This window comes from Enoplosus armatus, chromosome 10, assembly GCF_043641665.1.
Source record: "Enoplosus armatus isolate fEnoArm2 chromosome 10, fEnoArm2.hap1, whole genome shotgun sequence".
Lineage (NCBI taxonomy): Eukaryota > Metazoa > Chordata > Actinopteri > Centrarchiformes > Enoplosidae > Enoplosus > Enoplosus armatus.
The window spans coordinates 14,315,080-14,443,797 of NC_092189.1; the positions used below are offsets into that span (position 1 = coordinate 14,315,080).

Below are 128,718 nucleotides of genomic sequence, written 5' to 3' on the forward strand. Positions count from 1 at the left end.
GCCAAATAATCGTAAGCCAAAACCGTGAACTAAAGCATTATTCTCTATTTTCCCTAGTAAAGACAAGTACTGAGGACAGGCAGGTGTTTTTTGAGTTTTGATACAAAAAGGTAAAACAATAACACTTTATTTTACAGGTCTGTAATTTCACAATAATTTCACAAGGTGTGTCAAGGAAAGAACTGTGTACTTTGTACTTGAAAGAGCAGCTTTATCTATCATTATTAATGTATTACTGAAAATGTTATTCTCCATACATGTTGAATTGCGTGCTTCCCTGTAGACAGATTTTTGCATGTTCAGCTATGTTCATGTGCACAAGATGAAAGACTCTGGGTTACACTTGCAGTGATTTGGAATGATCTAATTTGAAGTGTACCAATTTAACCATGTCTCTATTTTCTCTATAATTTGCCCCAAATTACAAAGTTCTTTCTAAGAAACTTCAGAGGAAATTACGGACCTGTAAATTAAGCGTCACTGGAAAAACAAATTAAGTCCTTATTCCTCCATTTATATAGCTACAAAGGGATTTCTACTAACATATTCTAGGAAACCTTGCTATAAAGAGCCTAAAATACATATAGTGGTCTGGTATGTGAGTGAAAAAAAATCACCTTGTCAATCTTGGCAGTGTCCTGATTGTAATTCAGAAGTTCTGTCGTCTTTTTAGAGGGATGGAGACTCTTTGGTTCAGGACGGTTGCTGAGCTGCAGTCTTGTGATAAAATAAGAAAGTTAATTCAAAGCATACACAAAAGAAGATGACAGAAGCCCACACATACTCCTTATACACCTTAAATAGCTTCAAATATAAGTTACTGCCATATTTCTTTCATTGTTTCTCTAGCCCTGGTGTGAGTGTGTTACCTGGAGAACAACATGCGGCCCTGCAGTTTGTTGGAGGAGCAGGAGAGGAGTAACTCATCTTCTCTGATGACTGTCACATTACCAGGGCTCTCCTGAACACCCAGGTGAGGCGCCTGAACCTGGGTCCCTGGCAGGATGTGGGTCATCTCATCAGTCTGCTGCTGAATTGACTGGGACTGTCTGACAGAGGAGATCTGGTCCTGGGTCTCAGACTGGTTGTCTTTATTGGGGAAGAGCTGGTCAAATGTTGGGGCAGGTTGAGAGGCCAGTCTCCAAACAGCAAGCTCCTCAGCCTGCTGCTGGGTCTCCTCAGAAAGAGCCCGTACCTTCATGTGCAGCTCCACCACCTGGACAGGAGGGGAAGGACAGGACAGACTGAATCAAACAGACTCACTCAGGAAAAAGACACGAGTAATACACAAGTCAATCTTTAAACAGTAATTCAGATAACTCATTCATTGATAACAACATTTCCTTTACATCTATTGAATTCAAAGGAAAGATGTGGTTTCAGTTTGCCAGTGAACACTACCAACATCTATTTTGTAAATTCAATTACATATTTAATTTAGCTGTCTATGTGACTAACTTAACAAGATATTTTTGTCACTCTTCTTCATTAAGACATCATCTTCACATCATCGTGATATAAGAAGTGGTACACTGTCACTACCTGTTGTTGTAGGCGGTTGATCTGAAGTTCAGACGCTGCCTCCAGCTCTTCTCCAGCCCTCACAGTCCTCCTATCTTCCCTTTCTAAATCTCCTCCTTCATCTTCACTTCTCTTCCCTCCTCGTCGTGCCTTAGCAGTGAGGTCATTCAGCACACTAGGTGACCTCTGCTCCACCAAGCAGGACAGAGCAGCATTACCTGTGTTTTGGCTTTGCTTGACTGGGTCTTCTTGGTTTTTACTGTCAGTGTGTAATGCTGGATTGTTGGTGTCTGAGATGACCAAGCCCTCTAATCTTTGTTTCAGCAGCTGATTCACCTGTCGGAGAGCGAGCAGTTCTGCAACCATGTCTGCTGTTCCTCCATCTTGACCGCGCTCAGTCTCTCCCATCACACAAGCAGAGTCATGGTTACTCTGAGTCTTATCTGAGTCTATAGAGCCTGGAAGCTGTTCCCCTGAAAATAGTGCTTCAATCTTGCTAATAGGAGTTGGTTTTTCAGCATCAGATGTCACAGTCTCTAGTTGACATGCATCTCTCTGTGCATTAGAGTCTGCCAGTGAGTTTGAAGTGAGGAAGGTGACAGCACACTCCACCAAACTCTCATATCTCGTCTCTTCTTCTTGTTCCCCATCCTCTACCTCTTTAACCATAATCTCCTCTCTTCTTTCCTTCTCCTCTGCTTCTTTTTGGGCCTTGAGTGCATCCAGCTGTTGCTTGTAGCGCTGCAGTTCCTCTCCCTGGCTGAGGAGGGCACTCTCCTTCTCTTGCAGCTCAGCCAGAAGGCCAGAGATGTGCTGACTCTGCTTCTCAAAGGCCATGGTTAGCTGCTTCGTCTGACGTGTCACCTGAGAAGAAAATACAGATTAGAGGACAGAGGAATGTTGAAGAAAATGCGTCATAAGCCGCAACAGCCAGAGCTTTACTGTGTTTTAACAACAGCTACATAGCACATTTCAAAAAAGCAAGTTCACGTTTCAGTGTTGAAGTCTGCTGAAAAAGTTATATACTTCCTTTATTGAGTCAATACTAACATTTGCTAATATCTCTTGATTTGGTCATCTCAATCTAGAAACCAAAAGCCATCTAGGAAAAATTGTGAATGCATGCCGGTAAATCACTGCTGTACATTCAAATTTGCCACTTGTGAGTCAGGGCAGTCACAGAAAGCTCAGGTCGTCTTACTGGACTCCCAGCACCGTTTACACAAAGAGAATTCGCTTCCATCAGGATGGAGGTTTGCTTCCTTAGAGGAGGCAATAACAGACATGTGAGTCTTACAGCTACTGTTGTACATGTGTAATTTGGCCTCCTCCCTTGGTTACTGTGACATACAATAAAAGCAGTGACACATGAATACAGTCACAGGCTTGTAATTACACGTGTGCAGCATGTAGGTATTGTAGAGTACTTTTGATCACAACTGGGGATCGAAACTAGACATCTTATATTTGCCAAACCCCATAATTACCTATTTGTGAGTTGCCTCCTCACAATCCAAGTGTTATGATTTAGTATATAATACCATAGTTTTATTTGTAACTTATCAATATCATTTTTTTTTTTACTTAGGCTAGACTAACTTAATGTACTCAACTGTATATCCACCATTATTTACCTGGCTCTGCAGGGCCTCCAGTTTAACCTGGTACTGGTTAGCACGTTCTGTCTCCTTTGAATTCTCCTGGTGCAGACGCTCCATCTCTTTCACAAAATCTGAGGGGACAGGCTCATCCTTCTGGAGCTCAGAGAGTGCCTTTCTGTTGTCTGAGAAGGAAGACCCTCCCAGATAGTTTTGTCTGGTGTCTTCCAGGTCAGAGGCCACTTGACCTATTTGCCCCTCATCTGACAGAGGTAAGCATTCAGGATCTATCACTGTTAGCTCTTCCTGAATGAGATCTGCTGTTGCCTGAGATACAAGCATGTTGCGTTGGTTGGCGGACTGACAGAAGAGGAGGTGCTGCTCTGGCGAAGGGAGGAGCTTGTTGTCGCAGCGAACCGTGTTGGAATTGAGCTCATCATCATGGAGAGTCAGGTACGTCAGTGGGCTGTTGGCAACTGAGAGTTTCTCCTCGTCCAGTGAGTCTTCGTTTCTGCTGCGCTTTAGTTCTTCCAATTCAGCTTTAAGTTCTTCCAGTTTTGTGCTCAGCTCCTTCTTTACATCTAAGTCTTTGTTTGTTATTTGGTTCCTCTCCTCTTCCTCTCTCTTCCTCTCTTCTCGCTCTAAAACCAGCTGGGCCTTCACCTCTGCTAGCTGTTTCTTTAGCTGTATATTAAGCTCTATCATTTCACTCTCACGGTCTTCCAGAGCTTTGTTTTTCTCCTCCTCCTGTTCCTCTCTCTCATTCTTTTCCCTTTCCTCCCTTCCTCTCTTCATCTCTGTCTCCAAAGCAGCAATGGCCTTCCTCAACCTCTCCGTTTCAGCCCTCTCACTCTCCAGCTGTGCCCTCCATTCCTTGTCCTGCTCCTCCTTCTCTACAGCCTGGCCTGCATGTTTGCGGCTGAGCTGTTTGAGCCGGGTCCTGGCTTCTGCTTCGGCCCGCCGTTGGGCTTCCAGGTCCTCAAGACGTTTCTGCAGCTCTTCACGTGCGTCATGTAGCTCTAAACGCAGTGTGGCATTCTCCCTCTTGAGGTCTTCGGAGGCCATGGCCTGCTCGGACTTGAGAGAAGGTGTCTTTTCAGCAGAAAGTGAACGATCACTATCCATAGAGGTGTTTGTGGGCGTACCAGCAGCAGAGTGAGAGGAAATAGAGAGTACATGATCAAATGTGGAGTGTTTGTTTGTCCCAGAGCTGTCGCACTCTATCGCCTCATTTCTACTCTTGTTCTCCTCCTTGATACTTTTTCTTCTGTGTCCTCCCCCTTGTAAACACTCAGAGTCTGTGGAGATAAGGACAGGGATGTGTTCTGAGTCGATGCCTTCTCCTGGCTCTCTGTCAGAGGGGTAAGATGCTGTAATCTCTGCCCTTCTCTTATCCACATCCTCTTCGTCTTCCCGCTTCTGCTCAACTTGGGTGGCAGCAATGGGCCTCTTGATGTGAGTTGACGGCCGAGAATGAAGAGAGAAAGAAGGTTGAGGGGAGAAACTCTGTCCAACAGGGCAAAACTGGACAGGTTGTGGAAGGGGTGCTGGGGCAACTTTTTGCTCTGGAATTAAAAAGGAAAGAGATACAAAAAGGCATGAATAAAAGATGACTTTTTTAACTACAGACCACACATGCACTAAGAAATAATGGAAGAAAAGCAGTAAAGAAAGAGCCTATCTGTCTTTTTTTAATGAACACATTACTGGAAAAGTTACTTGTATATTGAGTTGGGGAAATGGATGGTGTATTGTTGACCAGCAGGAGGCAGCACTGGGATAAGAGTCTTCTGTGTTTGAGGGGAATTAACATGGCATGTACTGTACAGCATACATGAATGTCAAGTACTTAGTCATTAGGACTCATCCACTTAAATAATTAATGTCCATCATTTCTTTTCTTTACAAAATCATAAATCAATCAACGGGGCGGCAAAATTACAAGGAGTCCAGCAGAGGACACTGGTAGAGTCCTGCTGTAGTGTCTTTCAGCAAGACACTGAATCCCTACCAACTCCTGACCTCTGACCTGCCTGTGGAGGAAGGAAAGAGAAAATAAAATCCCTCTACAAGAAGTCTAGTTTTCATAACATATTACATTAACATAATTGTTATCAGTACATATGCCATGACCGATAAATGTCATGGATTTGTCCTCTCTCCCACCCACAACCTGCTTCTCACCCTGCAGTTCTTTGAGGAGTCGAAGGGCGTCGGTTCGCTCCTCTGCCAGTCTCCTCCCCTCCTCCTCCAGAGCTCGCTCTCTCTTCCTGCCCTGTTCCAGACTCACTGCCACACCCTCCGCCTCACGCACCGCTTCCTAATGCGAGGATGAAAAAAACAAATGGGGTGGATTGAATCCAGTCAAATGGTCAGACTAGTTGGACTGACTAGTTGGATTGATAAGTTATCAGTTGAATCTTTATTATCCATAGCATGGTCGGTTTTGACAGACCATTGTTATAGTTTATAATTCGCCAAAAGTCTCATTTTAATATTTGCACCTGGATGTTTGTATTTGTGCAGCTGGACTTCACTTCACTTCTATTCCAGATAAGGAATACCTGTGTAAGAGCTTTGTATTGAGAGCTACATATAAACACAGTGTCATAATAGCAACAAAGCACAAATAAGCCACAGATAAAGGCAGCACTAGTGCTGATGTTGCAAGCTGGTACACTACACATGTAATGGCCTACCACAAACAAACTACTCTGGAGTATTAAACATCCTCTGCAGTGTGGCTATATCGACCTTTGGTCTGGTGGTCTGGTAGTTTTAGCATGATGCATAAGGACAGAAAAGCTTTCCTTGTGTGCAAGTTGCGCAGTTCACCATCCAGATTCGGTATTTTACAGTTGTGTTTTTTCGAGTACAGTAGGATACGAAGGTTCATTCCTTGCCAAAGTGACTGGTAAGGGAGGCAGTATAAGAAATGAATATCATCTTTGTAGCTCTGTGAAATGCTCTGTAATGCTACACTCAATTAAAACATAATACTGATGATTGAAGGAGCCATAATTTACTTATTATTTATTTACAGTTCACTTCAAAATCTAAGACTGACATATGGCACATTAAGATGTTTAAAAATGTATGGAGTTCATTACATACCCACTGCTCAGCTAATGAATAATTGACAGATGCAGCACTCACTGTGTGTGTGTGTGTGTGTGTGTGTGTGTGTGTGTGTGTGTGTGTGTGTTACCGTCAATTTGGCTTGTGTCTGTGCCTCTTTCTTCTGGCTCTCCTGCAGCTGTCCCTCTGTCCACTTCAGTTTCTCTTTCAGAGTGTCCAACTCTTTGTCCAACACCTGCTTCTGTAGAGACAGCTGATAGAGGATATCAAGATTCAGTAGCTGCTAGAAAACAGGCAAAAATGAAATCAAAGGGCATCAGAGGGAAAGGATATGAGAAAAAGATGGAGGTAAGAGGTAAAAACAACCAAGAAGAAATAAAGAAATTAATGGCTGTTGTTGTAGGTGCAGGAATGACGACCAGTGAAGGGAACGGGAAGCAGGACAGCAATCAGTGATCAATAGCGAGCATAAGCTGTGTCTGACGTATCGTCTACTGTACCTCTCTGGGGAAAGTAATGAAGACTTAACAAGCTGATCTCAGCACTCTTCATCCATTCTGCACATTATCTCATGTCATGGTACAAGTAAACCGTGTTAAAAGTAGCATTAGAATTACTTTATATTTATAATTATAACATTATTGATCCAGTTTTTGTGATCACAATATATTTAAAAATCCAACAAATCGGCTGTTACCTGCATTACTTTCTTCAGCCTTCTCAGATTCATTACTCTTCCGTCTTATGCTACCTTCATGTCATGCTGGAAATAGTAACATGTACAGTACAGTGTACATGAAACAACAAACAAGGTGGTAAATATAACTCACTGTGGCAACTCAATGCTGTAGGTTTTGTCTTTTAAAGACAAACCTTAGAGGTTTTTGTGGTGGTCATTAATTAGACATCTTCTGACACGAATATGGGCTTTGTTCTACAATAATTATTGATCCAAGAATTGTAAGAAAGCCCAGGACAGGTATTTTAGAAAGCAAATTTCATTATATATGTAGTGTTCCCAGGAAGTAGTTCATCACTATTTAGATAAGTCGCAGGGACTCAACACTGCTCATGAATTATGTCTACATGCAAATCAAATCAGCGGATCATTTTGAGTTTTCTGTGACAGTAACCTTCTTTGAGATTACCGGTTTTTCCAGTTTCTTTGGAGAATTTATGCAAATGTTCCTTCAGCACACAAGGCTGTAATGATATGCTGTTTGACAATGATTTTATCACTCCATTTACTGCATTCAAAGAATTTATTTAAAAAACATATGCGTTACACATGATTGACACTGCATGCATGTGTAAACTTTAAGTTTCACAAAGAGCAGCGTAAATTGGTCACTTGGGTATGAAATATGCACTGCCAGCAGCAGAATGTCACTGATTTTGTATGCGATTCGATTCAACACAAACTGTGCCTCTATTGTGTGTTTACTCTCATACTTATCAGATATAACACGATAACATCTGTGTGGTTTACAAAGGGTTTACAGTAAGGTCTCAAGGGACACTGTGGATAGAATGAATGCTCATTGTTTTGAATTTTTAAACCGTGCCTAAAAGCATAGGAATTAAGTCAAGGAACTATTTTTTTTGTATGTGTGAAGAGGCTCCCCCTTGTGCTCAGTTTAAAATTTGTTTTATTGTTCTGCTGGTGAAAAAAAGAAATATTACAGCATTCCTTCACATAAAGGAAATCCAAATACAAAGAACAAAAATTACAACACCATGTCTTAAAACACAAACACACTCCTCCTTCTCCACATTCATGCAACTTGCCTCAACACACCTTCATACAAATTCCATCTATTTTCACCCTCATCCCGCAGCCATGCCGTCAAGCCTCTCTTAGTAAGAACTCTGACTATTTCTCACACAAGTTACGAGTTATGAGTTTGTTTCATGCTTCCATAACCAAAGCATTCTGCACCGTCAAACGCAGTCACACGGTCATTACCTTCACTGCTCAACCTTTCCAGTGGGGAGAAACCGAGAGGAGAGGAGGACGAAGCAGAGAGGGGAGCGGGTGGGGGTGGGGAGGGGAGAAACAGAAACACAGAGAGCAAGAGAGTGAAACAGAGAGTGAGAGAAAACAACAAGGGCAAGTTGCAAGCGTGGGAGAAGAAGTGAGATAAGTGTATTGACCTTTGGGATAAATAATATAAGTCCCAGGAGAAAGAGAGGGAGAGAGAAGGGATATAGAAAGCAGGAAAGAGAAACAGGAAATAGCTGATCAAACAGAGCAGACATATGAACCAAAATACAAACAATATGTACAGCATATAATTTTGGTCCTCAGTTTCCAGTGCAGATCTGAGTTAAAGGCTTTATCTTGGCAAACTTATGTGTATGAAAATGCATATTAGAGGGCTTCCTTTCTTTGTTCATGATTTTGTGACCTTGGGTGTGTGTGTGTGCGTGTTCACCTTGTCAGCCTGGGCCTGCAGGGCATTGTGGAGCGTCCTGGCCTGCTGGAGCTCCTGGTTGAGCTTATTCACCTCCTGCTGATGCTGCTTCTCCAGGCACTGCCTCTCCTTCTGAAGCTCCGTCAAATCCTGGAGGCAACACACAACAAAATACTGCATGTGATACAAATTTATTTTTTCTAAGAATGGATTGAACAAAAAGCAAGTTGGGCACAAATCTGAATATCTGAAAAAAGTTGTTTCTCTCAATCTTTCACCTGTCCACATCATCTGTCTCACCCTCTGATGCTGTTTCTCCAGCTCCTTAGAGCGTTGTTGGTGTTGTATTCGGCTGCTCTCTGCATTTTGCCTCTGACACTTCAGCTCCTCTTGTAGCTGCTTCAGCCTTTGCTCAGCTCCTGATGCCTGCAACACAAACACACACAACATATTCTCTTTAATACTGACAATAAGACAAATTTGGGGATCATTATATTCACTGCGATCACTGGCTTAGAGTTTGCATCCTACCAAAGATATTGTAATTACAATACAGCAATTAGTCACATATTCATTTTTTTATACATGTAAATGGTCAAATTTGTGTGCATGTCTGTGTCTTTGTGTAAGTAACTCACTTCTCTAATGCTGTTTTATTGACTTGCTTTCGTGTGACGTGTTTTACACAATTAATTTAATCTTGTGATGCTGATTAGGGTTCTGCATTGCACATTCTAGCATCAGGAAAGCATTAACATTTAGCACAGTTACGCTTAACAAACAAGACAATTAATGGGAGAATTGGCAGCCTCTCCCAGTCTCTCCTCTGCATTGTTTGCCAAAAGCTTAGATTTCACAAAATATCAGCCAGATTGTTTTACAGCGCAGAACAGAACAAAGGCACTGTTTTTTCACAGTTCCTGATAAAAACCTACCGTGTAACAAGTAAAATATTCCCAACATGTTTGTCATTATCAGGAAAGTCAAAGAGAAATGTTTTGACAAATGAGGACACCAATTTTGTGAAAAAAGACACAGGGCTAACAGGAAATACAGAACATTAGCACTGGTATGAAACGCATTTGTTTTCAATAGTAGTAGTATGTGTTTTTACCCGTTCACTCTCCTGGGCCATGCGTGTGTGTGCCAGACTGAGCTCGTCGCGGGCTCTCTGAACGCTGAGCTCCCGGGCGGCGAGCTCCTTCTTGTTTTGCACCATTTCGTTCTGAATTGACTTCAACGTCCCGGCCTTCGCACACAGCTCCTCCTCCAGAGCAGACAGACGACTCCGCATTTCTGATAAAGATACTGGTGGATGGACCAGACACATAGAGACATACTGGTTAATAAGCTCATTTTGGGTATAAAACCAGGTATCAGAAGAACTGATTTAACCTCAACACACTTTAAGTACACCACCAAGACATAACTAAAAAGCAAAACGAAATATTTTAAAATAAATGTAAATAAACAGAGTTTGAAACCATCAATGGAGGACTTAGGGGTGGACTAAGAAAAAGGACAACAGGAAATTCATTCTTGAGGCACAAAAAATCTTGTATGCAAGTCCTGTAAATATTTGAATTAGTGTAGACTTTAAACAGGGGAAAGGTGGCTGAGGGAATTTAGAGTGACAGAGACAACAGGGGAGAGGAAATACGGGGAAAACATATTTTAAACAATTTTCCCAAAAATCAACATCATCACTAAAATACCTTGATTTCTTACAACTGACCACCAACAGTCAACACCACAGCAGCAACACACAGTTGGAGTCTTTACAAATGGGGTCATTCAATTCATACCAACAAGTTTATTGACGACCACAGCTGTTGTAACTCTGTATGATACTTTCACCAAGCCTGTGAGTGTCAGGCTACTGATTTCCAAAGCCAGGGATGAAATCAATTTTCTGTCTGTCCAGTGTGTTGTCCTGTATCTTTTTCCTGTTGCTTTAATTTCACAAAACTGTTCAACTTTACTTCAAGTAAAGAGCTGCAACACAATGAAGCATCTAAAATTATCAACGTCACCACCTTCACTTAACTACACAGAAAAAAGAATAATCTAATAATAAAAATGTAATGTTTTTGTAATGAAATTTTCTTTTAACCATCTATTGTAAAATCTGTATGTGTATATTTGTTTTGTACAGATATAATTAACATTGCATTTGGTTGTACTACTACTCTAAAATGAACCTAGATTTTTACATTTATACAACCCCATTAAGAAGCAAATGTAAATAAATGCTGGAACGTATACATGTGTGACTTAAATTTGTACAGTGGAGAGGAGCATAATAAAAACACAACAGCAAAAAGCCAGCAAAAAAAGCACACCTAATGTAAACACTGCACCACCCCTCCCCCCCTGTGTCCAGGCAGCTAAAAGAAACATTTATTGTTTCACATTGAACTGTCCCCTTCCTCCTCTGAGCAAACACACATACATACACAGAGTGGAGCCGAGAGAAAGAGGAGTGTTATATCACAATTATAAAGTGTACTAAGAGCCACTCTACATCGTGAAGCTGGCCTGGGAGCAAGTGAAGGAGTCTCTGGCTGAGCCAGTGATTTCTACACAACCTGTTATGTAACAAGTGTTGTTGAGGTTACACAGAGTACATGAGATTCAGGATTACTGCTCAGCCCAAGATCACACGTAACACTAAAATGAGTAACTGACAGTATATCAGTCCTGATGTAAATATGGAAATTGGAGCCATTTCTTAAAAGGTTAAAGATAGCTATATTATATATTATATGACTTTATATATATATATATATATATATAGATAGACCCTACTTTCCTCTTTTCATGTGATATGTTGACAATAGACAATAAGAAAAACACCAGCCTCATCATTTCAGGCCTTCCAAAATCACACTTTGGCCAATAAACAACAGTCAACTCTAAGCAATTCTGACTAGAGTTGGCTGGCCATCTCTCAAAGTCAAAATTCAAGACCAGCTGTGACTGAGCTTTTGCTGCTGTGGCCCCCAGGCTCTGGAACAGCCTTCTTATTGACATTAGATTGGTCAACAATACTGACTGTTGTCAACAGCATCTGAAAACCTATTTGTACAGACAGTGTTTCTATTGATGTCTGTAAATCCCTGTATCAGAGCGGAGACAAACATCCAAAATTAAAGGCTAAATTATGAAGTCAAGGGTCTGTGTCCCACAAAGCAGGACTACAGAGTTAAATAGATAACAGCACTGAGTAAAACCCAGAACTTCTCTGTTTAATTCAGTCCATGCTAGGTTCTGGTCTTACTTAGTACAGTCATCCAGCTAACTTTATACTTAATCCTGCTTTAGGACACAGGCTGCCGGCCTGAGCTGTGTGTATATTTACAAACTGCAAATGGGCGACACCCAGTCGTGCCACATTACCATGGTGATCATTTGACATTCCCACTCACTGTCTGTCTCTGCCCTGTGGTTCTTCTCCTTCTCACAAACCCTCTGCTCCGACTGGCCTTGACTGATGACATCAGCGCAGGGCGTCTGGGGAGAAGATGGGGATAGTCTCCTGGCTGCTGGCCTCGAGTCATCCCGTTCCCACGGAAACGCAGCCAAGGGAGTGGAGAAGGTATCCGATTGGTCGGACGGATGGCGGTGGGGTGTGTTCTTGTGTTGTTGTCGTGGTAACGAGGCCGTGGCCACTTCGGAGAACTGCAGCCGCTGCTGAAGGGAGGGAGGAAGGATTAGATAAAGAGAAAAAGAAGGGTGTGAGTCTGAACAGGATGTTGAACTAGAGAGAACATTTTAGCAGAATTTACAAACAACAGGGTTTTAAGGTTCAAGCTCTGTCACTTTGATTTAAACAGTATTTTACTGAAGAATGACTCATTGCTGTTCTTACTTACTTCCTGAGTAAAAATTAAGACTCTGCTAGAAGGGACCATTAGCCCCACCACACATGTGTACACTTTCTGAACATACAAAGTGTGGAAACTGGGAGAAAAGTCACACATCAGGTGTGAAGAGTAACAGTAAACTAGTTACAGCTTTTTTTTTTTTCTTTCTTTTTCTTTTTGACCTGTAAACAAATGCAGTAAACTATGGTGGAGTTTAGGAAAAACATCAGCCTTTGACTTGGCTGACTGAAGAAGATGTACTTTGCTGTTAAACAAGGAACAATGACAACAGCACTGTTGTTTATTAATTAGGTAGTTAATCAGAAGAAGAAAGAACAAAAGAAAAAACAGAAGACAGATGAAAGTTCTGTTTAACTAACATGAAGTGAGCCAATTCCTACAACTAGTGAATTACAGCTTTAAGCTAAAACCCACAATGGTCTTGAAGTAGTCTATGCATAGCTCAGCAGAAGCACATGCTGGTACTTACTCTGATGTGAAGCGCCCGGCTCTGTTCTTCATCTCTATGCCCTGGCCTCTCCTCCTTTCTGCTCCCTACAGGGCAAAAACAAAGCATATGGACTGGACTTAGTACCTAAAGCCAGTCAACTTAGCTGAACAGAAACAACAGCAGTGAAGAACTCAAATGGTTTAATGACAGGAGAGGAAAGAGAAATACAACAGTCCCCTGAGAGTGAAGGGCTGGGAAAGGACAGGAGCTGAGGGAGTTTATTTATAACCTCTCTGCCTCTCTGCTCACCTCTCTCTGCAATTATCCGTTTGATTTTCCAAACTATGCAATGCATTAATGAAATAAACCATCAGGGAGAATAAACACAGGAGTCATAAAGTTACAGGACTGTACCACTGTGTTCCCAGGGCGAGGTTGTACTCCAGCAGGGTGTAGAAAACAGAGTGGTATCCGCTGACCTGCTGCTGTTCTGCAGCTTCTCCAGCTCTGCCTCCAGCCTGTGTGTGTGTGAGAGAGAGAGAGAGAGAGAGAGAGAGAGAGAGACAGAGAGATGAAGAAAGAGACAAATATGGTCCAATGGAAAAGATGGAGGATTTGTCTTTTAATATGGCACCATTAACCCTTATCTGAGAATGATTACAGTTTCATACCATCTAAAAATAAAAGGAAAAGTACCAGGAAAAACATTTAAAGAGTACAATGGGCCATTTTTATTGGTGTCCATGAGTGTCTTTCTGGACATAGTAGCCTCAGTTTAACAGGTGCCTTTACTTTAGGGATGGAGTAATCTCAATGTTGTCACTTCAGAATGCTGATCTGATCTGTTCCCCTCCCTGACAAGAAATAACAGTTTAGTTTTGGATTCACTGGACATCATCAATCATCAACTGACATATAATTTTAATTTCCCTCTTTCCGAGTGTTCAACCACATTTCCAGATGTGTAAAATATGTTCTCAATCCTCTGATTTCTTTACGTTGATTATTTGATTAATACAATGTATTTTACTGTTAAATTTTAATAGCAGCTAGGGTATTGTCAAGGTGCAAAACTCTGCTGTCCTTAGTAAGAACCCCATAAAACAAAAACAATCATCACACAAGACATGATTTCCACTGGTCCTAACCTTTTGACTTCCAGGGTGAGTTTGTTGTTGAGGGTGCGAGCAGCATCTAGCTGGCCTTCGAAAGAGCATACTTGAGCTTGCTTGGTCTGAAGCTCCTGGGTCAGACGCTCCCTGCTGGTCACTGCTGCCTTTGTCTCATCTCGAACACTCTGGAGCTCTCTCTGCACAGACTGGAGCTCCCCCCGTACCTCCTCATACTAGGGGAGGAGAAAGGTACATATTCAGAGATGATTGACTATGCCAATGTATGGCAGAATTATACATGTTATCAAATATTACAGAGGTTTTTCTCAGAAGCAGTAACACTTGTGAATATGCTAATGTTAACATGTAACATGGCTGCTTGTACCTTCACAGTCTGTTTTTCGAAGCTAGTATGGATGTTGTCCAGCTGCAGCTGTTTCTGCTTGTTCTCTCTGGACAGTCGCTCCTGATGGACCTGCAGCTCCTTCACCTTTTGAAGGGCCCGTCCAGACAGCCCCACTGTCCAGTCCTCCTCAGCCCAGCTCATCTCTCTCTACCTAGGCCTGACAGGGTGGGAAAATAACATCAGCACAAAAACTAAGTCAAGTCATTTATACATCTGGATTTGGTTTTCCTGCATTCTAAGACACTCTGGAGAAAACATTTCCTTCCTATTCTAAAAGGCAACTTGGTTTCTAAGAACTTGTGGGGGCTGATTGTGTTTGGCATCCATGAGATAATATGCCAGTTGACCTGTCCTATTACTGCTCAACAGATCCAGAATCAGACAGTTCCTGGAGCCATGGAAGTCAGTAGCTGGAGTGAAGAAACCAGCAACACACACAGTCTGAAACAAAGAGGAAGTACAGGCCTGTTAAGGTGCAGATAGATCTATGTCAGTGTGTGTTGTAACAGAGGATCCAAGCCATATCATGTGAATCTAAACATGTTTCAATCATCTGTGCCTCTAGCTGTGTGTCCTGTCTCGAATATGTTATGTTGCTAAGGCTTTGATCCCTGAGGGAGACACTGGTTGTCACCGCTGGGCAGCTGTGACTCAGTGTTTTCCAACACAGACCGCCTGCAATGTTCCAAAAGCACTTCAAGTTGAAAATAAATCCCTTCCCTCTCAAACTTCTGCAATGACAGTTACATGTTCTCATAAAAACTGAAAATGTTCTGCACAAATTACATCACATCTGTACTGCAATTGTTTTAATGTGAAATCTACAAACACTGCATTTACTAGCACTTTGTATATATGGATTAACACCAACAGATGTACACACATACACAAACACAAGCATTGTTAAAAGTGAGAGTGTCGAAATGAAGAAAAGCCTGATTGAAAATGATGACCTGACAAAACCTGTAAGGTTAATTCTGAACTCAGTTTTAACTTGCGCTCCAGCCTCAAGGCTATTAACACCATAACTCCAGTCAGATAGTAAAGCTCAAAGGTTGTGTCACTGCGTTTGCCTGTTCCTGAAAACAAGAATTGCAGAAATACTCTATTGAACTGACAGATGTATTAGTAAAATAGGCACCTCATATAACACCTAGAGAGGCTACACAGACTGTACAATAACACTTTAGTAGAGGGACTTCTTACAGGTGATCTGTGTGTGTGTGTGTGTGTGTGTGTGTGTGTGTGTGTGTGTGTGTGATTTCATTAGGTTGACGTGCTAAGCCTTGCATCAATGAGAATAAGATGCTGGTCAAGCTGCAACTATCCATTATTTTCATCACTGGTTAATCTATCAATTCTTTCAATTATTCATCAAAATATAGGCTTGGCAATAAAGCGCCAGAAAATAGAGAAAGAAATACAGACTATGGAACTGTGTTGCTAGGATGAACAGGGCAGGCCAGGCCTTTTTAAATGTGGTGTCCTTATTTACTTTGCAATGCACTGGAAATATCCTGCCTGTATAGTGGAATTTAGAGAAAGACCCATGGGGAAGGAGTCAGGATTAAGGAGCGATCAAAGTTGCAGGTGTATGCTTTCTGTATCTTTTACTGTCTAAGTCATAATGGTATGGCTATATGTTATGTTACTGATAGTGGTTACTTGTTGATGTACACCTGCAAACCTTGTGGAAATTAAAATAAATAAACAAAATAGTCATTTATAGATTTAAAAAATGATCCCTGTCACAATTTCCCAGAGCCCAAGCTGATATCCTCAAATGTCTTATTTTAAAATAGACACTAAGAACTAGAAATATAAAACATACACACACTGAATTGTTCTTTTTTTCCCCTCAAGAACCAGACACAGTCTTATAGACACCAAAAACAATCACATTGTAATAGACAACAGCTGAAGGACATCGTTCAAAATGCAAACATCGATGGATTAAAACATAAAACCTGTCCACTCTATCTACCTGACACTATTGCCTTGAAGGTAGGAGGATTTGACTTTTTCTATTAAATGACACCGACATACAGAAAAGAATGAATCATTACCCACCTTACTCTGAAATCTATAGCTTTATGTTTGTCATACTAGCTCTGGTATTATCTCTCATCTTTAAACAAACTAACGTTAAAAAAAGAAACTAATGGTCCCTTCTAACTAAATGTTTATGAAGCAGCTAAGAGCAGGTTTAGTTTAGCAGCCGGAGGAGGCAGAGATCCAGAAGTTGGACCCTGGCCTGTGCTGTACCAACGTCTGATCACGAGGTTCAAACAACAAGAAACTGACAACTTCCAAAGAACAAAAAATTTAACTTCAATTTAACGTCCATGGTGAACACCTTCAGTAAGTGAGCCAGAACCGTATTATGACCGGTTGAGACAGACTTTTCTATCGCGTGCTAGTGCTTGGTCCATCAGCGGTCAGTGACTGACAACTAACCTAGCAATGATGCTACAAGCTAACCCCACACTAAAGCTACTTACCATTCACTTTAGAGAGTTACAAAGAGCGCCAGCTGCCAGGGAGGCTCACACAGAGCTGTGACGGTGCTTTGATACCGCTGTTTAAAAGTAACAACAGTCTCCGGTTCTTCACTATACAACGCGCGAACGGTCGCTTTTAACTGAACCGATGCTAACAACTGACGTTAACTGACAGTTTTCATATGTGAGACAATAAGCCGCGCGTCTCGTGCAGCTGACAAGCCAACAGAAACAGAGCCGTTGTGGCACGAGGCGGAGCGGGTCAGTGACGTAGCAGGAGAATGTTTTGGGAAAAGTTCGCGCGGCGGCGTGAACCTCTGATGACCTCTAGCGACGATACTTCACCACAAATCCAACATCATCTACAGTTTCAGTGAAACATGTAAGCAAAGCTGCCACTTTACATGGAAACATATCTTTATTTTTTTCGCCAGATAACTACACAATCACAAAACAGAGCTTCCGCCATGTTGTCTGTAGTCACAAAATGCAAGTGTATACCGTCTTGTCACCTGGAAACCAACAAGATGGCCAGGTCTATTTAATTGCTACGTGTCTGGAAGTGTGGATGTGGGACAAGAGAGAGGTATTTACAAGAAAGGACCTGGTACTTTCAGTGGGAAGAGACGAAAATAATAGTTTGTGCATTACAGAAGACTATTATTTCCTTCCTCTTGCTCCAGCCAAGGCTAGATTACCAACCTGGCAGAGATGGCAACTGCCCTGGGCCCCCAGACCCTTTGGGGCCTCAAAAGACCCAGGTTCTCAGAGTGACAATTAGTAGTAGTAGTAGTTTGGAAAAAATAATTGATTCATGGTCCACTATTTTTGTGGAGATTTCAACCGTGGTGGAGTTTGTTGCTATTTCTATAACTATTATCATATATAATAGAACAGGTCTGCTTTATTACTGGAAATTGAAGGCCTTTCTTGAGGAGTCTCCCTGAGCAAAAATCTACTTTGAGACTTCCATTATTTCTGCTGATACCGTGCTGTATATGTTGAATTTTCTTAAATTACATTGTGCTTAATCAAGGCACACATAGTCCTTGAAGCTATTAAATGCTTCAGCATAGGAATATTGGACACAATTATGTTCAGAGAGTGGAAGGAAAGCGGGCGTAATAGGGGCCCCAGCAGATCATTTCTTTCCCTTTTGACACAGGTTAATCCGACCATGTTTCCAGTAGTAGTCGTTTTCAACTTCCAGGCTACACATTCAAAGACAAATCTCATACAGAAATTTGACATTTCCACCCATTATTACACAGTAAGTTCTTTATCATTCTTAAACAGATTTTGACTAGGTTTTGATCCCATACGCGGCCAAGAGTTTTTGGGGCTTTAAACTAAATTTGATTGCCTCTACAGTACCAAACCCTTTTCCCAAACAGCATTCTTAAAAATTATAATTGATAATGACAGAAACACTTTCAGCAGTAGGAATGTGGTGTTTGTGTTAAAACATAAAATATTAATTACACTAATTCTAAAGTTTTCTCGTGGAGCACCACTAACATTACATCTTGTGCTCAGCACTTAAATAACGGATGAAATTGAGCAAGACACTTCTTGAGTGGTGAACCTGTTATTAATCTCACTCTTTTTTTAAAGATCTTTTTTGGGGGGAATTTTTCCTTTATTGGATAGAGACAGCTGAGAGAAACAGGAAAGGCGGGGACACAGAGTGGGGATGGCATGCAGAAAAGGGCCCGGGCTGGAATTGAGCCCAGGCTGCTGCGGTAAGGACTCAGCCTTAATGGTACACGCTCTACCAGGTGAGCTACCGGGGCGCCCCTTATTAATCTACTTTTATTCTGTTAACCTCATTTAGTCTGTCAATGCTGTATCTGGGTGACCTGATCTACCCGTTAATCCATTGGGTGACACTGCAGAAGACGCTGAAGAGATTTCCGTTTGACAGAATGGACACACACACTCAGAAACAATAGAAATCATATAGTATAGTTACACACATACATATTGGGGTGGCTCATTGGCCTCCCTTAATGTGATTAATTTACTGTTAACTGATACTATTACTTTTTCTATTACCACGATAGGGTATGAGTAGACAGAACGCAGACAGTCCAGTTACCATATACTAGAAACAGTGACTGACCGAAAAACAAATTATCCATCACACCTGAAAGGTACATGTTAATGGAGGCCCAAACAAACTCCTAGAGATGTAGCAATGTAATAGCACCATACAACATTACTAATATTTTTCTAGGGCAAAGTGGTTGATGTAAATGGGACATTATCTGAAGTTACAACTATTGAGTGTGGAGTCCTGCAGGGTAGTGTTTCGGGTCCTCTTGTCTTTTGAATGTATATAAATGCTTTTAAGACATTTTTTCCTGATGATTGTGCTTTTACTAGTGTAAAACGTAGGTCCCACAGTCTCTAAGTAAGGCTCTTTCAAATTTAAGCCTTTGGGTATATATTATCCATCCACTTTTGAAAGACTGAAGCTATCCTCTTTATTTGTAAAAGGAAACTCAGACGGACTTCCGAGTTTACATTTAAAGCTGGGAAATCTTTGACTGCCAATAAAAACAGTGTGACACATCTAAAAAGTGACCTGCACCAATATTTAGTCACATTTCACACCTATGGATTGAATATTTAGCCAGTAAAGCCATATTCCTAGATAGATCAACAGTACATGTTTTTGCTGAAACTGTGGTTCAAGGTGACTTTGACTGTGCCGCCATCTTCTGGTATAAAGGAAGTTACAAAAATAACCAAAGCCTAATAAATGAGGGTAATTTAAAAACATCATCCATGTATAAGTGTTGAATCTGACCACTTCAGGAAGCTCAATGTTGAGAAGACGGTCAACCCTAACACAGTTAAATGTCACTAATGTATAAAACTGTGCCAGTGGGCTGGCACTAGTTTTATGTGATAAAAGACACTAACAGCTATTCCACATGAGGCAGTATAACAAATAATATACTGTTTAATTTCAATAGTTTGATGGGTTAAAAAAAAATCTTTTTTTCTGCTGCAGTACACTGAAATAAGCTTTCTACAAGTCTAAAGTGGATCACATCAGAGTGCATCTTCAAAATGGCCTTTAAAAAATGGTTTGTAAGCTTAGCCTTATGTGTAATTTACTATACGCGTGTTTGACTGGTGTTTCGGTTTTGTGCTGTTTGTTGGATGTTGGAGGACCACAATGTTAATAATCCTTGAGGTTTTCTTGTTTTTTTATCGCTGATGATTGTAGCTGCTGTTGGGTAGAATTCTAGTATTTCTAATCATTAAATATGTTCAATTTAGCAATCAACACTGGTTGATCACTTACACAACCATTCCCCTTTAGTTGCAGCAGTAAACAGCATCCTCTGTAGGCAACTGTAATTAGATTATAACATTATAACCACTCATTCTTCCAGGTAGGCTCTGGATTTGAATGTAATCTGGGATTTGGTGGTTCAGTGCTGAGTGGTGCGGAAACCCAGGAACTAGCCTGTAGTTATCTTACATACAATACCATGTGATAGTTAGTGGGACAGAAAGAGAGTTTATAAGTGTGAGAAACAGAGATTATGTGGGTAGTTATGTAATGCTCGGCCATAACTGTCTGGTAATTACAGGTGTGCCTGAAGGATTATTGTCTGTGAAGTAGGAGAACATTTTCAGATAGGCACTGTGTTATTTTCAAGGACTGTGCTGGGTGTAATGGCAGTAGCCTAACAGTTTGAAACCAGAAAGTATGCTGGTTAAAACTTCATGACTGCCCAGGAACATCTCTGTCAGACACTGTGGAAGTGATTTAAAGTACTTTTGAGCTAGACAGTGACCAGCCTGCTTGTGTACATGAGCTGAAACCTTCTTTACAGCCTTAATGGCTGCATAAAAATGAAGTACAATTGGAAATTAAATTAAATGGAAATACCTTAATTAGCCAACAATCCTGTACTATTATATAAACACCCCACCTGAACTCTGTCAGTCACACACACACACAAACACCTACTCCTCGCCCAGGTGTACGCTCATGTGGGGTAAGCTCATCTCGTCACTCGCTCTTTATTAATACAGGATTACATTTATTCTCAATCCCAACCTGACACACACACTCCACGGGGCTCCTCACAAAAGTACTTACCCTGTCTGCCAAGGACCGTCAAAGGTAGCAAGGCAGTCAGGAGTCCGAGGAGTTTCATCCCTTTTTGAATGTCAGCAGCCCATGGAGGCCTGCTGTTCATCTGCCTGCTAACAGAGGCGTCACCAGACAACAGGCGGATTTCTGTTAGACAAGAACACACTGCAGCTTTGTAAACCCACTTTCATGAAGGTAAGACAATAATTAAACTTCTATGATAGCATGGTTTGTATTGATCAGTCATATGAGTTGTTTTCCATTATTATACCTATTATGAGTCATGTTTTACTTCAGACTTCATACTGATAAGATATATCTGGCATGAAGGTTGTATGAAGTTGTATAGTTCTCCACCAATGCTGTCCTTCTTTCCCAGATGTTTCCTTGGTCTGCTGTTTTCTCCCTTGAGCCCAAAGTTCCCGGCCAGCGCAGCACTGAGGAACTGGTTACCAATACTCTGATGTTGGAGTTGGGAGCCATGGTGAAGCGCACCGAGCGCATCCGCTTGGAGCGGGCGACAGAGGGTCGGCGGCGCCGTCGCAGCTCCTCCTCCACAGCTGACTACAGCTGGCTGGCCAACACCCCGACCCCTCAGCCCTACGAGCTGACGCCCAACGACCTGCTGGAACTGCAGGACCTCTGTACCAAGATCCCTCCTGCACAGTGTGGTCCTGTGATAGTCAGGTGAGAAAGGCCGCAAGAAAGACAGGGAGACACAGAGAGACATATTGTAGATATAAACTGGCAGAAAGAGCGAGGTATGACTGTTACTGAAATTGATATTGAGAATGTGTGAGCTGAAACAGACAGTGAGATGTAGAGCCAGACACATGCAGACAGATACAGAGAAATAAGAAATGGAGAAACAAAAGACTAAAGGAGACAATCAGGCATGTTGAAATAGACAAAGACAGGGACAGTGAGCATGAAATACAGGAAAGAACATAGAATATGAAGAAGACACAGAAGGGGAGAGAGCTGCAGGCTTTCAATCTAATCCTTTTAACACCCTTAACTGTAACCTGGAAAGTAAGCTGATATACAGATCCCTGTTCTTTGTCTAAGAGACTATATGCATGACATCTTAAATATAAAGGGCATCTCCCCTCATTATATTCTAGTAATCAGGGTTCATATCTATCTACCAGGGGTGTAGTTAGGGATTTTGGACCCATTTAAAAAGGCTGCACTGCCCCCTTGGTGGTCGTGGCACCTCCACCCTTATGGCTACGTCTGTCTATCTTCCTTTTTCCTCATCTGACCTTGTTTCTGTTTTGTTTTGTCTTGACCGTAAAGCTCTCTGTAAATGTGAGTGTTATTTTAGATCAGGCTGTTCCTAATAGCAGTTATCTATCCCACTGCAGGTTCAGGAGGCTGGTGTCGCAGATGGAGCCCGAGGTTCATGAAGTTCCGCGGTTGTTTCGCTCGGTGCTACGCGACTGTGTGGAAGAGACGGATGGAAATGAAGACGTGCAGTCGCAGGACCCCGCCTTTGAGAAGCAGCAGCGCAGCAAGAGCCTCTCTTTCGTTACTTTCCGCACCAAGTTCCGCACGGGTCAGTTCTTCAAGGGCAGCAGCATGACAGGCTCCAGAGGGAATCTGCAGCAGGAGATGGATTGGTCCGACGAGGAGGAGGATGGAGAAGGGGAGGTGGAGGCCATTAAGGCCAGGGCGAGGAAGGGAAGGAGCCGGAGCATGCCAGAGATCAGCCCCATGGAGCAGAGTGCCCATGGGTGAGAGAAGGGAGGGAGAGACAATGCGAAGAAGATGGTGGGAGGGAGAGGAGGAGCACCTGTAGAAGAGTTCTGGTAGGGGGAGAAAATGAGGAGAAAGAGAAGGGGGGGGGGGGTATATTTGAAAAAAGTCCACAAGTTTTCTCATTCGTAATCATTTGGCATCTCAAAGTCTAGAGAGCGGGTTTAGTGTGAATTCTTGACTTTCAGGAAACCCAGCTAATTGCTAAATGTCTAATTCATAAACTTCAGTTTAGTCCATCCCAAAAGCATTATTGTTTTGGTTTTAAGATCCTGAAACATGTGGTTAGTTCATTTGTTGTGCTGACAGCTACAAACGTCTACAGCCATTCTAGTAGCTCTGTGAGGCTGTGCTTTGAGCTAAATGCTAATGTCAGCATGCTAACATGCTCACAATGTCAATGCTAACATAGCAGGCATAATGTTTACCATGTTCACCATCTTACTTTAATGAGTTGGTATGCTAAAATTTGCTAATTAGCACTAAGCACAAAGTACAGCTGAGGCTGACAGAAATTTAATTATTTTTGTAGATATTGCATCATAAACCAAATTAAAATGTTTACCTGATGATGGTGCTAGATGAAAAGTCATAGGATCAATCCTCAGGGTAACATGACTGTGTTTCATAGAAATCCATCCAATATTTATCAAGACATCGCATTCAAAACCACAAATGTCAACCTGGTGGTGGCGCTATAAAAAATGTCAGAGGATCACCAAAGTCATTAGGATACATCATCTGGGGACCATGAATGTACAAAACATCATGGCAATCCATCCAATAGTTGTTGAGATATTTCAGACCAAAATGGTAGGCCGACCAACCGACCGGCACTATCCATAGAGCCACACCGCTAGCATGGCTAAAAACTGTTTGCCATGCTAAAGTGTGTTGCATGGGGTGTTATTGAGTAAACTCTCCTGCACTGCTAACCTTCACATGCTTCAGGTATCCTTAAAAACAAACAGCTTATACAAGTAACAACAGCTCCTGATGAACACATGAACTATCCCTTTAAAAACATGTTATGCAACAGACAGGACAGCTGTCTTCGGCAGTAGATGGAGGAAGTTCAGTTAAGGCCATTCATGTGTATATTCAGCAGTCACAGTTGGCTCCAGATCACCTTCCCAGTTAGTGGGTGCTCTCATAGTGCATCCATCAAGCAAATCCTTTCAAGCAGGGAATAACTAGAATCATATATAACCTTATTTTTTATTATGAACACAATATGTATTTGGGGGGAAAAAATATAAAATGTTCTCATCACTCCTATGTGGTTAAAACTGTTGTTTTATCAAAGATGTCTGTTATTATGGCTTTAATATAGACTAAAAGTGACTCTTGGATTTTGGCCCATTGATATCTGTTAAGTGTACATTTCTAGTAGCCTTGAAGCCTTTCTACAAAACGAATGAAAGCCCTTCATCACTTTATTGTGGTTGAAAAGGAAAACATTTATATGTAATTCTGTCTGGGGCCTGTATAATGATAAATAAATATGTTTGTGGTGTAAATGTGTTGGATGCATCACACTGCTTAGCACTTCCCTATTGACTCGCCTTAGCCTCCCAGCGTGGCTAATTATATCACTGCTGACTAATCCTCTTATCCAAAGAAAGTCTCAGCCATAAATGCCAGCACCCCATTATTATTTTATTAATATGCACTTTCTTATCAATACATCATTATCACTATTTGCACTTTATACATTGAAGTCAAGGCATTTGGCTAAAAAAAAAACAGATGGGGAAAAAAATAGGAAGAATGTTTTGTTTCTTCTTAAAAAGCTGTGGTCATTTAAATAACATCCGGTACACTAGAAAGATAAAGAAGGAAAGCAACTACAATGGTGACATCCAACCAGACACTTCCAGGGAGTCTGGCTGATTGAGTCACTTCATTAGTGGGCCTTCACAACCAGCGTAACCCCTTCATAAGCACTGATATCAAACGTGGATCCCGCTCAGATACTTGACTCATATGCTGAAGTCTCTCTGCAGCACCGAATGTGCAAGGTTTACACTTTTTCAACCATTCAACCTGCTTTATGGCGGGCAACTAAACAGTTTCATTCAAAACAGCGTTGTTACATAACTTATCAACTTTTATACAGCTCGGGCCTGAATTATACCAGCAAAGTTCCCTTCAGCTCGCTGTACCTGCCGTCTCGTGCCTTCAGGACACGAAGCGCTTGACCACAGCGAGTGTCTTCGTATTGTGTCACAGTTCTATAAGAGTACCCATTTGGCAAATAAACTTCGAAAGCAAAACAGAATATAACTGAATAAAAAAATATTTCACATCATTACTGAATGGTGGTAAGTGGAGAATTGTTGATAAACAAGTGACACAGTCATGCTTTCAATAAAAAGTAAGTAAACTAAGAAGCAAAATTATCTGAGGATAAACTCCAGTTCTGTTGTTTGGCTTTGAAATAATAATAGTAATGATAATAATACTACTAATGACATGTTGTAAAGGGGGTAAACAAGAAAAAAAAATCTAAATTAAAAAGACAGTTTGCAGAATCAAACCATTAAATTATAGCCATTTTGATTAAATGCTTATGAATAATTGGTCAAAGTACAACACAGAGCAGTTATTTGCTCTCTCTATACAAAGTGGGGATTTCAGATCATTTATTCTTTCACTTGGACAGAGTTCGACATCTTTTTCTTCACTGAATTGTCGAATTAAGATCAAGAGTCTGTGGTTTAGGAATAACCGAAAAGTCTGTGTTAATCGAAAAGTCTCCCAAGCCTCCATCAAACTGTTGCTGTGATGGAGAAGTCTGTCCTTCAAATGTGTTGTCTGGACATGTCGTCTCAGTCAAGCTTTAGCTTTATTTCCCCTCATTCCATGTGCTTTTCCCCTTCCCCTCAGCTGCTCCTCTTTTCTTTAAGCGAAGAAGACGACAAAGATGATGAAGAAGACGATGAGGACAAGAAAGATCTTGATCATCAGCCAGCGGTTGGAGGAGACTGATTGAAAGTATTTGAGGATTTCTGTGTGAGCGGCCTCCACGTTCAGCTGGGTGTCCTCCACGTTAGCATCGATCCTGTGAGAGAAGCACGACAGACAGTTTAGTGAGATAGGACTTCAGAAAACAACTGCAAATTGTGTTATTATCATCAATTTCCCTTCTTTACTTCCAGTTTCCTAATTCCTATTGCTTATTTAATAAAAGAATAGTTTGACATTTTGAGAAATATGCTAATTGGTTTGCTTGCTGAGAGTTAAAGATCGATGCCACTCTCATGGAGCTGGAGCCTGCAGACTGGAAACAGGGGGAAACTGTCCAAAGGTAGTTTGTTTAATCTGTACAAAACCCAAAGTGTAAAAATGACAAGTTGTAGCTTTACAGGTGTTATGTGTGTTCTTGCCCAGACAGGAGACTTCCTGGAGTCTGGTTGCCTGGCCTCATGGTGAAGACAAGCCTTTGAAAGCGTTGAACCATAAACCCACCACATTTTTTGTTTTAATTCCCTGCTTCCAGTCTTCTAACCTGGATGAAGCTTCATATTTACCTACAGACAGAGTGGTATCAATCTTCTCATCTAACTCTCGTACTCGAGTAAGCAAGCCAACTAGCATATTTCCAAAAATGTGAAACTATTCCAAACTAAGATCTCATCATTTCCTTTGTGTCCAAGAGATCTCTCCCTCTATTTCTAGCTCCATCTTACCTCTGGATGGTCTCCTCTTGCTCCTTGACCATGTGTGCCAGCTGCTGGAATATAGAGCCCAGTTCCACTATGGTGCTCTCAATATTCTGCATGGTATCTGCACGGCTCTGGATGTATGAGTCCTGTGATGGCACAGCCAGCAAGATTTCAAAAAGGGCCACGTTAGAGCATAAAAATGCACAGTTTACCTATTCAGTCATTTTTAGATTTTAGTCCAACATTTCTACAAAGTTTATGGTGGATACATTTCTTACTTATAGTGGCTGACTTGCTTGAAATAACTGACTTTAACAATAAAATAACATTTTTCCCAGTTTTTGTGCAAATGAGACGCACACATTCCTCTCCATCTGCCCGACTGTGACAAATATACACCAGCAGTCTACCTGCTCATCAATAAGCTGGAGTTGCAAGGGATTGCTCTGAGAGTCCATATCGATGGCTACATCCCCAAGACTCCTGGACTCATCCTGCATCAGGACCGAGCTCTCTGAAGGGAGACAACAAGCAAAACACACACACACACATGTTCAATAAAATCAGACAGAAATCCTCAATGGTAGAGGGGAAAAGCAGAAAGAACAGCGGGCACATACAATAGCTAGTTATACCCACTGGGAGAGTCAAACGTTCCAGGGAAATACCTTTTAAATTTGAGGTTGTATTGCCCTGGTAACCATTGCGCGGCTCACGAGCTGCATGCGGCTCCTGGGCCCCTTTTTTTCGGCTCCCTAAAATATTTTTTAATTTTTGCATTATAGATGACCAAATACAGTGATAATCATTCACAAGGATTTAGAGCACTTCCCTATTACAACAGCTGTTTGAAAAGTACACCGCCAGTGAAAATGTATTTGTACATCCATGCATTTGTGGCTAAATTTCAACCAGTTTGCTCATAACCTAAAATTAGATTTAAAATAAATTTAAACTAAGAGGTAGATAAGACAGAACTTTTTGTTTTATTATTGCAATAAACTCGTCTTTTATTTGTCATGAGCAGACATTTGCCTCCACGACTGTTCCAAAGATGTAAAAGTACCGCTTTCTGGCAAGCACTTCAATCAGTTTAATAGTTACATTTCTAAAGGCAGATGCGCTCGACAGGTCAACCAGTTAAGCCTGGACAGTTATACACGTCTGCTTCAGGTGCATAATTACAGTGATGATAATCAAACTAGTTTTCAATTAGATATAGGTTATTTCCAATAACATGAAACATTGCAAACATTTACATAGCAATTTGTTACCTATATTTTATTGTAGGATATCGACAGTGAGCACAATGTTTGAGATTTAACCAAAAAGGCTGAAATACAGGCTGTTCATAAACATTTTACTGGCAGTGTAAATGTCTGCATAGGAAGCATCTGAGCTCCCTGAGCTAATGAGAGGGTCTCTGGTAAGAAGCCTGTTTAGCTATTTGTTTAGCAAAATGGTAAACTGAGCAGGAGCCAGACATGTCCAATATTGCCTCAAAGCCAAAACAAAGAAACAATAAAGGTGTGTTCACTTTATTACCCCTTGTCATTCTGCCAGCACAAATTTCATGTTAGATGAACAGATGAAGAACAATGTTTTCGGTAACAATGGATTTCTAAAGTTGGAAAACGTTCAAAAATGCAGATGACCAGGATATAATCTGTAAGGGTAGAGTCTGTAAGGTTAGTTTGTCAGTATGAAACCAGAATGTTGCCTTTTCTGTGCTACAGGAGATTATTTTTAGGTTGTGACTTGAATGCAGTACAGCTGCTTAAGAAAAGTTCAAGCAGTGTAAAGCACAAAAAAACTTTTCCCACATAACATCAGTATAGAGTGAACACGCCCTTATGAAGCTACAACAGCATGCTGTGTTTCCCTGTTGGTGCCATTACTTTAACGTGAGACCCTTGCAAAAATCATAGTGGGTGACTACAATCGTGAAGCAAAGATGTGGACAGACTTACTGAAGTTGTTGGCCATCAGAGGAGAAGACGAGACAGGAGGCTGGGAAAACTGCTCTCTCCTGCTGCGCTGCTGCTTCAGGTTCTGCAGGAAAAAGGGACAAATGATGGAGAGGGTAACCATAAATGAGAAGAAACCTGTGCCCCATTTAGTATTTTCTGAATGATAAAGTACATTAAACGCTTCTCACCTCTGTTCTGACTTCAAGGACTGATTTGAAGTCATTGGACATTGAGGCCAGTTTGGACTGTGGACAACAGAAGAAACAGCAAAGTTAAACATAGTGCAGATAATTCAGCTGTGTGCATATGTTACAGAGCACCAATGTGTGAACAAGAATTCAACATTTTCTGATGCCACTACATATGATGAAACTACTTTCATTAAAAAAACTTTAATAATTACACACTTTCCTTTATTTTACTGTATGTGAACATAAGCACAACTTAGTTCTTGAACAAGGAAAGAATAATTAAGTGTTGAAAATAAAGAATATTTTGAATTTAAAAACCTTCTTTCTTTTCAGACTAATTTCAAAATTCCCACCCAAATTGTAAAAAAGGATTGAAACAGCTCCAGCCACTTGGACTCAATATACATAAACAATATAATATGAATTAGAACTTGTTGAATTTACCTGTAATGACACCACTATAGTGTTAGAGTGGGTTTGGATATGTCGGCCACCCGGAGCTCCGCGGGACCTCACCAAGTCCTGCAGCTGTGCTATCTGTTTGTTTAGACTGTTGATGTCCTAAAAACAAACACAGGAGAAGTAGAAAACAGAGTATGTATTTGCAATTTACTAGATAATTACGAGACTATAGAAAGCTGCTCTATTTATAAGTAATGTACAGTATGTTTGCAAAACCACATTTCATGGGATGTTAACAATTTAACTCACTTGTTTAATGATGTAAGTCAGCTCCTCGATCTCCACTGCCTTGTCGTCAAATAGAGATTTTCTTTTTGCCACTAAAACATCAAAACCACAGCATGCAAAATCAGCACTTTGGACGACATAACACATGAACACAAGATTTTTTAGAGCATTTTAAATTATGCTTAAATAATATCAAATGGAATACTTACAAATAGTGAGCTTTTCCAGTTTGGCAAATGTATTGCTCAAGTCTTTTCCAATTCTCCTACATGGAAACAAACACACAAAATTTTAGCTTTCTTCATCATGCACACACTAAAGCAGAACTCACACATTCTGTGAAATAGGCTTGTTTGCATTCTTACCAGGAGTTTGATTATATCAATTTTGTCTCAAAAATCAATATTTTCATTTAACTTACAATAAGCATGATTTGTGAAGTATGCTACACAAGTGCAATAGAAGAACAAGGACAAGCAAATATTCATGAGCTGTTGAAACACATAAGGAAAGAGACTATGAGGAACTTACTTGGCCATAACTGTAAAGTCACTGCGCTGCCTGAGGGCGCTGAGCGCTGGTTTACTGGGCTGGACTCCATTCTGCCAGAATTAGATGGAAAGACACATTTCAAATAAGAGGCTGAGGGGTAAATGTGAAAATATGACTACAGAACTCCTCAACATTGATTTAAGATTAATCAACTGGTCAAGTAACAGAACTAAAATCATTTCAATTTTGTTTACTTGCTTAACATTGTAGTCAATTATTAAGTAAAAATTACAAATATTACCTGATTACATCCCATCATTACTTTATTATTAGTTCATTTAATCAAATGAATACTATGGCTTTTGGTCAAACTATGTAAACATTTTTGAGGTGTCACTATGAGCACTGGCAACCTGTGATTATAGTCCATCAAATGCTGGATTATTGAGGCAGATACCAATAGTGATATTTGAGGTTTTTGTTTTTTTTTAATAATCAAACGATAAATTGGCCAATAGTGTTATTTTGACACATAACGTAAACAAGCGTTTTGATAGGGATCCCTGTAAAGTCGTCTTTTACAGAACTGTGACCACAATCTGTACTGAGCAACCTGTCAGTGCTCTCTGGTAGATAATCCATGTAACTGATACACTACCTCAAACAGTGTCTTTGGCATTTTAAGTTTTATGTCACCGTCAAAAACACTGACATTAATATCTCTGTGTTGACTAATACTGGCCAATATATCGACATTGCTGATTAACTGACATTTAACAATATGTTTGACATTTGATTGAGAATTAAAACAGGCTTCTCAACACAGCTGAAGGAAGACAACAAGTTGTGTTTAACTTGACCCAAAATGTGCAGGTAAGAGTAGTCCTTTGATTTTTTTTTTACTTGACAAATTAACTAAACAACTCTAATCAGACTATTGCAACCCAATGTGGAACCAAAACTAGAAGCAGAGATAGGAGTAAACAAGGAACCAAAACCAAAAGTAACCAAAACAAAATTGGTTTACGAAGAACTTCAGTAAAAACACACTAGTGTATTTGTAATGTACATGCTATAAAATTGGGCAAACTGCCTAATTGTACATAAAGACACCCCGTTATTATTGTGCTTTGAATTCAGGTGTCCTGTGCCAACATACCGGTCTGCCCTGGAGAGATTTACAGGCCGACTGGAACTCGAGGGTCCGGTCACGGCACGTCATCCTGCAGCCGGTAAAGGGTCACCAGCCCGCTGTAGACCAGAAACCACCTGGGACTGAAGGGTCCTACTCTTCAGCTCTGTGTGGTGGACAAATAGGAAGACCTCCCGGTGTACAGGCTAACTCACATCCAAGGTGGGGTATCCTTCATGAACATATGTACACACATGTCTACGGTAACGGGAAAAAGACGTGTGTCAAAACAACTTTCAGGCTCACAGGCTGACAGCTTGAAATGTAACTGATAAAAACACACAATTTGATAAGGTAGGTTTGGTAGTAAAAAGCCAACCGGCACCGTTAGCTAGCAGCACGGTTCGCAACGCGACGAAGAGACGGACTAAACCACAACAACCAGGCAATAAACAGCAAATAATTGCCACAACTCGTAAATAAAACCACATAAATGCGAGCTAAATATACATACCATTAGGTAACAATGATTATCTCAATTCTGGACCAGCTGTCTGTGTTTTAAGGCCGCCCATCACGACACACAGCTGATCACGGCCTGACCGGCTAACCACAGGCTAACCTTAGCTACAGAAAGCTAACAGGGCTTTCTCTGCGGTCTCTCCTGCTTTACCTTAGTAAAATTCGACCTAAACTAACCATTTGAGGTTTAACCTTATTTAAAAGACGAAAATCGATCAGTTCCAACTTACTTCTATCGATATTACATCATATTTCGAGAGCCCTCGATGTTTCTGGTAAAACCTCAACCCAGGAGTTAAAGTTCCGATCCGGGTCATTTCCGGCATTGACGTCACTGCCACGTCTACTTTACCGTGGCGGAAAATTCCTGCAGGCACAACGCTTCACCACCAGGGGTCGCCACATCTCCTTTATAGCGTAGTTTCATCCCATAGTGATAATAATAAAGAGATTATTTACTTTAGTTCATTTGATTAGTATGAGAAGGAGGATGGTAATTCCCTAACAAATACAAAATGTCATCGATGATACAATAAAGCCTCAAACTGGAGTAGTTAGGGTCTGCTTTGCCTGGTTGGTGATTCAGCCTTGCCAGTAGCCTACCACAAAGCACGCTCCCGTGTTGGTATTAGATCTAAGCAAGCACAAGTCAGCAACACTAGAAGCTGTACATTGTTTCTACAGGTACGTCCTACAGCTTCTCGCCTCACCGTCAAACACTCATCTTTATATAAACATCTTACATAACATCGGAGTTAAACAGGATGTAGAATCAGGATCAAGTTTATTTGCCACATATGTTAAAGCATACAAGGAATTTGAGTTCTCAATATACTTCTACACACAGTCTACATAGTAGCACATGACGATTTACTACTGATTTAGGATCCACACAAAAAATGACCACTTCACTACTGCTGTGTTAAATCTATCATTTTAAGTTAGAGGGAGCCAGGGAGGAATGAGCAGACAGACAGACAGACGGAGAACGTGATTGGCTGCTGCCTCAGGTGAGTCGACCTGCAGGTATGGTATGGACAGAGAGATAACATCCAGCAGGCTCTCTGATCTCCTCCAACTCCTACTGGTACCCTTATCCTCCTCCTGACAGGATCGAGCACGCCTAGACCACAACTATGCCCTTGCCTATTTACCTGCTAGACCCCCAACCACAAACCCCCTCCCCCCAAGCCCTCCACCCTCCCCCTATGCCCTGCACCACCCCTGACATCTCATCTACCTCATCTATGCTCCCCTTCACCTTTTATACTTCACAATAATCCACCAAACTTATCTCTCCCTCTGAAACGCCCCCTTTATGCTTTCACACATTATTTGATGTTTTAATCTGTTTTGCTGAACATAATTGCCCACATCAAGACAGGAGAGAATAGTTTCTCCTTGAAAATCTCCCTTTTATTTTTGATTTTATCTCTTTTCTTCCATGCATTACATTCAATTGTTAAACTATATCTCATTTTATCACATATAGTCTTATATTATTCATATTTTTGGCCATGGTTGTATGGATGGCAGTGCTGATCGGTTGGTAGGTCCACCACTTTGGTCCAGACTAAAAATCTCAACAATTACGGGATGGATTGCTGTTAAAGTTTGTACAGACATTCAAAGTCCCCGGAGGATGAATCCTAATGACTTTGGTGATGAAATTTGGTACAAACACTCATATTCCCCTCAGGATGAATTGTACCAACTTTGATTATCCTCTGACTTTTCATCTAATGCCGTGATCATGTAAAATATTTATTTCAATATATTATATAATATATACTTTGATTTATGACCAAATACCTGCAAAACTAATAATTTTCCAATCAGCCAAAGTCATACTTTGTATTTAGAGCTAATTAGCAAATGTTAACATGCTAATGTGATTAAACTATGAAGTTGATCATGGTAAACATTATGCCTGCTGAACATCATGTTAGCATTGTCAGTAGCCTTTAGCTCAAAATACCACTGTGCATTAGTACAGCCTCACAGAGCTAGTAGCATGGCTGTAGACACTTTGTCTTGTTAATGATTAGCTTTAAATCATGTAGGATACTGTATGTCAGTGTTTTTTACATTCTGAAGTATTACACTTATATTGTAAACTTTGTAAAACAAGCTTTGGCAAAACTGGACTTAATTATGGTTGTGCCAACAAAGCAAAACATTTGAATTTGTATAGTTTTTTACAAATGAGGGGAATTAAACTTCCCCATAAAGGCCGTCATGTTCAGACCTTATACAGATACTGTTTCCCATGTTGTAACAAGAACTGTAAATCTTTTATCAAGGTTGATATCCTTCAGTGGACTGAGACAGACGGGGCCTGTGGATCCATGTTTCTGTTTGAGATAACGCTGTTTGTTTATTCTGTAAAATAAAATAAAAAAGTTCTTTGTATTCACAAGAGATGTTAAAAAACACTCACTTTCCTGTCAGTTTAACAGAAACCAGCAAACACACATGACTCTTCTTTACAGTGAATATATTGAACTCAATCTCTCAGTCTTTTATCTCTCTCTCTCTCTCTCTCTCTCTCTCTCTCTCTCTCTCTCTCACACACACACACACACACACACACACACACACAGGAGTGCTGATACCATCTAACAAAACACACTTGCAGGCCAGATAGCGTCCAGTACCTGCTCCAACACAGCTGCTGCTACAAAAGCAGGGAGGAAACCATGGCTGGAGTTATTAGAAAAACATGACTCTGAACGCAGAGAAAGCAAGGTGGAAAAATACAGGAAGTCCTGATAGAAGTGCAAAGACTGAGAGAGACGGAGGGAGATGGATGAAGTGAGGGGTCCAGAGGGATGGAGGGAGGCAGACAGGGAGAGACACGTGAGCTATTAGTTGAAAATACACATAGGAAGTCAAATTAATGCATGGAATGTATCAGAACATACGTAGAGATAATCTAAGTGTGAGCAGAGACAGCGTTTATTTCTGCCTCTCCATTATTATTATTCACCAGCATGATGACACAGTTTTGGGGGTTTCTGATGAGTGCAGAGCTTTAAAAAGCAGATTTTGGAGTAAAAGCATCGCTTCTGTATGGAGATGCATGACTCACTCTGTCCTTTTCTCTTTCTCCCTAATCTTGCAGCTATATTTAGTACTGGCATAATGCCTTTCCAGACAGATAGGTTGGCAGCAGCATTTAGCTCCTCTCTTCCTTCATCCTCTCCTCTTCACACTCTGCAAAGACTAATGATGTCCAAATTAAACTGCTGCTAATAGACGTGCCATCAATCATCATCAATAATACTGTCACGCAAGCTTATCAATTTACAGCCCGTAACTGTGATGCAAACAGGCCATCATTAACTTTTTACCCTTCCTTTGGTCTAAAGTCTGCTCTGTGATGTGAGGTGACATTTAGGGATCAAATGAGGACTGAACATCATATTGCCAGCCACTTTCGTCATCATTGTCATCATCATCTTCGTCACATTCATCATCATTGATGCCAGGGGGGTAAAAGGCTCAGTGCAGACTGCAGACAGGCATGTGCACAGAATACACAGACGATATCTCCTCTCCTAGACTCTCTCTCTCACACGCACAAAATACACTATAACTTTTGTTATCGTGGCCACATTTGACAATTTGGGGTAACTTCTGAAACATACAGGAACAGTAACACAAGTAGAGAAGGATCTAGATCTAACATTAGCTAACATTAGCACCATAAGCTACTGGTCATACCAGGCCGAGTGAGGCTGTAGAAGCAAAACCACTGAGTGTGTTGAATGGAGTAAGAGTACCTTTTATTACTTATGAATTCAACTTTTTCTCTATAAAAGAAAGAATTGGTTGTTTCATCTATTTAAAAATTACATATTCTCACTTTAAGTAAAATAAGTAATACCATTCCATCACCAGTAAATTAATCAGGTGAGATTTCAGTTGTATTGTCGGCAAAATGCACTTAAAGTTTCAAAAGCAAAAGTAATCATAATGCGGCAGAATGGCCCCTGCAAGTTTTAAATCATTATATGATATGTGACAGTATTATTACTACTACTGATGCATTTGTGAGCGATGACAGTGATGTTGTTTTGCCAACTGACATTCGGGTTAGATGGCAACAGCTGGACGTACTCCAGGTTTTATGTAAAGCTTTCACCTGACATACATTGTTTTATGTAAATTGGGTTTCAGCATTTGTTTTGCATAGTTTTATTCCACTTTTTAAAGTATTTTATTATGTTTTATTTACCTTATATTTAAGCCTGTGTGTGATACTGGAAGTACCTCATAACTGTACTTGAGTAAATGACCTTAGTAATTTTCCGTCACACAGTGTGGGGCTGCACACCTTTGTACTCGACCGGCTTCTGACTCAGCAGTACAAACGAGTGTAGGAGAGGGAACAATATTATGTTTCATAACACCACCTCGCGTCACACACACACACACACACACACACACACACACACACACACACACACACTCTGTCTCTGTACGCAACTCCCAGGGTGTCACTGTAATCAAAAGTGGCTGTTTACCTTTCATTACCGTCAATTGAGAGATTAAAACAAAAAGATGGGGGAGATGAGGTCAAAGCAGAGGGACATTAGCTGGGGACAGATAAACAATGACAGGAAGAAAATGAGAGGTTTATACGAAAAATAAGACATTTCCTTTAATAACATCTGTAACATTACGGTTGTATCATGGTATCATTTTCAATATATTTGAGGATGCAGTATACACTTTTATGTGGACATTGAATCGATTAATTGGCATTTATATACTAATACAACATGAAACTGCCTTGTTTTCTACAAAGACATCATAATAGGGCACAAATGGTGTAGCAGCAAAAAAAGAGTGTAGGTTTTTTTTCTTTATACATAGGCTACAGTAGTACAATGTATTTCGCAGAGAAGAGATTCATTGCAAAGTACACAGCTAAAATGAAGTTACAAGTACATCTCTAAAGTACGTCATACACAAGGTCATGGCTGGATATTAGAGATTATAAAATGTTATATAGTTTAGTAAGGGGTCTCTATAGGCTAAGACACTGGAGGCTAGAACAGGGCTACCTTTACAGTACAATGTCGAGTGTGCAGATACAAAGCACAATGATGTTTGATACTGACACAGGATCAGAACGTTTGAATAGGCTATTAATATGGCCAAGCTGTATATCTTAAAGAGTTGTAATGTTGAAATGATGGGATACTAATGCTTTCTGATGGAATTCACCATTGTTACTTTTAATGTTCAGAATTAGCACTTTAAAATAAGTAAATTTGGTCACAAGAAGTAACAACTGGAGGCCCTCAAAAAGTTATCTCAGCACCACAACTCTTTTAGGTGGAATGTCTTTGATACGTGGTACATGTCTGCATGAGTGGAGCTTTTCAGTCCATTTTCTCCCTCAGTTCTGCCTTCAACTGAAGTTTTATTTTTTCCAGTGGACTAATGTACAGTATGTGCTTTGCAATCTCAAACCCAAGAGCAATCTGTACTGAGGTTCAGGGACTCGTAGGTTTCCCAAAACATTTGTTTGATGGTTCATAAAATGCTATATTAGCAAGAAATGAAGGCTGGAAAATTGGGGGGGAAAAATAGAAAAAAATAAATAAATGCATGAGAAATGCAGAAATAGTTGCACGGGAGTAAGAAAAACTCCCAAATATTTGGGAAATACTCTTAACCGCTTTCTTGCTGAGAGTTAGCTGAGAAGATCGAAACCACTCTCATGTCTGTACCCTCGCCTAAACCAGCAGCTAGTTAGTTTAGCTTTGCATATAGACTGGAAACATGGGGAAACAGCTAGCCTAGCCTGTCCAAGAGCAACAAAATCTAAAGCTCTCTAATGAATATGTTATATTTTGCTTGTTTAATAAGTATAAAAACTGCAGTATAAAAAAAACTATTCTCCTTTCATGTGACAGACTATATCTTGGCTGAGAGCAGCGACTTCCTGGAGTCTCTGCTGCAAATGTTCAGAGCCAACAAATAGTTCAGCACAGGTTTTCATACAGATTTAAAAAAATTAATGAAATGAATGTGTTAACTAATGAGTTTTAGAGTTGCTGCTATATGGATTTTTGTTACCTTTGGACAGAGGTCCACTAGCAGTTTCTCACTGTTTCCAGTCTTTATGCTAAGCTAAGCCAACTGACTGCTAGCTCCAGCGTCATTTCTACTATACGGACATGAGAGTGGTATCAATCTTCTCATCTAACTCTCAGAAAGAAGGCAAATATGTGTATTTCCCAAAATGTCAAACTACTCCTTTAAAGCCAAAAATGGTAACCAGTCGTTTGAGACTACAAACGCTTTGGGAAACCATCTCCTGTTCCACATTATCACACAGTGTCTGGTCTGTAGTCAGAGTACCAGTTCAGTTCTCCTCATATGAAAAATGCTTCCCTTCAGATTACTAAGACACGCACAGAAAACTCTTATAGGTTCCTAAACCAGTGATAATCACTACAGATCTGCTGCAGCTCCACATCTCTACACTGGAGACTATGCTTATTGCTAAATGTAAATAAAAAAACATCATTATCTTAAAAGAGGTCTGAAATAACACAGAGAAAGTAACAACAATGCTCTAATACTTGGTCATTAATATGTTATGATAGAGAGGTAGTGATTGAAGCATTGATTGACAGTAATAACAAACACTGAACAAAGGACTCGAGTGTGGAAAAAAATAATCTCATCTCAGGAGAGTATAAATACAGAGCTTATCACAACAGCCAGCGAAACAAAGTTCTTTTGCTCGAGGCTGACACACAAATAATTCACACTCTGGACTGCTCGCTGTTCAATCAGCAGGATCTTATGCATCCTGGGGGAGAGTACGGACATGAATCATGGAGTTTCAAAGCTACCGTTTGTCAGGGAGCTGAGACGTCACCAGTAAAATGTTCTCAGTAAAATTTAGCACAGAACAATGGGTTTAAACTCTATGACGCGCCATTGTGGGTCCTCTGAGCTCTGGCTTGAGCACGTCACGCTGACTGACAAACTCCTCAAGACCTCATCCTTTCTGAAACAGTCACAGTTCAAATCCCCGTTCCCACCCAGCAGCCCAGCAGTCATGAACTAACACGGAGTTAAACCGTGAGATTCAGCCAGAATATAAACAAGTTATGTTCCGAATGAATAATACTCTTTCCATCCCGGCGCTAACATGCAACAAAATAAGCCATGTTTTCCTTTCACTGCACTGGGAACGGTTATTTGCTTGGTCTCTGTGTGCTGCGGACAACACTGCCCCACTGATTGTTTGAATTACACATTATAATGTATATAGTCTCCCATTTGTGGCCCGTGTGAGCCGTCTCTGTTTAAATTCAATACATTTGGGTATCGGTTTAGATTGAGTGTGTATATAGCCGGCCACCCAGCGTGACTCTTTATACAGACGGATTAAAGATGAACAGAAACAAAACAAAGACACATTCTGCAATATAGAATATCTTTTCAATCAACTTGACAGAATTATAATAAAATATAAAACAGAGGCATATAATACAATATTAAATGAAGACTTTGCAGTAAATTGCAAATCTTAACAACTGACATGTATTTGCACACTTGGTGTGGCACAAACAAAAAGCTTATGGCTACCTGCATTCATTTCACATTGCATGTGTGTGTAAATATGCATGTGTGTGTGTGCCTGCTATAGCACAGAGTGAGTGAGATTGTGTGTGTCTGCATTTGCAGTGTCGTCTGTGTTCCTGGTATTATAAGTGTGAATGTTTGTGTGTGAAGCAGTGGACAGCCGCCAGGCCTCATTATTGTCATTCTCCTCACTGCCTAAAAGAGAGGCAAAGAGAGGCAAAGAGAGGCAAAGAGAGGCAAAGCGGCTGCTTTCAATCGAGGAGCCGAGGGAAGATGGAGACAAAAGGCCCAAATTAAACAAATGCCGGAAAGCGGCTTGGAGAGCCAGCCCCATGGTCATACGCTTTGAATGAGAGAGAACGGCTGCAGGGATATCCCATCTGGGTCTTTCAGTGGGGAGACCACACAGATACACTCCATCCCAGCATTCGGCTCAACTATAGGTCCACGCACACTGGGGTGCCAGTTCATGTGCATGTCCCATGTCCTTCTGGTGTGTCTAAGTGGGGACGTGTCCATCTACAATCTGTTGCTGTTGTTTTTCAAATCCTCCGCACAGATTGGCCTTGACTTCACCCTGGAATCTGTCTCCATGTGCAGTTTGGCTGCGGACAACAAATCACACGTAGGACACCTACGTAAGACCGATCCACTTCATGTCCATTGTTCTTGTATGACTGTTGTATGACTTGTACTGCAGACCAAAAGAGCTTCTCGTAGTCCAACCTCCAAACCACAGCAGAGCAGGAGCACGTTCAACTGTGTGATTGTGTCCATCAAGAAAGAGTTTGTCTGAAATCCACATCCACATCTCTCAAAGTCGCCATTATGCCACTTCATCCCTCCACTCATGAGATGTGTTTTGTGACTCTACATCTCTGTACACGCATGTACATGTGGACATTGCCACAGAAACAAGGAGGTGGTAGGATGTTTGGCTACACACACACACACACGTAGATCTATATTTAGGCTGTAATGCTGCACTTGTTGCTAAACTAGAGCGCTACGACAGGTTCTCATGTGTGCTTCCGCTAATATTTCCTTCAGTCTGAGGTACTGGATGTCCAAGTGTCTATATACTCTATGGCACTGATGCTGAGAGTGGGCGATTAATCAACAGGGGTTGGTGGAAAGACGGAGGTGAGAAGAAAGTGTGTGGACACATCAAGTCCTCATGGCATCACACCTATAACAATAAACAATAAGGAGAGGAAAGTTTTAGTGTGAAATCTTGTTTGACAGATTCAGGCCTGATTCTCACATGTATGATGGATTCTACAAATGTGCACAAAATAAGTTCAACCAACAGATTTAGATGTTTTGGTTGCAGACTGACCTGCAGCGGTGAGGGTTGAGCCTCCGGTTTTTCCGGCTGCAGCTCTCAGCTCTGATGGTGCAGCGACACTGGCAAGACGTCGCATCCAGAGCCCACTTCCTGCCTCTGCAGGGGCGGCAACGAGGCCTCGGAGACGGAGAGGGAGTGGGAGAGAAGCTGGTGGGAGGAGGTGATGGAGGAGGAGGTGAGGTGGGGGGAGGAGGAGTTGGGGGAGCGTGGGTCCTGGATGGAAGAGGGGTGTAAGAACAGTGTGGTTAGCTGCTGAATGTATTAATTAATGAATTCACAAGAGTCTACCATGTTAGCGGCTCTATAAGGCTGTACTAAGACAATCCATCCAATAGTTGTTGAGATGTTTCAGGCTGGACCGAAAGACTAGAGCCCCGCCATGGGATCAGTACAGGGTGTTAAAGATGTTGCTATTTTACTATTGATACCATGTTGCGAGGATGGCTAGAAATGAAATGCAGGGATTGTTTAAACATGCAGAGTGCCAGTCTGAAACAAACCCACACAATGCAGTGAGTGGGAGATGTGTGACTAATAGGATACTGTCTCCTTAGCTGCTGACAAACTTTCTGCTCTTTCTGTCGGTCTGTCTTTCTGTCCGTTACCATGGCTATAGTCACTCGGGTCCCTATGAGGCTTTCAGTTTCTCTGTACTTTCTCTGAGTCTGAGAAAGTTGCCTGCGTCAGTTGGTCCATTAACCGGAGCTGGTTCTGCCTCTTCCCTGGAGGCTGGCGGCTTTTAATGAAGTTACTTAATGAGGCAGAGAGGGGCCATCTTTGTTCAGATCCCGATGACCACGCCTGCCGCTGGCATGGACAGACGGGGTGGCATTTGGGAGCAAATTACACAGATTTCACCCCTGCCAGAGTCTGAATAAAGTCTGTTCTGAGTGATGGATGGGTGCTGAGGGACATCACACCCATACCGAGCCACCTCTTGCCCCCGGAGGCCGGAAATGACTGACAGCAAAGTGAAGTGGTGAGGGAGAAGAGTGCTAACTATTTTATCCTTCGCTGCTCAGGACTGAATCATGGTACATGTAGCAGAAAGACACACACACCCTAAACTCTCCTGATCCTCTCAGATCACAGTGTAACAGGCTAATACTTTCAAAATGTTGTTTTTGTCCTTGAATGTTTCTAACTGACCATCTATCAGCTGTGAATTATATAATAAATAAATATCATGTAAATGAATAGTTGCTAAATACTGTGTTGTTGTTATTGTAAAGCATACTAGTCTTTTGTGTTTCACAGAGGTGAGTCCCAGAAGTGTGTGTGTGTGTGTGTGTGTGTGTGTGCGTGTGTGTGTGTGTGTGTGTGTGTGTGTGTGTGTGTGAATGAAACCTTGACTCATGTGGCTGTAAAACAAATTGTCCTTCAGTAATAATGTAGACCAGATAACCTAGTTCACACAAACATTCACACTGACGCTGACAGTCTCTGGAAAATACTGACTAACAACAAAATAACAAAAACGTCATCTTAAAGTTTGAGTTGAAACTGAGTTAAAAAAATCAAATGTGTGTACTGAACATTCAACATACGCAGCTCTGGAGACTCCAGTTGTCTTCTGTCTGGACTTCCCCCTCTCCTTTTTCTTGTCTTTTCTTGTCGGCTTCAGATTGGGACTGGGATTATCAGACACACAAAATGTTACACATATAAATCGACACATTTTAGTATTTCTTGACACCTGTTGGAATAAAAACTACTAATCTATCAGTATGAAAAAACACCAAACTGAACCAGTCTCTCTGTACCTCCTGAGTGAATAAAGAGAATGTATCCTTAGATGAACCCAGTGTACTGCATGTCCCAGTCAAATGTTTGCTAAGATTTGTATTTCTTTACTTATTCTTTGTTCAGACAGTTTCTGATTTGAATCATAACCTTAGTCTGTGTTTTATTCAGGCAAAGTTCTTGGACATCTGCTTTTAACATTTGAGAAGTTTGGCCTTTGTAAAACAATGAAAGGGTTTCTATGGAACAACAAGTTTATATCAGGTTTCGTATCTGCACTAAGTTATCGCAAAATGTCAAACAGTACTCAGCACATGTCCGAATATATTTCATCTCAGAGTGTTGTTTTCATAAAACGCATAGCTTTTAAGTAATGCCCTAATACAAACATTTAGGCCTTCAAAAACCATGATAAATCTGCTTTTCAAAACAGAAAGTTCACAGCAGAGCTTCACATACTGTTCATTGTCTTTATATATAATTTATAACATTAATATAATACTAAAACATATTCCTAAAGTAACTTATATTTGTCTGTTATCGGTATTTTAATTATCAGCTTTCTCCAACTTTGCCTTATTTTTCATTTCAGAATCAGAATCAGAATCAGAAATTATACAGTACCAGTGCTCCCATTCAAGAGTAGAAAATGGGATTTGTCATATCATATGGCAACAGGTTCTGTTGCAACTCAACAGTGAGTCTTTAATATTGTTCTGTTAGGGGGATCATTTAAGGTATCAGAGACAGAAGTTGACAAGAAAATTCACTCATTAAGGACTTTAAGGCTTGTATATGTATATGTATATTTTAAAGGTTGTAGGACCAGTGGTGGAAATTGACTGATTGAAGTTTATTTATAAAATGGTCTTCACTGATATACGGTCCCCAAAGCGCTTTACAGTTCAGGTCTCGTTCACACACCGATGACGATATACACAGCACCTTTCAAGAGCAGACTTGAAAGGTGCAAAAAAGAGACAGAGCAACATACATTAAATGCAGACACCCAGCTAAAAACATAAGGCAAAACAAAAGCAAGTCTGAACAAATGGGTCCAAAGGGAGAGAGTTTAGGAGCTACAACCTCAAAAGCGCAGTCTCCTTGTGCCTTGGGCCTGGAGCAAAGAACAACCAACAAACCCTGATCAGAGACCAGATTCCTCCTGGTATTACAGGGCTGGGTTAGCTCTTTAATGAAGGTTGGTGCCTGACAACGCAAGGCTCACAAAAACTGAACTGGATTCTGAATTTGATGGGAAGCCAGTGTAAGGAAATGAGGATTGGTGTTACATGAGACCTTTTGGAGGTCAAGGTACATTTACTCAAGTGCTGTACAATTCTAAGGAACTTAATTGAGTATTTTAGTTTCATGCTACTTTACTTCTACTCCACTGTATTATTGTACTTTTTGCTCCACTACATTTATCTGACAGCTGGAGTTACAAGTTATTTTGCAGAAAAAGATTTTCAAAGCCTGCGATGAGCAAATCAAAACACCAAACAGTGTATGAAATAGCTTGAATCAGCTCCACCTGACCAACTTGATGCATCAGGACAGGTACCATTCTGCTGCATAATGACAATCAATTTTATACTTTAAGTCAATTTTGCGGATATTACTTATACTTTTACTCAAGCACAATTTTGAATGCTGCACTTTTACTAGTAATGGAGTATCTTTTTATTTTTAGTGGTATCGCTACTTTTACTCAAGCAAAACACCTGAATACTTCTTCCACCTTTGTGTAGGACAGACCACTGACCAGAAGGCTCCAATAATCGTTGATTAGTATCTTAACACAATCCTTGATATGAAGAAAAATCAACGAAGAAGACGAAACAATGACTGTCTCTCTCTCAGGAGAGAGACATTATGCTTATTAGTTTTGCATTTCTGGGGCCATGTGCACACTGCCTGTAGTTCACCAAGCTCTGTCCTCTCCAGTTTTCTTATCATATTGAGTCCAGCCTCTATTGAGCACAATCTGTTTTACTGCCCTCAACAGCAAACAGCAGCTGCCCACAGCTTTGACTTTTGTCTTTCCTGGTTTAACGACCCCGTCTGTTTGTTCTAATCTCATCTGCTGCAAAATGTATTAAACTGTATCAAGTTATGAGGACAGTGTTTACCAGCTTAGCTCTGACATTATAAACAGAGTGTGCTGCTGCTGCTGCTGCTGCTGCTGCTGCTGCTGTTGTCTTTGGAGCTCTAATTCACTATCATGGATGCGTGACTCTGCTCCGTCAGTCTGTGAGAGAGCACATGGCAGGGGAGATAAAATCATCACTATGGTGACAACAGGATGCGGGCCGTCCCAGGGGATGCTGGGAGAGAGTCACACAGATGCTAACTCACCGAGAGGCAAACACACACAGAAACACACAGAAACAAATATTCACACACATGAAAACTTTCACACACAATTATGATAACACATAGAGAATACACACATGTGCAAATACATACACATGAACCCTGAACAGGGTAAAAGAAATTGTATACACACATACACAAACATACGTTGGAATCCGTTATTTATGTCCACATCCTAACAGGAAGCAGGGGGACATAAACATTAAAGATGCAATCATATGATTGTGTGGTTGGACCTGCCAGTATGAGGTACACAAACAAACATCAGGGATGCAACAGAAACGTTTCTTTCACAGTGCACAGCTGTCAGTCCCAGCTGACTCTCAACAAAACCTGGACAGCACGGTGTGAAGAAGGAAGGTCTCTCTACTTTTAACATGTTGACCTCAAGTCAGAGATTTTTACAGTTTTCCATCATGTTTTAGTCCGTGTTTAGTACACATCTGAAGCTCTAAAATCTATTTGCAGAAACTTGCTTGCCTTGAGAAAGATAAACCATCCCAGTGAACAATTTGTCACCTTGAACTTGCATTATGGTGAGTTATCCTGGTGAGACAGCTCTGTGAGACCCATAACGTGTAATATAATGTTTCCTGCCATTTTCAACGATCTTGGCAAAAAAGTAGAATTTTTGTTGTGGGGTAACACAGTTACAATCAGCGACTGTTTTGTTGATGGTGTATTAAAGGTGCTTTACAGTCTGCTGTAGAAAAGCATCGCATTAACACCTTAATTGTAATCAGTGTCTGACTAGTTCTTTAATGCCATTGCAGCTTTTGCTGTTTAAATGCTGCAGTCAAACAAGAATTTGGTCATTTATTGCATTAAAAGGTGAGATGTTGGACTTTTGCAGCAAGGAAAAGTTTTCAAAATGATCAAATCAATCCAAATGATATGTAAATGAATAAGAGAACAAGTAGCTGATAGGCAAAACCTCTTTTAAACATCATTAAGCCACTTATGGCTACTTGGGTTTCATCAGAACTGTTTTGCACTGAAACACTCCACTGACTACCTAGAATTATAAGAGCGTCATTAGTGGACACCGCAACACAGACAGGGTTTCATGAAGTCATTAGAGATGATGGAACATGAGATTTCACAACAACAGCTCACTCACAGTTGGAAGGAGAAAGAAACAAAATGTGTTACCTTGTAGTGGGCGTTGGCTGGAGTTGTTCTTTCAATCTGCACACAGATAAAACAGTATCAGTGTGAAGGTGCGGTGAGGTCAATAAACAACAAGTATGTATCTCCGAGCTCTGACAGTGTGTTTTATTACCTGCACTCACACTGGCTGTGCTCGACGAAGGGCAGCTCAACGAGCTCATGTTTCATGAAGGAGGTTCTCATCAGCTGCACACAGATCAGAACAAATCAACTGCGAACACCCTCTCACTGTTTTCACCATCAATCATCTGCAGTTCTACACTGAAGTGGGATTTAGTGTGTGTTTGTGCGCATACCTCCATGGTGAGTGTGTGTGTGAGCGAGGGGACACACTCCAGGGCCTCGTCAGCACAGCAGCCACCACATCGTCGCACCGACACACAGGATGGGACAAAGAGATGGTGCGTCTCCCCTGGCAACTCCCGCCAAACCTCCACCAGAGTGTCCCGAGGCTCACAGCCGCTCCGCGAATAAACCTCCAACCACCGCCGCACTGATGGAGAGACACAGACCAAATCAATAGGATTTTATTCATCAGCTCCATGAAGTACTGCAGGATTCTTTGTACAAACCTTCTCGACCTTCTCTGGATTTTGGGGAGTCTGCCGGCCGCCAGTGGGCAAGCTGGAGGGAGACATAAAAGTAATGAAAGGGTTAATGTGAAAAGCACTGTTTCAATAGGTTTAGGGTTTCCTGGTCAAGTTGACCTGTTAGATAACATCCAGCACTGCACTTTAGAGTCATGACCAGTGGTTTAATTCCAGTTTAGCAAAAACTTTGGGAAAACGGTGTGAGAATCAGTGCTTTGGTAGGTCAAAAAGAAAGAAAGAAAAACATAATCACTTTCTATCCCTAAGATATTCTCATATATCCTCAATGTGATGCTGATTCCCATGATTTATACTATGAATTTATGCAATATATAATCATGTCCACGTAAAATATTGTAAAGGTTTTATGCAAAAACCAAACTAAAAGGCTAGTATTCTGAATTTATGAGTTCCATCAAATATTTTGAAATGAAACCAAAATAACAGTGTGCACAACTAAGAACATGAAAAACATAAAAAAAAATTAAATTGATAGTAAATTCAATGGTGAGATCAAAATAAAGTAAACTTGCATTAGAAAGTGAGCAAAGGCCATAAATGCATGAAGCACAGATTGCCCTCACATGCTGAAGAGTATTAGTTTCAATGTTTTTATTTAGTTATTAATCAAATTAAGTAAAGATTATCTTACAAATGTATTCAACTGTGTAATAGTACATATATCTGCTGTTATTGATCAATAATCAAGATAACTAACAATTATGTGCCAGTGATCTAACTACTGAGCTACTGCCTGCCTCCTCCTGTTTGACATCGTTGTAAAACGGCTGCTGGTGCAGATCAACAGATCAAAGTATTTCCTGTTAATGAACACCACAGTAATTCACACCTGCCAGCTGAACATGAAAAGCTCAATAATTCATGGTGGTGAATGACAGCAGGAAAGTGAAAGCTTTGATGCACATACAGGAGGGTAAGAGCAGACACACAGTAGCATGACAACTAAATCTCATTTTAGGCTCTTATGAACTGCCTGAGGGAGGGAGCTGCTGTACCTGCTACCTTTGCTCTCAAGTCTATCACATGATTATAGCGTTTGAAACAGGTTCAGTAGCCCCGCAGTGGTAGAGAGTGAGAGTATCTGCCACTGGATTTCTCTGCAATGAACTGTTACAGTCAGGGTGCAGCTGGGAGTTGACGAGCAAGACACCTCTTACTACTTTATAAACTGAGCTGAAGGGAGACCAGCTGCTGCCGTGTGCAGTTCTGACAGTAATATCAATACTGTATTTTGTTGACCTCTTTCAGTTCTTTCTATGTCGCCTCATGTTGCCCATGTGTGTAGTTTTACTCTCACATACAGTTTTCTGTAGTCGCCTCAGGGAGGGAAAAACACCAGTGGTGGGAAGTACAAACTCAAGGACTGAGGTACTTGTACTTTACTTGAGTATTTCCATTTTTATTTTATACTTCTATTCCACTACATTTCAAAGACAAATACTGTAATTTTTACTGTACTATTATTGTTACTCTGCTATTACTCTGCAGATAAACATTTACGTTGACAAACATATGACAAACCTGTTTGGCTTGTGACCCCTGACAATACAGCAGTGTTTAGTTGGTGCCTCTTGTTATGTTTCACATGTTTATGAGTTGTTAACAGTTCCACTTAAGAAACATTTACCCTCTAAACTTCTCAGATGGTTTCATTCAATAACTGTTTGAGGCCCAAAGAGGTAATATGATCCAATATTTCACAAATAACAGCAAAGACTTAAAAGTCCAAAAACTGAAAACAGATTTGTGTGGCAGAACTTGTTTTGTTCTTCTTTCTGTTCTCATTAATCATCTCACGACCCCTCAGATTTATCTTGTGACCCTTTGGAGGGGCCCGACCCCTAGGTTGGGAACTACTGGACTAAACAAACTGTATATAAAGTAGTTAAAACTTGCTCCATTTTGACTAGCTACAACAGTAAAATACTACATTGATCAGCATTAACAATCTAATAATGTCACATATTATAATATATCAGTCACAGGGGACGTTTTACAGCAGAGCAACAAGTACTTTTACTTTTGCGACTTTACATTTTGCTGATAATACTTGTACTTTTACTTAAGTAGGATTTTGAATACTTTGACTTGTAATGGAGTATTTTTACATTGTTGTACTGGTAATTTTACCTAAGTAAAGGATCTGAATACTTCTTCCACAACTGAAAGAACACACAGAAAGAGAAACTGAATTTTATAGCTCTCTAACACACATACTGCCATTATTGGACCTGTGTTTGTGTGTGTGTGTGTGTGTGAAGACCAAGGCCACTTGTAAGGGAATGTAGACTTTGTCCAGTTGCCCCCTTTAACTGCTCCACCCCCTTCTACCCACACACACACTGGTTAGGCCCACATTGATTGAGTTAAGCTGGGACTGGGGCCATTTTGTGGCTGGTAGGATGTAAGCTTAAAGAAGTGTGTCTTTTCTGTATCACTCTTTGAGACAAGGATAAGATTACCTCCTTTTGGCAGCCACACACACACACACACACACACACACACACACACACACACACACACACTCCTGAGTGCCAGCCCAGTGCCATCTGCACTGGTATTGCTGTCTGTCTAGTGTCTAACACGTCTAACTCCCAGCCACTCCCAGAGCAACACTGTACAGATGGGCCTCCACTACCGGAGGAAAAGATGACCTCTTTTTCAAATAAGCTGTCAGAAAAGCAGACGGCATGAAAGCAGAGAGTCTCGGGTGAGAGGCGGCGGCTGTGAGCGGGTGAAGAGGCTTTTTGGTGCATGATGCTGTGTGCCATGTAGTGTCTAGGTTGATGCATCACTAAAACATACAGTATACAGCAGCACAAAGTCAGGGCTGGATCCCACAGCGCTGCAGAGAACTGCCTGTTCCTGATTTAAGTCAACAGACATAAATAAAAAACCAGCACTTGCAGGTCTCTCCATGTATGTGTGCCTGTCGCTGTGAGTGTGTGTGTGTGTGTGTGTGTTGGAAAATGAGCCCATATATCACATCGAGGACCATGTCAGTACAATCACTGAACATTTCTTATCAATGATAACTATAAAAGATGCCTTATTAGAAAGTGGTAAAGATAATTCTTTACGGGCTTGAAGTTTTGCTTTGTGCCATTTAAAAATAGGGCTATTATAAAGTATTTATAAGAGTTAATTTATGGCTTTAGAGCTGAAATGATTAGTCCATTAATCTATTAGTCAATTAATTTCCAACAATTTTGATAACTGAATAATCGTTCAAGTAATCTATCAAGCAAAAATATCAATCATTCTCCATTTCCAGCTTCTACAATGTGAGGATTTGCTTCTTTTCTGCCTTTTATATCACTGCTAACTGAATATGTTTGGATTTAAGAGTGTTGGTCAGTCATAACAAGCAATGTGAAGACTGAAAAACTGCAATGGACCTTTTTGTACTATTTTCAGACATTTTTCAGACTAATGAACGAATCTATTCATTGAAAAATTTAATCGTTAATGAAAATAATGGTACGTTGCAGCCCTAAATGGCTTTATTAATGTTTAATAATTAATTTATTAATTCTTTATAGATCAACATTTCCTTTGTCTAGCCAGCTCCTTAGTTCATCAGGAAGACTCCTCAAATGGCCAAGTTTTCGATGTTAATAACTTGAAGAAATAGTTTAACATTTTTGGAAATACACTTATTCACTTTCTTGTTAGATGAGAGGATTGATACCACTCTCAGGTCACTATAATAAACATGAAGCTACAGCCAGCAGCTGGTTAGCTTAGCTAAAAAATTACTAACTAATGAACACTATATATGTTGTTGTTATATTGGTTAAATCTTCCCAAAAAGGAAAGTTTAAAAATGATTTGCTGTTATCCACCTGACTATTTCAACCAGGATCAGTTGCCAGGCAACCAGCGGAGACTACAGGAAGCTAGTTACTGGTCCCAGGCAAAAGAAATGTCATTTTTACACTTCAACTAAGTTACGTTAGTTTTTTGAACAGATTAAAACAAGGTACATTTGTGATCTTTAGAGGTGCTGGTGGGCAGATTTTGTAACCTTTGGACAGAGCAGGCTAGCTGTTTCCCCCTGAATCCCATCTTTATGCTAAACTACGCTAACTAAGCAGGCTATCCCCCTCATTCCGGTAACAACGCGAAAAATGTCAAACTATTCCTTTAATATTAATATTGTTAATGAATACATTTCTGGTCCAGAAGTCCTGCAGCCCTTTTCCTGAAAGTAAGGTTCCTGATGAATAAGGAGCTAGCTAAAAAGACAAAGTAGGCTAAGTGCCATGCTGGAGGAGGATTTTCTATAACCTGGCAACCCAAACGTTGCTCTTATGAATGGCTTATAACTGATCTACAAAGCTTTAGGCTAGTAAATTATTTATTACAGCTATGAACTCTTTGTAGATCTACAAGGTGCCTTACTAGAGGGAATACGTGATAAGTGAGAGGAGACAGTAAACACCACATGTCACACAAAGTAATTTCTGAGCACCACAGACAAACCATAACAATATACTGGAATAATATCGTTAATTTTCCTGCCACTAGACCTGAAGTGACAGGTGTCATTGACCTAGGGGATAACTTCCACAAAGCTTAAAGTCCCACATGTTCTCCACCAGACCAAATTCATTCAAAACGGATGTTACTTTAAGCCCGTCAATATAAACTGGAAGTAAACCGCACAAGCTCATAGTCTAAATGATGGCAGGCTGAACACTTCATGCAGTCTTTTCAGGTCAAATACATACATACCTTGGCGTGGGACGTCGGTATTCTGGTGAGCAGCAGGAATTGAAACATTCCTAGAATAACTTGAAGCATAATCCCCATTGTGCAGGAGTCCAAGGGGCACGCAAAAAATATTTTTTGGACCAATCCAAAAAAAGAATAAAAAAAGAAGGTGGGTTGACCAGCAGTGTCCTTCCTTCGACTATGTGTCCGATTAAAGACGCAGAAAACCCGCTTTCACTCTCCAGAGCCCCCTTCCTTGAAAGGACACCCAGGGTGGCATCCTCAGTGTGGGAATAATAACTTTATCTTGTTGCATTTGAGACTAAATGATTTTATGAACTACACCAGAGGAGTCGGTTCCCAACCTGAAGTCTACTGATAGTTTGTGATATTATCTTAATTAGGGACACTGGAGGAGGCTGTTGTCTAAAATAACCCTCCTTCTGGTCATAAAATCAAGTAATAATCTAATATCTAATCGTGGCACCATTACTTTCAAATCCCATTTGAATGAGACTTGTTTAAACTTTAAACTAAACCTCCCTTCATTTATAACAGGGCACCGTCAGTCTATTGGTCCTGATCCCATGAAACCTGTCTGGGGGTCCGGGGTGGCGTGACTGGAGGATCATCCAGATTCCCGCTGAAACGTGGTGCGATCATAAAATCCTCTGTGTGGCTGAAACAAACCACATCATCCAGCTATAGGACGTTTATCCGGTAAAGATCCGACGCTTTGGCCCGACGTGCAGAGGGACAGTGCCGCATATTCCGCTCCCCGGCTCGGTCACAGTCTCTCCACACTGTCGCCCCCACTGAAAACGTGACGTTTCCCCTCCACGCGCATCTTCCCGTTTTTATCCTCTTATAAATATGACTAGAATAACATCCTCCACTGACATGGCAGTGCAGCTACAACAGAGCCCGTGGAGCAGCCGGGTAGTCCGCACACAGACAGAGAGAGGTCTGGAAAGGTAGCAGTCTTCATTATTGTTGTGATCGGTTTCCTCATTTCCTTTGCCCTTGAGACGCACGCAGCGTAACCATTGCGCTGCCAACTTTTTCCAAACGGGACAGGCGCACTGGATACAGGTGCAGCGTCTCTATTGGTCCCAAAGTGGGGGGGTCAGGGGGCCTCCAAGAGCCCCTTGCAAGTGGGGAACAGGGCTGTAGCAGCCACTGAGGACACTTAGGTCATGTCCTCGATATTATTTCTGGACATGTGGGGGTTTAAGTCAGGCTATCTGCTTATATTCTACTACTGATTCTTGTATTCAAAGAGCTGCAACTATTGGTGATTAATGACAGAAAATGAATCTGAAACTTTGATAACTGATGAATCATTTAAGCCGTCTTTTAAGAAAAGGTGCCAAACACTCACTGGTTCCTTCCGCTCAAATGTGAATTTTTACGTGTTTTCTTATTCCTCTATGATAATAAACTGAACATATTTGGTTTTGGGCTGTTGGTTGGACAAAATAAACAATATGAAGACATCATTTTTTCCTATTTTCTGACATTTTATAGACCAAAACGATTAACTGAGAAAATGAACAGCAGATTAATCAATAATGAAAAGAATTGTTGCTTGCAGTCTTCTGAATTTGACTTCTTTTTGGCACTCAAAACAATAAAGGACTCAATATTTGTCCACACTGTATTCCTGGCAGTGTGGAGAGACTTTATGTGTTCATGTTGGATAACAACATTTGGAAACACATTATTTTAAAAGCCTGTAACTTCCCAGTAAATTCTCTCTATGTCATTTGTAAGAGACAAAGTTGTATTGGTAGACTTTCAATATATCAGTTTCAATGACTCTCCTAAACTGCTCATAAACTCTAGTAGTAGGAAAAGCACAGGTGCTGTTAATAACATTAAGGATGGCTCTGTTCTATTCAAGTGTCCCAGTAAGTCATGACAGTGTGGCAGTCAGACAACATGCACAACACCAGGACCCTGAAACTGAAGCAGCTAAATGGAATTCAGCCATGATTACCAGCTGTGAGTGTGTGTGTGTGTGTGTGTGCGTGTGTGTGGGGCTGGTATTGTTTTCCCCTTGTGAGTCTGTGTGTGGTGTTTAAATGTCTGTCCATCTGTCCCTAAAGTAAGAAAATATAGTAAACAGAGAAATGTAAATATTAATTTTTAACCTTTTGCAGTCAGGAGGTGGGTTGTCATTGCCGTATTTCTAACATCCTGGCTACGGCCCTGCTGGAGAAATTTCATTATATTTGGATTACATTTTGATACTGCGAACAGCAGATTGTGACTGCAGACTGTTTCACTGCCTCTTATCGACTCATTCAATTATCTCACTTGTTTTCGGGACAGAATCACATCAAATAAAGCAGTAAGGTATAAAAGTCTGAGGGTCAATTGGTTATCAATGATTTATTTTTCCACTCCAAGTCACTATCTTTTGTTTTCCAAACAATAAATCAGAGGTCATGTCAGACACAGAGTATTATTTCAGTGCATGATCTGACACACTTTTCCTCTGCAGCTCATTAAACTAAAGATAAGTCAATTAAAACCGTCTTCATAGCTTTTTCTGTGTAGTAGCAGCAGCCTCTCCCACGGGGCTTGTCTTCCATCAGCGCGAGTGTGTGTGTGTGTGTGTGTGTGTGTGTGTGTGTGTGTGTGTGTGTGTGTGTGTGTGTGTGGAGGCATGCCGACACCAGAATCTCAGTCATTAAAGTGTGTTTGGGTTATGACAGGGCACTCACACGCCACATGAGGGTGAGGGTGTCTGTGAGCTATGCAGGGATGTGTTATCTCCCACTGAAGTCTCAGGACGGGGGCCGCCGGTGACAAGACAGAGGAGGAAAGAGGCAATATCGTTTCACATGCTAGTTCCGGGAATTCATAAGCTCGGTTCATACTTGCGCAAAAAAACCAAACAAACTAGAAACCAAGCCTCTTTTCCATGATGTCACCAGCGAACAAATGTTGCGTACCCAGGATGTACTCATGAATTGCTTCATGTGAATGTAAATATACAAATAAACATGCTATGTGTTGAACCTGTAAAGCCAGTTTTCAGTTTATCAGCTCCAAACGTGAGATCAGATGAGCAGTTCACTTTAAGAGATTCTGACCACGGATATGATGGAAAATAACCTTCTGAATTCTGAAGTAAAGCAGATAAATAATCATCTAACTGCAACAGTACTGATTTGTCCGTGTGGTTGCTCATTAAAAGCCAACTGTCTACATCTGGACGTCTAAGCCTCTTGCTAACTCGGCCAATCAGTGGAAATTAATTTCACAGTAGAAAGACATCGCTAAAATGGTTTATAAACTTTTAATAGGTCTCTAATCTTTAATAGGTAGGAAATAAGAAAACGTTCTGAAACGCAGTGTCTGTGGTCTGAACCAAAGCATGTGTGAATGAGAGATGAAACAAACGGGAAGAAATGGTTGATGAGAAAAAGCTGATCTTTTAATCATTTCTCTCCGAGGTCCCTTCAGGGAAGAGGTAAGGCAGTCAAACACAGACAAACGACAATGACAATATCTAAAAACTGAGAGGCAGAATGGTAAATGTTGGCTCTGGAGGTTGAAATAACCAGTGAACTTTCATCTGTAATTATGAACCATCATCCATTCAAGTTGCACATTTTCATAGTCTCAATCTCATTACAATAGTCTGACGATAAATAAATGATTCAAGTCATAATATTGATCTTTTATAAATTCCATTTCTAACGAATGGTCAACCTTTTATTATATGTTGGCTGGAAATGCCGGTGTTGCATTTCTACAGTAGCACACAGGCTCAACGAAGGAACCACTGAGGAGTTAAGATCCATAAATGTGAATATAAAACAGCTCGCACAACCATTATTGCTGAAACTTTTAACTTTGCACGTGTTTTACTGCACCCTCTGCAATCATCCCCCCGAACAGGCTCATCACACCTGCGAGAACCATTACGGAGCGTCCTCTTGTGTGCAACCTGAGAGATATGATTTTGATCAATGTAAGTTTCAGCAAGAAACACGTTGGCATAAAAGTTTGTCTGTCTCGTCTTGACTTGATCAACTCATCAGCTGTCATCCAGGGTGTTAATTCACTGTTATCTGTGTACCGCTAACAGAGCTGAGGATGAGGTCAATAAATAACGTGTTCCTGTGAGTTCAGTTTAACAGTGTTCGTTATGGCTCAGAGAGGTTTGTGTACATCCTTCTGACAGTCATATCACTTCAAATATTCTACCAACTATAAATGCTTCAACAGACCAGTCCAGTCTGATGTACAGTTCAGCTTGGTCATGAAGAAACACTGTGTGACAAGATGAAACCCTCCCACGTAAACACACCCACGTTCTGCGTGTCTTCAAGTCCTCAGCATCACAAGTGTGGACAAACCTGGGTGTATCAACATGTTTAGTTTAAATAGGTCAAGAAAAACTTTAAGATCCTAAAACTTGTACCACATTCAGTCTGCCGCCAATCTTGCACCTGCTGGCAGTTCAAACTCCATCATCACTGAGCACAGTTGGAGACTCTCCTACTTGTCCTCTCCACCGTTGTTCATTTTGTATTTCTCCAGAAACTCAGCATGCTTCTGCCGCAGGATTTCTGTCTGTTTCTTAAAACCGTTGACCCTGTGAAACAGCACAGAAGTCACCTTCAGACTCATGTTCAAGCATCATGAAACACAAACACATTTACTGTTACCAAACAACATGTAATCAAACTGAAGAAAAACAAACTAATTAAAGAGTTCCTGCACTCACCTGGCTCTCTCTTTGGATTCATTGTAAATTTCAGTGATGACTCGATCTTTCTCGTCCATGAAGTTATTGTGAACTTCTTCCAGTTTCCTGAAAGAGTCGGAGAAACACTCGAGTTCACACAGTAACTTTGCTTAGCCTGAAAACTCACTGCTCAGCAGGCACTCTGTATGCTCAGTTGTATTTATGAGTTTGTACAGCTGTTATAGCAGCTCTTCACATCACAAAGAAGTGAATCTCCACAAACAGAAGTGGCACCGAGTCAGTGTGTGAAAACAAATACAAGGCCACATGCCACGAGGTTGTGCCAAGACACAAGGCACAGAGAATTGTCCACAAACGATCCAACTCATCTGGATGTGAGTGTGCAGCAAAGAAAACTCATAAATTCAGGAAATAGGATGGAAGGACTGCAGTGGGAAGTTTCTAACACTCAGCTTATAAAATGCTTAATGATTTCCTTTTAGTCTTTCCTAACAACAAAGTGATGCAAAAAAGATTAAAAAAATCAAACAAACCACACAGTAAGTGTCATATGCCGTTTTTTTCACCTGAAGAAGAATATGTGGGCTCCGATACTGAGCAGCATAGTGATGACACAGTAGCCCACCAGCCGGAAGTTCCTCCTCCTCCTCCTCTGCCACTCCTCTGCCGTCATCTCCTGCGCATGAGACTGACGAAACTGCTCCCAGTACCGCACGCTCTCCTCTGTATTCATACTGATGGTGAAGTAGTCGAAGAGGAATCGTTAACATCAGAAACAGAGGTAGAACGGAGGGTACGAACATTAAAAACAGACTGAACTGAAGTGTTAATGAGGCAAGCCTGAGGGATGGATAGTTATCAAGTAGTAAACTTCCATCAAAATGTGATGGACAAGAATGTTTTCTAGACTTGTGCACAAGGTGGACTATGCAGCACCTCCATCAAGGATTTATTTAGGAGTGTTAGATTGTGTGCATCTTCACCTGGCTCTGTGGCTGGTGTGACTGGAGGCGGATCTGACGGCCTGGCCCCCACTGTATGGATGTCTGATTTTGAAGTCGTACTCCTTCCTGCTCGGGTCCTTGCTCAGCACTCGGTAGGCCTCGTTCAGCTCCACAAACTGGCTGTGCAGCGCTGGGTTGGATGGGTCGCTGTCTGGGTGCAGCTGCAGGACGAGTGGGTCAGTTACAGTAATGAGGTCTTACTGACCAAACCAACCAGTGAACCAAGAGATATTCTGGTGCAGACTTGTGTTTATCTGGACATGTCTACTTGCATTGACACCCAAAAGTGTTCTTACTCTCTCTGTTAAACAAATACATGCATAGGTATGGTTTGCACTCACAACCATGCTTTTTCTCTAAAAGGGTGAGTTGTATTCTGCTCCTCAATTATGCCAAAACCACAAGGTAAATACACATGCACATCCTTATTTACACTGGGAGCCACAACATGAAAACAAACAGTCAGGAAGCCCACTGTGGGAACAGTTAAAAAGTACAAACTAGGCTGTGAGAGGCTGCCCTCGTGTGGCCAGGCATTTTCTGTAAATGCATAGCTGGTAAACAAATGAGGACCCTACCTTCTTAGATTTGTCAAAAAATGCATTTTTAATTTCCTCCAAAGAGGCATCAGATTTGACTCCCAGGAGGTCATAGTAGTTCACAGCTTTTCTGTGGTGAGAAAGCAAAGAACTCAAAACCAAACAGGCATTCAGACCTGTACAAAGCAGAGTACATAAACACAATCACTAAGTTGTTCACAGTAATTCTGATTAAGTTCAACACACATATATACAAAGTCTACCTGTGTGCATAGCTCTGGGAGAGCAGACGCAGCCCACTCTTGCAGCACCACAGACAACTCTGACACAGACGCAGCTGAGCCTCCAACTGCATGATGGAAGATTTCTGAGGTTCCACACAGAGGACCTGTGCAGAGAGGACAGATGTTAACATCAGCAATGACAAAGACCATAACAGGAGAAGCATTTGAAAACGTGCGCAGACTCCAGACCCAAACCTCACAGCATTTTAAATATGTTTATGTTGCAGTATACAAATCTTACAAATCTATTTCTGTTGGAAGGACATAATCCAGTGTTTTACAACTCTTAGGGACAAAACCAACACTGGAAGCAGCATGCTTAAGAAATGTCTGATAATTTCTATATTTTCTACACGTACACTTGAAACTGAATGTCACCAAAATATATTGTATGGACTATCTGACCCTTATGTTATGTGCAATGTGTGAAATACTATGTGCCTATGAGATGTAACGTATTGCATATGTCACTGAAAGATCCTGATACCATATAATTAATTGTGTTGTCAACCCAACCATTTAACTTGAAAACATACTGATACAATGAGTGAGTTTAAAATAAAGATACAGAAATGTTGGTTAACGTTGCGATTACACAGTTTCACCATCTTTACCTTTCAGTGTGTGTCCATTGAAACTGATGCGGTCAGCAACTGTCCCCTCATCTGTTGACACGTGACCTGACTTTGGACAACAACAGGGGACGAGGTGAGTGAGATATCTAAAAAGGACGACTTTAACATGAACATCCCAAACAACCAACACCAGCAGTTGCTCTCTTATTATCTTCTGATACATAAAACTCGTCCTTTACTTTGACATCATGCAGCTTCGTTCCTGGGGAGCGTGTTGACCCCGTGAAATCTAAGTTAGTTTAACATAAAGTTACTATGAATTAAAAAAGACGTGAGCTACTTTCATCAGCTACACCACCAGCTACACGGCGACTGCTGGTTTTGCATGGCTTATACGATATAAAGAGCAGACAGTGCCAATGAGTTTCCAGTTGGGACACTTTGTTCTGCTACCTGAACAGCAACGCTAACGTTAGCCGAGGTTAGCTTTAGATGCCCGACAGCCATTCTGTGCTACTGTTAGCCTGCTAATAACGATCTAATTTAGCTAGCGGTGCTCTGTGAAAGATGAAGAACCAACATTAGGCAATGCTACAAAACCGGGACAAGTATAAAGCCAGCACTTAAAGGAAGACAAGTCACATACCAGCAGAACTCAGTTTCATAACAGTAGCCGTGCTGTGGGGCCGTTGTATAAACTCAGCTGCGTCAAGTTAGCTAGAGGGAAACCGGAAACGAGATGTTTTTCCTTCAAAATAAAGCGCCGTTTTTCTTTCTCCACCATAGGCCATTTCAGTGACCATGCCTCAGGCAGACTGGAGAGACACTCATGTCACTGCTGTGGGTTACAATATTATATTCAACAGAGAAGACAACACAATCAGTTATAAAAATGTAATTATGACTTTTAATGCCGGTTATATGAAAGTGTAATTTATATGGATAGAAGATAACTACACTTTATTTGGCAAAATAATACTTCTTATGTACAGTATTTTAAAGTAGTACTTTGCAGTATCGTGTAATACAACTTGCAACATGTTGATTATGACCGGAAGTTGTTGTTGATTCTAGGCAGCTTAACACAACACATACACGCCCCTGCACGTGCCCCTGTTGTTACCGTGTTCACCCACAGAGGTGAAATACAGGATTCATGCAACGTAGATCCTGAATACAAAATATTACATGCACAGTTTTTAAAATGTGCACAATTATTTACCTTTTTACACAGCTGTCAGTAAAGTATTTCTGATAATATGACATATTTATAGACCTGCAGTTCGGACTCTTGGTCAGTGGGTGGTGATAATGAGCATATTTTACCATCCGTGAAAAAAAGAGGAAGAAACTACACTCTGCTCTTTGGCATACTCTTCCACCCAGGAAGGTAAGATCAAACTCCATCAACCTTTGGGCCAAAATTTAACCGATTATGATAGCTGTAGTTATCGTTTGTCGTTTATTTTTCGTTTTACATGATAATCAGTGATTTGCACTTGGTCCTTGGTCCTTCTGTCTGTGCTCGGCTGCAGGATGAACTGAAAGTTGGTCACTGAAGTTGTCAGTCGGAACAGTTTACAACATTTAATCTAACTCTAACTCAAACTAATAGCATCAGCATACTCCAATCTGCGTGTGATCCATGGGATACTTGCAAATATAAAAATGAATTATTGTGTCTCTTATTTCGCCTCTTTCACGGGACTGAACAGCTCGAGTTCGCATTATATCAGCTTTCAAACAGCGGTATGATCTATTCAATATATTTTAAAGGTAAAATAAACAGTAAACCACACGCTGCTCTATACATTTGTTGACACTTTAACGAGTCACTGCAGGTGATTTTCAGCCGTCAACAGGCAAAACACCTGCTGGGGCATTACCGATTGGGGTGTGACCAAAAAGCTTTTCACTTACTCGCCTCCATGGCAAGTTAAAACATTTTTTTTGAAGCTTTCTTCATCCCATGTACATCAGTTCTGAAGTGTGCTGGAAGCTGTTGCAAAGTGGCCACATCCCTGTTGATTTAAATATTACTTGACATCCTGCAGTGTCCGTGACAGGCTGATACCACTGATTTTCTTTTTCTTTGACCAATGTCTGGGCTAGTGTCCTGATACCAACACAGATACAGATACTTTTAAAGGCCCTGCACATCCACACAGGGTCTGATTAGACGTCTTAGACGTTTACTGGGAATTTGACTGATATAATTTAAACTGCCGATTCTGATTATGAGCAACAGGTCTGGGCCTCATAGTATTTTCTTTCTTTCTTAGCTCTAATCTCTGCATGTGTGTTTTCTTGGCGTGTCTGTTTGAGCAGTGGAGGGAGAGGCTATGTCCTGACCTGGACACAGTTATTTAATGCACTTTGTTTCCTTAATAGAAATATTAACAGTCAATATTGATATTTTTACATGTGGATCACAGAACTGCAATAGTGTGAGTGAAGAGATAAGTGACGACTCCAGTGAGAATCCACAGTGCGAGATGATGGACTCTGAGGTGTCTGTGCTGCTGCACTGTGCAGCCTGGAGGGGCCTGCTGGAGCCTCAAGTACAAGTGGAGCTCAGTGAAAGGTAGAAGCATGAATCTCCTCTGCCTCTGAACCATAGAGTTATATATTTAAAAGGTCTTTCTACTGAACAACACAATGGCTCAAACTTGTGGTGATCACACTTTATGTAGTACATTTAGTTCAAAGAAAAAATGAATTGTAGTAGCCCGAAAAGTGTTTTACTTCCTCTCCCTCTACCCAGATTCAACAGGAGGACAGATCCGGCTCTGGAGCGTCAGATAGAGGAGGCGTGGGCAGAGCGGGTGTCTAAGGAGCCGTGGCTTTTCAACGGGTCCAAATTCAGACTGCACTCCTTCTGCTTGGCCTCTCCTACGCCTGCCTCATCATCCTCTGTTTCTCCCAAACACCCACCCTGCACTCATTCAGCCAACGTCCTCGTCTTAGACCACGCGGAGTATCAGGACGGGGAATTACACAGCAGACAAAGACTGGAGGAGACTTCTCAGAATAGTTTGGACAAAACAAACAGACCCGTGAATCAGGCAGAAAATGAAGATGGTGAATTGTCACGAGCTTCCTCCACTTGCGGCTGCAGAGAATCTCAGGGCATTACGGCTGAACTACCTTCACGCTCTCACAAAGACATAGACCATGAAGAGGCCGGGCCGCTCCTCACTCTGAGACTAGGCCTGACATGCTACAAGGACTACCTGGGAACCAACTGGTCATGTCGAGTGGCAGAGCTCCGTCAGCTGGGAGAGAAGGAGTTTGGTGATCCTCTGGCACTGCTGGCTCAGCCTCTGGGCGTGGGTGCCGTCCTGTGTACAGCTGACGGTCAAGTGGTGTTGATCAGGAGGAGCCAGAGGGTGGCGGAGGCAGGGGGGCTCCTGGACATCCCCGGAGGTCACCCAGAACCAAAGGTGAAGTAAATAAAGTAAATTAAGTGTCTCTGATGTGCTCGCTGTGTTACTTATTCTCTCTCCGCTCTCCTCAGGTGGTGTGTGAGCGTCTGGGTCAGGCAGTGTGTGAGGAGCACATCAGTGTGGGCATGATGCAGCGGAGGCCCGTCGTCTCAGAGCTCTTCTCATCTGTGTGTGCTGAGATCAGAGACGAGGTGGCTTTCTCTTTCTGTAAACTTATTTCATGTCACGTTGATGTTTACACAGTAGTCGCTTTATTGATACGACTATATGCTCGTCTATCTCCTTATGATTTGTTTTTCATTAAACTATGGCTAAAAGTAATTATAACTGTATAATCAATTACTATGTTGATTATGTTTTGATGAATTGGTTAATCATTTAGTCCATAAAATGAGAAAATAGTGAAAAGTCTTGAAATCACTCGTTTTGTCCAACCAACAGAAAGAAAAACATAAAATACTCACATTTGAGAAGCTGGAACCAGCAAATATCTCTATTTCTTCTGTTGCATCAATTAGACGATTCATCACATGCTGGCGCTATTGATCATCTCTGTGTTGATATTTTACTGATTGTTGACCGCTGTATCCAAATACTTTTAGGAATCAACCATCAATCGTTTCAGCGCCTTCACCACATACACCCCTGCCATTGTCTGTTATGTCAGTTTCACTCCGTAACATGAATAAATCAACCAGTTTTTTTTTTAAATTAATTTAAAGAAAATGTAAAACAATACTCAATTTGCTTTTTCCAATATCTAGAGGAGCTCAGTCAGCATTTGAGCATGACCAGCTGTTTAGGAAAGGTGGAGAACAGAGAGACTATAATCTGTGATATTCACTAGAAATTCTTTCAAAATCGACAATTATCCTTCCTCTCGTCTGTTCGTCCGCAGGTGAATATTCCTCTGAGCTCCCTCGGAGAGCCCGTCCTGATGGGCGTCGCTCTGAATCACACCAGCGCCGGCCGACCAAGTGCTGAGTTCTACGTCAGGTACTCACTCCTTCAGTGTTAATCCCTGAAACTGACTGCAGCACTGTTTTCTCAAGAAGCAGTGGAGTCACTAAAGGTTACTCAGGGAAACGAGGAATAAAATCATTAAATTAGGGGGACATTTTTATGACAGGATTCATTGTCAGCAATATTATTTGTCCACCTATATATTACCATACCTGTGTGAAAGTATCACTAATACAATCAGCATTTGAAGTTTTTGATACACAAGTAAACCCGTTTTTTTTTGTTCACACACATGTACTAATACTACATATAATCACACATAGTGTAGCCACAGTTTGTCAATACATGCAGCCGTACAATACAGACACACGTATACACGTTTTTATCTTGATTCTGTTTGCTTGTTTACGCCCTCCTGCAACATGAGGTCTGGTCTGAATGAAAAAATGCAAATATATGTTTTTAAATTACTTAATAGTTAGTTAGTTAATTAGTCAATACAATATCAGACCATTTTACATGTCATCATGATATAAAAAGTTGTCTGGCATTGGATCAGAGAGAAACCACCGTCCATGATGACAGTGTGTCATTCAACATAATGTTTTTATTTTATTTAACCAGCTACGTCCAGTTGAGGTTGAAAACCAATTTTCCAAGGGAGACCTGGCCAATACGGCAGTATAAACAGTTACTGATAATACATAACTGATAAAAGAATATTAAAAATAGGTCCATTAGAGACAGACAGCAGATGTACTGTATCTGTGTTGTGATCTGAGATAATGAGTGCTAGAGTGACTTCATAAAGATGTGATGTATCTTTGTGTCCTCAGTTGCTCATTAACATCTGATGAAGTCAGAAAGTTGTACTGGAAAGGAGGAGCAGAGGCCCACGAGTCCACAGACATCGTCTTTCTCAGCAGAACGGTAATTCATCTATAGTTACAGATGTATAATAGTCTGCAGAGCGACTCCAGGATGAGCTTCATCTACAGTAAATAACAAGATGTAGAAATAATAAGTTGTGTTTCAAATGACAGGATTCAAGGTAAATATCACAACCTAGATACATTATTAAGACTACATTTTGTTGTCCCTGAAATTTGTAGGAGTTGTTGCAGCTGCACAGAAGCAGCCCTCTGTGGTCGGAGCTGTGTCCTTCAGCTAAAGGAGCCGTGATGCTTTATCAGACCGTGAAGCCTGACGGAGAGCGAGGCCCGAGCAGACGACACCACACTCCAGAAAATGGATCCACATGCTCAAATGTGTAAAACATAAAGAGAAACATATCAAGTTCAGGGATTTATTACTCTTTGACTTTGAGCACTCTCTGACCAAAAACTGTGCAAAATACTGTATGTTTTTAATCATTTGTACACGTAAAAACATGATAAAAAAAGTTGAAAATATTTTGAATAAAAACCCTAAAAAGTGACCTGGTTTTCTGCATTCCAATAATTAAATACTACTACTGATTATCTGTGATTGGCTGAAGCAGTGAGTGCAACACATACTGTAGTCTGTAGTTTTCTGTATCACATTACTTGCAGATGTAGTGAGCCCTTTTTGTAAATTAAAAGACATCAGTAGAATTATTGTCCTTGTAAACAGAAAGTGTAGCGGCATCTGTTTCTTCTTGCTCCGGGTTTCCTCACCAGTAACCTTCATAACCGCTGTAACCAAAGTCTCTGTAGTAGCAGCCCTGGTCCTGATTGGCCACATTCCACTGAAATGTAAACAACACAAAAGGACAATGTGACTTTGTTTACTCTGTGAAATCAACTAAAGGGTGGCTGTTGCTGTTACTTAGCATTTGACTAGCTTGGCTGTGGTTTAGGAAGGGTTAAAATAAACCAGAACTTTCAGAAGTTTAAAAAGTAAGGTTTGTTTTGAATGTAGATTTCACAGCTGCATAAAGCACTCACATATCTTGGCTGCTGCCTCCATGGCTGCATGTTGATTCTCGAGTCGTTCCATCCTATGAAGACAAAAATGAAATCAACTAACATCTTAAAGTATCAAGTCTCCCAAAATACTGCCCGTCATTTCTCACGCTGACCATTAAGTCCTGTCCACTGGCTCCTATGTGAGGGTGGAGGGCCGTGAGGGTGGGGTCTTTTCTTGTGAAGTCGGGGTTTCTTCTTCTCCTGTTTGGGGATGGGGGGCAGCAGTCTGCGAGCCTCGTCTTTGTACTCCTGCAGGAGCGCCTGTGCCCGTTCCTGAGGCAGCTCAACATACTGCAGCTCCTCCAGCAGGTCACTCTGCTGCTCGGGAAGACTGCAGCTCACTAGAGAGATATCAGACAGTCTGATTATCAGACTAATACACATCTTACACATATTTTTTTTGAGGAGAGGGACTCCCAAAGAGAGAATGATGTTTAAATTAAATTTAATTAATTAATAGAAATGCCTTTCAGATCAACACCCCACATCAGTTCAACCCACGTCACTGTGTCGGCCTAAACTGGAACTGAGGTTTCCGCGTATTAATCACTGAGATGTTATTCTTCCTATAAATCATGGACGAGTCAGACCTTGGAGTTTGAGCAGCGCGGTCTCAGGGATCTGCTCCACGTCCCTCGTCTGGTGCTGGGACAGTCGTCTTTTCCACTCGCGTGCGGAGGGAAAGACCACCACCACCTGGCGCCTGAAGCCTGTAAACAGCTGCAGCTTGTAACGGCGTGCAGAGAAGAGGATGTTGCACTGGAAACAGAGAGATGACAAAGAGAGTAAGAGAACTGAGGAGGTGGAATACAATGTCAAAGTCCTGATACATCCAAGCATGTTTCAGTGCTTCAATTAATAAATGAAATCCATTTGTGTTCAGTAGTGAAGAGTTACCTGGTCGAGGATGTAGTTGCCAGGAGTCTGAGCAGCCATTTTGATCAAATCAGTCAGACACTGAGAGGCCTGCTGCAGTCGGCTGTTCCTCTGTCCACCACTCTACACACACACACACACACACACACACACACACACACACACACACACACACACACACACAAAGTGGATCAGTAGGTCTGAAATTGAACATCCTCTTTGAATGCGAAAATAAAACATGAGAGTGAAGACTGAAGGTTTGACTGACAATCATACATGCCAGCAGCTCCTCTGTGCCCAACAGCCTGTACTGTTTCTCTGGATGCTGCTTCATGTGAGTCCTGGCCCAGCGGCTCTTCCCAGAACCAGGAAGACCAACCATCAACAGCACCTGGAGGGAGGGAGAGAGAGATTAAAGTGTAACAACTTGTAATGACAACTTTATATCCTGTCTGAAAATGTGTAGCCTACACGTTCATGTATTCCTCAAATGTCTTTTTTTTAACCAAAATTTCTTTATCAACTACAAACTTTTCCACCACAGGGAAGCATAAAACTACCTTACCGTACCGTAATAATAATTATACACCTGGAAACCCAGCTGCCGTCTCTTACCTCACACTGTGCCCTGAAGGTAGGAGCCAATGTGGCACGCACCCTCTGCACGGCAGAAAGAGCTGCCAGCGGTGTAAACCCTGGAGGGCCGGGGTACCAGGGAGGAGCTGTGGGGTCCAGGTGGAATCTGACTGAACAGCTCTTACAGAGGACGTGAGGGAACAGAGCACGACCCTTCAGGACAGAGGCGCTCAGGGAGAAGGCCACGCCCATGAAATGACCGTTCTTACGGAAAGAGACCTCAACAGCACCGTCTGTAGAGAAAGACTGTCGATGTGCAAACATCGTGTAAACATGACACACACTCACACAGTTGAGATTAGAAAAAAAAGAAATGTCCTCTAACTCAACCGAAACTAGATACTTATGTGACAGTCAAGTGTTAAAGAATGCGAACAGAGGAAGAATTGAAGAGAAAAGTGTCACTCACAGCGTAACAGCCAATGATATCCCCCTCTGAGAAGGGTTCTCCAAACTCTTCCTCCTTCCCAGCTGACACTTTTTTACTGCGGCCATCATAAGCAAAAGAGAATTCATCTTCACCTGGTATGAGACCGATAGAAAGCCAGAGGGAGAAAGAAGATCTTAACAAGAATAAACACATCTCAAAAAGGTGCCTCTGGGAGAAATCTGAAGTGAACCTAATAATGAATCTAATCCTCACCCAGCAGTAGAGAGGTGTTGGCCACCGACCAGCCAACTCTCAGGCCGTAAGGATCCATGCCTTCTTGTTCCCCCAGCTGTGTAGTCAACAACTTCTTCTCCAGCCTCACCTCAAAGCCCACCCTGCCCTGCAGCACCCCGTGGGTGAGCCTGCAGCCTGACCACAGCGAGGGGAATCGAGACCAGAACCGCGGCTGGCCGCACGCACAGTCAGGACCCACCTCGAAGTGGAGGTGACTGTCATCTGTGCAAACAACAAGGGATTCAAAATGGCTCTGCTCGGCTCTCATGACTTATAACATTTTATTTCAAGAAACTGCATCTTCTGGGATGATTTTATTGACAAAATAATCATAGTTTAAAACACTGAAACTAAATGAGGTCTGTTATATGTTCCTTCACTAGTGACGTAGTGAGTGTTGCCCAAAGACTTACATGGATCTAGTCTGACTTTATCTTCATCTTCATCTTCCTCCTCTGTCTCCACTCTGTCGGCTGGAGGTTGTGGTGATTTGGCTCTGGTAGAGAGGAGATACAGATAGTGGGTGTTATAAGCTGCTTTATAACACCCTTTTTATAAAAGATCTGATTTAAAAAGCCCCTAACAAGACGAGTGAGTGGCTGTTTCCTCAAATCTATGGGTAAAGCTGTGCTATGGCTATTCTAAATTATGGGAAACCTAATTTTAGGAGGCATGAAACTGGGTAAACCATCAGTAAATCTGGGTTTCACCTGTACTTTTAAAATATTTTATTTACAGCTTTTTTATAGCTTCATCCTTGCATCTATACCTATACCCACCCACGTCCAAGGGGGCTATAAAAATCACTGAAACACCTGTTATGAAGTGTAATCCAATGTTTTGACTATACCCGAAGCCTTTAAACGACTTCATCTCATCTGTGGACGCTTCTTTTCAAAACTACAATCTATCTTGCGTTACCTTTTGTATCGTATCTCCTCTTTGAACTCGTAGAAAGCTCTTCCTTTGTCCATCTCCTCGGATGACGGAGCTCTCCTGTCCTCTCCGGGATCCTCTGCATCTCCCTGCTGCATCTCAGCCTCTCCCTCCTCCGCTTGGTACTCTGGCACACGCTCTGAAATAAACTCAGAGCCTTGTTGTAGTGTTGGCAGACCAGCATCAGTCTCTGTCTGTGTGGAAGAGTCCGTGTACTCTCTGGTGCAGTCTAGTTTACATCGCGTAGTAACACCAGTTTCTGTCGGTGGTGATGAGGACGGAGCGCGGACGTCCACTGTCTCCGTTTGTGCCGAAAGTGTCAGTGAGCTGTCTTTTTGTAGTTTTACGTCTTCCGCGCCGTCTTTTCCAATGTGTCCTGCCTCTAATGCAGACCACAGCCTGCCTACCAGCTCAGCCTTCAGTCCCCTGCCGTCCAACCCAAGTTCTGTAAGTCTGGACCGCAGCTCGGGCACCTTTAACTTTTTGATATCTGTTAGCTTCATTGTTACCGTGTGAGTATTAATCCAGGTGTCTTCTTATTCGAGTTGCGGCTTCTTTAACCAAAACAGAGCCAAAGTAAACTGTGAAAACTAAACTGTAGGGAAAGACAAGCGGTTTGGACCAAAACATCGGTTCAATATGGTGCCCTGGTTTGTGATTGGCGCTTTACTTCTTCTTCTCTCCAATTTTTGGCAGATTAGACACTCTCTGAAGTCTTTACTGCCATCAAACGGTTTCAAACGTTACTACAACTGGTGTTCACACATGGATGATCCACATTTTCTAGGTTTTATCCTTTTTTCTCCGCTGTCCACTTCAGTACAGTGAACAGTATAACCAGATTTACAGTTCAAGTTGAAATGACAGTAATACTGATGCCCAGTTACAAATCAGTTGTTTTTGTCAGAGTTTTTTTTAACTGTGGTGGAAGTATTCAGATCCTTAACTTCAGTAAAAGTACCAATACAACAATGTAAAAACACCCATGCATTCAAATTCCTACTTAAGTGAAAGTATGAAAGAATTGTCAATTCTACTTAAAGTATCAGAAGTAAAAATGGAGAGGATCTGAGCATTGGGAAAGTAATCCTTAACACACAGTAAACCTGCATCTCCTTATGTGTACTTTCATATCACCCTAATCTGCTCTGTTAACTTATTTTATCTGTTTATGTTGTATTTTTCTGTTCCAGTCATGTTTATTTTTAAAAGTAAAAAAAAAAGAAATAAAGTCACAGCCTGCCTGTAGTGGCATTAAATTCCATTAACTCATCTGTCAGTATTAATGTATGTGTATCTACTTTTTTGTAGAGTTGAGACATTATTTCATAACGGGAGGCTTTTTATTTGACAAACAAGACAAATGCAATAACCATGAATGTGAATGAGCACAAACAGGTACAAGAGGTAAAAAGCAAGACTTAGAAGAAGTTATAATACAAAAAACAATTCATATATTACACTTTACATTACTGTCTCATCTCTCTTTACTTCAGATTTCTTTCTCCGCTGCCTGTGTTTCATTACAACCACTTGGGTCAATGCTAACAGGAAAGAAGTTTAGAAACAACTTTGAATCATTTGTTTTGAAAAACTCAGCAAAGTTAGTAACTTATTTCCTCTTCACTGACCCTTTTTGGGCTCCGCACAAATCTCTCTCAATATGAAAACTACCACAGATCCTTGAAGGTTTACCTCCTAACTTTATAATTTGAGAAGATTTGATTGCTTCACTGACGCCCTGAGAGCGGCTGTGTCCACACAAACAGCATCATAGTAACAATCGTCACAAGAGGAGAGAAGGTCAGCAGTGATTTTTCCGTTACACAACAGAACATTCAGGTCATGCTCACACAGTGAGCCTGTTTCTCGTACACGGTGGCTCAGTCTCGCTCTCACCACATGCTTCACAATAAAAGCGTCTCAGTGCTACATCTGAATATTTCAGAACAGTCAACAAAACTGTATTCTCCCTGATGAGGACACAGCTGTGCAAAATGTCGGACTCCAGCTGAAATGTAAACAACCATGCATATTAAATATATTCTAAACAGACACTCTCTGGTTGCTTGTGGTCAAATGACAAAGATAAGCATAGCTTCTGAGTAACACTGTGGTTATTAGATCACTGAATACGTCTGCTTCAACTATTCTGATAAGTTTTTATTTTTTTCTTCAGTAAAATCCCTTTTTGTTCCCAACACAGAGTTGAGGTTAGTCTCAGTTCGTGCACATTGTTACATCAGAGTGAAGCCTCAGTTTTTACTGAAAAATAAATTCCTGCACAGCTTTGAAAAACCCAGAAGCACTCAGTGCTTTTCTGTGGTCCAGAATCCTTTAAGACTCTTCTAACAATATAGATGAAAAATATTCAGTCTACTGCATGATAAAAAAAAAGAACCAGCTGCAACTCTATTTCCTAATCCAAACATACACCAAAATTAAACAGCTTTATTATCAGTTATATCTGTCTACAATGATGTTACTATTATTTCATACACTGTCTGTTGTATTAGTTATAATTTGATTTTATTAAGATGTAATTGACAGTGATGGAGGCTTTGCAGCAACGGTTTGTGGACACCTGTAGTTCTTTTTACCATCGCTGTCAAAATATCTCCAACTCAGAATTACAACTTGGAGGCTGACGTGAACTGTTGCTCGTAATTACGCTCTAAATGGTATGATGTGAACGCAGCGTACTTTCCGGCTATCTGGCGGATAGGAAAGGAAATGGTGTCACTACAAAATCTTTTTTATCGGGCAGCAGACTTAATTTTTTTTTAATCTGTTTGGTTAGAAACGTCTTTGAGGATTTGGGAATTGTTTTTTTTTTTTTAAGATCAACTAGTATTTATTATTAAATAAAACTGTTCTTAAATATAAATAAGAAGCACAAACTGGGGCTAAGTTGTGGTGTCACTGTGAGGTGACGGGTGCTTGCGGGCTGCAGGGCAAACTGTGATGTCTTTGTAATGTAAAGTGAGTGATGTTGGCCCTGCTCAAACATCATATTATTATTATAATTATAAATATTAAAATATATTATAATATTATATTATTATAATATAGCCTGACAGATACTGGATTTTTGACATCAATACTGATTTCAATATTTTAGATTTTAAAAATCTAATAACGATATTTCAGCCAATACTTTTTTACTATGAAGAGATGACATAATATCAACACTGTTTCTTAATGACCTGAAACATAACTTTGGCATTTCTATTCTGAAATGTCTTGTTACTTATCGGCTAATGTATACGATTTATCGGTCAGGCTCTATTATATAAGATGATGAATTATGAATTATATCGAAATAAAAACACGTCCATATTCTACATGCAGCAGTAAGAACTGTAGAGTGGACATTATCAATAGTGATGAGGGAAGACAATTGGGTTTAAAACTACATTTAGATGGTGCGTCATCTCATATCACTACCTCATACATGCTCAGTTAGACTAAGAGGGTGGGTGTTGCTGGAGAAGGTGAGGGGGAGCCGCTGTCAGACGGACTGTATCCCAACAGCAGCTCCTTCTCTCGGGGACGACACGGCCCGCTGATGTGCTGGCTGTGAGAGTGGTAGAGCCGCAGGAAGGCCAGGATGGACTGAGTCATCCACAGAGCCGTCACACACCACAGAGATGCCTGAGGACACACGGAGTGAGTTTCAGTCACAGCTGTGAAGGTTGTTGTAGGTTAGCTTACATTAACCTCTGCTGCTTAGATCAGTTGTACAGTTTTAGGTGTGTTAGCAACAAATATTATGTGGTTAAATAAATCATCAACAACATTTAGGACTTAATGCTTAAAACTTAAAATCTTCCATTTTTGATCTAGTTCCTGGTCGTCAAAAAGACTTTGTACATACATATGAATGAGCACAAACAATTTGACAGTTTGTCTTAATTATTACTGTTAATCTTATATATTGTATCACCTTTTTCTGGTTTGTAAAAAGATCATTGAATTTGTTTTATCCAATAATGTTTTTACAATTTCCCAATTTCTTCAACCTTTATTGGAAGTGTGTTCAGCATACGTAGCATTAGCTGCGCACCTACACACATAGTGAGTGGCCTAATGCTTATGAAATAATAATTACATATAAAAGAAATTGCCTGAGGAAAAACACATTGTCTGGTCGAGGCTACTGAAACAGAGAGTAGGACGATGTGTGTGTTTACTCTCTGAGCGCTCCTACCTGTGCCAGACTGAGCTCTGTGTAGAAAGAGGAGGTGTCCACATCCAGGTAAAAAGGGACAGACTGGGACTCTGCACAGCTGAACACAAACAAACATGAAGGGGTGAGAAAGGATTAAACCACACTCACAGAATGGTCACAAAGTTTTAAGTTGAAAGACTTGAAAATATGTTATTGGTGTTGGGAACTATGTGTGAATTTTGCAGTGTTACGTGTACAAATTTAATATCAGGATGATTTATTTATTAATTACAGATGGATGAGCGTGCATTGTTGTGGATTTTTAGAGTTGTTTGTTAAATCTGCACCAAACATCACAATTACAACTACAGGTTAACTCCACTGGAGGAAACATGACAAAGAAACTGCCAAGAAATAAAAAAATATCTTTATCTGTACCAATATCAGTAACTGCTAAAGTACCCATGATAGTTGTCAGTTGTCTACTTTTTACTGTTGTTAGTGGCAGACGGATCACCATGTAACTCCTAAACCAAACATCAACATACAGGATTCACATATAGGTTCCACCATGACAACATGAAGGTTAATTATCAGATAATGTACCTGTATGTCCGGGTGTTGTCGTCAGTCACGGTGTCACACCAGGAGACCAGACCCAGAGACAAGATAACACTGGCCCCTCCGGACAGGAAGAGCACACACACACTCAGCAGCACCGTCAGGAAGGACGAAAACAGGGTGCTGAGCAGAAACACACAGTACAGACAGCTGTCAGACACTTCACAGTCCTTTAAATAAAATCATAGGCTAAAAGCTTTATGATGGGTATGTGGGTAAACACGCCCACTAGAGCTGAAATTATTAGTCAGTCAATTCATCAACTGATTATTTGATCATTATATAATTAACTGCTATCTATTTTGATAATTTAATAATCATTTATGCTGTTTTTCAAGCAAAAATGCCACAAATTATCTGGTTGCTGATAATGTGAGGATTTGGTGCTTTTCTTTGTCATATATGAGTGTTAGTCAGATAAAACATTAATAATATATTTCTGCATGTATATAGATGCATATTCATGAGAAGCAAAATATATTTTCGACATAGCTGTGTACTTGCCAGTGTTGTTATTACAGTACAGAAAGACAAAGTTATTTCCATTCTATAAAATATATTTAAAATAGTACTTTATACCTACACAACTACCATTACACTACTACTACTACTAGCAATACTACAGTGTAAAAGTACATCAAGTATTAGCATCAAAATATACTTAAAGTAACAAAAGTAAAAGTACTCATTATGCAGAATGGTCCATTTCAGAATAATGTATATTACTGAATTATAATTCTTGATTCATTAATGTGTGGAGCTCATTTTAAATTCTTTATACAGTTGGGTAGCTAAACCTATAATAATATATCATAATTTATTAGTTGATTAATATTTTGTATTAATAATATAAATCTGCTAAGTAACTAGTAACTAAAGCCTTAAAATAAATGTAGTGGAGTAGAGGTATAAAGTACCAGAAAATGAAAATAATGAAGTACCACAAAATTGTACTTGAGTAAAAGTACTTCGTTACATTCCACCACTGTGTATCGCTACAAGTCTTACTGTTAGATAGTAGAAGTGAGCTGTGTGAAGAATTAGGTCAGTAGTGTGATAATGTGTGGCACTCACTCATCATGTCGTCCATGCAGATAGAAGAGGCACCTCCAGCCCTGCGCTGCACCGTACAGCACCGTGAAAATACCAACAAATGTGGCGAACTGGCAGGCTGCCGGTGGGCCCCACTGCTGTACCACCAGGTGCGAGACGTCTCCCGGCTGCCCCGTCAGCTCGGCCCGGTTCTCTGTCCTCCAGTAGCCGGTGGAGAAGAGTGCGCAGCGGCCTTTGAAAGCAGAGCCGTTGAGAGCCATGGGGACGACCACCAGCAAGCCCGCCACCATCGACAGGGCGTGAGCCGTACAGTGGGCTAGCAACAACCGGCGGTCCAGCTCCATATTAGAGGTCAAGCTAAAACTAAACTGTGAAAGTATTGACGTTGTTAAAAAAAAATCGAGAAACGTCAACACATCCCCGTTTATTTCCCACGTAATGATTCACCGTGGTGGTGGGTATTTAAAGAAACCAGGGCGGGGACCGGGTCAGTGTTCCAGCCGTTACACGACGCCCCTCAGTGGGACGACAGAGAGGAGGAGGAGACAAAGAGGTGTCACTCCGCCACAATTTTCAGGAACCAGAAAAAAAGACGATACAAGAAGACGAGGGATGAATTATGAATCTCAGTCCCAACTGCACCAGTAGACAGAAGAATATGTGCATGTTAATTAAATGGGGTTGCATTTGCACTGCAGACATATAATATCCTATAATAGACATATAAGCCACCACTAAAAGATAGTGGTACAACTCTTACTTCAGGATCAAATAAATATGTTTTATTGAAAAACTTTGTAGGCTAACAGTAGAAGTAATAAAGAAGTAAACAAATAATTAAAGTGGGAATGAAAAAAACATATGAGTATAGATTAATCTTAAAAGATGTAATCCAAGAAAAAGTATAATGTATGTTTCTACGCCTCTAATGAATTACTCTTTGGTGGAGGCAATTATTATTATTATTATTATTATTATTATTATTATTATTATTATTATTATTATTTCTATTTCTGTTAATCACGGATCCATTGGAAAACATGATCCAAGACCATTCATTTTCACCATATCCAGTTGACAGACCAGAGAGGTCGTCTAATTATTGAGTAGAGTGATATATTGTTTTACACAAATTATCTTTGGTGCTACAAATTCCTTCAACAGTGACGTAGTCGTAGCGGCCTGACGTCTGTTTCTGCCAACTGGCCTCTTTTTATCAGCGCACGCAAAAGGGGATTTAATCACCCTGCAGACTGATTATCTGGATCATCTCACTGATGAAGGGCTTGATCAATGACGCTTATCAGCAGACATTTCAGGCTGGGCAGCACTGCGGTGGGCTGAGGGCTTATATTTACGTTTTATCTGAATCAAATTCAGTCGAAACCTTTTTTTTTTTTTCATTGAATAAACAATTAAAAAACAAATGTTCCCAATGTTCGTAAGAAATCCGCTTTACACCTACATACATTAAAAACAAAACTAATGTTGTGTTTTATAATCCTGATTGTTGCAACTCAGCTGTTACAGGAGCAATGTTTTCCCGACCCTGCATCTCAGGGAGTCATGCTGGTTTCATTGCCAAACAGAAATTCTCAAATTCTGGGGCACCACTTGAGTCCTATTTGTTGCAGCTAAAGAAGCTGGTATGATAGAAAGCAGCAGTGCTCTGGGTTTAGACGTCCAGGACAAACTATGGCACTAAAGATAAGTTAGGTCCACACTGCAAGTATGTCTTTTTAATTGCCCCAAAGGGGTCCAAATTGGATGCCTGTGTCTGGTAGAGAGGAATGTGGGGTGGAGCTTGGGAGAAATTCTTCTGTCGGACAGACATTGGCATCCGCCTACTACACCCCATCCTACTGATAAACCAGTCGATCAGTGAAACTGTGACGCACACACTGTGCAACTGAAAGAAAGACACAGATTGTCTTCATCTGTTTAATTCATAAACTGTAGTTACTATTGACCATTACCTCAAAGCCCATAATTATAGACATATAGTGGTGCAAAATCATCCGTCATTCAATACTCAGTAAAATGCTTTAAACATATAAATAATGTATGTGACGTATTATTTCATCAAAATCAAGAAATATGTCAACACCCATATGGGCACAATACAGGGGATGAATTAAAGGGACCATGACTTATGGGTTTGCTTGTACAATGAAGGGATCTACAGGGATGATTCAAATTAGTACAAACTCTGAAACGTTTTATTTACAGGTTACAAAGAAACATGGAAACCAGAGGCAACTGGTAAGAGGCCTGTTGCTGGCTCTAATCCAGAGCCTTGTTCACAAAAATCATATTTAATGGGAAAGGTATAAAAAGGATGACCATGTCAAGCATGAAATATGCACAAAAAAGTCAATGGTTAACTTCAAGTTAATGAGTGAATTACCACAGAGTTCAGTGATAAACTATGTTTAACAGACATTTTACATTCACTTAACACCGCCATCATAGCATCAAAATGCCGAAACCCGGGATCGAACCAGGGACCTTTAGATCTTCAGTCTAACGCTCTCCCAACTGAGCTATTTCGGCGATGAAGCTCCAGGAAGGTACAAGCTAGATTTATACAAGCGAAAATGACACATATTGTATTGTTTGCAGCAATAGTTAAAACCTATAGAAATAGAAAAACCTTCACCCGGCTGTTAGGTTAACTATGAGTCTCCATGGCTCTGGTAGGACGTTCCACGACGTTTCACACGGTGACGTAATTTTCACGCCCATATTTGGCGCAGAGGCTGCTGGGAAGAAAGGTCAAGAATCGATGGCCGTGGAAGACACGGATTTACTGCCGCAAGAAAGATTATCGCTCTGTAGGACTAGCTAATACTACTGGCAAAACGACTTAACTATTTCAGATGACTCATGTACGTCTTGCTGCCTACACTACAGCAAAAATTACAATAAGCTATCGCCCGTTTTTTATGAGACTCAGTCGACACTTTGGCTAGCTACCGTTAGCTGGCTAGCAGCTGCATTGTTATTGTTTTCGCTTAATTTGGCGGCCATATAAACAATATTGCCCGTGGTTCCCCAGCCGAGGCAGGGGTCCGGACTACCTGAGTGATGTTTTTCTGTCTGTCCCGGGAAAATGGATGAGAAATCCAGCAGCAGCAGCCACCACCGGCTCCTGATCGTTATGCTCATGGTGTTGCTCTTTGGCGTCATTATGATCCAGTATGTGTGCCCAAGCAAGTCTGAGTGCCAGATGCTACACCAGCTGGGGTCCTGGTTTAAGGACGGCAGTGCAACTGGTTCCCGGAGCAGTGGCAATGAAATCCAAGACGGGCTCCAAAAAGATCCCTACGTTGCAGAAGACGGTGCTCTGGTACGCTTTGTCCCTCGCTTCAACTTCACCAAAGCCGATTTGAATCGCGTTGTAGACTTCAACATCAAAGGAGATGATGTTATAGTATTTCTGCACATTCAAAAAACGGGTGGCACGACGTTTGGTCGACACCTGGTGCGGAATATTCAGCTGGAGAGGCCCTGCGAGTGTCACGCAGGTCAGAAGAAATGCACCTGTTACCGGCCAGGTAAAAAGGAAACTTGGCTCTTTTCCCGTTTCTCCACCGGCTGGAGCTGCGGGCTTCATGCGGACTGGACTGAGCTGACCAGCTGCGTCCCGTCACGCATGGACTCACGAGAGGTTCCCGAGAATCTGCCCAGGTAGGTGAAGGAGGATGCTTAGGATGGGAATCTTAGGGTTACTCTTTATACCATACACATATAGTTTAACCTGACCTGTTTGAAGCTGTTCTCGCTGTTTATTTGTTCTTTGGATGTAGCTATTCACCTTCATCTTGAGTGTGACTGTGACCCTTGCTTGCAGAAGTTTTAATACTGCAAGCAGGTGGTAAAATTAGATAAGATGTTCTTTATGTACTCAAAGATTCTGAATAAATCCTAATAGAAAGAGTGATTTAGTGGCTAAACATTTCTTAAACGTACTGCACAATCACGTCTAGTACACACAGACCAGATAACTGCAGTAGTCCTCAGTTTCTTTTTCTGATTTGGTCAAATTAGAACCAGTTCATTGTTACAACTGAATATAAATGACGGTTTCTTGTATTTAACACCATCTTCTTTGCCTAGCCTACCAAGAGCTTCTTGCCAAACTAATCCAACCAATCTATTCCCCAAGCTTTATGACGGGTGTTATGTAACTTTGTTAACCTTCAAGACAACAAACACTTATTCAAAGAATAAATAATCAACACATGAATTAATATAAAATAAAACATTAGTTGCAGCACAAATTCAAATTAATCACAGTAACATCTTGAGGCTATTTGAGTTGCCTTATTACAGACCTAATGTCCTCTTTTCTTCTCCAGTAGGAACTATTATTATATAACCATCTTAAGAGACCCAGTATCACGCTACCTGAGTGAGTGGCGTCACGTGCAACGTGGTGCTACATGGAAGGCATCCTTACACGTGTGCGATGGACGTTCACCAACGCTGTCTGAGCTGCCAAGCTGCTACTTGGGAGATGACTGGTCAGGTTGCTCCCTGCAGGAGTTCATGGACTGCCCCTTTAACCTGGCCAACAACCGGCAGACCCGTATGCTGGCTGATCTCAGCCTGGTAGGTTGCTACAACGTCTCCGCCATGAGTGAGGAGGAGCGCTGGGCAGTACTCCTAGAGAGCGCCAAACGCAACTTACTCGGCATGGCCTTCTTTGGGCTGACTGAGTACCAGCGTAAAACCCAGTATCTGTTTGAGCGTACCTTCAACTTGGAGTTCATTGCACCCTTCACACAGCTCAACGGCACACGTGCCTCCACTGTTGAAGTACCTCCTGAGACGCAACACAGAATCCTCCAGCTAAACCGATGGGACGTAGAGCTGTATGAGTATGCCCGTGACCTTTTCCTGCAGCGTTTCCAGGTGGCGAGGCAGCAGGAGCGCAGGCAGGCCAGGGAGAGGCGGCAGCAGGAGAGGAGGCGGCTCCGTGGAAGGCTTACAACAAAGCAAGGGAGGCAGCTGAAGCCCACAGAAACACCCCGTCAGCCTGACAGACACTCTGTAGTAACTGAGGAGCAGCAGAGGGGGAAGGCTGATGGAAACAGTGTGGAGTCAGAAGTGCTTCTCCCAGACTGGTGGGATCTGGATGAGAACGGCACTATGGAGGATTACGTGGACAATGTAGAACAGTGGTAGTGACGGAAACAAGCATTAGGGTGTCTTACTTCTAACTAAGTGTGCCAAGTTCTGCCTTGTCTGTTGTTAATGAATCCAAGTTAGTTTTAGTGTATGCCTTCCACTACAATGTATTTTTTTTCACCATGAACTGTGACAAAAATGACACACACCTATTTATTGATATTGATTGTATTTCTTTGCCATAACTGACATTCATAATGGATAGCTGGCCTGGGTACCTGCAACCCCGTACCTTTCAGTGATCACACAAGCCTTCTAGACTGTTCTCCTGGCTTTTAAACACATCTGAACTCTTGTGATGTAGCTTGGAATGAGGGGATGTTCATTTTTTCTTTGTTAAAAAGAACAATGTAATACTTGTTTCTATAAATAACATGCTACTGTTTGTGATTTACAATCTACATGTTGCCAAATTGTTGTCTTTTCTGAAATGCATACATTTTAATATGTACATGTGATTTTAAGTGTCTTTTAAGTAACAGAAAAGGAGAATGGAATTTTCATAGATACCTCAATGTGTAGCATTAACTGCTAATGTTGTAAATTTACTGAATGTGTCTGAAAGTCTCAATTTTGATATAAAATCATTTTACATTCACTGAACTATTGTTCTGCTTTTGCCTCAGTCTTTCTGTCTGATGTCCTTTTCTCTGATGATGAGCACTGAAGACTGCAAGAGATCGTGTTGAACTTGCAAACCTCTGGAACACCAGCAGGGAGTGCTGAAGTCATTTTAATGAAATTCAAACTTCTGAGGTGATAGTTGACATCACAGCTTATTCTTAAATTTGGTTGGATAGGAGTTTAACATTTTTCAGTGTGAGCCTCAGAGGATTTAATAGAGGGATCAGCTGTGACAGCTGCTCCTAAATTTTGAGGAATTATTCAGCAATACACTGAATGTGGAAATTCTCAAGACTTTATGGAGATTATAGGATTGCTGAAAGGAGGGATTACTTTTTTTATCAGTACAGCTGCATTTGCAGAAATGGTTGAGAGATGAAAACAGTATATGCTGTTAATTGTCTATATACCGAAATATATAAACTAAGTTTTAGTGTGTATTTAAATTTGGATTAGACAAGAAAAACCTGAATCATGTCTTTAATTTATGCCTAAAACTTTCAGTAAGTACAGTTTATTTATTGAGTACATTTAAACACAGCTTAAGCTGACCAAAGTGCTATACAGAAGGACATTATATACACACAAAGAGAAACATACCAACAATACAGTGATGTACAAAGTGCAGTACAAAAGGACAATAAATTATGCCCAAAAAGAAACATACCCACGGCAAGAATAAACAACAAAGGGCAAATACAGAACTGTAGAGAAGGCAACCAATTAAAAGGTAAATTTCATAAATAATGCCAAAAATCTGAAACCCTATGAAATTTAGCAGGCCTGTAGATGATGCCTGTTTTAACCTCACATTACAAGGTGATTTTAGGTAAAATATTAATCGCCTATATTATAAAAGATTGTCCATCCAAACAAATGTGAAGAAGTGTGATGGCTTATTCAATATCCGTCTCAAGTAGCTTTTATTGTGAAAAACCACAAGGCGACCGGAAAAGCTGATAGAAAAGCACCTTACTAACATCAGGTGGAGAGCGCTCCTCTAGTACCTAGTTATACGTTTTGGCTGTCACCTAAATGTAAGAAGTAAAACGAAGTAAAATACTGGTTTTATACATTTTGAACCGAAAAAGAGTGAGAGACATGAGTATATCACCGCCTTTGTTTTTAAGTGTTCAAATTGGGTTTTGGAATTTTCGTTTAACGTTAGGCTGACGTTACGTTTAAATTTTAACCGTTAATTAACGCTAGCTATTGCAGCTTTTAAATGGCTAGTTTAGCCTAACTGCTATCCTAATATTTCAATAGAGTTAAACAGAGTTAGCCTTTAAATTATATCCTTTAAATGATAGCACGCAATCTATCTATGAATTGATTTTTGGCTAACGTTGAGAGGGCGAAATATCTTCGTAACTAACAGCCTTCAGCTGCTCTGACCCTCAGTAATACTGAATTATTCGTAAACAGGGGAGTCTTTTATCCGCCTTGTATGTAGCTAATCTTATACACACATAGCTAGTTAGCGTATGTGCTATACCTACCCGCTATGTGTTTATAGCAGCATAACTTCATACCTGCTGTGCTTTAGTCGTGACTTTGATTCCCCCTAATGCTAATGATGTTATCTAATAAACGAAACCAAACACACACACTCCCTCCCAACTCCTCCCTCACCGTTTTGCCCTCCCTCTGATTTTTTTCAAATCTGTTATTCTCCTGTGTGTTCAGTCAGTGTTGCAGCCGAGCAAATTTAGTTGCAGCTAACACTTCAGCTGCCTGCCAAACCCCGCTTCTTTCTTTTCACACCGCGGCGGTAACACGTTTCTTTTACTTGCTGCGATATTATTTTTCCTAGTTAGCGATAACGCGCTTTTTTCCCTTATTCTTCTTTCTTATCCAGGCAATACTGACTGTATATCAGACCAAGAACGCGTCTTTGTCGGACAATAACCATCCAAATAAACATTTTAACCGACGTTAATTTAGGTGGAGACATTTGAGTCTGAATCCGATTGGACTATAAACAGGTAAGAGGCTGAGCACGTCTGGCGCAGTTGAGTTTGCAGCAATATTAATGCTACCGAGTTTTATATTTAATCCATATTGCGGTCATTTAAAATGCCTCTTCCACTCTGCCTGTTGCTGGAAGCACAAACCTGCATTTGATGTTGTCAAATACGGGCATTTTGCGGTGTTACACATTGGCACAACAGTAATAACATTTACATTTAACATGCTTTGGGCAGGTCTGCCGAGAGCTGCTTTGTATGGATACAAATAATGCTGTAAGACGTGGTCATATGTTAGCCTGGGATCTGCACACAAGGGTTTGGTTGAATGCAATATGCAGGATTATTATTGGATGTCTTTATCAGTGGTTCAAGTGCAAGTTGTTTTTTTGTTGTCATACCAGAGTGAAGAGCAAAAAAATAATCAATGTGAAATTACTTTCTGAGTCTCTGTAATATTGTGTGTAATTCCATTACAGCTGGTAGACGTGAGGAGCACCTGCAGGTTTCTTCCTGATTATCTGGCTGTATGTCTGCAGGGTTTTACAGCCTGCCTCCATGCATGCATGCAGTGCAGTCTTGCCCTTGTTTACCCTTAGGGGTCAGACACCCAAGCCACCATGGCAGACTGTGTTGTCACGAGTTACCAATATATATACTGCACGTACTTCCAGTGGATGTATTGCCACAATCTTGGTTCATTTAACAACACAGCCAGTCAAGACAAGTCCACGCTCCCTCTAGGCTGTGGACTCTGCACCAGTCTAGCTAGTTTTTCTTTACTTAATATAAACACTGATAAACTGACTAACACACATGGGCATACAGCCACATTTACCACATAACCTGTTTTCATTTCCCCTCTCACACAGACACACACATATTAACTGCTTGGGATGATCCATCTTTTATGGTGCAAATAAAACCATTCACCTACAATGCAGCAGCAATAACAAATAAAAAATGTTATGCTGACAATATGTTATTGGTTCAACTATAATTTCTGCAGTTTTTCCACACAGTTAACTTACATTATCTCACTACAGGGATGTGAAACTCCCAGCTCAAAACCAGCAATACGGCGAAGTAGAATCAAAGCAACAAGGGGCTACACAAAAGTAAAACTTTAAGTGCAGCAGGAGGCAAGCTAAACTGCACTGTGTTGTTCTGTATGATGGGATAGACGTGTTGTATGTTTGCTTGAATGGGAACTGTGGTGCTTTAATGAGCTGAAAGGATTACTGATACTTAACCTAATTACTTTGCTCCCTCCCTCCAGGCTGCTGGCTTTCACTCTCATTCTGATTTATGGATCTTCCACCTTGTGCTTTTTAATCAATCACCTGGTCATTGACATTATCCTGTTTTTGCACTTGACCCCGTCGCTGCTCTCAAAACAGTTGTCTGTTTACTGAACTGTAACAGATCATGTAGTTGGAGACCAGAGTTGTGTTTTCATAGCTACAGTATTTGTTACACAAATACCTGCGCCTCTAAAAAGGAATTCACAGAGCTTTTGGCATTGGGGAAACTCCAGATTAAAAAAGAAAAGAAAAACTCCCACAGGAAACTCTCAGATTCTTGTGTGAAACCAAACTGACACATGGACATGGGCCAAAGTGTTTTTTCCAATGTATAAATGCAAAAATTAGTCTTTCCCCAGTATGAACACTGAACTCCATAGTTGTATGATCTTTTTGTTCTGTCTGTCAACCTGCTGTATTAGACTAAAACACTTTATTTTCCCATCTTACATATTTACTCAATACCCAATTTCAAATGTTTCAATTGCACATTTTCAGCAGTGAGCACACTTGCATTTTCTTCACCTATAACAGTATATTTACCCAGTGCTCTTAATCTAGAACAATTCACACTGAATGTTCATGTCTTTTCAACACTTCAACTCCACTCAGCCTTTCAGTTTTAACTGCCACTCCACCTTCTTTCAGTAAATGTATTTAGACTGCCACTTCAACTTCTTCCAGTAAGTAAGTCCACCAATAGAGCAAGCTTAAATTTTCAACTCTTTTCAGTACTTTCACTTCAACTGCTATGCCAACCTCACTTGCTCACACTTAAATCAACACTTCAACTTCATTTAATGCTCAACCTTAATATGAACTTCTTTCAGCACTTCAGTTTTAACTGTCATTTCAACTGTCATTACAATACATTAATTGTATTTCAACACTTCAATTTCTTTCAGTAGTTCAAATTTAGCCTTTTCTAGTTTTATAATTATTTTGTTCTCTCTGTCAACCTGCTGTAGGCCTATGTGACTATAATACTTTACATTCCCATGTATTGCATTAAAAATCTCTTAATCTAGAGGAATAAAAAAAAGAACAGTAGAACAAGCTAAAAACCACCAAAATTACCATCAACCACTGGCAAGAAATTAAAGTGACAGACACTTAAAATATTCCCCTGCTTATACCATGATTGTGCAAAAGAAAAGAGCAAAGGGAATATAATATAATAAAATTATAAGAGGAGAAATTGGAGGAGTTTAGTTTTCTGAGGCGTTAAAGTGTCTCCCTGCCTTTCAGTGAATGCGTGCCTGACACTTCACAGTTTCAGCGGTATAAGGCTATCTATTAGTGTGAGCAGATAAGGTGCAGGGCAGTCTGTCGAGGTGGCACCCAGCCTACACACCAGCCATAATGCAGACGTCAGAGCTCCGGTGAAGGTTACACTGCCGGTAGCTCTTTGGTGCACTGTGTTTGATGAGGGACGCAGTGCGCCGGAGTCAACAGCAGCCACCCCCATCTGTCCTCCTTATACTTCCACCCCATCCTGTTCCACCTACACGTTGACCCCCACCTACTGACTGCTTGAGCCCCTCTTCTCACTGCAGACACCTGGAGGGCAGGCAGCAGCATAATGGCTGCTATAACTAGGGCACTCTATATTTATTCGCCGTGCCGCATCCCTGCAAATGACTGTTTATGCTGCATTGTAAAGGTCGGAGAAGTTCAGTAGGCCAAGATTATTTCTGCACAAAATGAACAGTGCAGAAACAAGCAATTTGAAGACATCACTGTGGGCTATGCAAAAATGTTCTGGTTATTTTTTCAAACAATTAATCAAGAAAATTAACTCCAGATTAATCAATAATGAAAACAATCATTAGTTGCATCCATACCATGTATATTAGAAGGTTAAATTATATATTTATTATAACAGCAGCATAGCTAAAGCTTATTTTCATGCTTTCTTATATATGTCTTGTTTTTACTTAAGAGCTTTAACCCATTCTTTAGTGTTGACACTGAGACACACTGAGATAGTTGAGATGTGTGGGTTACAACTGCACAATAATGCTGCCTCAAGCATGTAGCATCAAGCTCGTATCTCTTGAAAAGAGCTCTTGATCAATGTTTAGCTATAAGAGTACTTAAACTTCCTCTCTCTTTTTTTGTCACTCATATCTTTCTGCTTCATCTGCCTCTTAATTTTTTGCTCCATGGCTGTTTGTTATGCTTGTGTATCTTCTGCCGTCATCGTGTTTTATCTCTCTGTTGTGCAATATTGCAGCTTGGAAGTAGATGTTTTATTCCAAACTGAAGGATCTTTATTTCTAAAGAGTACTATCTCTTAAGAAAGACTGCTGATTAAGATGTAAAACATCAAATATATGCAAGTAGACATATTTGTCTTAATGCCGATGATTCATGTGACTGTTGTTTTTGTACATTCTTGGCTAAAAACGTGGCTATCTTTGTTGGGTTTGTGACATATTTGAAGACAGTTATATACGTGTTTTTATCCTGAACCCTGAAGTTCTACATTTTTATGAAGATGTACTGTTGGATTTACCCCAGTGGTTATATCTGGTCTGTTGCTGTGGGTAAATTATTCATTGAGTAATGTGCAGATTAGTCCCATGGCGTGCTTACACAGTGGAGTCAATCAGAACTCTGGGTGGGGTGACTGCTTTTTAGCTATGCTAGTGGTGTTGCTTTATGGATGGACCTGGTCTGTCAGTCCACTTTGCTCCAGACTGAAATAGCTCAACAATTATTGGATAGATTTCCATGAAATATTGTACAGACATTCATGTTCCCCAGAGGATGAATGCTACAGACCTTCATGGTGCCCTGACTTTTCAAAATTGTAATTTGTGCACTACTTTGCTTTATGACCAAATACCTGCAACAGAAATGACATTCCCATCAGCCTCAGCTGTGCCTTGTGTTTAGTGCTAATTAGCAGATGTTTGCAGCTAACACGCTAAACTAATATGGTGAACATGGTAACATACCAGCTAGTCATCAGCATGTTAGCATGGTGACATTCATATTTAGCCTAAAGCTAAATCTGCATAAATACAGCCTCACAGAGCTGCTAGCATGGCTGCAGACTGTTAGTTTGTATGGCGTTTGCATGTCACGTTACTGACTTACACATTGTGCCATGGTATCATTTCTCTATTTTTAACAGCCCCCATTGTCTTCCAGTATCCGTTAAGGCCCTGATAGAGGCCAAAGGCAAAGCTAACAAGGAAAGGCTTGGTTAAACAGTTTGTGAAATTTTCAGGAGTTTGAAGCTCCTGGAAAACAGAGTGACAGCAGTGTATATCAGTGAAAGGTCATTACTGTGTATATTCAAAGGTACAGGGTGCAGTATAAACTAGAATGGCTTTGGAGGAAAGCCAGTGTTGCTGCGTAGCTTTCCAAGAACCGTTGTAATGGCAACTGTGCGCCATTTGGTGTCTGGTGTGGCGAGAGCGAGGAGTGTTGCTGAGGAGCATTTTGATGATGCGGGTTGCATATTGCTGAGCTGCGTCGTCAGGGCGTGCGTAAGCAAGGGCGCTTGACACTGATGTGGACCTGAATGCAGGACAGGCAAAGCTGCAGGAGGAGTGCTTGTCTTGTACCCCCCTGAGAAAAGTTTCTATCGATCTGTAGGTAGGCTGGGAGGAGGAGGAGGCACAGACAAGCATAATGGTTAAGCAAGCAAAGCAATTGCTGTACCTGCTCATCTCTCATTCCTGCCTCTTTTTTTTTTTGGGCTGGGATGTGTCTTTGTTCTTGTGTTTGAAGGTGGGTGTATCAATTCAGTTCCCACCTCCCCCTTATCCCTCCTTCTCCCACTCCACTGCGGTGTTCTCCTTCTGGGCTGTCTATCTGCATGCTCCCATACACACACACACACACACACACACACACACACACACACGTTCCCTCACACTCTCCCCCCCGTCGGTTCCTCCGTCTGTGTCTGCCGCCATCAGACGCAGGGACTGATAATATCTGCTCCAACCCCCTCTCCTCCTCTTATTTTTTGTACTCCTCCTCCCCTGCATCTCGCCTATTGTTTATTCACTGTGTGCATTAATGCACTACTATGCTCTTCATGTTTTAAACAGCCTTCCTTTCTCTTCAATTTTTACCAAGTCCAAAATGCAGTTTGGACTTTGCAACTCCTGGGAAGCTAAATTATAGTTTCTCCTCTGTGTGTATCTTTATTGAGCCACCTCACTGATTGTTATCTGTATTCAGTTAGTGTCCGGACACGTCACTCTGCGTGTGAGCTGCACAGCACACTGCATGCATCCTCCTTGCATCACACTGCAGCATGATAAGTCTGCTGTTTGAATGAGACATAGCTTACTCCTCCACGTCTGTGAGAAGACACGGCTGTTTGGAGTCAGCTCAGAGTTGTTGTACAGTTTGAATATTAGCATGTGGCTCAGCCATGACTGTGCTGTACCAGTGAAAAAAACCCTGGGAGGAACAAGGACGGGCTCTGTGGAGGGAGGAGCTGCTGTGGAAACTGCCCTGTCATTGGTTGGTGATATGCTCTGCGTGCCTGCAAAAGTCTGTCTGATTGGCTGGAGCCTCGCATTGAGCACAGCAGCTGCAGTTGTGAAGAACTACCCCCCTCTTTTTTTTGCCCTGTCTCTCCTTTTCCTACTTCTTCCCTTCACATTAATAACTGTCTGGGAATCATCGGTGTCGACCACACGTGCCAGCCTGTGTGATTTCAAGGACAACGCTTTTCACAGTATATTGCAGCTTCATGTCAAGTTAGTCAATTACTTTCTGCTCCTTGGGGAGTTGAAGTGACGTCTCTGTCCTGCCTGCAATCTCCCTCCATCCCCTCTCTCCCTCTCTCTCTTTCTCTCGTATCACTTAATCAAGACATAGCTTGCCCTTTCCTGTTCATTGCTGCCTCCCTCCCTCCCGTATGCCCAGCTCCCCTATTTGTTTGTCCTCGCTTTATTCTCTTTGGCTTTTTTCCTGCTACCCTGCCGCCTCGTGGTCCTCATCGCCCTCCGTTTAAACAGGCTCTGCACAAGGTTGTGGCTTTAGATTTTTCTCTTCAACAGGCTGGCGTTTTGTTAATGCTTTGAATTAATGTTTGCCTTTCTGGGGTTTTTTTTCAGTCTGCAGCGAGACAACAAGCAAGGACATGCAGAGGAGAGGTCAGTGAGGAGGATGACAACAGAAGAATAGACAACGGCAAAGGAGGGATGAGAAAGAGACTGAAATAAGAGGAGGAAGTGGAACTCCAAAGTGCCTACTGCGAGGGGTCGTCTGCTGCTGTTTAGCTGCTGTCTGACTCTGCTGGATGAGAGCAGGACGTGTGTGTTTGGCCTCGAATGGAGGCTATATTTTATCCTGACAGCCACAGAGTCATCCATCCCACGTTGCTGAGCTGCAGTCCCCACGTACCCTGAGCTGAGCCGCCACCTCGTCTCATCAGTGCAAGGACACCATCCCTATAAGGTCCTCCTTTTTGTTGTTCTACTGAAACCAGGCTCTTCAAACATAGCTAGCACTACAGTGACTGCCCCAGCCTCGGCCATGTTGACGTGAATGTAACGGCGGGCGTCAGTTGATTCAGGTGAAGGCACAGACACTCTGTGACATATCCAAGCATGCCAGAGTGATGTCTACAGAGTAGTTTCTAGTTTTTTCTCTTTTTTTTTTTCTTCGAGACAGAGCTGGCCTCTGCTCACAGTCAGCCCCCTCTATCTCACCCCAGTGAAACTTCAGCTGCCACTTTTCCCAGGAAGAACTAATAAACAACCCCCTCAAAATACACCAACCAAAAGGACGCGCTGCCTCTTTTTCATTGAGGACAGACAGAAAATATTTTTGCTTCTGGTTCCTCTGTGTTTTGCTGGGGACTTTTTTTCCTTGCATCACTATTAGTCACCCTTACTCACATCAGACAGTTTTCCGTCCATCTGCCCCGCACCGCTGCTCAGTGCTCGTGAGCGACTCCAATGGCAGTCAGCATGTCCATGGGACGGGACACCAAATGGCTGACCCTGGAAGTGTGTCGTGAGTTTCAGAGAGGCACCTGCTCGCGGTCTGATGCCGAGTGCAAGTTTGCCCACCCCTCCCGGAGCTGCCATGTGGAGAATGGCCGAGTCATTGCCTGCTTTGACTCACTGAAGGTAACAATGCAACAGACATTACACACATCAATCCGTGCAATATTACATCTTGTTTGTTTAGACACATGCATTGTGATGTGTGTCAAGTTTGTTGATATCTTTCAGCTTTACATAGTATTGGACAAATAAGTTAAGATACACACAAACCAGGGTTTCCTGTTGTGTTTTATCGCAGAGGTGGTCTTTGGTTCAGCTGAGGTGGCCTGCCTTACGTGGCCCAACGCAAAAATGCCATATATTTAATGAGTTTAGGGTGTTGTCTACTAACTAAATTGTTCAAGAGAGGAGATGAATCATGATGAATTTCGTGGAAACCTTGCAAACTATGTCAGTCGGTCAGAGGATCCTCCCTTTTTACCCCTACTTAGATTTTTATATTTTAGATCTATATATCCTTGTTGTCTATATTAACAATTGAAAAAATCTGAGTTTTTAAAAGAATACCAGCTGTAAATAAAATTTTTGGCCTGTCATCATGGAGTCTAAAGCGATGGTTTTCAACTAGACTCGGGTGATCAAATGACAGAATAGGTAATTTTATTTTGTGATAGCGGTATATATCGTGATATAGTACATTCAAAACCTTAAGATGAAATATGGTGTGAATGACATGGTATTATTAGATAGTATATTGTTGAGAGACAGAAAGGAGAGAGGGAGGGGGGTGACATACAAAGGTCCCCGGACAGATTAGAGACTGTAACGTTGAGGTTACATGGTTTGTGTCCTATACCACTGGGCCACCATAATGCCCAATGAAGGAACTTGAAAAAATCCTGTAAATCCTATTTTGCCATGAAGCAGTCTTACTGTATAAATGGCCTTGAAAAGTCTCTGACAGTGGACAAATTTGGTCTCATGATATATGTAAGGGATAACACTCGACAAGCATTAATTTAGAGCTGACATCCGGTTATCATTTCTGGTCACTAAAAGTTAATCCATACCTTCCAGCCAATCAGGATTGATTTTCAGTGGCGTCATCAGATTGCTCGATCCTAATTTAAAGCAGACAAATTGACATATGATTCACAAAACACATGTAGATATCCATAACAATGTCAGACGAATGTCTTCAAGATATTTATTGTTTCCATGTCGTTGTGGCGTAACTTCTCGTAAAGCCACTTTGCTGGCAGTCTGTCTGTCCAGTGATGTGGGCTTGTCGGTCGTGCTACTTCAACATCACTGCAGCTGCTCTCCTGACTCTCCTCTTCCCTCCTCCACCATAGAACCACAACACTAGCTCCACTCATACACAGCGGAAAAACAAACAGCCTGAGAAGTGATGATGCTTTACTGTATTTTAAAAGAGCACAGACTTTTCAATGGCCAATTGCGCTAAAATTCGAGAATAGACTGTTGCTGTGTTTGTGAGAGGTTTTTGCCCGACCAGCTTTCATGTAGGGAAAAACTGAGACCCAGACAAGGGGCTTTCTGTCTGAGTGCAGCTGCTGTCTCCTCGTTTATTGAGTTAGAATTTATTATTCAGCCATTTTTCTGTGTTATGTCCTCCAGAGCAGGGAGGGAGATGGAGAGGGAGAGAGAGGGAGAGAAACAGAGAGGGGGGCCTAGCAACAGCACAGGAGTGCGTACCCATTGGATAGTTTGATCTTCCTGAGTGGCACGGCTGTTTTTAGCACAGAGCAACAGCCTGGCTCTGTACTGGTTGCATTGATGGGAGAAAGAGGCGAGCTGCTTTGTACCAAAGACAGTGAACAAGCATTAAAGGCCACTTTTGACTGTTTGAAGCCCCAGGGTCATGTTGGTTTGAGCTGAAGTTGGTGACAGTTGAAGGTCAAAGCGGTTTTCTTTATCGGGAGCTGCAGCAGGGCTTTAGTGCTTAAACAGTGTGTCAACAACCACCTCTATACAGCAGTGTTTCTATTCTCATTGTTGTCCAGGATTATACTCAGCTGACAGCCGTTGTTTTTTGGTCGACTAGAAAAAAACAAAGAAGCACCTCGTTCTGTCCCTAACAGAGCTGCTCTACAGCGTCACTCCTTCCTCTTGCTCTCCGCCCACCCCTCCCTTCTTTGTTAATTTTATGGATTTATCTGCTAATGGCCTCCCTCCTCATCGTCCCTCCCATATCTGGCATCTTCCAGCCCGGTCCGAGCCGGTCGCTGTCATTCCCTGTTGCTCCTCCATTAGCTTTGTCTGGTCAGTCTGAACCTGCAGCAGGAGAGGGAGGGGGGAGCTCACCGCCACTACCTTGTTAACTGGAGTGCTGCTGTCATCTCAGATGATTAGTGTGGACATCACATCTGCCCAGCGTACAGTAGATTCAACAGCAGTGTCACTTTTGGATGACATCATGGTAGAGCTGCAGCTAACAATCATTTACTACTTTGTCAATTAATCGATACGGTTTTGGTCTATAACACGACAAGAAATAGATAAAAATGCCCAACACAAGTTCTCAGAGCCAAAGACAACTTCTTCAAAATGCAGTTCTAAACCCAAAGATGCTCAGTTTACTAACATATAAGATGAGGAAAAACAGGAAATCTTCACATTTGAGAGGCTGGAACCAGCAATTTTCTTTGGCATTTTTCCATGTACATGACTAAGAGTCTACAGCCATGCTAGCAGCTCTGTGAGGCTGTATCTCGGTGCAGCGTTTGCTAATTAGCGATAAACACAAAGTACAGCTGAGGATGACGAAAATGTCATCAGATTTGCAGTCGTAAGTATTGAACAAATTAAAAATTTGACGTGGTGATGAAAGGTCAGGGGATCACCAAGGTGATTATGATTCATCATCTGAGCACCATGAATATCTCTACCAAATTTAATCTTAATCCATCCAATAGTTGTTGAGACAAAGTGTTGGACAGACCGACATCCATAGAGTCATGCTGCTCAAACAATGAATCAAATATCAAAATTGTTGTTTTCTGTTGATCTAATTGATTAATCCAGTAATTGTTTCAGCTCTACATCATTGTCACATATGAGGTGATGAAGATTCTCCTACATTGATATGAGATATAATAAGATGTGTGTAACAGCAGTGATCCTATTCATCGATGTCCCATCTCTCTCGTCTCTCAGAATGCATCAACAGCACACTACTGTACTAACAGGGACTTTCTCTGTGTTGCGTAGTGTGTTGCCATGGCTACCAAAAGGAGATTCCTGACCCAATACTCTCCTCAACACCACTTTTCATTGGCCTCCTTCTCTACACCCGATTTTATTGCTTTTCATAAAGGTTTTGTGTCTGTATCAATGTTCATGCTGCTGGAGCACAAAATTCAGACAGTAATTTGTATTTTTGGAGCACAAAATGCATGAAGTTCATCATTAGGCTCATTAATAGGTACTTTTCTTTTCCTCTGAGTCTGAGCAGGCTTGCTGGGCTCATGGGACTCACTCCTCATTACAGACTCATCCCTAAACACACAGCTCGCTGACGCAAAGCTTGCTCGCATCTCCAGTGTAGGCGAGGGTGTTTGTGTAAGCCTGTGTACCATCCTGACCATCTTTCAGGCTGCTACATGTCTGCTTGTAAGCTTTTTGTCTCCGGTTGTGTGAATCCCTCGTGGATGCTGGTATAGGAGACACTGCGGTTTCTTCCTCTCCTTAGTAGTCCTCCTGCTGTTAAACCCTTTTTTATGTGTCCTCATCTCAGCGTGACATCATCCATCAACGTCAGAGTCTCTGCACCATGACGTCAGTTTCGTCTTCACAGTTTTATGTTTTCTGTTGAGCTTGTTGTCGTTGCATTGCTCATGATCACCTCATGAGAGCTGGTTTGTGTGGGTGTGGTTTGATGACTGAGCATGTGGCTGACGTTAGCGGAGATAGTTTAGCGGGTTAACAGCTCATCTGCAGGGGCAGACAGCTGCTGTCGGCCCAGGGGTTTAATGGAGACTGCAGTTTTTCCTGAGTGTGTGTTGACCTGCAGTGTTCCTGCAGCACCATCTTCACCTTCCCCACAGACGCTGGCAGGGACGAAGGACACTGCTTTAATGACGTTCTGGGGCAAAATGAATTGCTTTTAGATAAATGGCTGAAAATCTGATTTAGGGTTTGTCAAGAAGCCAAAAATGACAAGTAAAAATGAGCATAAAGAATGACTCGAGATCAGAATAGTTTGTGGCAGAGGCTGCTAAATCAGGATGAGCCTCAGCTGACTAAAGCACAGAATTATAAATTAGTATTAGTTTATTGAAATGCTTGTTTTGGATCCATGGATGTAACATATTGCATTGATCACAAGATAAATGACTGATACTGAATTTTTTTGTGAAAGTCAGAGTTATAGGCTCGTCAGGGGAACTACTGCTACAGTTCTACATTGTTCAACTTCCATCTAATAATCAGTTTAATTTATAAACCAAAATATTGCTGAGCTGTGTGACCTCTGGCAATGTTTTATATAACCATTTCTTGCTGTTTCATTCATGTTTATTATAAAGCTTTGCTGAAATGCATGTCGACTTTGGTTATATGCAAACTGTCTGCCGTCATTGTTTAAGCCTGCATGTGCTGAATGAAGCTTTGCATACAGGACAAATAGAAATGCTTTGACTATGCACATAAGCCCAACGTCAGAACACCGGCTGCTCAGCCGACACGTCTCATGCTGCATTCGTCAATGAATACTCATGTGTGTTCATTAAACTAGCATGTTTAACAAAGTAATGTTAAAGCACGTAGTTTTAATAATGAATGATAATTAATAGTAAAACACTGTCAGCAAACACTAATTAGAGATTAATTCCCCAACTATACTTTATAAAACTGGTGTGCGTATATGTATTATAAATAAAGTCCAGTGGTGGAATGAAAATAAGTACATTTACTCAAATACTTTACTGAAGTACTGAAGTATACATTTTACTCCACTTCATTTGTTTGACATTTCTTTTTTTTAAAGATATTTTTGGGGAATTTCTTCTCCTTTTATTGGACAGCGTAGAGTGAAGAGACAGACAGGAAATGGGGGAGAAAGAGAGAGAGGGGAGCATGACATGCAATAAAGGTTGACGTTGTGGTTATGCGGCATCCGCTGTCACTCCTGTTTGACATTTCTAGCTATTAGTTAAGATTCTACATACAAATCATGATGAGCTTATAAAATAAGTTTCATTGTTATATATTTAATTACACAGCAGCATGTAAAATAGTTTTAATTAACTCCACATTGATTAGCTACAACAGTAAAATGCTGCCTACATCTACTTTAACAATATTATATATAATTGTGTAACACTCACAGGGACCACTTTTCTGCTTTTTTTCCCCTGTTGATACTTTTGAGTATATTTTGCTGATAATACTTACACATTTTGCTAAGAAATGTTTTCAATGCAGGACTTGTAATGGAGTATTCTTACATTGTGGTATTGCTACTTTTACTGAAGTAAAGGTACTGTGCATGTTTGTAAAGGTTTTAGTACAAATGCAGGTAAAAAAAACAAACAAGTTATTATAAAGTAAGCTTACTGGTCTCTATTCTCCATCTAATATCATTTTAGCTCTTCTCTCATGTGCTGCAGTCTGTCACACATACTTGTGTCTTATCTCTTTTTCTGGAAAGTAGTTTAGTTATTGGACTGATAACTAACGACCAGGTAGAGATACAGAACCCATCCGACAGGGCGGTGAGAGTCGAGCATGTGTTTTCACTCAGTTTTATCTCTCGTCAGTGACGTTTATTTGACTTCAACTGTGCTTCTGTGGATAAATCCAAAGTTGGCTCAAATACTCACAAAAATGACTCATTAACAGTATAAAATGAAAAGATGGCCAAATAATTTGCTTGTAGAAACAAGAAACAACTGTCTCAGATTGTTGTTGATTCCAGCGCTGCATACTTTTAATGATGAACACTTTTAGACAGTGGTTGCATATTTCTCATGCATTATCCAATACGCAGTCTTCTGGGACTTCATTAGTACTTTATTTCACCAGAATGTACCGCACATAGTTCTGCTCAGTGAACACGCTTGGTTCTTGATGTTTAGTTTAACAAATTGTACTTGATTACATGGATGAGTTAAACTAAACTCAGATCAGTTGAGCTTTTTATCTTTGGTGTGGGAGAGTTCGGTGGTCTCCCTGATCTCCCTGTATTGTGACTTCTTCTTCCTAAACTAAGAGTTATTTTAAAGTGTCAACCCGTCCCCCTGCTCTCATCTTTCCTCCCTCTTCTCTGCTCCTCAGGGGCGCTGCACACGTGAGAACTGTAAATACCTGCACCCACCGCCACACCTGAAAACCCAGCTGGAGATTAACGGGAGGAACAACCTGATCCAGCAGAAGGCCACGGCGGCCATGTTGGCTCAACAGATGCAGTTCATGCTGCCTGGAGCACAGTTGCAACCCATAGTGAGCAGCCCACACTTACTACCACTTTTCAATGAAGGCATTGTGTTTGAAGAAATGTAATTTGAAATACTAACGCTGCACTTTGTTTACTGTGATGGATGTAACAGGGTGGCAGTAATTCTTCAATAACAGAATAATATGTGACTCTCTGCTAGATGCTGCCGGTTATGCCTGTGGTTAAATTATTCCCAACTTCTGTCTTCCATTTAAGATAAAATAGGGAATAAAAAAATAACTTTGTCCTGTCTATTATTTATATAGAAAGTCACTTGCTTTGGCTTCATTTCCATTTACAGTGACAGTTAAATACAGAAATGTCTACCAAATATCACCCGTGTTTTTAAATGAATAAAAATATTCAACATTACTATTTAGATAAGATAGATCAGTTTTGATTTATTTTAGTTTTTGTTTTCTTTGGTTAAAACTCTTATTCACATAGAAATTACATACAGTAGATTGTGATGCCGAGCAGTTTTATTGAGCAACAGTGCAGCTTTGGAAGGCCCATCTATGTCTTATTCAACTTTTTAAAAGGAAATTCTCTTAATATCAAAATATATTATTATTATATTATTCATGCACACATTCTTTGCATTATTCCCATTGTTGTAAAAAACCCACAGTTCTGGTTATGTTACCACCAAATCCTCTCCTAAAGCCAGAGAAAGCCATAACTTGTTTTGTTTCTGCCGTTCTCTCTCTCCATCAGACAACATTCCCAGTGACGCCCTCCCTGGCAACGAGTCCCAGTATGGCGTTCAGTCCATATCTGAGCCACATGGGCCCAGGCATGGGCTTGATGCCTGAGCTTCTGCCCAGTACTCCCCTGCTGGTCCCTGGGAGTCCCACCAGCCTGGCAGCCATGGGCAACGGCACCTCCGCACAAAAACATGTGCGCACAGACAAGCTGGAGGTATGCGGCCTGCGTGCAGTTGCTGTGTTTCTATGTTTGGCCAAAGTATGATGAGAGGTAAATGCTGATCAGTGCTCCTGCTGGCCCCTCCAGGTTTGTCGAGAGTTCCAGCGCGGTAACTGCACGCGTGGTGAGAGCGACTGCCGCTACGCTCACCCCCTGGAGGCCGGCATGGTGGACTGCAGCGAGAACTCGGTCATTGTCTGCATGGACTACATTAAAGGCCGCTGCAGCAGAGACAAGTGCAAGTACTTCCATCCCCCGGCTCATCTGCAGGCCAGGATCAAGGCTGCACAGCACCAAGCCAGTCAAAACACAGCGTCCGCAGCCTTGGTGAGTCCTTCTCAACACTGGGACAGGGACAAATACTCAGAACTCTTTGTTCACGGGCCTAAACACTGGCCAAGGAGTTGAACATCAACTGCTTGCAGCATACCCGAGAATAGAACAACACAGGTGAAAGCCAATACTCACCTTCTTAAAAGTTACAAATCGACATTCACCATATCTGCTTAAAACAGCTGTGAAACAGTAGAAGATTTCCTTCTTCTCCAGTTGGATATCGTTTACTGATGCAATGAAGGATCAGGGTGTCACAGTACCCCTCGGCCAGCTTGAAATTTGATAATGTAGTTTGGGGATTATGTTTTTTCATGAATGTCTGCTACTGTGCATGTGTCTGAGCCTGTGCTCTCGGTGAAGCAAGCTACAGGGGCTAAAGTTAGCATTGTGAGCAGCTGTAACATAATCAGGTCAGTCTGCAGTGCTGGTGCAGAAAAACAAGGACGACAGTATCTGATACAAAGATACAAAATAGTAAATTGAAAGGGATGAGAAACATAATGTATTGAAGGTTTTACACTGTGGCATTCATTTAGTTTTTGTTGCTGCGGCTGCTAATGCTGTAGCGCTTTTGAATGACTGCATGGTTCCTGTTACTACTATTCTGTATTGCCACCAATGGTTCACACTTTCACTGATGTAATCTTAAATGATTCGGGATAATCAGGCAGGATAATTAAGAACAAATTAATTCTTGGCATCACGTCCTAAACTGTGATATATATATTAATGTTATACTTGTGTTTCCCTGTTATGGGTAAAAAGTTCTCTTGGTTATCTTCCACTGCAGTGTGATGCTTCAGCCCCGACCCCATTAGTGAATGAAATCATAGCAATCCCATTTTGCTCTTGGCCTGACCTCTGGGCTGTCCTACATCACTCCGGCTAATCTCACATACTGCAGTGTCCTCTTGTGGTGGTAAACAGAAACATCCACGTCAACTGGATGTCGAGTCTAAAGAGCAATTACAGAGACGACTATATACTTACACCGAGACAACTCCAGATGATGTCGTTTTTTTCTTTAAGAGAAAGTGTTGATACACGTTTTGTAGCCCGCAGTGTTGAAAGATAACTTCTCTTCTCCTTCCTGTGGGTTTCTTACCATCCAGGGTCTGCCTCCAGGTGCCATGCAGCCGCTACAGAAGAGGCAGATCTTAGAGAAGAGCAACGGAGCTGCTGCCACTGTCTTCAACCCCAGCATGTTCCACTACCAGCAAGCCCTGGCTAACATGCAGCTCCAGCAACCAGCCTTCGTCCCCACTGGTGAGCCTCTACACACATCAGCAGCACTGAAACATTCAGTGTTTATCTTACCACACACGCAGGAGGTAAACTGGAGTCATGAACTCTTGGTTCTTGATTCTGGGCTTTTTTTCTGTTAGACAACGAGGTAATATTATGGGATACAGGGAGTTTCAGGTGTAGTGGTAACAGTAAGCATGCTGTGGCTTCTCTACAGTGTCGCTGCTCACCTTTACCCCTTCCATCACTCCTCGCTTCTCTTCCTCTCTGGCTTGCATTTGCATCACTCTTGCTTGACGTGTGATGAGAGTTGTTGAAGCCATAAACAGTTAGAGAAGTTAGAGAACACATGTTATAGTAGTCAGTCCAAAGTAAACACAGACAGTAAACACTTTATGTGGGACTGCTGATGCATGGATTGGTGGTTGCATGCATGCGTTTCTTGGATCTTGGAAATCTTGGAAGTCCCTCTATTTAAAAAGCGAAGTTGTGTGTGTTTTGGCTGAAAGTAGCAGTAAGTAATTGAAAGCAGCAGCTAAACAAAGAAAGTGAGACAGAGAAGAGGAGAGCCAACACCAGTCCTACTACTCATCTAAACATATTTAAGGTCCCATGACATGATTTTAACTTTCTTCCATGGTTTTCATGTGTTTTGGCATTAAATTGGACGTCTGAGTGTTACTTAATATCAGGAGAGACTTGATTTGAAGGTCGGGTTGGCTGGAAATGTATAATCACATTTTATTGGATGAAATTGGTGCTGAAACAATTTGTCAAATGATTGATTAGTTGGCAGAGAATTAATTGCCAGCAATTTCTAAAATAGCTTAATTGTTTAACTAATTTATCAAGCAAAAGTGCCAAATATTTGCTGGCTCTGGCCTCTCAAACGTGAGGATTTGCTGCTTTTTCTCTGTTTTATATTATATGAAGTGTTGGTCAGAAATGACATGCAGCGTCCCCTTCAATTTTTTTTATATTTCATAGATTAGTTAATCTATGAATTTAAAAAAACTGTGAAAAGAATCATTAGTTGCAGCCTTAGATGAAACTTCACAGGGAAATAAAATAGTGTTTATAAAAATGCTTGAAAATGCTTTTTGTCAATATGTATTTGGCACAAATCATAAAAGGGATTCTAGCAGGTATCAATACTGAGACGACATGTTTCAAATCATGGTAACTGTAAAGAAACAGTGGTTAATGAAATGCTTGAAGTCTGTCAGACATAGATTATTGATAAACCACCTAAATTATACAATATCTGCAGCCAAAACACCCACATACTGTACCTGTTCCGTGCAGATGGGAGAGTGCACTGAATACTCACATACACATTTATTATACACAAGTTTCATCTTCATGTCTGGCTACTTGGATATATCACTTCTACACTATACTGACACTGATCAAAGCTTCAGTGTCTCGTCTGCTCATCAGCTGAAAGCAGTTTGCTCTTATCGCGCTCTTATCCCTCACTGATCAACAACTTGTTTTTGTGTCTTTGTGTGTTTGCACACATGTGCACTGACTGTGACAGCCTTGACGTCGCTTGCGTCACTAACTTGAACCTGTTGACTTGTCTCAACCTGTTGTTACCAATTACACCTTCGTCTTCATCACAACTCTTTGTCCTTTTTTTTCTTTTTGTCCTCCTCTTTTTGTCCTCCTCGTCTGCTCTCATCCATTTCTTGTTTTTCACACACATGTCTATAAACAACATGACAGGCACTGTTCTGTGCATGTTGCCCTCAGGAGCCGTTGGTAGGTCAGCTATATCTGATATATATGTGGCAGTGGACAGGAGCCTTAATTGAATGATTGATTTATTAATAGGAGGACAACATGACCGAACTGGTTTGCATGTTTTTGCCAATTAAGTACAAATCATGTATGTTTTACAGTAGTACCACCAACTTTCCAAAGCCACAGTATATTAGGATTATTTTTACTGCTATTTAGGCAGCCCTTTGTTTTATTCATACAGTATAATTAACTTTTATTTTCTAAAATTTGGTCTTTCCTGTGACAGGTACTGCATCACAGTGGATCCTTAGTTTCCCTATTTTGTCAAAGAACAGGCGGTGTTTAGTATTTTTTTGAAATTGTATTCTTTTGTTAGAGAGTAGACAGACAAGTTGGGGAAAGAGAGATGGGGAATGAAATAAAACAAATGTGCTTTGCTGAACTCAAACTGAGGATGTTGCAGTTACACTGGCAGTGCTTTAAACCCTCAGGCCACCAGGGCAAATAGATAATTTTTTGAAAACTCTCTCTTATGCATCCAAGGAAGCTCTGACATTCGAAATTTGAGTTTTGACTGCTGTAAAAAAAAATTTGAAGCTCAGAAAATGAAATCCAGATCACGGATGATATTAAAATGCAGATGTGGTAGTTTTTTTCCTTAGAAGAGGAGCTTTAAAAGCCGTCACAACTGTAATACATGACAATAATGTTACTGTGATGGAGAGTATAAGGTGACTAATCCATCACTGTGATGGATTACCTCTCTCTAACAAGCTCCAGGTTTCTGTAAGTTGATTTTTACACCATGTTGTACTGGAAAGAAGCCAGTAGTTGGTCAGCAGGAATGTAAAGTATATGACATTTGCAGGTAATGGGTTCTCAAGGTTGTCAACAAAGGTACATTCACGTCTTTGGGAGAACAAACCACAGATTATTTTGTTAGTGTCTTTTTCATTGCATTGTGTCCTATTTGTTTAACGAGTCACACTTTGTGGTAGCAAGTCATTAATTCATTTCAAACCTGTGCAAGCATGCCTGGTGGGTGAACATGTGTGCATGCATGTGCGTACCGTCTGTGTGCGAGCTCAGGTAGCTCAGGGAAGCAGGACGAGGGCCAGCAGTCGATGCTCTCGCTGTAAGCCTTCCTCTTGTCTTTTCTAGGGCTTATGAAAACCCCAGTGCCTGGACTCAGTGGTGAGGGGACTACTTATATATATATCCCTGCCCAGACCTCACCTGTTCCAGCCACCGTAAACCTCCCAGAAACTAAGCTAAGCAGGTCTTAATTGAGCATAGTGTATGTAAGTAAGTGTAGAGTTGTGTTTCCCAGTTTTTATTGTGGCTGTGTGATGAAAATATTCACAAAAGTGTTACTGAAAATATCAGAATAAATGTTAAATGTTTAAGAATAGAAAATGGGATGATGGCCAATGCAGCTACTTTTTGAACAATTTACTCTTTTTATTATTATTTAAGTCTATTCAATAGGTTTAGTACAGTATGTGTGAACCTAAACAAAATCCAGACCAGAGAGAATCTACCCCTACACACACACACAGACATAGAAAAGGAAGATACAGTGTCAGTTGTGACGATGCTGATCTTAATCGCAGTCACAAATCTTGTAGATGGTAAGCATAAAAGGTTTCCTGAAGACGTGTTGTCACGCGTGTGTGTGTGTGTGGCCACCTCTCTTTATGCATTTCCTGACATGTCTTTGTGTTCTCCATCCATGCCACATTCACCACTGCTGCAATGCTGATATTATGATAGTAATATACCACATTTGGATTCACTGTCAGTAAAAGGAGAAATTAAAGCGTAAAAAGAAACAACACATTGTGTGTCTGTTAAAAATCACAGTGAAATAGGTGTCCAGAATGTGTTTTGCTGCTGGAGGGAAAAGACAGTATTTTAACTGCTGTGATTGCAGTCCAACTTTTCAGGTTTTTGTTTCATGTGGTCCAGTCAGCACCATAATGTCGGGGGACTCAAGAGAGAGATTAAAATAAAAATGGTCAAAATCGAAGCAGCAAAGGTCGAAATATCCTCACTTTTAGTTCCTTGCTCCGAAAACATTAGATCCTAGATTTCCCATAATTTGAGCGGTTGCTTCGATCTCTCGTCAGGTGTAAGCTGCGCTGGGAGTAATGTGACATCACCAAACTATTTGTACCAGTAAGAAAGATAACAGTTTATGTTGTTCCGCCCCAACAGAGATGTCCATCAAACGTAGGTCTAATTAGGCAACACAAGTGAAAACACCTGTGTGGGTGGCCCCCGAGTGTACAGGGGCTTTAAAAATACAATAGTCTCTAAGCTGAGATAACCCCTGCTGACATCATCAAGGGTTATTTTCTCAGAAGACAAAAGACACACACAACTATTTACCGGTTTAGTAGTAAACTGAGTTTTCCTTTCATTTTGCCATTATTAGACATTATCTACCTGTTTTGGATCGTAATTAAAGATGCTGATAGAAAGCAGAGTGTAAAATTATACAAATGATTTTATATTGCAATTAATGCGCCAGTGCTGTCTTTGTCCTTCATCGCAGGACGTTTGTGAGTTGAATGCAAAGTGAAAGTGAGATGTTGAAATTTATCTTGCACAGCCAGTCAGTCGCTAAATCTGACACGATCACAAAATGATCAGATAAAATAAGTTTTATCTGCAGATTTCAGCTGATATTATGATTATTACAGGACTATTTCAAAAGAAGAGAGATAAACTACTGTCACATTATAGCTTTTTTTCCTCTTATGGATCATTTGCTCCCTCCATACACATGCCCTGTCATTTGAATACAATTATCAGATACTCCAGTCTGATTAGATTGTATGACTGTGTATTGCCTTGTTTGTTTAACTACCATTTGTTGGTGAACCGTGCTTTTTCTTTTCTTTTGTAACTGGTTGGCTAATTTAATATGTAATTTTCTTTATTTCTTATTTCGTTTGCATGTGTCTTGATACTTGTTCAAATTCATCCTGGCAATATCACTTGACTTGTGCCATGACTTTTGATCCTACACATTTTGCCATGGTAACCATATCATTCCTGTTCCCCCTCCTCCCCGCCCACATCCTCGTCCTCTGTCTTTCGTCTGACTCGCCTGAATAAAAGTTCCCATGATGCACGGTGCCGCCACCTCCACTGTTTCGTCGGCTTCGACCCCAGTCACCAATGTTCCTTTCGCTGAATCCGCCGCCTCGAATCAGGTTTGCTCTTTCATTTCAGTTCTCTTTTATTTTAGCTCTGGAGGTTCTGAGTCCTGTTCATAGTCTTCTTTCATCAGGTTAAAAGAAACACCTGCCTGTAGTGTCACATGTGTTATGTTCACATTTCATCTGTCTTCACTTTTCAGTCTGTTGTGATGTGAGCAAATGAACACCGAATTTATTCTGAGAGGAATCTCAAAATAGGTGACTGTCTTCATCTAAATGGTGTAGTTTGGTGTAGAACCACTGTCTGTCTCAGTCCTCTATGTAATCTATGGACAAACAGTATGTGGTCTGGCATCGGTAACAACCCTGCTATAATTTAAATGCTTTTCCTCTTCTTTTTAGTGAATTCCCCTTGCCATTGGGACATAATACATGGTATAATTCTCCAAATAACTAGGTGGTTTAGCAGTAGCTGGCTGATCAACATAGGACAAATATCTTACACCTATCGAGAGTTTTACTGTCCCATTATGGTCTGAATGGTTTTTTTGTACCTGAAATAAAGAATGAAATTTAGAAGGAAAATCTCAATCTAGTCATATTTGGAACAAACTTGGTAATATAATGGCTGATATAATGGCTGTTGGTAGCTTCAATACATGTTCTTGTTGCACCTCGACCACTTGCTGTGGTAATTATTTGAAAGACAAACATTGTCATGTTTTGGCTCGATTGTTAAGCTGTATTATTAAAACACTGGCTTTACATTATAAATGTTTGGACACTAACTGAATCGTACTGAATCCTCTACTGCAGGTTTGATCTTTGTGTCAGTGGGAATTCACTGCTCCTCCTCTCACCCCTCCCTTTCTCTCTTCCAGTAGACCCCTCGGAGCTTCTGACTCCCGATCCAGTGGAGCTCCAGTGCGTTCCCATGGAAACCCATTTCTGCCCCGTCCCCAAACTGCTGATGGCGGCTCCAATGGCGCTAAACTCAGTAAGCCTTTCCCGAAATCCCAGTTAAAGTCCCTGAAACCGGCGCACTACCAGGGCGGTCATCTTTTCTGAATGCAGCAAACATGTGCCTCACCTACAGTGCACACTGAATGAGTGGCAATGTGAAACTTATGATAAGATATTATGAAAGTAAGAAAGCTGCGGTGGTTTCACGCAATACAAGCCTGGACGTATTACTGTTGCTTTAAAGCAGCCATTCTGATGCATATTGACTTGATCAGGCTGAGCAATAGAGCTCCCTCGTTCTTACAGCCATACATGCCCACACCTTAAAAGTGCAGCAGACATGTGCGCGCACACACACACACACACACACACACACACAAACACACACACACACACACAAACACATTTAAGACTAAATGCCCTTTACGGGTTGGAGCCATCTCATGAGGCGACCCAACACATTTGACTATTCCAAAGTCAGAAACTCTGAAAAGCTAATTCTGGAAATTCAGACCATTCGAGCGGCAAACGGACCTGCCACTGGTCTAAAACCATGTTGTCACAATGAAAGAGTGTTTCATATCATGTCATGTTTACGTTTCAAAATGGCTACAAATGTGACATTTGCATTGTACCATGTGTACCATTCAGTTGTTCTCATGGTCTCATCTTTGCCTGATGAAACGTCGATGAGTTGTTGTTAATTTGTTTGTGCCTTTGATTTATCTGCTCAGCTGCAGAGGAGACTTCGTTTCCCAAAAAATAATTCAAAACACAATTAAAGCAATTAAAGGCAATATCCGTTGTTACAAACACTACTGTGTATTCGCCTATAGCTACTATTATAAGGAAATCTAGTAATTACAGTGATCACCTCTTTAAATTTATAGTTTCATAAATGTTAAGTATGATTTGAATCAGTCTTTGTCCCCCGGTTTCATAGTCAGTATCTGTTGCTGACTGGATAATTTTCATATAATGCCACAACCTTAAATAAAACTACAAATTGACTTGAGTGACATGAAATTAGGATACAATCACTTCTATACTAAAGAGAGATTTTTAAGAATGTGGCTCTTAATTTCTTGATTTAAGAAACAAACTGCCTTAAAGCAGGTGAGGGCACGTTCTCTATGTGAAGGCCTATCTCTGTATAACTCCAGTAATAAATCAGACAGCTCAAATTATTAAAACTGTTGAACGATTGAGCAATGAAGTATCTATAGTCATGATGTCTGATCAGTGATTGTTTCTTGGTTGTGAAGGTTAATTGTCTAATGTCTGAAAAGGAAGGTTTGTTTGTCCTGTTTCCTCCATGATTTGATATCCAAACATGGTGTAAAAGAATGACAATTGACAGGCGTAGTCATGTTCACTTCTTATTACACCGAATGAGTCACGGCCTCAGCCACAAACACCGTTTTCCTGTGTTCAACTCACATGAAATCGTAATGAAGACCAATCGATATTTCTAAGATTACAGACTTTCATAATTGGCGCGTCTTAATCTTTTACACCTGATGTCAGAGTTATTGCACAAGATGGAGGCTGGATTTGTTTCCTGATGTTGTGCCTAAAGTCTGTGTGTGCCAATAGGTGGTATATGCAAGGAGCTGCTCCCATTTAACGCAATACCTGAATAATTCCTCCAAATAAATGTCTCCCTCTCAAATGAAGAGATGTATTTTTAAAAAAGGCAGTTTGTTTGTGTCATAGTCTCCTTTAACGTGGCTTTTGGATTGAATAAGTGGCACAATATGTTTATGTTTTATGGCTCTTCAGGGAGAAAGCTTAGAACTTGAAAATGTCCTGTCTGAATTTATAATGTGTCGTCTTTTCTACTGATGTGCCCTCTGAATATGGCAGCCACAGTTGTTAACCAGAACTGAGTTATGGTGAAGTCAGGAGATGGAGGAATAAATCACCTGTTTGATGTCTGATGGTAAAAAAAATTACAAACCAGTTGGATTTTTGGTTTCCAAATGTCTGTAAGGAATTGCTCCGCAGGCGTGTAAAATTGAACGTAATGGCTTCGGAAACTGGGCTGAAATCACTTTTATCCAAATTCAAATGTGCCTCTTTCAAGTCTCCTCAAACTACCACTGTCAATACACTGTAAGAACAGACCAGTGCTCAAAGATAGATGTGTTATTTGGTACATTATTATAACAGTAAATCACATCTGTACTAGTTTCTTCTCTGAGACAGCTGTGCTGTCGTATTGTTTATGTAAAGAAATAAATCGGTGAGTTGTGTGCATACATAAGTGTGTTGAAAGAGACAATGAATCACATATTTGGTTAGTTGTAAATGCTGCTGATATTACGGCATTTCCCACTGAGCATTATTCATTTTAAATGATGTTATTGTGTTGTGAATGTATCTAATGCAAAAACTCTACACATGCCCTTCTAAAAGACAGGCATGTTGAAATGTAATGATTCACTATATATAGACTATTTCTGAGGTCACATAGGTACCATGCTGATACTGTGTTAAGACATATTAAAGTATGTGTATTGTTATATAGATTTATATTTAATGTCAGTGGGTGGTGTGACTACTTTTAGAAATATCGTTCACTCTCAGAAAAGGTAGAGCAGAATTGTACTTATTGAAGTACAAATGTACACTGTACAAGTACATTACAGTACCAGTCCTTGCTAGTCAGTTTTTGTACCCCTACCTTCGAAAGTACCCAAAGTGCCCAAAATGCACCTATAAACAATGGTATAATCATTGGACAAAATCGATAAAATCAGCGTGCTATCCTTTTTAGCATTTGTTTTGTTTTTCACATGATCCCTCACCTGCTTCCCACCTATTAACACTACCAACTGTGTTCAATGGGGGCAAGTTGGAAGCACTGCTTCCTGGGATTGACCCTGGGTTTGGATGGGTGAATGTTTTTCCCCCTTACCACATGGACACCCCAATCAGTGTGCTACCTTTCCTGTAGCAATAGTACCTGAAGTTCACGTTGAATTGGTATAAATGTGTCCCTTAAAGGAACAGTACTTTTATTCGCTTTCTTTCCAAGTTAGATGAGAAGATTGCTCTCATGTTTGTGTGTTAAATATGAAGCTAGAGCCAGCAGCCAATTAGCTTAGCATAAAGACTGGAAATAAGGGGAGACAGCTAGCCTGGGATTGTCTAAAAGTGACAAAATACACCTAACAGCCCCTCTACAGCTTAAACAAACTGATTTGGTGAACAACAGCCGGGCACAGTGACATTCTGGAGTATTCACTGTGAGGTTGCCAGGCAACGAGAGACTGTTCATCATAATGTGCTAAGTAGTGAGTTTGTGAGTCCGATACTGAAATTGATATTTAGGAGTTAAAAATATCTGATAACAATATATCAGCCAATAGTAATGTTTTTTTTTACATAAACACATAACATATATGATATGGATCTCTCATATTTGTTTTTTCGTGTGACCAAGATACATATTATGGGACCTTTGCAAAAACCTGGTGGACAAATAATATCGACACTGTTTCTAAATTACCTCAAACCTAGCTTGGCATTTCTGTACTGTAATTTCTTGTTACTTATCGGCCGACATGTACAACGATATGATATATCTACAATAAGCTAATATTTGACGATTTATCAGTGTTGCTCTACTCTGGAGAGAAATAGGCTAATTTTTTAGCTAAGCTAACTGTCTCCTGGTTCAAGCTTCATATTTACCATACAGACATGAGAGTGATATCAATCTTCTCATCTAACCCCATAAGAAACTGAATAAGCGTATTTCCCAAAATGATGAAGTATTTATTTAAACTATCATTTACTTTTTATCTACACGGTGGGTCAAACAGTAAGAAATGTACTTTTTGGTACAGAAATGTACTTCTCCTTTACCTCTGTTTTTGAGTGTGTTTGAGCAGCTACATTTTCTCATGTCTTGGAAGAATTTGAAAAGAAATGATTAGAATGTCCAGACAAATTGTCTAAATCTTACAGCTTTGAAAGACTAGCTTTGTCCAGCCAAGAAAACCCCTCCCTGTCGCCTTCGTCTCCTCCCCCCTTCACATCATTATGCCTTCACTTACTGCTGTCCAGCTGGGAAAAAAAACAGAATACTTGATAAATAAATTGTGCCTCTTGAGGGCATTTGAATTTATAACTACATTTAGACATATGTATTGATGCACAAGAACGTGTTAGTTAGGAGAATTGCGGTGTGGCGTAAGAAAAAGTGGTTTTTACCTCTTTCCCTCATTCTCTTGTACTTCTTTTAAGCCTCATTGTATTTTTCCCATACATCATTACTCTGGAATATGCAAAATGCTCTGATCATTGTGTCCAGTGACCAGATCCTTTAGCATGTGGACAGTTAATTCAGTCCTGAGCATACTTCTGTTGCCCGGGGCACAAACAAAGGGCCTTATTTCTCGATCACTGTATAAAGATGTGATAGCTGTGTATGAAAGTGACATGTATTAATGGTAAGTTAAGCTTTTTTTTTATCTGACATAAAAAAACACAGCATGGAAATACAAAAACTCATTTATACATAGTTAATAGTTTGTGTAGACCACCAAGAAAAAGATATAATATGAAAATCATTTGTATACAATGATGGAGTCATTGTTAATGGTAATAGTTGCCGTTGCTGTGGCAACAAAATGACAACATGGCTACCTTTCTATTATCCTAATTGTGATTTTTTTCACATTAATTGAAATAACATACAACACTAACTTATTCAAAAAGGGAATGTCTAATTAGTTTGTCTTGTTATTGCGACGTGATTAAATATTTTGTATGGAAAACTTAAATCCTTGTAATATCCAAAGGTCCTTAGGGGAGATCAGGTGTTTATTTTGTTTTGTTTATTTGACCTTAATTGTTTTTTTGTTCTTGTACATGGTGTTTTTGGGTAATAAGAATGGACTTTGGCTTTTAAAGCTAACACCTATCTGTCAGGGAGGTAAAGAGGCTTTTGGACTAATTGCAAGATCTTCATCTTTTTCTGTAAAATCAAACTCCTCGCTGTTCACCTCCCACAGACTGGATGGCCCTCGCTCAGTTTTCTCTGTGTGGAGACGTGAGCATTCATTTGTGAGTTCTGTTTTTCAGTTTTGACCAAGAAGGTGGTCCAGAAGCCTCTTCCTGCCCAGCTGTGCTGGGTGATGTCGATCCTTGCTGAGGTGTATACGAATGTGTGACGTTCACCTTGTTTGCACTTATGTACATAACTATGTCAAAATACTCAAAATTTATTTTGAATAAATATAGATAAAAGAGTTGATTAAAAAATCAAATCAATGTATTGTTAATGATATGAGTATGTCTATCATTTTATTATGGTATAAAAAGGTTGCTTTGAGGGATCTATCCTTTTGTTTGTTTGCTAGAGCCCTGTTCTTTGCCAAGCATGACATTGCCTAGCTGTAAACCATGAATGGTTTTCTTTAAAAAAGCTTTTTTTCTGTTCATTTACTGGGGTAGTTTTGGATCACGAATATTTCAAACAAGAGAGGCAGATTAGAAGAAATAGTCAGTCTGGAATATATGTAATAAACCAGTACTAACCTTGTCCTTAAATGCTCATCATGAATACACAAATGCAGGTGCATTCCTCTCTCCAGTAATGCACCAAAATAAAGCACAGAGTAGCTCCACCTGCAGGCTGAAAAGCAGCAAGGAAAAAAAGAGAACAGACAAAAAAAAAATCAGACTATGGAGGGACATGGATGTGAGATGTGTTCACAGGGTTTTAAATTCACTTTAATTTTGTCATTTTGTGAAATGGGTTATGCTTTGCTCCCTTGTTGTCATTATTCAAAACAACAATAACTCTGAATTCTCCTCAGGATTTTAGTCAAAATTGCAAACAACCTGGTTTTCCAATGTTATTCTTGCAGCAGCAGCAGTAACATCCTTACGCAACTCTGTTCCTTCAAATTTGGACATGTGATGCACTTCAATTGCTATTAAAGCCAGCAATTTTGTTGCCATGGCACTTGTCCTAGTGATGGATTGACTGAGTCATCCTGGTGAAAAGGTTCACAGCCCTCTGACTCCACATGTGGGGGAAAAGTACATGTGGAGTGGACTTAACATACTGTGGGTTTCCAGTCACCAACAAGTGAATAAGATTGTGGTTTTGTTTTGACATTGATTTATTGTCACCGTTATTTTAAAACAATTCAGTTGTAATTGTGCCTTTATCATGCAAGGTGTAGTTTTCCTTTTTACGTTCTACATTTAAATTGACTTAAAACAGCACATGTATTGAATGTGTGTAAAACGTATCCCTTTATTTAAAATCTCTGTTGGTGAGTCTTGATTCAGTTGGGCACAACCGCAGACTGAATGGCAACCTGTGGAAGATGACGAGGGCCAAAGACTGTTCAGGACTAAGCCATATGAAAAACTCTCTGACACTCTAGGACAGACTTGAAAGTGACTGCTGTTTCTTAGTCATCTATCGTTTCACTCTGTTTTCTGCTTGTGGTGCTTGTATGTGCTGCTGTGCTACATGCCAATTTATTTTGCAGTGTATAGCTATTAAGAGTAAGTTACTGTGCCTATGATGAGTTCTGCGATTTCTGTTTGACCTTTAATAAAACGCATAATTGTGACTTTCTTGTGTGTGTTTTGTTGTTCATTATTTTTTTTGTGTCACCTTTAAAGAGACATCTACCATTTGTCTCCTGAATTGTGAGGTTTTTACCTGTATATGACTTGATGATATTTATGTGAATGAAGGTTAGATTTACAGTTGAAGTCATGGATGTCTCATGAACAAAGACTTAAAATATTGCAGAAGAAACTGAAATTCCATTCAATTAAAGCAAGCGTTTTGATTGTTAATTGTAAAAAAAGATATAGGCCGATACCTACACTTTCTAGGACCTTCCAGCCTACATTGTTTAGTTTTGATTAGGGCTTTTTGGATAAAATAATAGTATATGATGTTTTTAAGAACTGTGTGAAGCATTGTGTGCTGAAAAGAAAACCAGAAAACCAAAATAAACAAAAACATGAATCATACCAACCTTACAATTTATAGTTCTTACATTTTGTTGAGTAACTTAATAACAGGTTGAAAATAAGTGTTTCAAATCTGTTGCATCTGTAAACACACTCGACAGCAAAGGACAGTAAAGGACAGCAAAAAATATGAATTTCAGCTGGTGATAGTGTGGCTTAATCCAATGGAATTAAATCTAAATTAAATTTAGAACATTTAAGCTTTCATAAACGAGGTATAGGTTGAATCAGAGAGTAATACATTTAGCATTTATCATTCCATATATATATAATATATACAAGTATAATAATACATTAGATTATTGCTCTGTGTTTATTTATCAATGACAGTAGGGACACAGACAAGACAAGTTTTCTTGTGGTTGCTGGCATTCTGAAGTAACTTATTATCATGTCCAAATACTACCATGACTTTAACTTTTGCATGGGGTGAAATTAAACTTGGTCATATGAGTCATGTTTGCGGCACCTGTAGGCTCATTGCTGTAGAGAAGAGGCTTTTATTCTGAAAACAGTCACACCGGACGTCTTGTTGTCGTTAGCGGAAACCAGACTGTTAGCTTCAGGAAATTAGTTGGTGGAAAAAGCTTTCCTTTCTGTAATCAAACCTGCCCAGCACAGAGTCAAACATACACTGGAGCAGCAACAAACTGCAGCCAATGGACCCTCGGATTATAATATTGAATCTGCGGTTTGTCCATCGATAGCACGCCCTGGTGCCGAGGCGCCGGGCTGGGCCGGAACCAGAACCAGGCCCGGACAGACGGACGGACATAACCAGCGCTGCGTTTTGCGACACCGGCGGTCTGGTGTGTGGGTATGGGAATTGGCATGCTCTCTGTAGGGGAAGCGTAATATGTATCAACCTGACTTGCTGTCTGTAGCTTGACAGCAAGTTCGCCGATGAGTCCCCGGCACTTCATGTTTATCAGATCGGTTGTAAAAGCTTGAGGCTCGAGCATGGCACAGCGTGAATTTAGCCAGAAGCGAGCTAGCTTTAACGCTAGCTAACACCAGAGTTAACGTTAACGGACGTCAACTTTTCGCTAACTAGCCAGGCAACGCAAGAAAAACGACGAGTATGTGCGCTATACCTGGGTTTATGTGAACGAGTAGTCATTTTATATCGCCTAACATTTGTCAGCTCGCTTGTTAGCTCTTTAAAAGGCCTGATAAATGTTTCTGGAGCGAGTATAGCAGTGTAGCTAAGTCGTTAGCTGCTAACTTAGCCTGCCTCGACCGCCCCAATGAAAGAATACAAAGTAGTCGTGCTGGGCAGCGGCGGCGTCGGCAAGTCCGCGCTGACCGTTCAGTTTGTCACCGGCACCTTTATCGAGAAATACGACCCGACCATCGAGGACTTTTACCGAAAGGAGATCGAGGTGGACTCGTCTCCCTCCGTGCTGGAGATCCTCGACACGGCGGGGACGGAGCAGTTTGCCTCCATGAGAGATCTGTACATAAAGAACGGACAGGGGTTCATCCTGGTCTACAGCCTGGTCAACCAGCAGTCATTCCAGGTACCTGATGTCACCTTACACACCTGAAACCACACATAGGTGGAAACTGTTAATAGCTAGGTAGTTAATCAGGGCATTTCTGCATTGGGGTGTGATTCATACTACCCATGTATCCCTGCACCATCCACATTTTACTTTATTAGTCAAGACGGAAATAATTTGGCCAAAGATGCAAAATATGAATCCAGTGACATAAATTTAAAGCCAGTGGTGCTGTAATTGTGAATTGGTAATTGGCATTATTATATAGGCGGTTCTGGTGTATTGCATAACAATAATTGACTATATGCAGTAATGTATTTGTAACAGTAGAGAAAATAATTCTAAAAAGCAGGAGTCAATGCTGTATGTATACACTACACAATTAAGTGTTCAGTTTTAAGCAATTTTATAGACAACAGATATAAAATATTGTGCCAGTTAGTTAACATACATGCATAGAAACATGTAAGTGTGCCATCATTCAAATGTAAAACAGCCATAAACTGGTTTCGCCTTCATTGTTCAAATGTGTGCAGGATAAGGAAGACAGATCTTTGCCTCACAGTAACCAAAACTTTTCAATCTGGCCAAACTGAGAACTCATAAGAGTGAATTGCCACGAAAACCTGAACATTTACCATAATCTACAGGTTTAATAAAGACTACAATAATTGTGTAATGATGAAGTTATCCAAGGGAATGTATCATGATATCAGAATCAGAGATACTTTATTGATCCCTGGGGGAAATCACACATATACCTGTCCCAGTTTCCATACTACATGAAAATGTTATGAAGTATGTATGTAACATATTCAAATAATGATTGGGTGCTGTTTTTATAGTTAATATACAAAAACATAGTGTACTTGTTTTCTACTAGGAGGAAATGATGCAATAGCAAAAATCAAACAGCAACTTTGGAATGCTGTTTCCAGGAAAACTTCACAAATGGAAAGAAAATGTTTAATACAAATTTTTTATTTCTTACTAATATCTTCCTTCAGCTGTTTCACCAACACACTTGATTATTTAAACTTTTTGCAGCTGTGAGTATGTCTGCTTTTCATTCTTGCATTGTGTTGTGTCTACATCAACAGCACACTCCAAAATAAACAGTATTTAAGTGTGCATACAGTCTTTTTAGGCTTTACCTAATTCTCTCACTTTTCCAGTGTGAACGCACTGCATGTTGAAAATCTGCCAAGATGGTTGTTGTATGAAATTATAAAACGACTATATTGGCATATTGATTATTTTTCCCAGTGCTACAAACTGCCTGCGGTTTTCATGAGAAACCACACACTCATATCCTCTCCCTCTTCATCTTTCAGGACATCAGACCAATGCGAGACCAAATAGTACGAGTGAAGCGCTTCGAGAAGGTGCCGTTGATCCTGGTGGGGAACAAAGTCGACCTGGAATCTGAGCGTGAGGTCACCGGCTCAGATGGACGAGCTCTGGCTCAAGAGTGGGGCTGCCCATTTATTGAAACTTCTGCCAAGAGCAAGACTATGGTGGACGAGCTGTTTGCAGAGATCGTCCGACAGATGAATTATTCCACGCTGCCGGAGAAGCAAGAACAGTGCTGCACAGCCTGTGTGGTGCAGTGAGAAAGAGGTACAAACACCGCCATTCCTATTCTCCTTTGCATGGATGGTTTCATATTCGGGCTTTGCTAAAGAGCTCACAAGCACAGCACAGTTGGTCGCTCACTAATTTTACAAAATGTGATAAAATGTCCCTGTAGCGCCTGTGTAAAAATGGTTCACAAGCTGAGGAGAAATGTGACACATGGACGACTGTGTGGCGTTTCAGTGCGGTGTACGGGAGAGGTTTGGTTGGAAGTGAGAAAGACGAGTGGGTGGTGCTGCTCTGCGCGAACCGTTGGTTTAGCTTGTTATCATAAGATCGCAGAAAGTATGTGGCATGAAGAACACAACTGTATGAGCAGCTCGAGCGCCGGGAGGGAAAAGACCCTGAAGAATAAAGACTAATAATGAAGCGAACAGTCCTGTGAGCCGAGCCGTAGAAAGAGGAAAATGTGACATCCTGAAAAAAGAAATTATGTTCCAAAACAGGAAGTTCACTTTAGATTCAGTGACAGATGTTGCCTGTATTAACCTCTGCCCACACAGATGCACACTGTAAATGCCAGTTTTAGCCATTTAAACTTGTTGTACTAACAAGCTTTTTTGTTTTGTCTCTCTATTTGTTTTATAGATGCATCATTTGTCTGGATCACCACAAGGACTTTGATGAACCGTGAACCTGGGGACAACCTGACTTTTGATCGTATAGACAAAAACTTACCGCAGCTGGTTAAGTTTCCTGTTCAAGGTGGCTTCTGACTGTCTATCACAGAGCATCTGACAGGAAAGACGTCGGTCCTATTTTTGATATCACAACTGTTAGAAGACGTTTCTGCTGCAACCTTAACGGCCTTTGATGTGACCCAGGGTGGAGTCAGACAGACGGACTTGTAATGAGCGAGAATGGCCATCTGTGAATTTTAGTCTTTTTTTTTTTTCTCCTTTTAGTCGGAAGTATCCCTGAAAATAATAAGCAGGAGTGTTTGTGAGGTTACAGCTTCTTTTTAAAGCTGCTTTAATCACTATTATATACTTTATTATTACTTGTATTATGTTTCAAGTTTGGAATTTGACAAAGTATTTCATAATATTGAAACATTTTGACTTTTAAGCATGCATACTTCAACCAGTTTGCTGCCCAGGTATACTGCTGGCTTTGACTTTGAATTAACTGACACAAGCTACAGCAGTGTGTGCTATGTTAGCTTCAGGAAACTTAGACAGGATGTACGACTTTGTGGATTAAACCTGTAACATTCACATCAAGGGACGGTCACTTTATCCAACAGTCCGCTCTGCTGCCCTGTGGTTCAAGCATTTACCTTTTTATTATCACAGTAGCCTGAAGCAGCTAAACTCATCTGAAAACATGCATGCTCAAAATTGAAAATGTTCTACTAAATCAACTTGAAGTGATAAGGAAGAGCCATTTTACTGTTTTTAGCCTGAATTCTGTCAAAGTCTCTACAAGGCATGAATCGCGTGGACGCAGGTCTTCCATTTTCAGTTTTCTCGAGGAGTCTCTGTGGGAGAATGATTTTGGAACGACCAAAGGAAGCTCACAGTGCATATTTGTGTTTGACTACATGACGTGTGTTGCTTTAAATTCAGGAGCTGCTGATTTCTTGTCATCAAATAACTCCCGCTGCAATGTGGTTTGATAAAAGTTCTGGCACAGTTAATCAGATTTAACTTTGTATTTTTCTTTTTCTTATAGTAACCTATTTATTAAAAACTAATGACATGGGTAGCCAGTTTTAAACTTTTGATTTTATACTAGTTTTTTGCTTTTTGTGACTTCAAGATACATGGAACATTGTTTTTTGAAGCTGAGGATTTAACAGAGCCTTAAATAATTTCTGTTGCACCCTGGTCTCATGTTTCTTTACTCTTTTTTTTCTCTCTCAAAGATAAACATCTGTCATTATTTGGTAATAAACATGCTGGCCTTTCTGCTTTTGTCATGGGGCACAGTTACAGTAGTATCTTTGTTTGATACCCGACCAGTTCTGTGTGACCAATGCTAGTTTTCCTCCTGCTGACCCTCGATCTGATCATCTCTCGTTTTAGCTTCAGAAACTAGTAACAAAACAAGCTAAGTAGATTTATTTTCCCCACTGGTCATATGCGATACCTGTTCCCAGTTTGGGAAACATTCCTCTGTAGAAACACAGACTTAGATTTAAAGCCTAGTCTACTTGGTCATGCTGCTATGAAAGATGAAACTCTTGTGTTAAAGCAGCTATAATCCAAATTTTTATAATGAAAATGTAAAAGGGGTCGTTTATAGTGATGAACCTAAAGCTCTCCTCTGCTTTACATTGTTTGGCTGTCCAGCAGCAACTTTACTGCTTTGGTTCACTTTCACTGCTCTCAAAGTGTCATTTTTGGCAGCAGCAGGCAGCTGTTTTCACCTAAAAAGCTCTAAAAACCCACTGTACACCAAACAGACACAATTAGAGGTGAGCTGATGAACGTAGTGGAGCATTTAGCAGATGAAGACATGTAATTCCTGCAGGAGTTGGTAGAGACCAAAAATGAATATTGGACTTAGATTCACCAGGTGGCCAGAAACATGACTAAATGAATGCTTAAGTTGCTCTCTATCTGCTGTATGTGTATATAGGCAACTGTTTGCTAACAAGTTCACTATATGAACTTAAAAAGTCACAATATGTCAACGTTGTGTTCACAACTTGTTTCCACTGCCCCCAAGTAAACAAAAAAATGATTTACTGCAGGTTTAATGATCACATTTTCCAACTTTGTCTTCAAACAATACTTACATACTCACGTGTTTGATGAAAGAGTTTCGGGTTGCTGTAATTGTTCCTCTTGTCCATACGGGCCACGAAGAGATCTGTTTATAAATCCAATGTAAGTGATGTGGGATAACATCCACAGTCCTCTGTCTGTGCAGAAATGCTTTATAGAGTTATGAGGCTTCAGCAGTCACAGTTGGACAAATCAAGTGAGTATCTGTCGTGTTTTAGTCTTTTAGCGTGAAATCCTGTCTTTGTTTCCCCTGATGGTGTTTTCTTGCTGAGCGACAGGAACTCAACAAAGGAGTTTTGTCCTACAGAGTAACTTTGAACAATACCCACTTATATTAACTCAGACTGCTGAAGCCTCATGTTAGCTTCAGCTGAACTTTCAGATGCATTTTTAAACTAAACAAAGGCTTCAACATTCAACAAGTCACAATATGAAGTGATCAATTCACAGCCAGTAGGGTCAGGAGGAACAAGCACACTGACCAATAACTCTTTCAACGTACAAGTGGGCCTGTGAATATTTTATACAGACTTGTATAGAAAATGTGAAACTATTCTTTGTTAGCAACCAAACAGTAGATCCTCATCTCATATAAGATTAACTTATTTGTAAATCATTACAATCAATTTGCTCTCTGAGCCCACATTTCACACCTTGTTTTGTTTGAAATATAAAAAATGTGTTGTTAATTTGTTTGCTAGTACAAACTGAAATATGTGTAAGTTTTAAAACTTTTTCCAGTAACTCTGCCATATGTAAGTAGCAAGTAGTATGATCCCACATAATGACATATGTGATGTTTCTGGTTATATCTGACGAAGAGAAAACGAGGAGTTAAAACTTTATGAAGCTACATTGTCTAAAAATACCAACTCTCAGAAACAGGCTACACTTTCCACTTCCTCCTTTGTGTGTGTGTGTGTGTGTGTGTGTGTGTGTGTGTGTGTCTTTTCATGCACCAGGCTGGCACAGTGCAGTCGAGTTGCTGTGTGCTTTGCAAGTTTTTATTCTTGCATTTGTCACACTTGGTACTGCTGTAGTTTTCACATCCCACGGAGCACAAAGCTGGCTCCTCTTCCTCCTCTCGCTCTGTGGTTGTCAGGTGGAGCTGCTGGGTGCTCGCTGAGCCTGTGCATCCTTCACAGAGCTGACGTCTCTGAGTGTCTCGTCCTGGTTCCTGCTGGGTTTATCTCCGTCCACACCACAAGAGAAATGTTAAAACAAAACTGCCACCAGGCCATCAGCTGCCTGCGGCGCGCTGTTGCCAAGCTGCAACAAAAGAAATTCATCTCACACAAAAACATGATTATCTCTAAGAGAGTAACCCGTTTGTTATTGCTCTGGATTATTTGGGCATTTCTGTCTTCCCTGGTGCTCACAATGTCTTATTTGTGTAGAATATAAATAGACCAAGTTACTTAATTACTGAATTACATAGTAATTTTGTGTGTTGATTTATGGACTGATTAATTCAATTAATGAATAAGCTTTGGTGATTTGCAGGTGAAAAGAAATTTGAGCAGCTACATTTGGTTGACAAGTCAAAGTCTGTTTGACACCAAGGTTGCATAAAAACGTTCAGTGATGGAAGAAATATTCAGATCTTTAACTTTAGTAATAATAGTAATACAGCAATGCAAAAATACTCAATCATAAACAAAGATCCTGCCTTTGATATTTTACTTTAAATAAAAGCAGTATCAGTAGTAGTAACAGAAGTATCAAAAGTAAGTTTATTATGCAGCACAGCGGCTTCTGTTGCCTATTGTATTAGTATTAGGGATTAATGATTAGTGAATTTATCATTTATGTTATATTCTTAGTGACAATGTGTAAGAAGAATATTACGTTGCAACCGGTTGAGGTGGAGCTAATTTAACTTAACATATACTGTTGAGTAGGTTAACTGTTACAGTTTTCGTCTTTATTGTCCCACAAGAGGACGACAGCAGCATAAAAGCATAAATCATAAGCACAATAAAGCAATAATTCATGTGATAAAAGCAAACTGCAGAAATAGCCGAAAATGAAATCAATCAAGTAAAGTCCAATTTTTTAAAATTGTACTTGTTTCACATTTAAATGCTCTTGAAACAACAGTTATATGTCGCCTCACATGTAATTAAATGTAGCCCATTTGTACCTCAGTCACAGACATCTTCTGACCTACACGTTCCCCCCTGAGTTCATGTGAGGCAGCTCATCACTGAGGGTGTATGAAGATAAAACACTGCCAGCGGTGATAATGTGCCCCCGGAGCCCAGCTGTCAGTGTCAAGTACAGACTTTAATGCTCTGATTCCTCTGTGGAGCTCTGTCAGCAGGTTTGCTGGTGTACACCTGCATGTCCCAGGTACAGGAAGTCTCTACATCACACGCTGCACAGAAAGCGTTCGTGCTTGCTCGTCATAAATTGAGAGGACAGCAACTCTTTGAAAGAGGAGGCACTTATTCACTGTCACTTAAAGGTCAGGGTTCAAAATGGGGAACAGGTGCTCGACTCAGTCGTGTCCAACAGTTTGTCTCATGCACAGGGAGCAGGTCTTGTGTCCCAGGTGTCGAAAACAAGTGACTCTGGACATGATATGAGACGTCCGGAGTGACCTATTGGCCCAGAAAATGTAACTGTGAGAAATCGGTTTGTTTTGGACTGAATCCTGAATCTGTTCACATCCTCAATAACCAACAGTCCAGTCTGCGTGTGCAGACCAGCACAGTTCCTCAAGGCTCAACGCTGGACTTGATATAATCAACATCAGACTTTGCATTCCTTGCTGGTTTCGAGTCAATGTAATAAATACTTTTAGGTGTCACTGCTTTGTCTTGCTGTTAAGTTTTCCTTCTTTACAACCTTCTTATGCCATTAAGCGTCTTATTCTACCTGTCCTTTAGCTGTGGATCTCAATGTACTTACACACAAAACAATTTACAGGAAGATAGAAATAGACATACAATTAAAAACAAGGACAACTAAGCTGAACAGGTAAAACTAAAACCATTATGTACATACAAGTAGGTGAAATATATATAAAGAAAGCAACAATGTCTGAAAACAAGTCAATTGTGAACAAATACAAATAGTGCAAAGAATAAATATTGAAATATTGAATTCACAGTCGTATCTCACTGATGCAGGTGTTATTGTTGTATTCTTCAGTAAGGTCACCAGATTGTTTGTTTGTTCTTTGTCATATTTTTGAAACAAAATGTCAGTTCAGTCTGAATATCAGGCCACAGTAATGATAATAAATAATCGATTTAAATTGAATAAGTAGTGAATTAAGCTCTTAAATTATAGTTTTTTTTTATTTTGATCCATAATTTGTTTAATCACACTGGGTTATTTCTTTATGCAGTGACTATGATTATGAAAATTCAAATATCTTGAAACCTCTTTCTCGAGGTATATTTGAATGTTTCATAATAATTAATTACTATATTTCATGTATCACTGGACAGGAAATAAGCTCAAAGGCATTAAAAATGAGTTTTAAACTGGTATTTTTCCACGCTGCAGCCTCAGACACGACTGTGCGTATGAAACAGTTACAGCTCCGGACCTCTAGGTGGCAGCATGACGTGTGCCACAGGCAGGGCTGTGACGTCACCGGCGTGAAGCGGAAGTAACTGTCAGGTCTGTAGCTGGAGGTTGAAGATGTGCTGTGAGAGGAGGCTGCAAAGTGTTTAACAATACTTACAAACCTCACGACTGACAGCTTCGCTCGGGCAGCCATGAAGACAGTGTTTGTAACCATCGGCACCACGAGCTTTGATGAGCTCATTGAAAGCATCACGTGTCCAGAGTCCGTGCAGGTGAGTGCAGTTGGTTGTAGGTAAGCTAACAGAGACACCACTGGACTTGTTTCCTGTTCCATACTACATTACTACGATATATTATCCTCAGTGGTGGAGGGCGTATTCAAATCACTTCAGTTAAAGTACCACACTATGAAAATACTTCATTACAAATTAAAGTCCTGCAGTCAATATTTTACTTAAGTAAAAGTGCTGCATTTTTAGCAACAGTGTACTTAAGCTTACTTCACGTAAGTATCAAGTAAAAATTCTCATTATGCAGAATGGCCCCGGTCAGTGTTATATTATATTATTGGACCAGAATCAGAATCACAATCAGAAACTGTTTATTGCCAAGTAACATACATTACAAGGAATTTGCCGTGGTCTGAAGGTGCTATTGTTTTGACAACAAATATGTAGAATATGAAAGGTAAAATAAGAATAAAAATAAAAATAAGATAAGATAAATAACAAACAGTGCAGTGACCAAAATAAAGTAAAGTGTCCAGTAGGGGGTGGGTGCGTTAATGTAACGCAGGGGGGACAGGGGTGATGTACGTTAATGTAACGTGTAACTTGTGTTTGTGTTGGGGGGGGTCAGTTTAAGTTTGTCAGGTTGACTGCGGAGGGGAAAAATCATTGCATGAATTTCATGAGCTCTACTCTGGTGAAAGAGCTCCGTGAACCAAAACAAGAAACGCTATTTACAAACAAAACAAGGCAAAACAATGCGCTTCAACAGACCGTGGCAGCCATCTGCGGCGCCATCTTGGATCTCTGGATAATTATTGATGAATCAATATTTAAGTGTTAATGTTGTAACTTCGTTCTAATGTTAACTACTAAATTGTTAGCTTGTTTAATCAATAATAGTGCCTCATATTTTATAAAATGATCTTATAATTTCTGCGTGAAATCTTTATCTGAAAAGTAACGAGTAACTATAGCTGTAAAATAAATGTAGTGGAGTAAAAAGTATAATATCTCCCTCTGAAATGTAGTGTAGAGCAGAAGTACTTGAGTAAATGTGCTTAATGAGTTTCCACCACTGTGTATACTACTAACACAGTGGATTTCGAGTACTTTATATAGGGCGTTCATGCTAGAAAATTAATCAAATTAATAGACGTTTTTCACAGCAGATCTTTTGAGTATTAGAAATAGTGAAGGAAAGGAGATAATGAAATGCTGAATGTAACATAATTAAAAGCCAGACTAAGAAATATTATTTAATATTTGTTAAAGAGCCACAAGGTTATCAACCACCTTGAGATTGTCTGGGAGGTAATTCCACAGTTTGGGGCCGTAGCATCTGGAAGCTGAACCTGAACTGAATTGCAGGGATGGTAGTAAGTTATAACGATCTAAGTGATCTGGCTGGAACATATCTAATGATCAAATTGCTGAAGTAAACAGGGACAAGTTCATGGAGACATTTAAAGACTAAATTAGAATCTTAAGGAGACACATATCCAGTGCAAACGTTTCAGAAGTGGATTGTTGTGGTCTCCCCTCCTGGTTCTGGTCAAGGTCCTAGCAGCAGCGTTTTGCGGACAATAGACCATAACAGGAATCCAGTCGAGTTAAAACAATCGAATGTGTGACTTTCTCGCTGCCAGCTAAAGAGAGCGCTGTCAGATTGCATGCCAAATTTGTTTTTCAGTGTGGTATTGATCTATTGGTCTAATGTCCTACAATGCAGTGCGCAAGGGAAATCGGAGGAGCTGCTTATAGGCGGAAGAAATAACAAACTCATGCTGTGCAGCCATACATTGAAAAAAACTCAAAGAACTTTATTTTTAATTCTAGATGACATCCCAAATTTTCCAAAGATACGAAATATGTCAGGTTGAATTTGGGTGAAATATATCTAGAATGTTTTGATTTGATGGAATGATGCAGCTTTAAAAACACGTATTCTTGGGTTTAAATGTGTCACTCAGTATAAACATCATATATCCTCAATGAAGATCTGGAACAAGCTGATGCAGTGTGGGATAAGCTCATATTTCCAACCTTAAAGCTGCATTAATATTATGAAAACTGTACGTTAAGAGGTTAAAACATTATATGAAATTGGGACTCGGCTCTGTCTAAGTGCTGATAATCTGTGTGAAAATAACAGCCACAAAATGACAAATATGAAACCAACACTGTGATGCAGGAATGATGGGGAAACTCAGAATACTTCAAATCTTCACAGTGGTTTTTAAATTTTGTGTGAAATCCATTTTCCAGGACTTTGGTCTTGAAATGGCAGCAACATAACTTTATTATCCAAACAGTGCTTCTCTATAAAACAGCTTGATCAACTCAAAGTGTGAATTTGTGAACTTGTGACCAGTTTTATTATCATGTATTTATTTTCCTCCCCACAGGCTTTAAAGGCTCGTGGATATGAGCGTTTGGTTCTGCAGGTCGGAAGAGGGTCTCTTCTTCCAGATGCTGACAGCTGTCCACACGTCAGACTGGAGGCTTTTCGATTCAAAGACTCAATAGCAGAAGACATCAAGCAGGCGGACCTCGTAGTCAGCCATGCAGGTGAGTAAAACATCAAAAACCTTGAGCACACTTGCTCATCTCAGCACAATACACTCAGTGTTAACTCTCACAGGAGTAAATAGAGGCTACATATTAAAGCAAAAGCAAATACAGGTATGTCAGCAGTGTGCAAACATTAAACAGAAAACTGATGAGCAGAGCGTCAGCAACAAACCGATACAACATGAGGGCGTCAGAGGGCGTACAGCAAACTGTTAAGGACAGGAGGATATTGACGCAAATATTAAACTACATTGTTGTAGTCACATAGAAAAGGCTTACTTGCCTCCTGTGAATGTTTTTGGCTCAACGCTCTAAAACATAATCCACAAATTAGATTGTAGTTTGGACCGCTGTTGTTTGTGTCTTTTCAGGTGTGTTTGCTCCTTTCTTCTGAAGCAAAGCTGCTGCTAGCTGGAGTGAGCCATGTAGTCTTTGGTTTGACGTCTGGTGAGACTGATAGCTGGGCAGAGATGAAGATGATTATTGAGGATGACCTTGTGTCTATTTGGTAAAGGAAGCTGAGGTTTGCTTCATCCTGTTTTTTGTATCTCACCGGGTCTGTGTTGTAGCCACCAAGACAATGCTGTCATGTTTTGTGATTTTGTAAGGGCTGAACTACAGTGATCATTAATGATGAAGGGAGGACAGTTGTGTGTGAGGTTGGACTCGGACTGTCAGAGTCCACAAGGTACAGAGGTGGATGTCCCTGCTGAACCACAGAGGTTGCACTGTTCTCACCAGCACTTCTTCACTAATGGAGGATTGATTCTTATTTTTTTACAGCAACAAACCTCTTTATTAACAAGAAATGAGCAGGAAAGTCATGGGCGAGAGTGTTTGTTTGTTAATGAGGTCAAATCTTACCTAAGGAGGAGAAGTACTAAAGGATCATATTAATGTTTGTGAAATTTGACCCAGTTTACTGCAAATGATATACATGTCACACGTCACACAAAAGCTTGTAGTAGTTTTTGTAAACTTGCTTGTGTCCGATGACAGAATCAGAAATACTTTATTGATCCCTGGGGGGGAAATTGCTGTCCCTGTTCATGTTTGCTTCTGGGTTTAATTTTCCAACAACACTTCATGCCACATTAACAGTTGAAATGAACCGCATTATGAGCTGAACCACCTACAAACAATAAAAATAATGATGATACCAACACATTTTTTCAGCCGTATCTATGTCACGTTGTTGTTCACCTCCAGGAATAGAAACCAGCAGTTGCATAAACACAGACCGACTTCTTGTCGTGCATAAGGATCTTGTTTTTCTCCTCAGGGGCAGGAAGTTGTTTGGAGGCGCTCGGGGCAGGCAAGCCTCTGCTGGTCGTCGTCAATGACAAGCTGATGGACAACCACCAGCTGGAGCTGGCCCAGCAGCTACACATGGACTCCCACTTGTTGTACTGCACGTGCAGGTATGTGTTTCTCAGAGGCCTGGTACTCTTTATACATGTGAGGTTACATGTGTGACACCCCCCCTCTTTGTTATATCTCTCAGCACTCTGACAGAAACACTGAGGACCATGGATCTCTCTGTTCTCCGGCCCTTCTTGCCTGGACAGCCGAAGCATTTTGCGAACTTTCTAGACAAAGCTCTCGGTGTTAAGTGAAACTTAACTTCACAGGACTGCTTCTTTTCGGTTACACTGAAGTTTGAGGATGTTGTAGTAGATTATGATTGTGAGTGTACAGCACACAACCGACATTGTTCAGTTCAGTTTCAGTTTATTCCCAAAACAGTTAAAATATAGGAACATTCCTATAAGACATAATGGAGATTGTTGAGTGTTTTCTATTTTTGTATATAATAATAATAAATGTCTAATTTCAAATCCTTATGTGTCCTGTGAACTATGTGTATATTCTAGATTTTGTTTTTTTAAATGGTTTCATACAAGTAGAAGAAGAAAAAAACACGAGTCAAGTAATACACAGCAGTTCAGAGGGCTGAAGGCGTAGCTAGCTGCACTTTGGGATGGAACAAAGGCCGCATTGGTTTAGTTCAAGACAAAGAGCTGCGTAGTCTTCAAACCACAGATGGAAATCAGGGGTCCCTTCAAAAACTCTTGACCTAGATGATCCTGAGAGCCGAGTCCATCCTTAACACAAAGTAAGTGACTGTTTATCTGTTTATCTCACTTTAGACGTCTCGACTCTGCCTTGTAACTCTTGTGTTTCTTTCTATGTCTTTCATCCAAGAGCTATAGAGGAAACCAAAATAACTTATAAATGTAAATAAAGGTCTTACTGTATATTTGATTAAAGGTGTCTGAATAATCTAACCTACACTGTACATGGCTTTCTAAATATAATTTCATATCACTTCCTTCTAATTTCCACTTATTTAAAAGGCAGATAAAAAGTTGGTTTGGTGTAAATGGAGCTCATTTACAAAGACACGAAAGAAATTTGCTGCATCACAGAAAGGCAAGTTGTACCAATTCTTGCCACAAGAGTGAGATAATGTTTAAAACTGTGACCTTGCAGGTTGAATATCATTTGTCCTCCCAGCACATAGTGGAGTACACTCTAACTTCTCCCAGTCCAAACTGGCATCCACCAACATTTGATGGCTTTTCAATTCCATTTTTAAGAGAAGGTTTTTGATGTGGTCCCAGTTCATGCTGTTAATATTTAAGAAGAAACCTTTTTCTACCAAGTCTACCTCGATCTGTCCCTGTCTCCCTGCAGAAAAGCAGGAGAAAAGAAGCTCCATCTGCTTTAGTGATCAGTGTATGAGAGGCTTCATGAATCCTCTAACCTGCAGAGAAGAGGTACACACTGTGTTAGATGAAATGAAACTCTGTCAGGGGGGTTTTTGTTTTTATTTTTAAGACAGATAATTTTTCAGTCTTGTTCAGCTGGTGGCCTCTGTTAAATTATTTGTATAAAACCTTTGCAAAGCTGCGATTAAAAGACAAACTTTACAACTTAAGAAAAGTGCTATGTTGGTGTAACACTGTTGATTCATCATTTCTTTGAGTTAGTTTCTTCACTTTGACAGATTTTGTTAAACAGGAAATGATGAGTGTAAGGCAGCACGTAGTCAAGTTTAGCTGTTCAACCTCTGAACAGTGTTTCCAGTCACAGTAGGAAACATGTTTCTCCACTTTCTGCTACAGAGGCTGGAGTGGCACAACGTTTTGGTAGCAACTTGAATTAATTCACCAACCAGATGTGCTTACCTGATAGCAACCTGTTAAACAAGTTACCAGCCCGATTTCACTGGTGTTTAGTTATGATACAGCAGGAGTGTATTACCCAAATTCCCTGGGGCACTGAAGACATTTCATGCAGCTTGATGAAGAAAATATCTGTGTGTATGTCACTGTCACACAAGAGAAATAAACCAGAAGCAGATTTCTCTTAGGAAAGTCCCTCCTCTTTGTTTCTAGATGGATTTCTGTGGAAAAGGAAGATTGAATGTGATAAGAAACTTGTTGAGACCGGCTTTCTTCAATCAAATGTTACAGCTGAGTGAAATGAAATATATGAAACCTAATAACTTTAGTTTCTGAGTCTGTGGTTGCACCCAACAGCTGTTGTACCAAGGAAATGTTTCTTTTAACAAACAACAAAAAAGGAGAGTAAGGGGTCGAACCACAAAACACATAGTGGTTTTAATAGAGGCGAGGCACTATACCTTAATACCTTACTGAAGTGCCACTATGCTTCTGAAATGTTAGCATTGGAATTTGTTTGGTATCTCAACCCTTGTCAGACTTATTCACCGTCGACATAAAGTTTTGTAATTTGGTTAATTTCATGGCAGTTTCTGACATTCCTAGGCAAGTATTAAGCCAGGTTGTAGACTTTAGATGTTTTTCACTCAATGTCTCTATTGAATGTTGAAAAACAATTAGTTGACATTCCCTTGTACCAGCTTCTCAGATGTGAAGATTTCCTTATTTCTTTGGCTTATGTGGTGGTCACGTGGAGTATCTTTTTTTGGTTTCATGGTTTTGGACTGTTGGGTTGGCTAAAAGGCCAATTTGGAGATGTCACCTTGGCTTTTAGGAAAACGATTGCCATTTTTCAGTATTTTCTGACAGTTTGCAGACTAAATGAATAGTGAGAACAATCAGCAGATTAATTGATAATGTTGTTAGTTGCAGCCATAGAATATTGTTTAAGTCTGGGTGTAATCACTGACTGAGAGTCACAAATTTTTGGTGTTTTTCCCTGAATCAATTAAACTGTAGCTAACTGGTTTGGACTGGTTCTGCCTGCCACTCCAGTATGATTCACATGATGTTTGTGGAAACTGCATGTTAATCTAATAGAGATGGACATCTAGTCACTTGTTTTCCCCAACAGAGCCTCTCTGTCAGCTTTATTTTTACTCAAACTTGCACTGTGTGGTGGTTGCATTAAAGTAGGCCATTCCTTAATGTAGTTAGAATGCTGTTTGTCTTCACACAGTCTTGTACATGTATATATCAGTCCTCTTTCCCACTGGGATGGCACAAGGCCTCAACACTCATGGGTCACTTTAGACAAACATTGGGTCTGTCTCTCTTGGGGAAGTGGAAGTCTAACAGCAAATCAGGATTAATTTACAAATGAATCAGTGTCAGACCGGCCAAAAATTTGATCTAAGTTTGAACTGGTGCTATCAAATGAAAAGTAATTTTCAAGAAATATAAGAGGACTCGTAAAACTTTCTGACAGTGAATTAGGAGATTTAATTAACGTCTTACCATGTGTCTGGTGCATTCTTGTGTCCAGATTTCATTTCCACTTTCACAAAAACTGTTTCCATAGAACAGAGCGAAACACTTCCTCATTTTCTCAAAAAGGAAAAAAATATATATATTATACAAATAATGTATGTCAGGTTCAACATATGAGCTTGTATCTGATTATCTTTAAGCAAGGGGTTAGTAAGAAAGTACACAAACACAGAAAGGACTCTTAGTACAACTACTAGATATTAAAGTTGCGATTCCTGCACTCAGACAGAAAAACACCATGATTTGGACCAATTCAATTCCAAGATTTCAGATATAGAACAAACGTCCCATTGATTAAGACAAGAATGGACTGAATAAGTCCCATACAAGAAGTAACAATTGGGTCGAAGCTGAGGGTCAATCAAACAAGCCTGAATGCAGCGGTCAGTTGTGGACATCTCATGGAAAGAGGGAGTGTAATGCTTGTTGTGTGTTTAGTTCAGATCAGGATACAAGCATGAATGATACATGATACATCATCTTTGCCTTCGGGACGTTTAAATTACTTGGATGCATAAGACACATTTTATCAAACTGATCTATGAGATCCATCTATGGTTTTAGTCCAATTAATCACCTCTGACAGCTCTTTTAAAAGTCACACGTCAATACATCTTGACTCCAGTTGCACTTCTGCTTTAGCTTCAATAGTATAATCCAGTTATGGACAACTCATTCCAAAACTTTGCTCCACTCTTCTTGGAAGGTTTCTTTTGGGGGGTCAAGCTTCCCAAAGGTGTTGCATGTGGTTGAGGCCTCGACCTCAGCCGATGTCTTCCCCACCAAACTGGGGAAAACATGGATTTATGGACCAGAGGCATTGTCGGGTTGAAACAGGAAAGGGTCTTCCTCAAACTGTTGTCTAAAATATCATTGTATGCTGTTGCATTAAATGAAAACTCCACCAATTTTACACCTGAAGATCAGTTCACTTTTCATGAAGAGTATTATTCAGCCTGTGAAAGCATAATGCTTGCTTTGTCAAGTCTCTGAAACAAAAATCTCAGTTTGGGCTTGGAGACTACACATTTATAACAGATAACCTGTGTTAAAAGCATGGAGTTTAAAAGACATGGGCTTTTACCAGGGCAAAAAGGCTGTAACAAAAACTATCAAATTGCATCATGGGAAGATGATTTTGCTCTGCATCCTCTGCTGTATCAATTTAGCAATGAAGTGCCCCTTTGAAGATTTCCCTTAATAGAAACCAGGGGCCCTCACCGACACCCTAAAAACAACAATCCCAGACTAAAAGACACAGGAGTATGTGGACATGGGTGTCATGTACCAAGCAGGACTACAGCTATCTGGATTACTTTGCTGTG

The 128,718-nt window shown here is 40.7% G+C and overlaps 11 protein-coding genes and 1 non-coding gene across 23 annotated transcripts; 6 read left to right on the forward strand and 6 right to left on the reverse strand.

Moving 5' to 3' along the window:
- The first annotated feature begins 21,443 nt into the window (after positions 1 to 21,443).
- Positions 21,444 to 22,804, forward strand: LOC139291854 (protein RD3). The gene is made up of 2 exons (XM_070913972.1): positions 21,444 to 21,751; positions 22,432 to 22,804. Exons 1-2 carry the CDS (start codon positions 21,444 to 21,446, stop codon positions 22,802 to 22,804), a joined length of 681 nt encoding a protein of 226 aa, XP_070770073.1.
- A 1,656-nt stretch (positions 22,805 to 24,460) lies between these two features.
- On the reverse strand, positions 24,461 to 31,792 carry stx5a (syntaxin 5A). Of its 3 annotated transcripts, none has more exons than XM_070913091.1 (12): positions 31,718 to 31,792; positions 30,993 to 31,223; positions 29,873 to 29,943; positions 29,551 to 29,606; positions 29,363 to 29,433; positions 29,096 to 29,212; positions 28,649 to 28,705; positions 28,461 to 28,542; positions 27,159 to 27,245; positions 26,901 to 27,004; positions 26,515 to 26,636; positions 24,461 to 25,886 (listed from the first exon to the last, which is right to left on the reverse strand). In XM_070913091.1, the coding sequence occupies exons 2-12, from the start codon at positions 31,053 to 31,055 to the stop codon at positions 25,727 to 25,729; spliced, it is 990 nt and encodes a 329-aa protein (XP_070769192.1). In that variant the 5' UTR covers positions 31,056 to 31,223; positions 31,718 to 31,792; the 3' UTR covers positions 24,461 to 25,726. The 3 variants fall into 3 exon arrangements, with proteins under 3 accessions (XP_070769192.1, XP_070769193.1, XP_070769194.1); XM_070913092.1 differs by having other exon boundaries at positions 30,993 to 31,197; positions 31,718 to 31,770; XM_070913093.1 differs by lacking the exon at positions 27,159 to 27,245.
- Positions 31,793 to 40,176: 8,384 nt separating this feature from the next.
- On the reverse strand, positions 40,177 to 51,167 carry vegfba (vascular endothelial growth factor Ba). Its single transcript, XM_070913723.1, has 8 exons — positions 51,090 to 51,167; positions 46,314 to 46,365; positions 46,038 to 46,234; positions 45,854 to 45,927; positions 45,724 to 45,759; positions 42,000 to 42,083; positions 40,444 to 40,665; positions 40,177 to 40,293 (listed from the first exon to the last, which is right to left on the reverse strand). Exons 1-8 carry the CDS (start codon positions 51,165 to 51,167, stop codon positions 40,272 to 40,274), a joined length of 765 nt encoding a protein of 254 aa, XP_070769824.1. The 3' UTR covers positions 40,177 to 40,271.
- A 3,324-nt stretch (positions 51,168 to 54,491) lies between these two features.
- On the reverse strand, positions 54,492 to 58,915 carry dnajc4 (DnaJ (Hsp40) homolog, subfamily C, member 4). Of its 2 annotated transcripts, none has more exons than XM_070913356.1 (8): positions 58,843 to 58,915; positions 58,236 to 58,305; positions 57,601 to 57,725; positions 57,377 to 57,467; positions 56,778 to 56,959; positions 56,361 to 56,528; positions 55,813 to 55,899; positions 54,492 to 55,680 (listed from the first exon to the last, which is right to left on the reverse strand). In XM_070913356.1, exons 3-8 carry the CDS (start codon positions 57,690 to 57,692, stop codon positions 55,584 to 55,586), a joined length of 717 nt encoding a protein of 238 aa, XP_070769457.1. In that variant the 5' UTR covers positions 57,693 to 57,725; positions 58,236 to 58,305; positions 58,843 to 58,915; the 3' UTR covers positions 54,492 to 55,583. The 2 variants fall into 2 exon arrangements, with proteins under 2 accessions (XP_070769457.1, XP_070769458.1); XM_070913357.1 differs by having other exon boundaries at positions 58,236 to 58,301; positions 58,843 to 58,855.
- A 1,733-nt stretch (positions 58,916 to 60,648) lies between these two features.
- nudt22 (nudix (nucleoside diphosphate linked moiety X)-type motif 22) lies at positions 60,649 to 64,024 on the forward strand. Its single transcript, XM_070913347.1, has 6 exons — positions 60,649 to 60,780; positions 60,961 to 61,639; positions 61,714 to 61,833; positions 62,541 to 62,638; positions 63,442 to 63,535; positions 63,718 to 64,024. Exons 1-6 carry the CDS (start codon positions 60,692 to 60,694, stop codon positions 63,877 to 63,879), a joined length of 1,242 nt encoding a protein of 413 aa, XP_070769448.1. The 5' UTR covers positions 60,649 to 60,691; the 3' UTR covers positions 63,880 to 64,024.
- Positions 63,926 to 68,169, reverse strand: LOC139291339 (heterogeneous nuclear ribonucleoprotein U-like protein 2). Its single transcript, XM_070913346.1, has 11 exons — positions 67,652 to 68,169; positions 67,144 to 67,226; positions 66,710 to 66,952; positions 66,476 to 66,588; positions 66,046 to 66,312; positions 65,699 to 65,821; positions 65,452 to 65,553; positions 65,145 to 65,313; positions 64,668 to 64,895; positions 64,534 to 64,586; positions 63,926 to 64,334 (listed from the first exon to the last, which is right to left on the reverse strand). Exons 1-11 carry the CDS (start codon positions 68,167 to 68,169, stop codon positions 64,260 to 64,262), a joined length of 1,974 nt encoding a protein of 657 aa, XP_070769447.1. The 3' UTR covers positions 63,926 to 64,259.
- Positions 68,170 to 71,008: 2,839 nt separating this feature from the next.
- Positions 71,009 to 73,914, reverse strand: LOC139291639 (transmembrane protein 179). Its single transcript, XM_070913739.1, has 4 exons — positions 73,533 to 73,914; positions 72,444 to 72,581; positions 71,877 to 71,955; positions 71,009 to 71,320 (listed from the first exon to the last, which is right to left on the reverse strand). Exons 1-4 carry the CDS (start codon positions 73,853 to 73,855, stop codon positions 71,129 to 71,131), a joined length of 732 nt encoding a protein of 243 aa, XP_070769840.1. The 5' UTR covers positions 73,856 to 73,914; the 3' UTR covers positions 71,009 to 71,128.
- Positions 73,915 to 75,991: 2,077 nt separating this feature from the next.
- trnaf-gaa (transfer RNA phenylalanine (anticodon GAA)) lies at positions 75,992 to 76,064 on the reverse strand. Its single transcript has one exon. It is a non-coding gene; the product is annotated as a tRNA-Phe (tRNA).
- Positions 76,065 to 76,623: 559 nt separating this feature from the next.
- Positions 76,624 to 79,078, forward strand: hs6st2 (heparan sulfate 6-O-sulfotransferase 2). 2 transcript variants are annotated; one of them, XM_070913343.1, is made up of 2 exons: positions 76,624 to 77,201; positions 77,873 to 79,078. In XM_070913343.1, the coding sequence occupies exons 1-2, from the start codon at positions 76,624 to 76,626 to the stop codon at positions 78,699 to 78,701; spliced, it is 1,407 nt and encodes a 468-aa protein (XP_070769444.1). In that variant the 3' UTR covers positions 78,702 to 79,078. The 2 variants fall into 2 exon arrangements, with proteins under 2 accessions (XP_070769444.1, XP_070769446.1); XM_070913345.1 differs by having other exon boundaries at positions 76,624 to 77,195.
- Positions 79,079 to 88,215: 9,137 nt separating this feature from the next.
- Positions 88,216 to 104,272, forward strand: mbnl3 (muscleblind-like splicing regulator 3). Of its 7 annotated transcripts, XM_070913542.1 has the most exons (9): positions 88,216 to 88,709; positions 94,887 to 95,051; positions 95,764 to 95,967; positions 96,061 to 96,300; positions 97,100 to 97,126; positions 97,422 to 97,575; positions 99,283 to 99,318; positions 102,427 to 102,521; positions 103,349 to 103,487. In XM_070913542.1, exons 1-9 carry the CDS (start codon positions 88,536 to 88,538, stop codon positions 103,349 to 103,351), a joined length of 1,098 nt encoding a protein of 365 aa, XP_070769643.1. In that variant the 5' UTR covers positions 88,216 to 88,535; the 3' UTR covers positions 103,352 to 103,487. The 7 variants fall into 7 exon arrangements, with proteins under 7 accessions (XP_070769643.1, XP_070769639.1, XP_070769637.1 ...); XM_070913538.1 differs by lacking the exon at positions 102,427 to 102,521 and having other exon boundaries at positions 103,352 to 104,272; XM_070913536.1 differs by lacking the exons at positions 97,100 to 97,126; positions 102,427 to 102,521 and having other exon boundaries at positions 103,349 to 104,272.
- A 6,854-nt stretch (positions 104,273 to 111,126) lies between these two features.
- On the forward strand, positions 111,127 to 115,405 carry rap2c (RAP2C, member of RAS oncogene family). Its single transcript, XM_070912737.1, has 3 exons — positions 111,127 to 111,964; positions 113,281 to 113,566; positions 114,170 to 115,405. Exons 1-2 carry the CDS (start codon positions 111,692 to 111,694, stop codon positions 113,557 to 113,559), a joined length of 552 nt encoding a protein of 183 aa, XP_070768838.1. The 5' UTR covers positions 111,127 to 111,691; the 3' UTR covers positions 113,560 to 113,566; positions 114,170 to 115,405.
- A 4,561-nt stretch (positions 115,406 to 119,966) lies between these two features.
- Positions 119,967 to 124,442, forward strand: LOC139291531 (UDP-N-acetylglucosamine transferase subunit ALG13). Of its 2 annotated transcripts, XM_070913590.1 has the most exons (5): positions 119,967 to 120,125; positions 122,489 to 122,655; positions 123,349 to 123,350; positions 123,937 to 124,075; positions 124,159 to 124,442. In XM_070913590.1, exons 1-5 carry the CDS (start codon positions 120,045 to 120,047, stop codon positions 124,268 to 124,270), a joined length of 501 nt encoding a protein of 166 aa, XP_070769691.1. In that variant the 5' UTR covers positions 119,967 to 120,044; the 3' UTR covers positions 124,271 to 124,442. The 2 variants fall into 2 exon arrangements, with proteins under 2 accessions (XP_070769691.1, XP_070769690.1); XM_070913589.1 differs by lacking the exon at positions 123,349 to 123,350 and having other exon boundaries at positions 122,489 to 122,651.
- Positions 124,443 to 128,718: the final 4,276 nt, after the last annotated feature.

Coding starts and splice junctions, on each gene's coding strand:
- mbnl3 (XM_070913538.1), top strand. CDS start 88,536: ATGGCAGTCAGCATGTCCATGGGACGGGACACCAAATGGCTGACCCTG. Junction 97,576..99,282: donor ACCAGCCTTCGTCCCCACTG/GTGAGCCTCTAC, acceptor ACAACATGACAG/GCACTGTTCTGTGCATGTTG. Junction 99,319..103,351: donor GTTGCCCTCAGGAGCCGTTG/GTAGGTCAGCTA, acceptor CTCTTCCAGTAG/ACCCCTCGGAGCTTCTGACT.
- stx5a (XM_070913091.1), bottom strand. CDS start 31,055: ATGACGTGCCGTGACCGGACCCTCGAGTTCCAGTCGGCCTGTAAATCT. Junction 29,944..30,992: donor AATCTCTCCAGGGCAGACCG/GTATGTTGGCAC, acceptor TAATTCTGGCAG/AATGGAGTCCAGCCCAGTAA. Junction 29,607..29,872: donor GACTTTACAGTTATGGCCAA/GTAAGTTCCTCA, acceptor GTTTCCATGTAG/GAGAATTGGAAAAGACTTGA.
- LOC139291339 (XM_070913346.1), bottom strand. CDS start 68,169: ATGAAGCTAACAGATATCAAAAAGTTAAAGGTGCCCGAGCTGCGGTCC. Junction 65,314..65,451: donor GCAACTACATCCTCGACCAG/GTAACTCTTCAC, acceptor CTCTGTTTCCAG/TGCAACATCCTCTTCTCTGC. Junction 64,335..64,533: donor GGAGGCAGCAGCCAAGATAT/GTGAGTGCTTTA, acceptor TTTACATTTCAG/TGGAATGTGGCCAATCAGGA.
- rap2c (XM_070912737.1), top strand. CDS start 111,692: ATGAAAGAATACAAAGTAGTCGTGCTGGGCAGCGGCGGCGTCGGCAAG. Junction 111,965..113,280: donor TCAACCAGCAGTCATTCCAG/GTACCTGATGTC, acceptor TTCATCTTTCAG/GACATCAGACCAATGCGAGA.
- dnajc4 (XM_070913356.1), bottom strand. CDS start 57,692: ATGCAGTTGGAGGCTCAGCTGCGTCTGTGTCAGAGTTGTCTGTGGTGC. Junction 57,468..57,600: donor TCCCAGAGCTATGCACACAG/GTAGACTTTGTA, acceptor TTCTCACCACAG/AAAAGCTGTGAACTACTATG. Junction 55,681..55,812: donor GAATCCAAAGAGAGAGCCAG/GTGAGTGCAGGA, acceptor GCTGTTTCACAG/GGTCAACGGTTTTAAGAAAC.
- LOC139291854 (XM_070913972.1), top strand. CDS start 21,444: ATGTTTCCTTGGTCTGCTGTTTTCTCCCTTGAGCCCAAAGTTCCCGGC. Junction 21,752..22,431: donor TGTGGTCCTGTGATAGTCAG/GTGAGAAAGGCC, acceptor ATCCCACTGCAG/GTTCAGGAGGCTGGTGTCGC.
- hs6st2 (XM_070913343.1), top strand. CDS start 76,624: ATGGATGAGAAATCCAGCAGCAGCAGCCACCACCGGCTCCTGATCGTT. Junction 77,202..77,872: donor GTTCCCGAGAATCTGCCCAG/GTAGGTGAAGGA, acceptor TTTCTTCTCCAG/TAGGAACTATTATTATATAA.
- nudt22 (XM_070913347.1), top strand. CDS start 60,692: ATGATGGACTCTGAGGTGTCTGTGCTGCTGCACTGTGCAGCCTGGAGG. Junction 60,781..60,960: donor CAAGTGGAGCTCAGTGAAAG/GTAGAAGCATGA, acceptor CCCTCTACCCAG/ATTCAACAGGAGGACAGATC. Junction 61,640..61,713: donor GAGGTCACCCAGAACCAAAG/GTGAAGTAAATA, acceptor CGCTCTCCTCAG/GTGGTGTGTGAGCGTCTGGG.
- vegfba (XM_070913723.1), bottom strand. CDS start 51,167: ATGGGGATTATGCTTCAAGTTATTCTAGGAATGTTTCAATTCCTGCTG. Junction 45,928..46,037: donor CACACACACTCACCATGGAG/GTATGCGCACAA, acceptor ATCTGTGTGCAG/CTGATGAGAACCTCCTTCAT. Junction 40,666..41,999: donor ACTGGAGTCTCCAGAGCTGC/GTATGTTGAATG, acceptor TCTTCCATCCAG/GACCCACGCTCCCCCAACTC.
- LOC139291531 (XM_070913590.1), top strand. CDS start 120,045: ATGAAGACAGTGTTTGTAACCATCGGCACCACGAGCTTTGATGAGCTC. Junction 120,126..122,488: donor CGTGTCCAGAGTCCGTGCAG/GTGAGTGCAGTT, acceptor TCCTCCCCACAG/GCTTTAAAGGCTCGTGGATA. Junction 124,076..124,158: donor TTGTTGTACTGCACGTGCAG/GTATGTGTTTCT, acceptor TATATCTCTCAG/CACTCTGACAGAAACACTGA.
- LOC139291639 (XM_070913739.1), bottom strand. CDS start 73,855: ATGGAGCTGGACCGCCGGTTGTTGCTAGCCCACTGTACGGCTCACGCC. Junction 72,582..73,532: donor CTGCATGGACGACATGATGA/GTGAGTGCCACA, acceptor GTTTCTGCTCAG/CACCCTGTTTTCGTCCTTCC. Junction 71,956..72,443: donor GACAACACCCGGACATACAG/GTACATTATCTG, acceptor GTTTGTGTTCAG/CTGTGCAGAGTCCCAGTCTG.